A 117337-nucleotide genomic window follows, 5' to 3' on the forward strand; every position below is an offset into this window, starting at 1 on the left:
TGAGTTGGAGCCCCACGTCGGGCTCTGAGCTGCTGGCTCGGGGCCTGCTTGGGATTCTTTCCGTCTCTCTCTCTGCCCCTCCTCCACTCACGCTCTATCTCTCTCCCAAAAATAAATAAATAAACATTAAAAAAACACATAACATTAACAAGTCAGGCAACAACAGGTGTTGGCGAGGATGCGGAGAAAGAGGATCTCTTTTGCATTGTTGGTGGGAATTCAGGCTGGTGCAGCCACTCTGGAAAACAGGACGGAGGTTCCTCAAAAAACTAAAAATAGAACTACCCTACGACCCAGCAATGGCACTACTAGGCATTTATCCACGGGATATAGGCATGTTGTTTCAAAGGAGCACACGCACCCCAATGTTTATAGCAGCACTATCCACAATAGCCAAAGTATGGAAAGAGCCCAAATGTCCATCGATGGATGGATGGATAAAGAAAATGTGGTGTATACATACAATGGAGTATAACTTGGCAATCAAAAAGAATGAAATCTTGCCATCTGCAACTACGTGGATGGAACTGGAGGGTATTATGCTAAGCGAAATTAGTCAGAGAAAGACAAATATCATAGGACTTTACTCATAGGAGGACTTTAAGATACAAAACAGATGAACAGAAGGGAAGGGAAGCAAAAACAATATCAAAACAGGGAGGGGGACAAACATAGACTCATAAATATGGAGACCAAACAGAGGGTTGCTGGAGGGGTTGTGGGAGGGGCGATGGGCTAAATGGGTAAGGGGCATCAAGAAATCTATTCCTGAAATCATTGCTGCACTATATGCAACAACTATAACTAACTTGGATATAAATTTAAAAAAAAATTTAAAAAGAAATAAATAGAGGGCAAAAAAACCCACAAACCAACACACACACACACACATAGCAAACTCTTATAGGGGCTCCCGGGTGGCTGGTCAGTTTAGTGTCTGATTCTTGATTTTGGCTTAGGTCATGATCTCACGGTTTATGGGACTGAGCCCCACATTGGTCTCTGTGCCGATGGTGCACAGCCTGACTGGGATTCAATCTCTCCTTCTCTCCCTGCCCCTCAAAAGAAATAAATAAACTTAAAAACAATCCTCTTATAGAAGAATACTTAATCACAGAGAAAAGCGCCCATAAAGGATTTGGTTAAAAAATGGAGGTGAACACATTACTGTATTTTATCAGTTTTGGATACGTGTTGCTTTTCACCTCTTAACATCTGAAATAGGGTGCATCAAAAACCAATTCCAGGTGAATTATAGATATTCATGCGAAAGGTGAAACAATAAAGCTTCTAGAAGATACTCTAGGAGAATATCTTCATAGTCTTGGGGTAAGAAAAGACTAATGAAACAGGAAACAAAGCATACCCATAAAAGGCCAGTAAATTGGACTACATTAAAATTAAGGAATTTTTGTGCATCAAAAGATGTATTAAGAAAATAAGAAGGTAAGCCCCTGGGGCATGTGGGTGGCTCACTCAGTTAAGCATCCGTATCTTGATCTCAGCTCAGGTTTTGATCTCAGGTTCCAGAGTTCAAGCCTCAAACTGGACTCCACACTGGGCATGAAGCCTGTTAATAAATAAATAAATAAGTAAATAAGTAAGTAAGTAAATAAATAAATAAATAAATATTAAAGTAAAGCCACTGAATAGGAGAAAACTTTTACAGTGTATGTATCCAAAAAAGGGAACTCAGGGGCGCCTGGGTGGCGCAGTCGGTTAAGCGTCCGACTTCAGCCAGGTCACGATCTCGCGGTCCGTGAGTTCGAGCCCCGCGTCGGGCTCTGGGCTGATGGCTCGGAGCCTGGAGCCTGTTTCCGATTCTGTGTCTCCCTCTCTCTCTGCCCCTCCCCCGGTCATGCTCTGTCTCTCTCTGTCCCAAAAATAAATAAACGTTGAAAAAAAAAATTAAAAAAAAAAAAAAAACAAAAAGAAACAAAAAAGGGAACTCATACCAGAATATATATCAAACTCCTACAAGTCACAAACAGGCAGAATCCAGTGGAAAAAAAAATGCACAAGACTTGAGACAGGCACTTCATAAAAGAGAATAATCAAATGAATATTAAGCATATGAAAAGGAGCGCAGTCCCCTCAGTTTCCAGGGAAATGAAATGTACAACCACCACAAGGGGCGCCTGGGTGACTCAGGCTGTTAAATGTCAACTCCTGATTTTGACTCAGGTCATGATCTCACGGTTTGTGGGTTCGAGCCCCGTGTCGGGCTCTGTGCGGACAGCTCAGAGCCTGGAGCCTGCTTCGGACTCTGTGTCTCCCTCTCTCTCTGCCCCTCCCCCACTCATGCTCTGTCTCTCTCTCTCTCTGTGAAAAATAAATAAACATTAAAAAAATTAAAAAAAAAAACCCAGTAGAATAGATCCATAAATTGTGGCAGATTCGTAAAATGGAGTGTCAGACAGCAACAGAATAAATTATAACTATTTTATGCAAAAGCATGGATGAGTTTCACAGACGCAACGTTGAGAAGTAAGACACAGCAGAATACGTGCGTCTGATTCCATTTCCATCAAAACAAAAATAGGCAAAAACCAGTCCATTTTAGTAGGATTTAGGATGGCAGTTACTTTGGGAGAAGTTGGGAAAAACTGTGCCAGGAGGTGCATGAGGAGGGTTTTTGGGGGTGCTGGTGATGTTATGTTTCCTGAGCTGGGCAGTGACTGGGGGAACATTCATAAGTTATACATCAGTAGCTTGTGTACTTTTCTGCGTATGTGAATACATATATTATGCTCCGGTAAAAAGTTAAAAAAAAAAAAAAAAAAAGGAGGGCGGATAGAGAGAGAGTTGGACAGAGGATATTAATTACTCACAGACCTTTGTTGAAAGACTCGTTCAATGATGCCTGTCCAATGATGGAATACAAGACACTACCCCGAGCTAAGAAACTGGCAAAACATGCTGACGAATCTACTGGAAAAACATGAGGGAACTTAGAAAACTCACTGGAATTAAAATACTATGGAATAACAACATGGAATATAGCAGAGAAGAAATTGGAGAGAAATCATAGAAGTTTCTCGTATTTGTAAGACCCAGAAAGAAAAATTATCAGTTTTAAACTTTGTAAAGTCAAGTTAAGAATTTAATTTCTAGGGGCGTCTGGGTGGCTCAGTCGGTTGAGCGTCCGACTATGGCTCAGTTCATGATCTCACAGTTCATGAGTTCAAGCCCCACATCAGGCTCTGTGCTGACAGCTCAGAGCCTGGAGCCTGCTTCGGATTCTGTGTGTCTCCCTCTCTCTCTGCCCCTCCCTTGCTCATGCTCATGCTCATGCTCTGTCTCTCTCTCAAAAATAAATAATAAACTTAAAAAAAAAAGAATTTAATTTTTAGGGGTACCTGGGTGGCTCAGTCGGTTAAGCGTCCAACTCTTGATTTCAGCTTAGGTCATGATCTCACGGTTCATCAGTTCGAGCCCCATGTCCGGCTTTGCACTGAGTGTGGAGCCTGCTTGGGATTCTCTCTCTGCCTCTCCCCTTCTCACTCTCTCTCTCAAAAATAAAATCTGAAGGGGCACCTGGGTGGCTCAGTTAGTTAAGCGTCCAACTTCAGCTAGGGTCATGATCTCACGGTTTGTGAGTTCGAGCCCCACATTGGGCTCTGCGCTGACGGTGTGGAACCTGCTTGGGGCTCTCTCTCTGCCCCTCCCCCAATGATCTTCCTCTCAAAATAAATAAACTTCAAAAACTCAAATATTAAAGTAAATATATAAAATCATAATCAAAAAATTCTCAAACATAGAGTTAGTCATAACTAAAATAGGACGCATGAACATCGGGCTTCCTGATGGGGTGCATTGGGAGTGACACAATTTATGTAAAATTCCTGTTAAAGGTGTTTAACTTGAATCCAGCGATAAGGAAACCACCAGACAAAAGAAACAATGTAACTGTTAGGATATTCTACCAAACAGCTGACATGGCTTTTTCAAAAATAGCAAGGTTATAAACACCTCCCACCCATCCACACACAAAAGGACAGGGTAGTGCTTTGGGTTAGAGAAAACTAATGAGGCATGACAACCACAGCAAGGCATGATCTTTATTGGATTCTGGATCCCTGACTGGCTCCCTAAATGTCACGAAATTGAGACAACTTGGAACAATGAATATGGGCTACCTGTTACATAGCATTATTGCATCAATGTTAAATTTTTTGTGTATGATGATGTGGTGCCCGTTTTTGTTGACTCACTAGTGCTTTCCTCTAGCATAATTCTCAAACTTCTGGGATTTAGGACCCCTGTACACTCTTGGGAGTTGTTGAGGACTCCAAAAAGCTTTGTTTATAGGAGTTATACAAAACTACATTTACTGAGTTAAAAGTTAAAGCAGATTTTTTTTTTTTTTTTTTTTTTTTTTTTTTTAGGTTTATTTATTCAGGGGCACCTGGGTGGCTGCCAGTTGGGTGTCTGACTCTGGATTTCAGCTCAGGTCATAATCTCAGGGTCGTGGGATTGAGCCCTGTGTCGGACTCTGCACACTGGGCATAGAGTCTGCCTGAGATTCTCTCTCTCTCTCTTCCTCTCCCCCTCTCCCCTGCTCATGCTCTCTCCCTAAAAAAAAAACAACAAAACACTACATTCCCCTCCCCCCCCCCCCAAAAAAAAAAACAACTTAGTGGGAGGGTTGTTTGTTTTCATTTTTGCAAATCTCTTCCTGGCTGACTTGATGGAAACAGCTGGACTCTCATCTCTGCTTCTGCATTCAGTCTGTTGTACATGTTGTTTTGCCTGAGGAATATGAAGGCGATCCGGCCACACACAGATTTATATTTGGAAAAAGGAAAATGAAGGAGGATTAAAAAAAAAATTTTTTTTTAATGTTTACTTATTTTGGAGAGAAAGAGCACCAGCAGGGGAGGGGCAGAGAGAGAAGGAGACACAGAATCCAAAGGAGGCTCCAGGCTCTGAGCTGTCAGCACAGAGCCCTATGCAGGGCCCTGAGATTATAATGAACCTGAGATTATATCCTGAGCAGAAGTTGCCTGCTTAACCGACTGAGCCACCCAGGCACGCCACGAAGGAGGATTTTAACAGCTTTTCGAATATTGCAGATATTCTCTCCCCTCTGATTATCAAAGACCACTTAATTTTTATTTTTTAAGCTTACTTTATTTTTAAAAAATCATTTTATTTTTTTAAGTAAACTGCACCCAACACGGGGCTTGAACTCATGACCGAGAGATCAAGAATCACATGCTCTTCCGACTGAGCCAGCCAGGCACCCCAAATGTTTAATTTTTAATTTAATTTTTAATTTTTTAAAAATTAATTTTATTTATTTTAAAATTTACATCCTAGTTAGTTAGCATATAGTGCAACAATGATTTCAGGAGTAGATTCCAGTGACTTATCCCCCAACTGTTTAATTTTTTTAATGTTTATTTATTTTTGAGAGAGGCAGAGACAGAATGTGAGTGGGTTGGGGCAGAGAGAGAGGGAGACACAGAATCTGAAGCAGGCTCCAGGCTCTCAGCTGTCAGCACAGAGTCTGATGCGGGGCTCGAACTCATGGAGCTGAGAGATCATGACCTGAGCCGAAGTCGGACGCTCAACCGACTGAGCCACCCGGGTGCCCCCCAGCTATTAAATTTTTAAGGATCCGCAATACTAAAAGCAGACAATAGAGTGGAAGAAAGCAAAAGAATGAGTTTGAAAAAATTAACAGATGAGACAGCAGGGCCATGCACACACAGGTCAGAGGAGCCAGCATGCCGTCTGAGGCTCCCCAGGTTTCCCTGCACCAGGAAGGAGACCAGACACAGGTGGCTTTTTTTTTTTTTTTTATAAGTCAATTGCAGGTCCTTGATATTGAACAAGAAAGCAGCAAGAGGCATCAGCAGCTGAGAGCGTGCCTCTATGCCGCTCCATACCGGAAGGTACAATTTGGGGAGAAAAAAAAAGTGTGCTATACCTAGTTAGTTATGGTATCTACTAGTACACCTTTCTAGTTGGTTTTCACACAAGCAATTCTCCAATCCTCGCAGGACTGAATGTCCTACAATTTAACTCAATTCTGACACCACCTGCCTGGAGACAGCATCAGATCCCACAGGGGAAGGGCTCCTTCCCGTCAGACTGATGCCAGCTGCAGATCTGGGACACTTGCACTTTGGACCAATCGGCTATAAGTTGGGGGTTCCCAGGACCCTCTCCTCGGGTCCCATCATCTGCTGGAATAGCCCACAAATCTCAGGGAAATATCGATTCACATGTATCGACTTATTATACGGGATATCTAAAGGATTCCGATGGACAGTCAGATGAAGAGGTACATTAGAGTGAGGTCCAGAAGGTCCTGAGCAAAGGAGATTCTGTCCCAGTTTATAAATAATGAAGGACACTCCTGTCACTCAGCAAATTCCAAGGGGTTTAGGAGTTCTGTGCCAGGGACTGGGGACAAAGACCAAAAATATTTCTATACCACAACTTTCTTATAAGACAGGCAAGGCAGTGAGGGATACATCTGGCTTAGAGTTGAAGAATCATGAACAGAACATCTAAGAAGTTACATTTCAGGACATAAGACTTTCACCTGAGTTAAAGTTGAATGCATGTCTCAACCACTGATCTTGACTGGGTTAGAGAAAAAGGATTGCGATTTTCCAAATTTGCACAGTTGCTTCTGTGTCAAAAATTAGCTTTATAGCTTCTTTCATTAAAACATGTTTTGTTTTTTTTTAATGTTTATTTATTCTTGAGAGAGAGAGAGAGAGAGAGAGAGAGAACGCAAGCAGGGGAGGGGCAGAGAGAGGGAGACACAGAATTTGAAGCAGGCTCCAGGCTCTGAGCCGTCAGCACAGAGCCAGATGTAGGGCTCGAGCTCATGAACTGTGAGATCACGACCTGAGTTGAAGTGGCCTGAGCCATCCAGGTGCCCCAGAACACATTCTGATCAAATAATCTTGCAGAGGAAAGATAACCTAGCTTCAAGGCTGTGACGTGAAAGCAGAGAGAAAATGATAGATTTTCTGCCCAGTTATCAGGTTTAGGATCTTTTTAAGAAGTGTTCCCAGAAGCACCGCTATGTTGTCTGTGCCAAAAATTTTATGTACTGTCCTTGAGCGTGAAAAACAGTCAACTGGCCGGTTGTATAGAGTCCACACCGGTCCTCCCACCAAGAGCCTCGTGACTGTCACAGGCTTGTTTTCATCCGGTGTGAGGCAGTGACAGATTCCTGCAGGAGGAGTTATTGGAATGTCGTCCTTTTCTATGAAAGCCTGGATCTCCTCGTCCTCTTTACCTTTTACATCAAAGTATCCACTGACAGCAGGGGGGCGGCGAACCTCACATCCAAGCCCAACGGCTCCTTACCACGTGCCTTCACCTTTTCTTTGTTTCTTCCAGTTTATCTTTGCGTATGGTTACCACGTGCATCCAAGAGTAGTTTCCCTTATTGGATCCCTTCTCGTTCTGGGTCACGCACGCATTTGTCAGCTTTCCAGTAAAGGACGCGGAGCTGGCGTGGCGGCTCCAGACGGACCCAGCGGCCGGGCTCTTGGGCGGTGAGGCCACCCTGGGTCATCCTGGGACTCACCTCTGTGCTAGGCCTGCGCCACGGTCCTTCCCCGGGGGTGGGTATGGCAAGCATCAGGGTCACCCCAACTTGCACGGCCAACCCGGCTCCTTGATCCAGAAAGGCCCGGGTGGCCTTTCTGCTTTGTGTATCTGGGCGCTCCACTGCCCAGCCTTGGTTTCCTGTGTTTCCTGGTTCCTGAGACTGGGTGAGACCCCACCTGGGGATTCTTTTATTATAACAAAACGTACAAGTGATAGTTTCTTAAAGGTTAACTGTAACGTGGACTCCAGAACAACGTCAATGTGCCTCTCCTACTCTGTTACATTCGTATCTGTTACATTCAAATGCATTCATTTAAAAAAGATTTTTAAGCTTATTTATTAATTTTGAGAGAGAGAAAAAGAGCAAGCAGGGGAGGCGCAGAGAGACAGGGAGAGGGACAATCCCCAGCACGCTCTGCGCTATCAGAGTGGAGCCCGATGCGGGGCTGGAACTCACGAACCGTGAGATCATGACCTGAGCAGAAACCAAGAGTCGGGCGCTTAACTGACTGAACCACCTAGGTGCCCCTCAAATTTATTCTTGGACAGATTTTTTAACCCATGCATAACATTTTAACATCAGTACTGGTCACCTGGAAAATACTGGATTGCTGAGTTATGCAAATCTTCTAAAAACTGATATATTTCACTACACAATATGAAAAAAAATCACATTTGGGAATGCCACCAATCTCATTAGCAACATCCTTAACAACTGGGAAGCTCTCAAGTTCAGGGGATATGTACAAGTTTTACAAAATTTTAGTTTCCCTTGAAAGCTTAAATGTTGGGCACCTGGGTGGCTCAGTTAGTTGAGCACCCCACTTCAGCTCAGGTCATGATCTCGCTGGTTGTGGGTTCGAGCCCCACATTGGGCTCTGTGCTGACAGCTCGGAGCCTGGAGCCTGCTTCGGATTCTGTGTCTCCCTCTCTCTCTGCTCCTCCCCTGCTAACGCTCTGTCTCTCTCTCAAAAATAAATATTACAAAAAAAAAAAAAAAGCTCATATGTTATCATTGACAACAAATACTGTCCATTACTTCCTTGAAATGACTAATTTCATTCATTTTTGAGATAATATCTGCCAGATATTCAAGTCTGAAAAACTATAGTTTCTCTATCAGTTGTTCTTTCCAGTTAAAATAGTGATCTAGGGGCGCCTGGGTGGCTTAGTCGGTTAGGCGGCCGACTTAGGCTCAGGTCATGATCTCGCGGTCCGTGAGTTCGTGATCTATGGGGGCGCCTGGGTGGCTCAGTCAGTTAAGCTTCCGACTTTCGATTTTGGCTCAGGTCATAATCTCATGCTTCGTGAGATTGAGTCCCATATGGGGCTCTGTGCTGACATTGTGGAGCTTGCTTGGCATTCTCTCTCTCCCTCTCTCCCTTTGCCCCTTCCTCCTTTCAAAAATAAATAAATATTTTTAAAAAATGGTGTTCTATGAAAAAGGCAACTCAAATAAGCCTTTAAATGCCTTTCCAGAAGACAACCATCTTACCTGGGTCTCCACCAGCAGCCCTTTCTACGCACTTCCCACTTTTATTATCTAGGCCATTTGAAAGAGGTATACCCATGAGTAAATATTTCATATAGTTATTAATTTTTACTGCTTTATTAAGGATACCTTCATACTGTCTCTTAAACCCAAAGAATGCATGCGGTGTGCAATCAAATCACTGCTACCAGAGTTTGGTGCCTGTGTCTGATTCCTGGTAAACTGCCAGCAGTTTTCCCCAGGTGCGCAAACATTAACACTGACAAAGTAACTTCTCAGTATCGTTATGGTAACAGTTTTGCCCTCCAGGATAACCCCATCCTTCCCCCTTCTGGGTCTGAGGGCCACACTTTGAAAACCGAACCACATCCTCCTCTCCTCTCCACCGGACTTTACATGAAGTTCTTATCTTTCGTGCTCCTTGCTCCCAGGAACAGGGCAGCTCCACCCCCCACCCTTCCCACTTCCTTTCCCCCCCCCCCCCCCAACTCTTCCCTTCCCTGCTCACTCGCTCTGCTCTAGCAGGTGGCTGCTTTCAGCACTGGGGAGTGGCCAGCTGCCCTTGGTGGGGATTGCCTGAGAGCCCCTCACCCTTCTTTCCTGACCTCACTCCCTCTTCCCCTCCCCCAGGCTCATTAACCCTTCACTTCCCCTCAAGGGTGGAAAGGAAGCCAGAGGAAAAGCCTCAATATTGAAGGACACAGCCAGAGTGAGTCGTGCCAGGACTTGGGACACTGTAGAGCACCCACGTTACTGTGGCAGTTTGTTTTAGAAATGAAAAAAGTATGTATCTTGATTGTTCTTTTTCTGGTTATAAAATAGATGCTTGTTGCGTAATATTCAAACCACCCAGAATTGTATACAGTAGACATTGAGAGTCTCCCCTAATCCCCTTCCCCCCATGCTCTCTCTGGTTTAGGAACCTTCAAATTGTCACATATATGTATTTTTCATACATATGTATGTATATGACAATGGGATATTTCTCTGCAACTTTCTATTTCCACTTAATGTATTGTAATACAGCAATAAAAAAATAAATAATAATAAATAAAAAATCAGCAAATTAAAGATCTACTTCAGGGGAGCCTGGGTGGCTCAGTCGGTTAAGCGTCCGACTTCGGCTCAGGTCACGATCTCGCAGTCCGTGAGTTCGAGCCCCGCGTCGGGCTCTGGGCTGATGGCTCGGAGTCTGGAGCCTGCTTCCGATTCTGTGTCTCCCTCTCTCTCTGCCCCTCCCCATTCATGCTCTGTCTCTCTCTGTCTCAAAAATAAATAAAAACGTTAAAAAAAATTAAAAAAAAAAAAGATCTACTTCATTTTTTTAAAGTTTATTTTACTTAATCTTGGCGGGGGGGAGCAGAGAGAGAGAGGGAGAGAGAATCCTAAGCAGGTTCTGTGCTCAGTGAGGTGCCCTACGCAGGGTTCGATCCCACGTGAGATCGTGACCCGAGCCAAAATCAAGAGTTGGACACTTAACCCAGCCACCTTGGTGCCCCAAGAGACTATAAACAGTGCTGCAGTGAAAACCTTCCTCTTATACCCGTGAGCATCTTACGGTGAGTATTTCTATGGTATCCAGTCACTCAAAGTGAAATTTCTGGATGAAAGGGTATGCCCGTTTTATAAAAGGATGTGTGCCACCCAACTGCCCTCCAAAGAGATTATACTAGCTAACACTCCCTCCAACCACATCCACTGTATTTTGAAACGACCTCTTTATACATCCATTTCCCTGACACCCCCAGTGAGCTGAGGTTCCTTCAGGAATTGGAATGTGCCCTCTTTTCTATCCCTGGGTCACAACTGTCATGTCACAGGAGCTCATTCATGTGAATGAACGGATGTGGATGAATGAATGGACAATATGAACAACACCACTGTTAAAAAAAAAAAGAGAGAGAGAGAGACAACAGGGGCACCCATGTGGCTCAGTTGGTTGAATGTCTGACTCTTGATTTTGGTTCAGGTCATAATCCCAGGATCCTGGGATGGAGCCGTGTGTGGCTCCAGGCTGAGTGTGCAGCCTGCTTAAGATTCTCTCTCTCTCTCTCTCTCTCTCTCTCTCTCTCCTTCTCCCCCACTTGTGCTCTCTCTCTCTCAAAAAAAAAAAAAAAAAAAAAAAAGGAAAGAAAAGAAAAAAGACAACAGGCCCCCCAAATGCCAAAAATGGACTTACTTGTGCTAAGTCCGGTGTCAGTAAACCAAGACTTAATACCTAACTTAATGGCTGTTTCAGCGTCTCCCAGGGATGTGAACTTTAACCAGTCAATCTGGAATTACCTGTTCAGCACTAGTAAGGTAATCCACCTGATAGACCCCTTGTGTCCTCCATAGGAAGGTAACCTTGTCTGGAAATAATCCACTCTTTGCTAGCAACTTCCTTGTCCTGCTCCCTTCTGCCTATTAAAGCCATTTTATTTATTTGTTTTTTACTTTTTTTTTTTAAATCTTTATTTATTTTTGAGAGAGAGAGAGGGAGAGAGAGAGAGCACGAGCCAGAGTGTGAGCAGGGGAGGAACAGACAGAGAGGGAAACACAGAATCTAAAGCAGGCTCCAGGCTCTGAGCTGTCAGCACAGAGCCTGACACGGGGTTCAAACTCATGAACCGTGAGTTCATGACCTGAGCCAAAGTCGGTGCTTAAATGACTAAGCCCCCCAGGCGCCCCCTATAAAATCCATTGTTATTATATTATATTATATTATATTATATTATATTATATTATTACTATATTTTGGAGAGAGAAAGTGGGGGAGAGGGGCAGAAAGAGAGGGAGAGAGAGAGCCTGGCACTGGGCTCAATCCCACAATCCTGGGATCGTGACCTGAGCTGAAACTGAGAGTTGGATGACCAACTGACTGAGCCATCCGGGCGCTCCAAAAGCCTTTCATTTTGTACAGGTCTTTGGAGCTCCTTTCTACCTGCTAGACAGGACTCTGCCCAGTTCATGAAATGCTGAATAAAGCCAATACAACCTTTACATTTTATTCAGGTGAATGTCAAGACCGCCAACAGGTTTCTTGCCTGTGCGTCAGGCACCATTTTAAGCATTCAATCTGCACAAATTTCTTTAATCCTCATAACTACTAGGAGTGGGTGCTGTTATTATCCCCATTGGCAGATGAAGAAATTGAGGCTGGGAACTTGAGTGGCTTGCCCAGGCAATGAGCCAGTCGACTTCCGCAAACAGGCAGAAACCTTTACCCTCCAGGAATGATGCCTCCGGTTCCGTTTTAATGCCTTTTTAATCATTTCTCCTTGCCCCATCTTTTGGATCTCCAGTTTTCTTAGGGATTAACTGAAGCAACCTGAGAGAATATTTCATAAAGGTAAGTAGTATTCTGGGGTGCGTGGGTGGCTCCATTGGCTAAGCACCTGACTCCTGACTTCAGCTCAGGTCATGATCTCACCGTTTGTGAGTTCGAGCCCCATGTTGGGCTCTGCGCTGAGGGTGTGGAGTCTGCTTGGGATTCTCTCTCTCTCTCTTCTCTCTGCCCCCCCGCTTCTCAAAATAAATAAATAAATAAACTTAAAAAAGTATTAAATAGTATTCTGACATCTTCCAAATTTGTGTCTGGACCCTGCCTGTTATTATCCATAGGTTTGTTTTACAAAGTTAAAACCAGAGTAGCATAGCGTGCTCTTTCATCGGGAGGGGGTCTGGGGAGTTGTCTACCCTGCATGATGACTTAGGTGGAAACGAATGCTGTGTGCCCCCTGCCCCCCGTGCAGGCTTGAAAAGGTGGGCTTGGCCACCCGGGAGTGCAAAGAGTCTACCTGATGGGAGGAAGGGGCAGTGCACAGAGTCAGGGACTGTTTGGGGGAACGGCTAAATTTAGGGTGCTTGGGGAGAGGAAACAGTAGAAGAGAAAGACGGTGAGGAAAGTAAAGGCCAGGAAATGTTATAAGCTAATTCAGACTCTACTGTATCAGGCGTGGGGAGCTAGTGCAGGTATCTGGCTGTGGGGTAAAGCTCTCGGGGCTGTGCTTCAGGGTGGCGTGGTGGGAGCAGTGGTCAGGTGACTGGGAAGGGGCGGGAACAGACTGCTGGCAGGGAAATCAGTTTAGAAATGACCATAAACAGCTCTGCTATCAACACCCTCCCCTCCCCCCCCACACATACACTTACCCTGCCTTCTCCTCTTTTCGGATTTCTAATAATGGCATTCCTATTCTTCTAGCCCCAGGGACCCAGGGATGGAAGTCTGAGTCACTCTGACTCTTCTCCCTGCCCAAGTCCTGCCAGCTGCAATTTCTGCTGATTCTATCTCTACCCGGTCTCTGGAGTCTTAAGGGTCCTGCCAGGATGCTATGTCAGGCCTGCGCCCGGTTCAGGGACTCTTGGCCTCCCTTGCCCAGTCCTGATCCTCTATCCCCCAACACCCCCTCACGGCTATTGTCAGACTTTACACCCCGCCTGCAAACATACCAGGAAACTAATGCCCTGGGGTGTCCACCTGGGTGAAGTACAAGCCCCTCACCTCTCCCAGCCTTCTTGTCCAGCCTTCTCCCAGATCTTAAATATCTTTTTTTATTAAAAAAAATTTTTTTTAATGTTTTATTTATTTTTGACAGAGAGAGAGACAGAGCATGAGTGGGAAAGGGGCAGAGAGAGGGAGACACAGAATCCGAAGCGGGCTCCAGGCTCTGAGCTGTCAGCACAGAGCCCGACGCGGGGCTCGAACTCACGGACTGTGAGATCGTGACCTGAGCGGAAGTCAGACGCTTAACCGACTGAGCCACCCAGGTGTTCCCAGATCTTAAATATCCTTAAGGGCCAGCTTGCTGGATGCTCTGACCCTACGCTCACCAGGCCCTCCCTCATCAGAAATAGTTTTGGCTTTGAGAGATGCCTCACTGTCATCTAAGCTCTTCTTGGGACACTTGCCTCTTGTGCCTGGTTTGTGGTGATTGCACACATGTGTGTCTGGCTCCCAAAGGGATTGAGTGATGAGCATTTTTGTGCCCCCCACAGGAAACTTGCATATGACCTAGTCTCAATAACTAATTGCAGTTTGATTAAAAATATGGAAGGGTATGGGGTGCCTGGGTGGCTCAGTCAGTTGAGCATCTAACTCCTGATTTCCGCTCGGATCATGATCCCAGGGTCTTGGGATTGAGTCTCAAGTTGGGCTCCATGCTAAACGTGGAGCCTTCTTGGGATTCTCTTTCTCCCTCTGCCCACCCCTCTCTAAAATACAGTTTAAAAAAATTTTTCAAAAAACATGGAAGGGTGGAGTTTCACTTCTGCTGACCCCAAACTGGAGGATCTGAGCATTTTTCCTTTAAACACTATTTTTCTATGAAGTGGCTGTCAGGGCCAGGAGTTATGACCACCAGGAATTCCAAGCAAGTGTAGGGGCGCCTGGGTGGCTCAGTCGGTTAAGCGTCCGGCTTCGGCTGAGGTCATGATCTCGCGGTTTGTGAGTTCAAGCCCCGCGTCAGGCTCTGTGCTGACGGCTCAGAGCCTGGAGCCTGTTTCAGATCCTGTGTCTCCCTCTCTCTCTGCCCCTCCCCCATTCGTGCTCTGTCTCTCTCTGTCTCAAAAATAAATAAAGGTTAAAAAAAAAAAAAAAAAAGAATTCCAAGCAAGTGTAGTTAATAGGGATTCTGTTTTCTCCTTTTTTCTTAAAAGAGCACTAGACTGTGAGCCACATACGTGGGTAGGAACCAGAGTTCTGCGACTTCCTGGCTCTGTGACTTTGAGTAAGTGTCCTAACCTCTCTGAGCCAAAGGAGTTGCCACCAGCTGCCTCGCCAAACGGGCACTGTATGGGGAAGGCTGGCATGGAGCTGGGGCCCTGGGAGGCAGGGAGTAAGAAGCAGTTTGATCTCGAGACTTTGCCTCAACTGCCCTGGGCTGCTACTGTGTTTGCGAAAAACACATGTGCCCCCACCCTGATCCCTATGCAGGTGAGGGCTGGACTCTGGAACACACCGAGGCTTCCGTGCCGCCTCTCACTGGGGCCTCGGACACCCCGGTCTACCACGTAAAGGAACAGATGAGCCCCTGGGGACAGGCAGCAAATTCTTCCTGACCTTTTCAGAAGCGGTAGTCTGGGTGGTTGACATACATTAACTGAATCTCATTGTTTGGGCCAGAAGGATTCTCAGGGGGTCCATTCTCCCCGTTGACAGGTATGGACACTGAGGCCCAGGTGCCTGGTAAGACCAGGATGGCATAAATCCAAATACCAGAGGCCTCCAAGGTCTTTGATGGTGTTTTGAGCAAGAGAATTGGGAACGGAGTGAAAGGGATTAGGAGTCATTCTGGGACACGCTGGCCCAAGATCAGGCCTCTGACTGAGACCTCAGACTTTGAGGGGGTCCAAAAGCAACCTCCCCTTGGACCCAGTCTGCTGGATCTCAGGGCCAAAGCAGTAGCTCTGTCTGGCTGGGACAGGGAGAAGAAGCACTAAAGTCGGTAATTCAAGGTCGCTTTCCTGGCCCAGCCCCATCTGGCAATGTTGACTGTTGAGGCAATGTTAGGGGAGAGCTGGGGACACAGGGCAGAACGTGGTTGCTAACGTTCGGAGTGAGATGGTGTGACCGGGACAGTGGGGGCTGGGGTCAGATTTTTCTAAATAAAACCCAGCCCGGGCTGGTGTCCCATTTCAAGAACATGGGTGAGGAGAGTTTAGTCGCTGATGACAGAACCAATCAGTATGGTCTTGTGCGTGTAAACAGACAAACATGGACCTGTTTGCCAGGGTGGGGGCTGAGCTCGCTCATTCAGTCCAGGCTGCACGAAGACTCATCTGGATCGTGATAAGCCATCAACTACAACCACTGAGCGCAGGCTGTGCTCGGAGCCTTTTTACTTACGTTATTGCACCCACGTCTCCTGGGAGCCCTGTGGCTGTTACAATTGCCATTTCGGACGGGGGGAAAAAACAGACTCTGGCTATGCCGGATGACTTCGAGGATTAGCCGCTTGACCTTCTGGGGAGAAGCAGAGGAGAGAGTTCGGCTCTTGACTCCGGACAGTCTACGCAACCCGTGGAGGGGACAGGAGTATCTGAGAGCGCACCTGAAAAGAGCCGACGTGCCCGTGGTCTCAGTTCAGGAACACGGAACCCGCGCTTGGTTAAGGCGAAGGAGCTTCCGCCCAGCAAACGCCAAGGGCGCGGGAGTTGGCTCACTTTGGGGGGGATTAAGCTGATTCGTCAGCAACTGACACCCTGGCTTGAATAGGGCGTCCTGGAGAGAGGGGCTCGGCCTCGCTACCTGCTGCCCTAAGCCCCCAGCTCCGGCCCCCGCTCGCGGGCCGGTGCGCGTCTCCCTCGCCTCTCCCCGGCAGTTCAGCCGGGCTGCGCGCGGCGCCAATGGCAGCGCGGGCTGCGCGCTGGGGCGGGGTCGGGCCTGCGCGGGGGCCCCCGAGGGGTCGGGCTCGGTCCCGGCCCCGCCTCCTCCCCGGCGAGGCCCAATCGGGTGGCGGCCCCCGGCGGCCCCGCCCCGCCCCTGCCCGCGCCCGGGCGCCTGGAGGGCCTTGGCAGCCCGCCGCCAGGCAGCCGGGAGCAGCACCGGCGCTCGGATCTCGCCCGCCGCGGTCCGTTCGCTCGCCTGCTCGGCGGGATGGCTGGCTACCTGCGGGTCGTACGCTCGCTCTGCAGGGCCTCCGGCTCCGGGCCGGCCTGGGCGCCGGCAGCCCCGACAGGCCCCAACTTGCAGGAGCAGCCGCGGCGCCACTGTGAGTGCCACGAGGAGGGTCCGGGCGGGGCGCGCGCCCGGCACCGCGACGTGGCGGCCTCCCGGGCGGGGACCGGGGAGCTCGACTCGGGGCGATCGCGGGCCGGGGACGGCGGGGTTGGCACACAAAGAGCCGGGGGGGGGGCGGGGACTTGAAGGACGGTGGCAGCTGGTGGCCCGGGAGCTGCTGGTCCTGCGGCCCTGCGCGAGCGGGGGTTCCGGGCTGCTCCGCGCCCCCCCAGCTATTCCCGTGGCGGGTGCTGGGGGTGTCCCGGGCCCGGAGGGTGTCCTGCGCGCCCTGCGCCCCGGGAGGGGCCAGGCTAGCGAGTAGGGGGCTGGAGCGCCAGGCCCGGTCTCCCCGTGAGAGGGAGGGTCTCGGCGCGGTCCCTGCTCAGACAAAGGCGGGGAGACGGCCTCCACTTCCCTTTCCTTTTCAGCCGGGCGCGCTGTAATCCCTCCTCGCTGTCAGGCCCGCGTCAGCTATTTTTGGAGCCTTTTACGCGACAGCTGGAGGAGCGTGCTTTTGATTTTCCCTTTTGTTTGGACACCCCCCACCCCTCCCGTCGCACTTAAGTCTCCATCCTGGAGCCTCTCTCCTTGGCCTGACCTGCGTTTTCTCGCCAGCCGGTTCCTACGCTGCTCCGCCGGCCCCACTCACCCGACTGCCAGACTGGGTGATTGGGCAGCTGCTCCAAAATGTCATTTTCCCCACTAGTTACTCCCTGCTTCTGTGGTGCCCTTAGCACCCTGCTTAGGAAAGAAGACAGTAGTCGGGTCATAATAAGCAGGATTAACCTGAACCCCCATTACCCTCGCAGGCTGCCCTCTGTGGCATGTGGCCTGCACCGTGGCTCTCCATTGCCAGCTACAAAAGGCAGGGAGAATGTAGGTCCCTTGGCCCTGTCTCTTGCCTGTTGCCACGGAAACCCCTTTCCTGACCTGGCCTGGAACCCCTTGGAGTGAGCCAGGACAGTGAGGAAGAGGGAGTGGGGCCCAGGCAGCCTGGCCTTACTGTTCCGGTAGGTAATCTTTAACTAGTGTGGGAGCAGCTGACCAGAATTGGGGAGGGGAAGGGGGGGGGGGCAGAGCTTGGGCCCCAGCCCCCACCTCTCCTGCCAAGGAGAAAGGGACATTTCTGCTTTTGTACTTCTGGGATTTGTCTTGTAAGTGGTTAGCCCTGCAACTCCAGGGTTCCAAGTGCCCCGAGGCCCCAAACCACCTCTAGCAAAACAGCGTGAGAGTAAAGATATTTTCTCCCTTCTTGCCCCCTGCATTGATGGTAAAAAAAAAAAAGAAAGTTCTTTTAGCTGTAGGTCCTTCCAGAAGTTCCCAAGCTGGTTGGGTTATTAATGGGGAGAAGGCTTAGTGTTTGAGTTGGACATGAGACTTACAGCTGTGGCCTCTTCGAGCTTGTCACCCGGCAACACCACTGGAGACAGAATATTTGGCATTCCCCTTGATGACAAGGAACGGATACGTTTCTTTTGGCTAAAACACTCTGGTGTCTTTGCTGCTTGGTAACGCCACGGCTCCTACCTAGTTTTGCATTTCCTAGGCCTCCAGCGACGGCTGGTGGCGGTTCTGATGAGCCAGATGTCGTGTAGGGGAGGATGGGCTGTGCCCAAGCCCTCACTGTGAGAACGACTTATCTGGCCTTCCTTAGCTTCACTCCTTGCCTGGCAACTTCTTACTTTTCTCACGCTGCCTCTTCACTTTACAGATCTTGGTGACTTGCCTGCACTCTCAGATTCAAGGGCAGATTATTATTTAATGATTGTTGAAAGTTCTGGAGGCCCGCCTGGGGAGTTATTATGTGTTCCTCCCCGAGGCTTGTTTCAACTGCATCAGATAAGAACAGGGCTGCCCCATCAGAGGTGTTTTGGGTGGTCATGTTTAGGCCTGGAACATTTGGAGAAGTCTCTGGAAAGCCTGGGACCCGCCCCCAGATGCTCCAGTTGAGCTGGGAGCCTCTGGCACTGGTTCCGTTCAGGGCATGAGGTGCTGGAAACTGCCTTCTGGTTATTGGAAGCCGGGCTCTGTGACCTGCCCTGGAGTTGACACTTGTGTACACGTTTAAAATGCCAGTGGAGGGGCGCCTGTGTGGCTCAGTCGGTTAAGCATCTGCCTCTTGATCGTGGCTCAGGTCATGATCTCACGGTTCGTGGGATCCTGCCCCGTATCAGGCTCTGCACTGACAACTCAAGGAGCCTGGAGCCTGCTTCGGATTCTGTGTCTCCCTCTCTCTCAGCTCCCCGCCCCCCACCCCTCGCTCACTCTCAAAAATAAACATTAAAAAAAAAGCCCAGTATAAATTGTGAGCTTCTCAGGGCAAGTTGCCCATTGCCTGGCAGAGACCCCTGTCCCATACATACATCTGTGCTGGTCTGGTGCAATCTGATGGTAAGAACTCAGTGGCCTCTATGTGGCAGTGCATCCCAGGAGCACATTTCATCCCAACAGGAGGTGGGGGCAGGGCAGCCCTTACTATAGACCAAATAGACTGTAACTTGACCTTCATCTGTGACTTCAACAACTATCGTGCTTCTGCTGTGTGCCAGGCACGTGAAGGTGCTGGGGACAGAGCCAGGAGTAAGAGGCAAAGATTTCTGCCCGTGTGGAGCTTAAATGCTAACGTGGGGACTGTTAGTAAAAAGGTAGAAGTTGGCTAGCATGGCGTTTGGAGAACAAAGAGGCCAGGAAGGTGTGCGTGGAGGTTTGGACTTGGGGGGGGGGCAGGAACCACAGAAAAGACCTCCGTGAAGAGTCACCGAAGGAACAAAGGAAACAGGCCATTTGGTTATGGCCAACAGGTGCCAAGGCCGTGATGAAGGAGTGTCTGATGGAGGAGAGGAATGTGTGATGGAGGAGTGCGTGATGGAGGAGTGTCTGAAGGAGGAGTGTCTGATGGAGGAGTGCCTGATGGAGGAACGTCTGATGGGGGAGTGTCTGATGGAGGAGTGCGTGATGGAGGAGTGTCTGATGGAGGAATGCGTGATGGAGGAGTATCTGATGGAGGAGTGTCTGATGGAGGAGTGCCTGATGGAGGAATGTGTGATGGGGGAGTGTCTGATGAAGGAGTGAGTGATGGAGGAGAGCCTGATGGAGGAGTGCCTGATGGAGGAGTACCTGATGGAGGAGTATCTGATGGAGGAGTGCCTGATGGAGGAGTATCTGATGGAGGAGTGTCTGATGGAGGAATGTGTGATGGAGGAGCGTCTGATGGAGGAGAGGAGTGTGTGATGGAGGAGTGTCTGATGGAGGAGTGCGTGATGGAGGAGAGGAGTGTGATGGAGGAGTATCTGCTGGAGGAGAGGAGTGTCTGATGGAGGAGTGCGTGATGGAGGAGTGCCTGATGGAGGAGTATCTGATGGAGGAGTGTCTAATGGAGGAGTGTCTGATGGAGGAGTGTCTGATGGAGGAGTGTCTAATGGAGGAGTGTCTGATGGAGGAGAGGAGTGTCTGATGGAGGAGTGCGTGATGGAGGAGAGCCTGATGGAGGAGTGCCTGATGGAGGAGTGTCTGATGGAGGAGTGCCTGATGGAGGAGTGTCTGATGGAGGAGTGTCTAATGGAGGAGTGTCTGATGGAGGAGAGGAGTGTCTGATGGAGGAGTGCCTGATGGAGGACTGTGTGATGGAGGAGTGTCTGATGGAGGAGAGGAGTGTCTGATGGAGGAGTGCCTGATGGAGGAGTGTCTGATGGAGGAGTGTCTAATGGAGGAGTGTCTGATGGAGGAGAGGAGTGTCTGATGGAGGAGTGTCTAATGGAGGAGTGTCTGATGGAGGAGAGGAGTGTCTGATGGAGGAGTGCCTGATGGAGGACTGTGTGATGGAGGAGTGTCTGATGGAGGAGAGGAGTGTCTGATGGAGGAGTGCGTGATGGAGGAGTGTCTGATGGAGGAGTGTCTAATGGAGGAGTGTCTGATGGAGGAGAGGAGTGTCTGATGGAGGAGTGCCTGATGGAGGAATGTGTGATGGAGGAGTGTCTGATGGAGGAGAGGAGTGTCTGATGGAGGAGTGCCTGATGGAGGAGTGTCTGATGGAGGAGTGTCTAATGGAGGAGTGTCTGATGGAGGAGAGGAGTGTCTGATGGAGGAGTGCCTGATGGAGGAATGTGTGATGGGGGAGTGTCTGATGAAGGAGTGAGTGATGGAGGAGAGCCTGATGGAGGAGTATCTGATGGAGGAGTGTCTAATGGAGGAGTGTCTGATGGAGGAGAGGAGTGTCTGATGGAGGAGTGCGTGATGGAGGAGAGCCTGATGGAGGAGTGCCTGATGGAGGAGTGTCTGATGGAGGAGTGCCTGATGGAGGAGTGTCTGATGGAGGAGTGTCTAATGGAGGAGTGTCTGATGGAGGAGAGGAGTGTCTGATGAAGGAGTGCGTGACGGAGGAGAGCCTGATGGAGGAGTGCCTGATGGAGGAGTGTCTGATGGAGGAGTGCCTGATGGAGGAGTGTCTGATGGAGGAGTGTCTAATGGAGGAGTGTCTGATGGAGGAGTGCGTGATGGAGGAGAGCCTGATGGAGGAGTGCCTGATGGAGGAGTGTCTGATGGAGGAGTGTCTAATGGAGGAGTGTCTGATGGAGGAGAGGAGTGTCTGATGGAGGAGTGCCTGATGGAGGAATGTGTGATGGAGGAGTGTCTGATGGAGGAGAGGAGTGTCTGATGGAGGAGTGCGTGATGGAGGAGTGTCTGATGGAGGAGTGTCTAATGGAGGAGTGTCTGATGGAGGAGAGGAGTGTCTGATGGAGGAGTGCGTGACGGAGGAGAGCCTGATGGAGGAGTGCCTGATGGAGGAGAGCCTGATGGAGGAGTGTCTGATGGAGTAGTGCCTGATGGAGGAGTGCGTGATGGAGGAGTGTCTGATGGAGGAGTGTCTAATGGAGGAGTGTCTGATGGAGGAGAGGAGTGTCTGATGGAGGAGTGCGTGATGGAGGAGAGCCTGATGGAGGAGTGCCTGATGGAGGAGTGTCTGATGGAGGAGTGCCTGATGGAGGAGTGTCTGATGGAGGAGTGTCTAATGGAGGAGTGTCTGATGGAGGAGAGGAGTGTCTGATGGAGGAGTGCCTGATGGAGGAATGTGTGATGGAGGAGTGTCTGATGGAGGAGAGGAGTGTCTGATGGAGGAGTGCGTGATGGAGGAGTGTCTGATGGAGGAGTGTCTAATGGAGGAGTGTCTGATGGAGGAGAGGAGTGTCTGATGGAGGAGTGCCTGATGGAGGAATGTGTGATGGAGGAGTGTCTGATGGAGGAGAGGAGTGTCTGATGGAGGAGTGCCTGATGGAGGAGTGTCTGATGGAGGAGTGTCTAATGGAGGAGTGTCTGATGGAGGAGAGGAGTGTCTGATGGAGGAGTGCCTGATGGAGGAATGTGTGATGGGGGAGTGCCTGATGGAGGAGTGTCTGATGGAGGAGTGTCTAAAGGAGGAGTGTCTGATGGAGGAGAGGAGTGTCTGATGGAGGAGTGCCTGATGGAGGAATGTGTGATGGAGGAGTGTCTGATGGAGGAGTGTGATGGCAGAATGTGTGATGGGGGAGTGTCTGATGAAGGAGTGAGTGATGGAGGAGAGCCTGATGGAGGAGCGTCTGATGGAGGAGTGTCTGATGGAGGAGTACACCTTTGCTTGTGGGAGAAGCAGGGAGGGAAGAGTCCTGAGCCAGGCAGAGGTCAGGGGAAGGGGGTCAGTGACAGATGAGGTCAAGCGTTGTGGGGACCACACATTTTTGAGGACTTTGGCCTTTACTCTGACTGAAAAGGGAAGTTTTGCAAGGTTTTGAGAAGGGTATTGTGACCTGATTTACATTTTTTTAAAAGCTTTTTTAATCTTTAAATTATTTTTTTAATGTTTATTTTTGAGAGAGACAGAGACAGAGGGTGAGTAGGGAGGGGCAGAGAGAGAGGGGGACACAGAATGCGAAGCAGGCTCCAGGCTCTGAGCTGTCAGCACAGAGCCCCACATGGGGCTTGAACCCACACACTGAGAGATCTGAGCCGAAGTCCATGCTCAACTAACTGAGCCGCCCAGGAGCCTCCCCGCCGCCCCCCCTCCCCCATTTACGTTTTAACAGGCGCATTCTGGCTTCAGGGTCCTGGTGGGAGGGTGTAGTCATACTCTGGCAAGGTGATTGACCCTGGGGGTGGTAAGAAGTGGTTGGATTCTGGATGCATTTTGAAGGAAGAGCCAATAGGATGTTTCAATGGTTGGCACGTGCGTGTGAGGGAATGGGGAGGAGTGAAGGATGACCCCAAGGAAATCTCTTCCAGATTTGCTGCCCTGCCTTCTTGAGCTCCCAGGAACTGAGGGCTTCTCCCCACATGCTGCTGGGCCACGCCGGCTTGGCAGCTTCTTGGCCGACAGCCAGGGCAGGCGTGTGGTTACTCACTTATTCTTGGGGGTGGCCATCTTGGGAGGGACCTTTAGCCTTGAGTTTGGAGCAGCAGGCCAATCCTGAAACAGGCGCCGGGTTTTGAAATCCTTACTTGGTGTTGGGTACTCGGAATCCCAGACCGGGAGGAGAGTTGGCCTCCCGGACTCCCTGTGGACTGGTGTAACTCCATCCCACACTCTGGCCAAGAGGCCAGTGTGCAACATGTCATCTGAAAATGTCACGGTGGCTGTCCCTTGGAAGCTTTTTTTTTTTTTTTTTTTTTTTTTTTTTTCCAACATTTATTTATTTTTGGGACAGAGAGAGACAGAGTATGAACGGGGGAGGGGCAGAGAGAGAGGGAGACACAGAATCGGAAACAGGCTCCAGGCTCTGAGCCATCAGCCCAGAGCCCGACGCGGGGCTCGAACTCACGGACCGCGAGATCGTGACCTGGCTGAAGTCGGACGCTTAACCGACTGCGCCACCCAGGCGCCCCCCTTGGAAGCTTTCAGGGAGACCCCCGTGCTGTTCCTTGGGTTTCAGATCGTTCGTCATCTCTTGTCACCCAGAGAGGGGTGGACGATGGGGGTGGCTCTGCCATATTGGCTGAACCACACACAAGGTCTCCCACTCTGATGCCTTGGGGCCTGTGTCCTCTGGAGGGTACGCGATAGGCCTGGAATCTTTGTGTAACATCTCCTGACTGGTTTAGATTAAAAATTTTTAAGCGTTTATTTTATATTTGAGAGAGAGAGAGAGAGACAGAGAGAGAGACAGAGAGAGACAGAGTGCTAGCAGGGGAGGGGCAGAGGAGAGCCGGAGACAGAATCTGAAGCAGCCTCCAGGCTCTGAGCTGTCAGCACAGAGCCCGACGCGGGGCTCGAACTCACGGACCGCGAGATCACGACCTGAGCCAAAGCGGGTCGCTTGGCTGACTCAGCCACCCAGGTGCACCCCTTGACTGATTTAGATTTTTAAAAACTTAAAAACCGTTATTTCTTATTTTTATTGTGGTAAAAATACTGCATAACACAAATTTCCTGTCCTAGCCATTTTGAAGTGTGCCATTCAGTAGTGTTAAATACTTTCTCACTGTTGGACAACCAACCCCCAGAGCTTCAGCATCTTGCAAAACTGAAACTCTGTATGTACCCGTTAAACAACAGCTCCCCATTCCCTCCTCCCCCAGCCGCTGGCAACCACCATTCTAGTTTCTGTTTCTGTGAATTTGACTGCTTTTAGGTACCGCATGTAAGGAGAATCAGACGTATTTTTCTTTTTTTTTTTTTTTAATTTTTTTTTTTTTTCAACGTTTATTTATTTTCGGGACAGAGAGAGACAGAGCATGAACGGGGGAGGGGCAGAGAGAGGGAGACACAGAATTGGAAACAGGCTCCAGGCTCTGAGCCATCAGGCCAGAGCCTGACGCGGGGCTCGAACTCACGGACCGCGAGATCGTGACCTGGCTGAAGTCGGACGCTTAACCGACTGCGCCACCCAGGCGCCCCATCAGACGTATTTTTCTTTTTGCGACTGGCTTACTCTTCCCATACTGTCCTCAAGGTTTATCCCTGCTGGAGCTGTGGCTTGTGTCCGCATCTTGCTAATTTTTAAGGCTGAAAATTCCATTCTATGTATATACCCACGTAAAAAATATTCCACTTAAAATGTATTGACTTTCTGGGTAAGCTACGGGAATTGTGCAAAGCTTGGGCGATATGGTTATGAATTCCTTGCCTATTTATCACTGCTTCTCATTTATTTTAAGAGTTCGGAAATGTTCATCGTCGCTGGATTGAAAGTGTGTGGGAAATGTGGCCGTGTTGCTTATATAAGTATGCCACAGTAGAGGTCTGCTGGCCACCCCAAGGGCAACTGGTTTTGTGGAATTTGAGACGAGAGAATGAGCAGCCAACGCTCTTGAGGAAGGTCCAGATCCATCGCTCTTGCCCACAATGGCGGCACTTCCTTTTTCAATTTCTGAGTAAGCACGTCCACATTTAAGTGGCGGGGAGCCCAGTCTGGGAGAAGCTCGAAATTGTGGACATCGTTTAACCTTTTGGAGGGACGTTTTTCTTAGCCGTCCTGGATCCGTTTCCAGAGTCCTGTTCTCTCGAGGGCTCATACCACATTCTGTTTTTCCCTTCGTTCCTTGAGGGACACTGGAGTTGTTTCCACCTCTTGCCTTTTGTGAGTAATTCTGCTGTGGACGTGGGTGTACAGATACTTCTTTGAGACCCTGCTTTTACTTATTTTGGATAGATCTCCAGAAGTGGGATGGCCGAACAATATGGCGGTTCCGTCTTTGGTTTTTTGAGGAAGCACCACACCGTCTTCCGCAGCAGCTGCCGCACCGTCCATTCTCACCAGCTGTGCACAAGGGTTCCAGCTTCTCCAAAGACATGCTCACCAACACTTGTTGTTTTCGGCTTTGGGGTTTTGGGTTTGGTTTTGGTTTTGTTGGCAGCCGTCCTTGTGGGCGTGAGGTGGTATCTCGTTGTGATTTTTGATTTGCATTTCCCTAAAGATGAGTGCTGTGGGACAGCTTTTCATACTTATTGGTCTTTTATGTATCGTGTTTTGGAGCGATGTCGGTTCGAGTCCTTTGCCCATTTATTAATTGGTTTTTGTGGTGGTTGTGTTGTTGAAATCGCCTGATTTTAAAACCTTGGTCACCGATGCATATGCTTTTTTTTTTAATTCTTTATTTTTTTTTAATGTTTTTTATTTATTTTTGAGACAGAAGACAGAGCATGAGCGGGGGGGGGGGGCAGGGGGGGGCAGAGAGGGAGGGAGACACAGAATTGGAAGCAGGCTCCAGGCTCCGAGCTGTCAGCACAGAGCCCGGCCCGACGTGGGGCTGGAACCCACAGACCGTGAGATCGTGACCTGAACCGAAGTCAGGCCACCGACCGAGCCACCCACGCGCCCCTGAATCTGCTTTTTTAAAATCGCTGCGTGAGCCAATCAGGAGTCTCTGCTGCTTTGGCTTCCGTGCCCCCCACGCCCCCGGTTCTGGGAAGGGCCCTTTCAAGGAGGCTGTGCTCCTGACTTTGATAACTGGGCTGCTTGCTCTGTCTCCGTTGTCTGTAGGTTTTCCCTTTCATACTCACTCCTTTAGGCCAGGAACTATTATATTTTTTGGTGTTTCAGGAAGAGGTGCTTATTAGCACCTGGTTGTAAATAAGTGAGCCCTGTGGTCTCTGAGGGTTTGACACCTGCAGGCACCACAGGGAGGGCTGCCTGCTATGATCGTGACATTGAACTCCCAGATGGAGCAGGTGTGGAGCCCACAGCCCACAGGCTGCTGGGTCTGAAGCCCAAAACTTGAGTGGAGCCCAGCGAGGCAGAAACCTTTAAGACTGGCCACAAATGAATTCTCCTTAGGGATTATGATTATGGTAGCTTCAGTACATTAAAACAACCTTGATTAGCTCTCATGACATTAACTCCTAGGAGATGCTCTTAAAAACTAAGCTAGCTTGGGGCACCCGGGTGGCTCAGTTGGTTAAGCGTCCTACTCTTGATTTCAACTCAGGTCATGGTCTCACGGTTTCTTGAGTTTGAGCCCCGCATCGGGCTTGGCACCGAATCTCCTTGGCGTGGAACCTGCTTCGGATTCTCTGTCTCCCTCTCTCTCTGCCCCTCCCCTGCTCATGCTCTGTCTCTCTCAAAGATAAACATTGAAAAAAAAAATTAAAACAAAACGAAGCTAGCTCTTCAGTGGCCCAGTAGACTTTCTGCAAGTCCTAAAGCGCTTTCCACTCAAGCTTCCAGCCCGGAAAGGTGAAGGAATTCTGTGGCTTGGGTCCAGAGGCCCCTGTGCCTCCTGGAAAGGGGGGCGGAGAGGTGCCGGCTGAGCTCACCTTGTCCTCCAGGGAATGGAATGTTTGGAGTCTGTGTTTGCCTTCTGCTTCTCCATACGTGACCCCTGAGGGTGTCCAGAGGCCACCCTGGGGCCAGAGACCCGGGATCAGTCCTGACATTGACACAAGCCACGTTTCCTGGGTCTCATTTGTCTTCCTAAGTAACCTCCAAGATTCCTTTTAGATTAAGAAAAGAAAAAACAAAAAAACCTGTTTGCACATCTTTGGGAGATTATTTTTAGATTAAAAAAAAAATCTGCGCACATGTTTGGATAGTGAATCATTTCGCTGCACATAATTCACCTTTTTCTTAGTGGGTTGGGGATGTCAGCACGAGTCATGGCTGTGGTGTGTGTTGTAGGGCAGTGATATGTGCGGGATCTGTTGGGTTTTGGTCACTTCTGTTTTAAAATTTTTTAATGTTTATTTACTTTTGAAAGAAAGAGAGAGAGAGAGAGAGGGAAAGAACACGTGCGCGTGTGTGCGTGAGCGTGGGGGTGGGGGGGAGGTTACAGAGAGGGAGACAGAATCGCAAGCCGGCTCCAGGCTCCGAGCTGTCAGCACAGAGCCCGATGCGGAGCTCGAACCCATGAACTGAGAAATCGCGACCTGAGCTGAAGTCAGACGCTTAACCCGACTGAGCCACCCAGGCGCCCCAGTCACTTCTGTTTTAAACGTGCTCAGGTGGTCATGCTTTTTCGGTGTCAGGGCCTGCTTTTCGTAGACGTCCGTCCCTTGCTGTCCACCTAGCAGATGTCGCTTCTTCTGACCATTGGTGTTTTTAAGTGAACATCCTAATCCTTTCTTCTGATTCGCCGTCTCGTGTCTGGTGAGGCGGAAGATCCACGACGACATCTGTAAGGATTGTGCGTAACCTAAGAGTAAATGGGCCCTAAGCGAGGGCGGAGGGGGCTCTGCTGGGGACAGAGCCCAGCCAGTTCTCAGCTGTCTCACTCCGGCCCGGGTGTCAGCGGTGAGCGAGCCTTCTGATGGTCGAGGCCCGGCTGTAGGTTTTGCACCTGTCTTGTTGCCCTCCCTACTCTGCAGGGACTGTTTCTTCCCAGGCCGTGGGTACCTCCGTGCTACAGGCTAAGGTTCAACAAGTCTCGCTCAAGGTAGCCTGCACTGATTTAATTGGATGGGTCATTTTCTTGAGTTTTCTCGGGAATTCACTTCCCAGACTGTTGGCTTTTCTCATGAGTCAGACTTTCCTTGAAGAGCCTCCCCCGCCCGGCTCCTGTCCTCCTCCACTGTCGCTTTGGACCTTTGATGCTTCTCCGGCAGGACTGGCCAGCCTGCCAGCTTGGATCAAGGGTTCGGAGTTCCATTCTGGGTGCCCTAAGCCTCTGCTTGCCGCCGAGAAAGTGTGAATCCTGGTAGCTCTGTTGTCCTCAAGCTGTGTCACCTTTGGCGGGAAGCTGGCAAACTCTCCGAGCCTCAGTTGCACCACATTAAAAAAAAAAATTTTAATGTTGATTTATTTTTGAGAGACAGAGACCAGAGCACAAGCAGGGGAGGGGCAGAGAGGGAGAGGGAGACACAGACTCCGAAGCAGGCTCCAGGCTCTGAACTGTCGGTGCAGAGCCCGACACGGGGCTCCAGCCCACGAGCCGTGAGATCGTGATCTGAGCCGAAGTCAGACGCTGAACCGACTGAGCCACCCAGGCGCACCCAAAGTGGAGATAGCCATATTCCCTTTGGGAGTGGTTTGAGGATGAAAAGGAATCACGCAAAGGGGGTAGGGGACCACGCCAGGCACAGAGGAGGTGCGATGCAGTTTCCGTCCCCACTTAGACTTAGTCGGGCTCTTGTAACAAGGTTACGAGGAAACTCACAGAATCGCTGGGGTTGGGCCACAGCGCCTGCCCTCGGAACTGGGTGGCGACAGCCTGTAGGCATTCCCTCCCCTGCCTGCTCCCGGACAGGTGGCCCTGCTTGGCTCCGGACCTCTGGCTCTTGGGCTCCTCTGCCTTCAGATTCAGGCCACCATCTTTCAGTCCTAGCTGGCCATCCTCAGTGGGGGGTCCGGGTCCCCCCCCCCCCCCCCCCCCGCCCAGGCGGCCCGGCCCGGGAGCTGGTCCTGCCGAGGGGGAGTGAGTGTGGGTAACCGAGCCCTGGCTGACACTGCTCTCCTGGGTGAAGGGCAGGTCCCGCGGGGGAGGAGAGGAGCTCGCCCAGAACGCCCCCCCTCCCCCAGAGGTATGATGCGCCGTGTTGCCCGGTCCTAGATGCCGACAAGAGGATCAAGGTGGCGAAGCCGGTGGTGGAGATGGACGGCGATGAGATGACCCGGATCATCTGGCAGTTCATCAAGGAGAAGGTGGTTCCCTCCCAAAGTGGGCGTTCGGCCCCCGCGCAGGCCCCCTCGTGCCCCTGGGTCATAGTCATCTGGGCTGATGCCTTGCCCTGGTCATCTGTTTCTAGCTCATCCTGCCGCACGTGGATGTCCAGCTCAAGTATTTCGACCTGGGGCTCCCAAACCGTGACCAGACCAACGACCAGGTCACCGTAGACTCCGCGCTGGCCACCCAGAAGTACAGTGTGGCTGTGAAGTGCGCCACCATCACCCCCGATGAGGCCCGTGTGGAAGGTGTGAGGGTGCGGAGGCGGGTGGGCTGGGGGCGTGGGGGCCGCGACACGAACCCCGTCTCCCTGCGACTTCGTGGGAGGCGTTGGGGCCGTGGGGTTTCCTGCAGAGGAGGCTGGGAGGGCCGGTGAGGGGCTGGCACCCACGTGGGGTGTGGCAGGGCGGAATCCAGGCCCGTGGCGTTGCTGCTGTGCCGCGCGGCTCTGGCCAGCACCGGTAGGTGTCGTGGGCCACGGACACGTTGCTGAAGCCGTCAGAGGAAGGGCGGCCTCCTCGGGCGCCCCTCTCGCCTCCTGGACTGTCCTGCAGGCAGGTTTACAGAGACACCTCGGGGCCACCTCTGGCCAGCGGAGTGCCGCGTGTCAGCTTGTATCTTTCAGAGCTGCAGCGGGCTCTGGGGAGCGTCGCTAGTGTCTTGCCGCTGTCTTGGCCTTGCGGGTCTGTCCCCTGCCCCCTGCGGCCGCGGAGGGGTCTCAGAGAGGTGCGCTCACCAGGCTTGGACCGGCTGCCGGTCCCTGCTTCTGGGGAGCACTTTTGAGGGTTTCCCGAAACAATGGCACCAGTACGGGGATAAAGGGGCCACGTTTGGAAAATTCGAGAAAGGGTCGTTCAGGGGTGTGCAGAGCTCTTTCTCTCTGCCTGCGTCCTGCGGCACGAGGGAGCTGGAAGGAAGCATTCGAAGCACATTTCCAAACACTCCAGACCTTCTTCCGTCTTTCGGGTTTGTACCTGACCCTGGGACATTGGGATCATTTAAGTGCTAAGCTCTTCTTTGTGGGGTTTCTTTTCATTTCTCCTGAACCCTGGGATTTCTGTACCCCTATTTTATGGAGAAGGAAGGAAGTAGAGAGCCAACAGTCCCGGTAACGTGGGCTGGACTCCACGGTTCGTGGCAGTACTGAGGCCTGCCCTCTGGTCTTCTGGCCTCTGTCCAGCGAGACGCCATACTGCCAGAGTTCGTCAGACCGAGCTACGTCCACGCTAGAATACGTAGAATAATACACTAGCTGAAGGAGCCCCGATGTGCCAAGCAGTGTTCTAGGCACTTTCCATAGAGGTTTATTTAATCCTGACAGCAACCCAAGATGCTAGGTATTTTTATCAGTAATTTCATTTTATAGCTCAGGTTAACTCACTGGCATAAAACTCACAGTGACAGGTGGTGGAGCTGGACCTTGAACCCAAGAAATCTGATCCCAGAGGGGCGCCTGGGTGGCTCAGTCGGTTGAGTGTCCGACTTTGGCTCAGGTCATGATCTCACAGTTACGGGTTCGAGCCCCACGTCAGGCTCTGTGCTAACAGTTCGGAGCCTGGAGCCTGCTTCGGATTCCGTGTCTTCCTCTCTCTCTGCCCCTCCCCTGCTCTCACTCTGTCTGTCTCTCTCTCAAAAAGAAATAAACATTAAAAAAAAAATAAAACAAGAAAGAAGTATGGTCCCAGAGCCCACATACTTCTATTTTAGACCTTCCCCAGGGTGATTTTTAGGGCTCCCATCTGGCTGCGTTCTTGCTCAGGGTTCAGATTTTGGTTGGAAGGTGGGGGCTGCAGTGGGGTCCCTTCACCTCTGTCCTCCTAGAATTCAAGCTGAAGAAGATGTGGAAGAGTCCCAATGGCACCATCCGAAACATCCTTGGGGGGACCGTCTTCCGGGAACCCATCATCTGCAAAAACATCCCACGCCTCGTCCCCGGCTGGACCAAGCCCATCACCATTGGCAGGCACGCCCATGGCGACCAGGTTGGCCACGGCAGGAGGCGGGACTTGGCTCTTCCTGGCCGGGGCCCCTCGCTCGGAACCCCTGGCCCGAGCCGTGCTCTTGTCTCTGCAGTACAAGGCCACAGACTTTGTGGTCGACCGGGCCGGCACGTTCAAGATCGTCTTCTCCCCGAAGGATGGCAGTGGCGCTAAGGAGTGGGAAGTGTTCAATTTCCCTGCCGGCGGCGTGGGGATGGGCATGTACAACACGGATGAGGTGAGGCCCTGGCGGGTGGCTCCTGCGTTCCCTCCTCCCTCTGGGGCCGCTTCGGGTTGGTGATGCTCACTACTCCCGCGTCAGTGGCTTGAGGAAGGTCCGAGGCCCGTGAGCCAATGCATCTTGGCTGTGTTTCGGGGGGACCAGTGCATCTTGGCTCTGTTTCGGGGGGACCTGCTGTGGACCCGGTGTGGAGTGAGGCTGGAAGACAGACCCCCGCTTAGCCAGATGCCCCCGCACTCACTCCCCGACACACCTCTGGGGGCGTGTTAGTTGTCTGGACTCTTGGCTTAAGCAAACTGGATAAGCAGTCTTTTCCCCTTCCCCGTCTCTTGGCTTTCGTTCCTTCTGCGGTTGGCCACCGGCAGCTCCAGGCTTACCCCTGCCGACTTGGTTACCCAGTCAGAAAAGAGCCTCTTTTGCTTCTGGTTCCAGTGAAAGTTCCAGGCCTGGGTCACATGACCCTCTCTGAGCCAGTCACGGAGGGCTCAGAGAGGACAGGCTGGGACACACCGTCAACTCTAGAGATATAGGCAGGTGGGCTGGGGGAGTTAGCTTTACCCCAGCCATACGGCCTAAGACCTGGGGAGCCCAGGGAGGGCTGGTAGCCCGCAGGCCGGCCGGGCCCCACGCCAGGGACCTCTCTCCCCCCGCAGTCCATCTCGGGTTTTGCGCACAGCTGCTTCCAGTACGCCATCCAGAAGAAGTGGCCGCTGTACATGAGCACCAAGAACACCATCCTGAAAGCCTACGACGGGCGCTTCAAGGACATCTTCCAGGAAATCTTTGACAAGTAACAGCCTCTCCCTTTATTCCTTCCCGGGGATCCCACAGCCCTTCTCGCCTGTCCCCCCGGGGCCCCTGTCCTACGGGGTGGCCGCCGTCCCAGTGCTTTTGGCTCGGCTCGAGGAGAGATCCTCAACCTGTCAGCCTCCCGCCCTCTCCCCACAACAGGCCCCTTTGCTCCCAGGCACTATAAGACCGACTTCGACAAGAGTAAGATCTGGTACGAGCACCGGCTCATTGATGACATGGTGGCTCAGGTCCTCAAGTCTTCAGGCGGCTTCGTGTGGGCCTGCAAGAACTATGATGGAGACGTGCAGTCGGACATCCTGGCCCAGGGTATGCTGGGAGCACCTGGTCCCCAAGGGGTGGACTGTCGGTCTTCTCCGGCCGGGGGGGATTTTCAGACCCCCTTCGTAGAAAATGTGTCCAGGGTGGCAGCAGGACTGGGGCCGGCCGCCTCATTGCAGGGTTCCCCGTGGACAGCAGGGGGCAGGAGCTCGCCGGCATCTGAGGGAGGAAGGGTCACAAATTAGGTTTGGACTGGTGTATTACTAAGGCTGCTGTTACAGAAAAAGGAGAACCTAGGAATTCGAGTTCTAAGGGGCCAGGTGCGTCAGCTGTGAGGTCGTTCCTGTCCACGAAGCCAAGCGACTGTGCCTCCAGGTTTGGGCCAGGGTTGGCTCCAGTAGAAAAATGGTTTCGAGCACAACCGGGTACTTTTCGAATTACAGAGAATTCGTTTTGCACAGTCAACCTGTTGGCCGTAGGAGAATACTGGGGAAGGTGACAGAGCCCCAAGCCCTAGAGCGTCCTCTAAGAGATAATTCCGATTGCAACATAAAGCATGGACGAGACCGTTAGAGAAGTAGCCGTAAGAAATAGCCCGATTGTGCCCGGCTGGCTCAGTCGGGAGAGCAGGCAACTCTTGATCTCAGGGATTGTGGTTTCCTGCCTCAAGTTGGGTGTAGAGATCACGTAAGAAATAAAATCTCAGGGCGCCTGGGTGGCTCAGTTGGTTAAGTGCCTGACTCTTGATTTCATCTCAGGTTATGACGCCACAGTCGTGGGATTGAGCCCTGCGTCTGGCTCCACGCTGGGCCTGGAGCCTGCTGGAGATTCTCTCTCTCTCTGCCCCTCTCCCTGCTTGCGTGCCCTCTGTCTCCCAAAAAATAGAATAGAATAGAATAGAATAGAATTCTAAAGTAAAATCTTAAAAAAAGAAAAGAAGAAATAGCCCAGTTGTGTTGGGCACAAGAGCAGCGCCCCACGAGAGTAGGGAGTAGACGATGTGTAGGGCAGAGAGTGGAAGAGAGAGAAGGGTACGTGAGGTGGTTTGAGGTCTAGCTCCCGAGAAGGAAGGTGACGCCCACCCCGGGGTTGCCAGGAGAATGCATAAGAATTCCTGATGTTTCATAAAACCTTGGCCTTTATTTCAATAAGTGTGGTAGTGGTCCTCTTACTAGAACAATTCCTATCTCGGATGGAAGGATGAGAAGCCATAGCAGACGAGAGAGAGGCATGAAAGTTGCCCTTAAGTAAACAAGGAATGGGTGAGTGCGAAGGTCCAGGAAACGTGGAGACGGGACCCCTTCCCGAGTCTCAGCAGCAGAACTTCTCAGACAGCGAATTTTCCTGGAGAAGTTTTTCGCTTTTTCTTTCTTACACAGTTCTTATTTTGGTGCCATGGGGTGCTTTTGAAGCGCAGGAGACCTTGACGATAGGAAAGGTCGACATCTGGATTTGGGAGAATTTGGAGATAAGTCACAAAGCTTTAAAGTAGCCTGCAAGAGAGGCACACAGAGGGATCGTCGTGATGTAGCTGGTGGCAGGCTTTCTGCCTTCTGCGTGAACGAACCGTGCAGTTGCGAGCCAGGCTGGGTGGGCAGAAGTCCTGGGGTCTTGGGCTCTGGGGGCCCCAGGCTCTGGGAACCCAGATGTATGTTAATAGGCTGATGATAGCCGCCTTTGAACGCCCCCCTGCCCTGTGCTGGGCTCTAGAGACCCACGACAAGGGTGGGCAAGCCCGAAACAGTGGCTGTCCTCCTGGGTGCCGTTGGGGGTCACGAGCTGAGGGCGTCTCCTCCCAGCAGAAGGGCAGGGGGACTCATCCCCGGTGGTCTGAGGACGGTGGGTGCCGGCACCGAATGGAGGGTCTTTCCTCTCTTCAGGCTTTGGCTCCCTCGGCCTGATGACGTCTGTGCTGGTCTGCCCAGATGGGAAGACCATCGAGGCTGAGGCCGCTCATGGGACGGTCACCCGCCATTATAGGGAGCACCAGAAGGTGAGTGTAGGGACCGTGGTCGCATGCCCATCTGTCCCGGAGGCTCAGAACCCACTGGCTCTGAGGGCTGGGGGGATGGGGCTGACCTGTCAGCCTACGGGTGGGCGGTCGCGTCCGGGTGGCCCCCTGGTCGGCTGGTTCGGCTCCCGATCTCCCTACGACCCCCCTCCCCAGGGCCGGCCTACCAGCACCAACCCCATCGCCAGCATCTTTGCCTGGACGCGTGGCCTGGAGCACCGGGGGAAGCTGGATGGGAACCAGGACCTCATCAGGTGAGCGGAGAGGGAGGGGCCTGAGCTGGCCCAGGGCAGCTTCTGGGCGGGCTCTGTATCGGGGCCTCACTCTGGCCCGTCCTCTGCAGGTTTGCACAGACCCTGGAGAAGGTGTGTGTCCAGACGGTGGAGAGCGGAGCCATGACCAAGGACCTGGCGGGCTGCATCCATGGCCTCAGCAAGTGCGTGGCTGGTGGCAGAGGGAGGGGCTGGCCTTCTGGGACCTTCTTCCCTGGGTGGGAAGAAGCCAGAGGACCCTCTTAGAGGCACCTCCCCCCTTCCTCATCCTCAAGTCAGCTTAGCTGCCAAGGGCCTGGGGTGGGCCAGGTCCACAGCCCTGAGACCCTGTGAGTGTGCCCCCCCATCCCCGAGGCTAGGGGCTCAGAGCCTTGCCGTCCCCGTCTGTACAAATGTCTGAAGTCGTGTGGCCCTTTGGCGACGGGCTCCAGGCAACCTTTGACGCACAGCCGGGGCGTGCCACGCCCCACGGGCACGGGAGGGCAGCTCCTCGGGTGCCCAAGTTGAGGCTCTGCCCGGACCCAGGCTGGAGCCGCGCCTCACGTGAACGGTGTTCTCTCGGCAGCGTGAAGCTGAACGAGCACTTCCTGAACACCTCGGACTTCCTGGACACCATCAAGAACAACCTGGACAAGGCCCTGGGCCAGTAGGGGGCGCGGGGCGCGGCCCGCAGCGGGCGGGCCGGGGTTGGGGGGCAGCGGGCCGCGGCTGAGCCTCCCGGCCCCTCTCAGGAGGCCTTTCTAGGGGACGTTTTTTATAAGCAAGATGTTTTTAAGAATATCTGTGTGTTTCCCCTCATGGTGATGTGAGGCAGGAACAGCGTGTTTTACCTCAGCCAGTCAGTGAGTTTTGCATCCTGTAATTTATATTGCCCTTGGAACACGTGGTGCCATATTTAGCTACTAAAAAGCTCTTCACAAAACCGTCTGCTGTGTTTGTGCCCGAGGGAGGAGGCAGCCCGGCCCGGGGCCCCAGAGAAAGAGGCCCTCCGAGGGCCGGTGGATTCCACCCGCGTCCCAGGCCTCCGTTCACAGGGGCCACGGTGAGGCGAGGGGACCGGGCAGCAGTGTGAGTGTCCTGAATTCTACAGGAGCCGCCCGGCCAGCCGCTGGGCCTGTGGTGTGCAGGCCTGAAATTACCACACACGATCCGGTTCCTATATGCTGATCTCCACTTGGGGATTGTTACCACTTCCTGGTAGATTCTGGCTGCATGGCCATGGATGCATTGATTTTTTTGCTTTGTTTTAACCTCCTAAAAACCTCGAGACCTCTTTATTTACCCTTTGCTTGGTCCTCAGAATGGGTTCCACACAGCGGCGGCTTCACGGCCCTCTGCACGGCTGCCTGGGGCTCGGGGCTGGGACTGTGAATGGAGGTCCCGTGTAGTCTAGGCCCCTCGGGTCCCTAACTTGGGTTCCTCCTCGCCATTCCTTGGCAAAACCAGAAGAGTAAGATGGAAAGTTGCAGTAAAGCAAAACAGATCCAACTTGAAGGGCTTTTTCATGCAGGGAATATATTCTACTTTTGGTAGATGCCCGGGGGGTGGGGCGGGGGGAAGACTTGTGCCATTTTCACCTGATCTGACAGATACTTGGCGACCCAAAGTCCATTTCCCCAGTTTCCAGGGTTGGGGGCGGGGGAGACTCTCATGGCTCTTGAAACTGGGCAGCTGGGACCTCGGTAGCTCGGAGATGGGTTCTAACCGCCCCTCACCCTGGTGGCCTCCGTGTATTCGAAGGACCGCGCGTCTGCAGTAATCATACTGAACTCCCAGGGCTGTGGGAAGAAAAGCTGGTGTGCTGGCTCTGCTTAAGGGCCCAACTCCTGGGGCAAAGCTCAAGGTTTCCGGCCCCTTCTTGCCCGTCAGTAGGAAGGGCTGGCAGCCTCGGAGGCGCAGTCTGGCGTCGTGAGCTGGCTTCTGTCCTGGTACCCTGTCGGTGGGTCAAGAGGAGAAGCGGCTTTTCTCTGCAAGTGGTGGGAATTCTGGGGCCTTGGCCGCAGCCCTCCTCTCTTGGGCTTGGAGCGGCTCCCCGTAGGCGCCTGGCCCTGCAGGTGGCCATTCCAATGCCAAGGATGGTCTGAAGGATGGTCTGCGTTTCTTCCCCCTCCTCGGAGAGCAAGCGATGGATGCCCTGCTGTGTGGGGCAGGGCAGCTTTGTTGGGAGTTCCTTCCGGGGGAGGGGTGAGGACCAAGTCCCCAAGAACCACGGGAAGAAGCACTCGCAGTCACCTCGCTAAAGAATATTCATTTATTTATAATTATTGCTAAGTAAACTTCTCTCTTAAACGGGAACATAAAAACACAGTAGGGCTTTGCACAAGTGGAATTTCTAAACAGTTGGTTCGTATACACGTCAAAATAAGTTAGAATGGAATTCGTCCAGGAGTTTCCAAGTCACCCAAGAGGCCGCACGCCTCTCTTGAGAGGTTGGGGAGGGGTGAGGACAGGAGCCTTGCCGAGACCACCCCCCAGCTCAAATTGTTTAAGTTGTGCTGTTTCCTTCTCTTAGCTTTGCCTGGGTCCAAGGCACAGGGCAGGGGGCGTTCAAGTATTGAACCTCGCAGAGGGCCGAGCTGATGGCGGGGCTGGGGGAGGAAAGGAGAGCCCCGCCCTGGGGGCCAGACCGTCTCCCTTGGGTTTCCAAGACCAAGGCCACTGCGCTGGCAGGAAAGAGGAGGAGGAGGAGGAGGAGGAGAAGGAGGAGGTACAGGGTTCTTTTTGGTACCAGGGGAGAAAGACATTGTGGGAAGAGGTAGTTTGCAGGGGGTGATGCTTCTGCTCAGCAGGAGAAAATGTCTTCTACAGTGACGGGGTCACTGCCACCTGAGGGTCATCATGGCGGGCACCTGGGGGGCTGGGGGGGGGCCTCGGGGTTCTGGAGGGGAAAAGGCTCCTTTGAGCCCCCAGTCCTCTCGTTTGTTGCCTCTTAGCATGAGCTTAAGCAGAGAAGGAAGGGGCACCTGGCTGCCTGATCCTGAGGCCACCTTGTCCTCCCCTCAGTCCTGATCACAGCCACCCTGAAGCCTGGCTTGGTCCTTCACCAAGGGTACAGCTTTGGGGGTAGTCAGCTGCATTTCAAACTGGTCTCCCCGACCCCACCCTGGCTGTTCCCCCTCCTTTCCTGGTTTCTGGGCCGAAGTTGGTGGCTTCACCTCCTTCGTGCCTTTGGGGACAGCCCTGCCTGCCCCCTCTCCACTGAGGCCTCAGGAGGCGAGTGGGCAGGAGTCCGGGTGCCCTAGCATTCCTGAATGTACTATTTCATGCCCTGGGCCTGTCTTCGGTTCCCGGGGCAGGAGCTGGCGCGGGGACAGCGGCGATGAGAGTAGGCAAGCAAGGGAGGGAGCTGTCGGCTGAGCAGAATCGAGCAGCCTTGGCCGCTGAGGTGGGTGGTGCAGAGCGAGTCACTGGCTGGAGAGGCCGGGCAGGGGCGGAGGGCCTGCCCAGCTCTGCGTCCTGCCTCTCGCCAGGGCCCGAGGCTCCCTGCCAGCCCCCCTCCGCGCCGGAGTCCTGCCTGGCGGGCCACCGGAGCTTGGGAGGCGTGAAGCGCTCACGGCACACCAGGGAGCTTCCATTTGGAAAAAGAAAATGATCTCCAGCAGAAAGAATAGGTGACAGAGTTGGAAAGGAAAAAAAATAATAAATTACCTTCAAAATACCCCTTTTGCTCAAAAATTTTTTTTTTCTCTATGGTCTTCATTTTCTTTTTAACTATGTTGTTCTTTCTGGGAACCTGTTGAGTCTTGGCTGTCCCCATCCTCAAAATGGATACTTGTTAATAATAAAATACTCCAGCCACCCCCCAGGTGGTCCTTGGCCTCCTCTGGGGACAGCCCCTCTCAGTTCCCGTGATCCCTTCGCTGTGCCCTGCCCCTCACTCGAGGGGGCCCCCATCTGTCTCAGTGTGTGCCCAGCGAAAGGCACATCCCAGCTTTGTTCACATCGGGGGACCCGGGTGCGGGGACCAGTTCAGCACAGAACCGGATGACATTTGTTGAAATCCACTTTAGGGACACCCACTTTTAAATGGCTGGAGGGGGGCCTTCTGGGGGTTGGCTGGAGCGGGCATTCGCCGGGGGCTGGGCTACACCCTGCTTTCCTAAGGCCAGGACCGGGGCGGCATGCATGCCTGGCTGGAGGAGAGCGCGGGAGGCACCAGGAGGTAGAAGGCAGAGGGCCCTGCCTGGCTGTTTATGGACAAGGTGGGGAAGGGGGGGGCTCTGGGGCCTGGGCTTTTGGCGGCCCAGGGGCTGGTGAGGGATCGGGGGGGCAGTGCTGACCAGCACAGGAGCTCAAACATCCCTAGAGGCAGGAGTTGGTCCAGAGGAGAAAAAGGCAAGACTCACGTTCTCTCTTCCTCCGGTGCCGGGACCCCAGGAGGAGCCGACAGGAAGCGCATCAAACCCCTCCCCACTGGCTGCTCCAGCTCGGCTGGGCCCCCCCGGAGAGACCCACGGACCCGTGCCCCTGTGACCTATCCCCCAACGGCCCTGATCAGCATTCCTCCCACCCTCCCACAGCAGCAGGCCAAGGAGACCCAGAGCTGGGCCTCCTGTGCTCTCCTTCCTCCCCCAGATGCCTGGGGCCTGGGCCTGGTTCACAGCTGAGGCCAGTAGTACGGTCTCCATTTGGTCTACGGGTCCCGAAGTGGTGCAAACGACTCCGTGGGAGGGGAGGGCTCGGGACAGCGGGGCAGTAGCTTTCTCAGCCGCGGGAGGTGCGCCCGCGGCACGTGGGTCTCCCCCCGCGTCCCAAGCCCTCCTCGCCCTGTGGGCGCCCGGCTTGTGCTATAGCACGTTGTAGTAGGCCATCTCCTTCATGGCCTGCTCGGTGAGGACGCTGGCCTCGGTGCTGCTGTGCACGCCAGCGTACGTATAGGCGTTCTCGAAGTCTTCCGTCTCCTGCTGGCTGTCGAGCTCCGAGGGGTCCGTGCCCGTCAGCTCCATCATGGGGTCTGCAAGAGAGGCGCGCGTGAGGCCCGGATGCCGCCTCGTGGGAAGAGCCAGGCCCTTCTACACGGAGGCAGAGGACCTTCCTACGGGATTTCCTAGTCCTTGCTTCCAGAGGATTCTCAGCTGCCTCCCTTCCTGCACGGAGAGGCCCCCAGGCTCCCTGTGGCTTCTCACCTGGGTCACCAGACCTGAGCCCTAAAGTTGTGTGGGTGGGTGCAGGGCTGGCCTTGAACTTTTCTTTGTCGTGCCTCTCTTGCCCCTCCTAGGGGTCCTCTGCAGGATCTCTTGGCCACATGCAGGCCTGCTGCTCTCTGTCATGTTTCTGCAACACCACTCGCTTAGCACGAACTGCACGCGTGGTACTTCTCACGAATACTCCCAGCAACCCCGTGTAGGAGGTCAAAAGGAAGTTCAGAGAGGTTAATCAACTTGCCAAAGGGCACCCAGCAAAAGCACTGTTGTTTTAATTTTGTTTGTTTATTTTTGAGCGAGCGAGAGAGACCGAATGCGAGCGGGGGAGGGGCAGAGACAGAGGGAGACGCAGAATTGGAAGCAGGCTCCAGGCTCCAAGCTGTCAGCACAGAGCCCGACGCGGGGCTCGAACTCACAAACCGTGAGATCATGACCTGAGCCGGAGTCAGATGCTTAACCGACTGAGCCATCCAGGTGCCCCGAAAGCACTGTTGTTTTGATCCACTGTTCTGCTCTGCCTCAAATGGCAGGAGGGAGGCTGCGCCTCGGTACCCCAGGTACAACAATCAAAAATGTCTCCAGACTCAGCCAAATGTCGGCAGACTCACCCCCGGTGGAGAACCAATGGTGTGAGGGTAACCTCACCCCTTACCGACGAGCGGTTCAGGAATGAATTCAGGCCAGTGAATCACGAGGAAAGGCCTGTGTGTGAAATCTCTGAAGTCACCCAATTCTCACTGGTTTCCTAGAGCAAAAGGGAAGAGGCTCTTACTCTCCCCACTGGTTGTGCACAAGGAAGCACACTGCCCTGACGACTGTTGGCAGCCATCTTGTGACCATGAGGAAAATCACAGCTAATGCCTCAAACAGACGGAGGGAGCCTCCCCGCCCCGTGTCATTATTATGGGGCCGAATCAGCCAGCTCTGAAGAAGGCCAGCCTGAGTGTGCGTGTGTGTACGTGCACCCAGAGCTTCTGACACACTGTGAGTCTTCCTGACTGTCAAGCCTGAGCTTCTCAGATCAAGGTTATACGCGAGAGGCAGGCTGGCTTGGGTCCCAGCCATTCCAGTGTCAATCACCTTACTCCCTGGTGCAGCCAGCAAGAAAGCCGTCCTGCACATTCCTGGTGACTGACCTCACGGGACAGAGCCTGTGCCTTCACCATCCCCTGGGGTCAAGGTGTGCAGAGACCTGTTTCCAACGGGAAGAGTTCTTCTCCGCTCCCTCCCGGTAGGTTAGATGCATGGCAGGTCTGCGGGGGGCAGGGGCTCTCAAACTCTACCGCACGGAGAATTATCTCAAGTGCTTTAAAGTGCTGGCACACCTGGGTGGCTCAGTCGATTGAGCGTCTGACTTCGGCTCAGGTCATGATCTCATAGTTGGTCAGTTCGAGCCCCGCATCGGGCTCTGTGCGGCCATCTCGGAGCCCGGAGCCTCCTTCAGATTCTGTGTCTCCCTCTGTCTCTCTGCCTCTCCCTTGCTTGTTCTCTCTCTCTCATAAATAAATAAACATTAAAAAAAACCCAGCCTATAAAGTGCCTTAAAGTGCCGATCCTAGGCCGTATGCCAGATCAATTACATCTGAATCTCTGGGGTTGCGACTCCGGCATCAGCATTTAAAAAATTCCCCGGGTGTTTCCAATGTGCAGCCAAGTTTGAGTGCCAGTCCTTTTAGAGTCTAGATCGAAAGTTCTCAAAGGGAGGTCCCTGATCAGCAGCCTCGGTATCCCCTGAGAACTTGCTGGAAATGCAAATTCTGCAGCATGACCCAGACGTACAAATGCAGACACGCTGGGGGTGGAGCCCAGCCAGGTGTTTTAACAAGCTTCCAAGCGTTTCCAGTGAATACTAATGTCTGAAACCACCACCCTAGCTCCTTGCTTCTGAAACCCCACCGTGCAAACAAACCGCCCTGAGATCTTTTTGGAAATGCAGATTCTGACTCAGCAGATCTGGGGTAGGGCTGAGTCTGCAGTTCTAGCGAGATCCCAGGTGATGCCCACCCGTATTGTTGGTTCTCGTGGCACACTTTGCGTAGGAAGGGGCTACAGAGGGCACCGGTCTGCAGCCAACAGGGTTTCATCCTCGCCCCCAAGAACAGAAAACTGAGGACGCCTGTTTCTGCCAGAAAACCCAGGCCACTCCCTGGTTAGCTGCTGCAAAACCGAATCGGGATTATTGCAGGCACCCCCCAGCATCTGACGGACTGCTCGTGAGTTAAGTCCGGGCAAGTCAACTCACCCCTTCTTGTCCAGGCATGTTCCCGGCTACCTTGTCTCAGAAGGTGCACCAGAGAGTCAAATAGCTCCTGACCGTACAAGGAACCTCCCTGAAGCGCCATCTCTTGCTTCCGGTAGAATGTCTAAGGTGCCTCCTCCCCTCAGTAAGGCCCGAGAGACTAGTGTTTTCCACTACTGACAAGTGTTGAGGGGAGAGGCTATCACTAACCTTACGGATGTGACAACAAAGAGCCTATGAAACCACCCAGCGCAGGGGTGAGGCCCCTGACCTGAGTACGTGGGCTACGTTCTCTTTGGCAAGCACTACAGGAGTGTGATGGATCGCATTACACTCTTTGCCTTGGCTGCTGGGATGCTCAGAGCTCCCCAGGGATGTGCACTGACCCTCCCGTGGTACATCTGGAATTGTGACCTCACCTGGCTTCCCTCATCTTTCCAGCGGCTATTTTCCCTTTTGTTAATTTCTTCCCCCTCCATTTATTTTATTTTTTAAAAAAAAATTTTTTTTTTTCAACATTTATTTATTTTGGGGACAGAGAGAGACAGAGCATGAATGGGGGAGGGGCAGAGAGAGAGGGAGACACAGAATCGGAAACAGGCTCCAGGCTCTGAGCCATCAGCCCAGAGCCTGACGCGGGGCTCGAACTCACGGACCGCGAGATCGCGACCTGGCTGAAGTCGGACGCTTAACCGACTGCGCCACCCAGGCGCCCCACTGCGCCACCCAGGCGCCCCCCCCTCCATTTATTTTAAATGTCATCTTCTAGTCGTCAACATAAAAGGGTCTGTCACCTCCTGTGTGTTGTGATCTTGCATGAGCTATCTAACAGCTCTGTCCTCCAGTCCCTGCATCTCAAAAATGCGGATAATAACAGAGCCAACCTCACCGTGAGGACCATGTGAGTTAATAAAGGCCTGGCACGCAGTTCGCACTCGATCAATATTACTTATTATTTTGGGGGTGCCTGGGTGACTCAGTCGGTTAAGCGTCCGACTTCGGCTCAGGTCACGATCTCACGGTTCGTGGGTTCGAGCCCCGCGTCGGGCTCTGTGCTGACAGCTAGCTCAGAGCCTGGAGGCTGTCTTTGGATTCTGTGTCTCCCTCTCTCTCTCTCTGTCCCTCCCGTGCTTGCTCTTTCTCTCTCTCAAAAATAAATTAAACATAAAAAAAAATAAAGGTGATTTATTTGTATTTATTATTGTTTATGTGGGCCCACTCAAGTCCTCTGAAGAATACATAAATATCCCATCATTATCACCGTGACGACCTTCCAGGCTGCCTCCTCCCTAGACCTGAGCGCATCCCAGTGAGGTCTCTGGCCTGGCCGGCCTCCCCACGCCCCTAACCGGCCAGGAGGCTCCTGAGTGTGCCGTGACAGCGCTGCTCCCGCTCCGTCCGCTGCGCGTGGCCCACCCACCTTGGCTGTCCAGGCCGATGTCCATGACGCCATGCTTGACCTTCATGTGCCGGCTCAGGTTGCCCTTGAGGTTAAACTTGCTGGAGCAGTAGGGGCACTTGAAGGGCTTGCTGCCCGCGTGCAGGTGCATGTGGCCCAGCAGGTTGTACATGCGGTTGAAGGACTTCCCACACACCTGGAACACGCCGACTCCTGAGCCCTCGGGGAGCCCGCCGTCCCCGACCCCCCTGCCCGCTCCCGCCTCCCCGGCGCAGCCGGAGTCCCCATCGCTATGCACGGCACTCACTCTGTGACCCCAGGGGCCTGTGAGACAGAGTGGAAGCCGCTCCTTGCTGGTCACTGTACCACCCTCCCTGAGCTGCGGTTCCCAGAAGCCCAGGGCCCGGCCCTCCGACCACACAGAGTCCCACGCCTGGGCTCTTTCCCTGGGGCTGTGCGGGGACCTTCACCCTCTCCCCAGCTTTGACAAAAATACAACCGCAGCAGCTTGTAGGCTCTGAACCCTGGCATTTTCACCCCAAGCTGGGCTCCCCCTGCTCGTGCCGGCCAGGCCAGCTCTGAGTGGGTCTCAGCTGCGGCGGTCGTGCCGACTCTGGGCCGCCCGCGGGGACATCCCGCCTTGGGGCCCCGACAGCCTGGTACCTTGCATTTGAATGGCTTCACAGGCGAGTGTACAATCATGTGCGTCTTGAGGGTCTGCTTCTGCACGAAGGTCTTGAAGCAGATGTGGCACTGGTAGGGCCGGACGCTGGTATGGATCAGCATGTGTCGCTTCATGTTTGCCTGCAGGGTGAACTCCCGGCCGCACACCTCGCACTTGAACTCCTTCACGCCCTGGCGGGGGGGTGGGGAGGAAGGGGTGATGGTCAGGGCCACACGACGGGCACAGCCTCCGGAAGTGTGTGTGTGTGTGTGGACCATAGTGTCTGAGTGAAATGACTTCCTGGGGGTGTTCTGAACAGGGACCATGTGTTTAAAGTGGGGGAATGTTGGGGCAGGGCCACTTACTCCAGGAAGTCCTCCAGTCATAGGCAGAGACTGGCTGGGCCTCATGGTTCCTGCCCACACACCCGCTGTCTCCCGCTCACCTTGGCAGGTGTACCTGTAGGTTTGCACCAGCACTCCAAGGCGAATGTGTTCATTCATTCATTCGTTCATTTCATTCATTCATTCATTCATTCATCCAGCAACTATTCCCTGGGCACCTGCTACAAGCCAGCATCACACACGCCAGGCACCAGGGACCTGTGGCCAAGAAGGCAGCCGTAGCCTGGTGGACTGTCCTCAGGTCAAGAGCATGTGTATGCGTCTTCCCCCTCAGTCCCATCATTCAGTGGTCTTTCTGGTTCACGGACCCCTTTGAGAATATGATTAAAAGCACGGACGCTCCAGGCAAAATGACACTCGAATCTGAGTACAAGAGTTCCCAAACCTCTGGAGCCCATCCACTTGACCCCATGAGAGTTCTGCAAGCTTCCCTGGTGATAAGAACCACCTGAAGTTCTCGTTACCCATACAGCCTCTCAGGAGTTTGGGACGCTCGGCCCCAGGAGACAAAAATTCCAGGGGAGAACCCTCTGGTTTGACTGTCAACATGGTCTTCCGTGGTCTGGAGGTGACCCCCAGTGCGGGACAGGGTGCTGTGGTCACAGGGGGTCTGATGTCTTGTCTGGGGAGGAAAGGACAAAAGTTGGGGGCTCATCTCTTTGCTGAGTCAGTAACTTAGAAGATCCCCAGTAGGACAGACACATGTCTGTGGTCACAGCTGCTGTCCCAAGTGCTTAACTGGGACAAAGTTTCGTATCATAATGTAACGGTGCCTGTGTCTCTTTCTTTTAGCAGATGGGGACACGTCATTTCGTGGGTATGCTTGCCGGACACGCTGAAGAGGTGTCTGACCACCAGGGGGCCCTGCCCCGGGCCGCCTCCCGCCCAAGGGCATGTTGCACACGTTGTGCAAATTCACGCCCATGACAGAGCTATGTGCGATTTTCTTAGCCTTTGATTCTTGTTTTCAGTTTTGCTTCACAGTATTATTTCTCTTTGGACGCTCTGCAGACTTGTGGGGGGTTTTCGGTAGAGGAGAAAGACGGTACGAACGGGGCACGAGTGCGGATCACTCTCACCCTCACCCCTGCTCTGCTTTTAAGGCTGAGCTCAGACTCAGCTTCAGGGTCCTTCTTAACACGACACTTCCGCAGCTCTACCAGCTGACTGGGGGGGAACAGCTGCCATAAAACCCTACAAATCATCTCTGCGCCGGTAGAAAACGTTCCCGGGGCAGGGAAGGCCTGACAGGCCCTCACTCCCGCACTCATTGCCGTGTGCACAGGAGAGGCGAGGACACAGGCTGGCCCCGGAGTGTCCCTAAGGCTGCCACGAGGGAAGGTGGGAGCTGTGCGCACACTCAGCGTCAAAGCGTGAAGCTGGTCGGATCTGGGGTAGAAACGATGGGGCAGCCTCAGCGCCAGAGAGGGGCTGGGGGACCCGAGAGGCCTCGTTCCGTCTGCCTGGACAGAAGGACCTCTGGGAGGGGGGGCAGTGGCTGAAGGGACGGGAAGGGCGGCAGGGGACAATGGGTCAAAGTTACGTCTAAGGGACATAGTGGAGCAGGACAGTGTGTTTCATCTTCTAGCCCCACAAACCGCTCTGCCTCGTTTGGCCATACTGGACTTCTCCGTAACAAGTATTTCCCCTTACATCTGCTCTCTTTTCAAACGAAATGTATTTTGGGGCACCTGGGTGGCTCCGTCGGTTAAGCGTCTGACTCTTGGTTTCAGCTCAGGTTATGATCTCACGGTTTCACGGGCTTGAGTCCCGCTCAGGGGGGCCACGTAGGGCGGCTCAAAGCCACACTCTGGGGGCCAAGCCTCCGGCTCAGGAAGCATGATGCTAGGTTCTGGGGCCAGGTCTGGGAAGGGGTGGGGGTGGTCTCAGCTCTGGCTGAGAGTGGAGCCTGCTTGGGATTCTGTCTCACTTTCTCTCTGCCCCTCCCCCACTCACGCTGTCTCTGTTGCTCTCAAAATAAATAAACTAAGAAAGAAAGAAAGAAAGGAAGAAAGAAAGGAAGGAAGGAAGGAAGGAAGGAAGGAAGGAAGGAAGGAAGAAAGAGAAAGAAAGAAAGAAAGAAAGAAAGAAAGAAAGAAAGAAAGAAAGAAAGAAAGAGAAAGAAAGAAAGAAAGAAAGAAAGAAAGAAAGAAAGAAAGAAAGAAAGAAAATTAAACTTTTCCTAAAGGGAAGGCACAGGTTTTGATACACTTTTGTAATTACAAGGAGAAAGGAAACCCTCTGTATTTCTGTCATGTCCGTTGCCTTGGGGCCTCCTGGCCTCTACCCTCCAGTCTAAAATAGGAAGGAAGGGCAGGCTGCTTCAGTGATTCTCCAACTGTGTTCCCCGGGGCCTGCAGGGGTTCCCCAAATATTGCATTCAAAAATTTTTATTTTATTTTTTAAAAACGTTTATTTATCTTAATTTTTTTAACGTCTATTTATTTTTGAGAGAGGGAGCAGGTGAGAGTGGGGGAGGGGCGGAGAGAGGGAGGCAGAGGCTCTGAAGCAGGCTCCAGGCTGTGGGCACAGAGTACCCCCGGGGGGTTTTCCACAAACCCGGGGATCATGACCTGAGCTAAAATCAAGAGGTGGATGCTTAACTGACTGAGCCACTCAGGCGCTCCCAAAAATGTTTATTTTTGAGAGAGAGAGAGAGAGAGAGAGCGAGCATTAGCAGGGGAGGCGCAGAGAGAGAGGGACAGAGGATCTGAAGCGGGCTCCACGCTGACAGCAGAGAGCCCAATTCTGGGCTCCAACCTGTGAACCATGAGACCATGCCCCGAGCCAAAGCTGGCTGCTCAGCGGACTGAGCCACCCAGGTGCCCCTCACTCAAAACTTTACAAAGTAAGTTTTGCTATTAAAAAACTCCCTAATTTCAATTGTATTTTTTCTAATACTCATCCAAATAAACACGTAACTACAAACATAAGAAAAGTTCATCTGCGTACCATCTATATTAGCGCCTAGATGATCTCAAGCACGATTTTGTAAGCACTGGGTGGAAGACCTACAGGAGGGACCTCAGATCTGGGGCAGGGCCCTTGGGAAGGGCCCTGGGGGGGTGAGGGGTCCCGGGAAGGAGAGGGGAGGGGCCCTCCGAGGGAGGGGATGGGTCCTGGAGGGTAAGGGGGGAGGCGCCCTGGGGGTGAGAGGGGCGGGGCCCTGGGAGGGTGGAGGAGGGACCCTAGGGGAAAGGAGGGAGGCGCCCTGGGGGAGAGGGGCGGGGCCCTGAGAGGGTGGGGGAGGGGTCCTGGAGGGTAAGGGGGGAGGCGCCCTGCAGGGGAGAGGGGCGGGGCCCTGGGAGGGTGGAGGAGGGACCCTAGGGGAAAGGGGGGAGGTGCCCTGGGGGAGAGGGGCGGGGCCCTGAGAGGGTGGGGGAGGGGTCCTGGAGGGTAAGGGGGGAGGCGCCCTGGGGGAGAGGGGCGGGGCCCTGAGAGGGTGGGGGAGGGGCCCTGGAGGGCAAGGGGGGAGGCGCCCTGGGGGTGAGAGGGGCGGAGCCCTGGGAGGGTGGAGGAGGGACCCTAGGGGAAAGGGGGGAGGCGCCCTGGGGGAGAGGGGCGGGGCCCTGGGAGGGTGGAGGAGGAACCCTAGGGAAAGGGGGGAGGTGCCCTGGGGGAGAGGGGCGGGGCCCTGGGAGGGTGGGGGAGGGGTCCTGGAGGGTAAGGGGGGAGGCGCCCTGGGGGAGAGGGGCGGGGCCCTGAGAGGGTGGGGGAGGGGTCCTGGAGGGTAAGGGGGGAGGCGCCCTGGGGGTGAGAGGGGCGGGGCCCTGGGAGGGTGGAGGAGGGACCCTAGGGGAAAGGGGGGAGGCGCCCTGGGGGAGAGGGGCGGGGCCCTGGGAGGGTGGAGGAGGGACCCTAGGGGAAAGGGGGGAGGTGCCCTGGGGGAGAGGGGCGGGGCCCTGGGAGGGTGGGGGAGGGGTCCTGGAGGGTAAGGGGGGAGGCGCCCTGGGGGAGAGGGGCGGGGCCCTGAGAGGGTGGGGGAGGGGTCCTGGAGGGCAAGGGGGGAGGCGCCCTGGGGGTGAGAGGGGCGGGGCCCTGGGAGGGTGGAGGAGGGACCCTAGGGGAAAGGGGGGAGGCGCCCTGGGGGAGAGGGGCGGGGCCCTGGGAGGGTGGAGGAGGGACCCTAGGGGACAGGGGGGAGGCGCCCTGGGGGAGAGGGGCAGGGCCCTGGGAGGGTGGGGGAGGGGTCCTGGAGGGTAAGGGGGGAGGCGCCCTGCGGGGGAGAGGGGCGGGGCTTCGGGCGGCGAGGGGGCGGGGCCCCGGGGGGAGGCGCCAGCCGGGCCGGCCCTACCTTGTGGGTGAGGGAGTGCTGCTTGAGGTGGTGGATCTGGCTGAACTCCATGCCGCACTCCGTGCACACGAAGGGCCGCACGTTCTGGTGCTTGAGCATGTGGTTCTGCAGCTGGCTGCGGTAGTGGAAGGACTTGTCGCACTCGAGGCACTGGTAGAGGGTGGGGCCCTGGTGGGAGGCCAGGTGGCGCTTGAGCTGGGTCAGGGTGGAGAAGTCCAGGCCGCACTCGACGCAGACGTGGCAGCGGCCGCTCTCGTGCTTCACTTCGTGGGCCTTGAGCTCGCTGGGGTAGGCGAAGCCGCGGCCGCAGAAGTGGCAGCTGTACGGCTTGACCTCGGAGTGCAGCAGCATGTGGCGCTTGAGGTGGCTGGTCTGCGTGAAGGCCTTCTGGCACACCTGGCACTTGTGGGGCCGGGTGCCCTGGTGCGTCAGCAGGTGCGTCTGCAGGTGGCTGGGCTGCTTGAAGAGCTTGCTGCAGTGCGGGCACGAGTGCGGCTTGATGCCGTTGTGACCCAGGATGTGCGTCACCAGGTTGTACTTGGACGTGTAGGACTTCTCGCACATGCGGCACTGCCAGCGCTTCTGGCGGTCACCCGCCTCCACCAGGTAGGAGTCGTCGATCTGCACGTTGATGTCCAGCCGGTCCAGCTGGGCCTTCTTGTGGCGCTCCACCGTCGAGCCCGCCGAGTCGGCCTCGAACTCGCCCGCCTCCTGCCACACGAAGCCCTGCTCCGGCTTCACGGGCTCCGGGGATTCCATGGTGGGGGCCTCGGGGTCGCTCAGGGGGGCCAGGTGGGGCGGCTCGAAGCCACACTCCACGGGCAGGGCCTCCGGCCCCGGCAGCGCCATGCCGGCTTCGGAGAAGCCGTCCCGGGCCGGGTCTGGGAAGTGGGGGTCGTAGGGGGCCGCGTCCAGCTCCGGCCTCGGGGCTCGGGGCAGGTGCCGCAGCGTCCGGGGCTTGCGGCTGAAGGCGCTGAGGTCGATCATCTTGACGGCGCTGCTCTGCACCAGGGGCTCGCAGCCGCCACTGGCCGCCTCGGCAGGGGCCTCCCCTGGGCCTGCATCCTTGTCGTCACCAGGCACAGACACCTCGTAGACCTCCTGCTCCTCCTCCTCCTCCACCTTCTCGAACTTGACCTTGGGCACCAGCCGCACAGGCGGTCGCGTCTTCCGCCGGGTGTGCTTCTCGAAGGCCGCCTCCACCTCCAGCACCTCCTCTTCCGCCGGCTCCTCCAGGGCCCGCCCGTTGCAGGCCAGCTGGTAGATGTCGGGGCCCGGGGGCCCGGGCTCCCCAATGGCCGTCCCGGACAGCTCGGGCCCCAGGTCCGGGTAGAAGGCTTCGGCGCTTATGGTGGCTCCAAAGAGCTCATTTTCCGAGACCAGGCCCAGCACGGCGGCCTGAGCCAAGGACAGCACCACCACGGCATCCGTCTGTGTCCCTGAGTCCATGAAGCCCTCCATCCCGTGGCGGCTGGCTAGGAGGGCATCGCTGAGGGAAGAGAAGGGAACGTTAATGCCGCACACACACCACGCAGACACGCATTCGCGAGCGCTTGGCCGATCGGGGGTGTGTCTGTCCCTGACGTCTTTCTCCTCCTGCCCTGGGAACAGGACACACTTGTAATTACCGGGAGCAATGACACCCTCCGCATATCTGACCATCTTCTCCATCTCCCTGTGGGATCCTGGGTAAGCCCTGCCCCCTTGTTGGCCTCGGTCTTCCCACCTGCCACAGGAGGGTTGAATTGCCTCGGCGGTTCTTAAAGTAGGTTCCCCACAAGGTCTTTCCAAGAGCAGCTCAAAAATCGGATTCAAAATCGCAGAAAGTAAAGTTCTATTTTAAAGTTTATTTATCTTGGGAGAGAGCAAGAGAAGGGGAGGGGCAGAGAGAAGAGAGAGAGAATCCCAAGCAGGCGAGGGCCTGGCTCCCACCTACGGTGAGATCATGACCTGAGGGTTATCAAGATTCTGACGCTTAACTGAGCCACCCAGGGGCCCTCCTCTATTTTAAAAATCAATTTTGGAAAACCCATCTCCCTACATGTAATAGATACCTCATTCCAACACATTCTGTAGCTCCACTGGCTTTGTTGCCAAGGCAATTAATTTCGCACAGACCCTCAGACTGTACAGTGAGGTGTTAAACAGCTGTCACCATTTGTAATGGCTTGACCATATGAGTGAGGTGCTTTGGTTAAAAAGAAAGAAAGAAAGAAAAAATAAATAAGGAGCCGAGGTCGATCTGTCTTTCAAGCCTGATGCTCTAAGACTGTGTCTGTCACAACAGGTTACTGTTCTGGATTAGCTAAGTATAATACATTCAGATTTCCAAATGTATGCCAATTAAAAATACAGCTCTTGGGGTGCCTGGGTGGCTCCGTCGGTTAAGCGTTGGACTTGGGGTCAGGTCATGATCTCGCGGTTCAGGGGTTTGAGCCCCAAATGGGGTTCTGTGCTGTGCAGAGCCTGGAGACAGTTTCAGATGCTGTGTCTCCCTCCCTCTCTGCTCCTCCCCCCACTCGCCCTCTGTCTCAAAAATAAATAGACATTAAAAAAAATTTTTTTTTAAATACAGCTTTTATCTGATTTGTACAACTGGAACCTCATGTGAGATCTGATTTGAAGGAAGGGCCTCGTGATGGCTAACCTGTTTGAGAGAAGGTCTGAGGAGCCAGCTCCCAGGTTCCCAGGCACACTCTCTGACCTACCAGGTTCTTTCACAGAAGCCAAGGCACCCACCTGCCCGGTCCAGACCCCGGGTGCACTGGCCTTCCTAGGGGCGGAGTAGCCGGCCTCGCACAGGGTCCTCGCACCCGCACCCGTGCTGAGCACCCAGCCCCTCCCGCCGGCCTCCCAGGCTTTCCTCAAATTCCACCTGTTCCTGGGACTTCCCGGCCCTCCCCGCCCACCCTGGCGCCCTCTCCGGGCCTCCCCGGGACCAGGATGTGTGCCCCGGATGTGGGAGGGCACGGTTAGAACGCCCACCCCGCTCAGCGCCTGCTCCAGGCGAAGGGGAAAGACATTCCTGGGGTGGCTCCCGCCTGCCTTGCCTGGTCTGGTCTCAGGGTCACGGTCAGGCGCATGGCGCGGGCTGCGGCCTTTCCTCAGGAAGCCGGCTCCGAGCCTGGTGTCTCCCTCCCCCCACAGGCCGGTGCAGCTTCCCCTTCCTGAAGCGGGCTAAAAATAAAATACCCCAGACAGGAATTTAGCTTCCTTGAAACAGACGCTACAGATTAAACTATTAATCTTCAAGGAAGGCTCTCGTGGAAGGGGTCAGATGAACAGAACCTGACACGGGGTTCAGGGTCCACCTGGAACAGGCTGGAGGGGCTACACCTGATTCCGCCCACCCCCACTTCCCCTGCTGGAAAGAGCACGGAAATGGAGGTCAGGCAGCTCGGCCCCAAGTCCTAGCTCTGTCACTTACAAGTGACAAGAGTCACTCTGAGGAGAGTCACTTCAAAGTCACCTCTGCACCTCAGTTTCCCCATCTAAAAAATGGGAATGGAAACACCTACCCCTGCGAGGAAGGATTGCAAGGGCCCAGGTCATAACTCGGTGAAGGGGGATTAGTTAATTATAAAGCCCTCACCAAATGTACACAATTAACTTCGTTATTTGCCCAGACCTCTGGAAGAAGATTTTCCTGCTGGTAAGGCCACAGAGCCCAGAGATTTCTCCATTCCAGGGCCCCAAATTCTGCCAAGGTTGGGGTGTTTCTGGGACAAGAACTCATTCATTCTAGGAACTAAGAACTCATTCATTTTCTAGCGCGACCCAAAAACTTTGCTGAATCCCTGCTATGGGTTGGGCCTTGCGCTCAGACATTCGAGGGAGGCGAGGCAGGGTCCTGCCCTCAAGGAGTCCTCAGAGGAGACCACTGTGCCCCCTAGGGCCACCCGGTGGGGCAGTATCCTTGCCTCTGCTCTCAGTGGCCAGTGTGACACAGCTCCAGGTGACAGCCTTCACGCCCCGTTGTGGGTTTGAGCGAACCACAAACGCAGCAATTCTAGACTTCCCTGAAGTCAGGGCCAGCAGCGGGAGGAACCCATCCCCAGCAGCGGAGCCTACGCTAGGTTTGGAGTTCAAATTCGCATTTTGCCCTTTTCTCGCTGGGGCAGATCCCACAGTGTCCCGAGCCTCAGATTCATTTCTGTGGAGGGGACGCAGTGCCTGGCCGTGGGGTGGTAAGGACAGGTGGGGACGTCAGTGCAAATGTTCGTTCCCTCGGGGCGCCCGGGCGGCTCAGTCGCTTGAGTGTCTGACTCTTGGTTTCGGCTCAGGTCGCGAACCCGGAGTCACGGGCTCGAGCCCTGTGTTGGGCTCCGTGCTGGTGGCAAAGAGCCTGCTTGGGATCCTCTCTCCTGCTCTCTCTGCCCCTCCCCTGCCTGCACTTGCCCACATGCTCTCTCTCAGAATAAATACACTTAAAAAATAATTTAAAAAAAATGTTAGTTTTCTCTTTGTCTTCCTCTCCTCAACCCCAAAGCTGGCACCCTCCCTGCCTGGCAACCTCAAGGGACCTGGGGAGCGGGAGCAAAGAAATCCTCACTCTGGCGGCAGAGGAGCCGTGGGCAGCCGGAGCTCAGGTCTGGTGTGGTCCCCCCCCCCCCCCCCGAGGGGCGGGTCACCGTACAGGTGACCATCCTGTTAGGAGTGACCTTTAAGACTGAAAGGGGCCACTCCTAAGGATCACCCCAGCCCCCGACCAGGCAGGCGTCCCCTTCCCGGGGGAGCAGGCAGGCAGTTTTGACTTTGGGGCTGGACTCCAGGTTTCTGTGACGGGAGCCCATGCCTGGGTGGAAAAGGGGACCTGCTCAGGGGTCTGTGCCCACGCGGGGCGGGACGCAGAGGGGCCAACGAGCCACAAATGTGGGCAAAAGGGCTACAGGTCTGGCTTTGCTGAGCGCTCAGAAGGTCCCAGGTGAGTCCTTTAATCCGAAAAACCACCCTTATGGGGAGTGGGGGTGGGGGTCGCGTGCACCCCGTTTCACAGCCCAGGAACCCTGCGCCTAAGTCACATGCTTAGCGTCCTGTCGGGGCACAGCTGGGTCTGCGGGCAGGCCTGTGGGCCCTCCAGCCCGGCCCCATCCGGGTCCGGCGCGCCCAGCTCGGTTCCTTTGCCTGTGCACCCTGGCAGGTGGCGTCAGGGGGTGTGGGCCCAGCCGCAGCTCCCAGGTGCTGCCCTGGGGGTCCTCAGGTCCCGGGGAGACAGCAGGTGCTCATGGGCCCTGGGCAAACTGCGACTGGGAAGCCTCGGGGCTATTCCTGTCTGGCTGCTCCGGGGTCCCCTCTAGGGCGGCCTGGGGCCCCTACGGGTCTGCACCCCGACAGCACTTCCTCCTGGAGTCCGCACGAGCCCCGTGCCCACCTGGCCTGGCCGACCCCTGCCTTCCACGTACACGGGACAGACACTTGCCTGAGCAGAACACATACCACCCTGCGCATGCGCGTGCGGGTTGCGCAGGGGCCCCGTGTGCGGAGACAGAGGCCCCGAGAAAGGAGACAGACGGAATCTGATCCCCCTGCATTTCACCTGCGTGTTCCGTCCGCCACACAGAGAAACGGGTAGTTGGGCAGGCGGGGGCTCTGCAACCCAGTGTCACTACTTCTCCTCCAACTGGGCCACCTTTTAGGTCTCCCCTCCGCACACACTGGCTCCGGCCCTTGTGTTTAGGCCCCAGCTTGAGGCTACCCAGGGCGGGAGCAGAGCCTGCCAGGTGGGCACCACCTGGGAGCCAGGCACCTCCCCCAGCCCAGGCCCCTTTTGTCATCTGCCTGGAGCCCCCTGGTGGCGCTCCCCTCTCAGGGCAAGGCCTTTGCCCCACCACTGGTGCCGGGGCTCAGAACAAAAGCTCACCAGTGTCCAAGAGAGAGGGGAACTGGGACCTTCGTGGGCTCTCCACAGCCTGCTAGGAGGAGAGGGGCATCCATCCGGGCAGGATGGAGTTCAGCCTCCTGCCAGGGTACCCTTGGTTCCCCAGGGTGCAGAGAAAGGACATGGCTCCGGCAGGGAACCGGAGGGGAGGGAATAGCTTAAACCCTGGAGCTGGGAGTGGGGGGAAGGGAGGCCACAGCAGAAGTGGGGAGGCTGAGGAGGTGAGCGGGGAGAGAAAGGGGGAGGGAAGAGTGAGAGAGGGAGACTTGGGGAGAGGGGAAGAGGGGGAGGGAGAGAGGGAGAGATGGAGAGAGGGAAGGAGGGGAAGGGAGAGAGGGGGAGGGGGGAGGGACGAGGAAGTGGGGGGAAAGGGGAGGGAGAGGCTGTGGAGGTCAAGAAACAAAAGCAGAGGAAGGAGAGGGAAGGAGCAGTCCTATTTCCCAGGGCGCCAGCCCCGCCCCCCCCCAGGGCCCCAAGCCACACCCCTGAGGCCCAGCAGGAGGCCTTCCCCAGCCAGACAGGGACCCACGCCCCCCACCCCCCCAGAGTGCTGTCCCTGCTGTCCCTTCACCTACTGCGTACTACAATGGTCCCTATAAACACGGACACTCTTGTCAAATGCATTAATGAGGGACTTGCTGTGTGACCCCGGACAAGTCACCTGACCGCACAGGGTCTTGGTTTCCTCATCTGTCAAAAGGGCACAAGTGGCTTGTTGGAACCTTGAGCATGGGGTAATCCTTGGCCTACCTGCCCGTCGCCCAGCATCACCGCTGCATTTCTTCTCCCCACACTGCTCTGACAGCACCTCTCCTGTCAGGGAGTCCCCCGCCCTGTGCACATTCCCCTCTGAGAGCAGGAGAGGGCTGGGGCACTTGGGGTGGCCACTGTCCTCAAAACACAGACTGTGGGGCGGAGTTCGGGTGGAAGATGTGGGAGGCCTGGACTGGCTTGGGGCTGCTGGGATAGGAGCCTCTGTGAAGGAAGTGACCACCGGCGTATTCTCGGACTAAATTCTACCACCGGGACATCGTCTCAAAATCCGACTGCCGACATAGGAATACCCTGGGCCTTCTGCCATCCCAGCCTTGGGATGTCCCCACGCGCCCACGATCAGTTCACTTTGATGACCGACCGCCCGTGGAGGGTCTAGTAGGTGTCAGGACCTGTGCCCTGACCCGGGCTCCACAGAGCTCTGGGCTTCTGCTGGGAGGGCGAGTTTACCCCCTGACCCCTTCATGTTGGCCTTGAATCACCAGGTGGCCCAGAGGCAAAGTCTCCAGTCCTGCCATGGAACCACTGACCCAGCTACAGCTACTGGGGACCCACAAGGTGCTGGGTACCAGTCTCGGTTGTAGGGATACTGTCAACAGCAAAATGGAAGTTCCCGCCCGCAAGGAGCTGCCCTGGGCGGGCTCTCTGGGTTGGGGGGTGCAGCCCTGGGGGTGGGGCCCTGGGGAGACAGTTTGGGGGGCCAGTAGAGAACAGAGGATGGTCTCACTCCTCCATCGGGCATTCCCACCCCATGGCATCTGGCTCCGGCTTCTCTTTCTGCCCCTGTCACCAGCTGTACTGCTGGGGCTCTACGTGCGTCTGGGCCCCTGGGTCCAGAGAGGCTGAGCCTGGCGTGTGCGCGACAGGTGGCTTCTCCGGGGAGGAGAGAGGGCGGTCCCAGGTGTAAGCACTCATGGACTTCAACTTGTGGCAAAACCGCCCTCCATTTCCCCGGCCGTCTCCCTCACTGAAGACTTAAAGGTAAATCCGCTCACGTCCCCAGAAAGGAAGAGGAAGCAGAAGCCAGAGCTGGAGTCTTGTGCAAACCTCGGGGCTCCTTGCCACAGTCTCACTTCTGCCAGCCCCGGGCCTCACTGGACTCAGCAGCGCGAGGCCCGCAACGAGGGAGCAGACGGGGGGGGTTGGGGTGCGGCGGCCAAGGGGGAAGTGTGTGAGTCTCCCTTTGTCTCAGCTTCCCCTTTTCTCCGTGGACAGATTTGCTGAGCCCGCCTCCAGGAGTCAGAGTGGCTGGGCCACCAACACAGTGCCACCGACCCACAAACCACACTGTACAGCGTGCCCGACCACTTCTTTTTACAGATGAGGAAAGGGAGGCCCGGGGAAGGGACTGGTCCAAGGTCACACAGTGAGAGGGCAAGGCAAAGACAGGTTGTGGCCCCAAGCCCACCCTCAGCCATGTGGCCTATAGGATAAAGTCCTCGTGCCTTAGCTGAGTGCTCGGTGCTGTCCCCAGCCAGGCTCTGCCTGACCCTCCACCAAATCTTCCCGTATGTCTGCGGTGTGCATATGCACAAACACCTGTTTCCTACCTCAGGGCTTTTGCACAGGCTGACCCCTCTGCCAGGCCTGCCCTTCCCCTGCACTGAGTGAAACCCCCCTCATCCTTTAAGGTTCATCGCAGGCACCGCCTCCGGGGAAGCATTCCTCAGCCTGTGGGGCAGGGCGAGGGCCTCTTCCACAGCCGGAGACCCTCAGGTTAATTTCACTGTACATTTGGCCAGGCCGCGGTGCCCCGCTGTTTGGTCAAACGCCCATCTAGATGTTGCAGGGAACTATCCTGTGGGTATGATTAACATCGTACAACCAGTTTACTTTAGGCAAAGCGGACTGCCCTCCCTAATGGGGGCAGGTCTCATCCGGTCAGCTGAAGCCTTACGAGAACATCGGAGGTTTCCCAGAGAAGAAGGAATTCTGCCTCAAGACGGAATCCTGGAAATCCTGCCCAAGTTTCCAGCTTGCCAGTCTGCCCTGCAGATTTCGGACTTGCCAGCCCCCACAATTGGGTGAGCCAATTCCTTAAAATAAATCCCTCTCTCTCTTTGTGCGTGTGTGTGTGTATGTATATATATATATATATATATCTCCTACTGGTTCTGTTTCTCTGGAAAAGTCTATACGATCACGCTGATTCATAACTGTATGTTTATGATCATCTCCCCTACCAGACAGCCCACCCAGAGGACAGTGACGGTGGGGGAACACAGTGGGCCCAGTGGGGGAGAGTGCTGACAGAAAGACACCGGGGTAGGCAGGCCGGGAGGAAAGAGCCCACGGTCACTGAGGGCTCTGGAATGAACGAATGAAGGAATGAGTGGGACCTGGGTGAAACCCTTGCCAGAGTTCCACAGATGCTTTGCTTTTCTCTGCCCCCCTTTACCTGCCTCAACCTCAGGACAATCCTGCCTCTTCCACGGGGGAGGGGCCTCCAGGCTGCAGAGAGGAGGCCTTGCTCAGAGTCCCCAGGGGTTCAGGCCCAGGAGCTCTGAGTTATTCTTACCTGGGACACCCTCGCAGGCAGGACAGTTCCTCCCGCAGACCTGTGGCAGCAAGGCCTGGTCTGAAAGCCCTTCCCTGTTTGGCCTCCCACGCCTGGGGGCACCCAGACGCACCCACCTTGGGAGCCACACCTCTGCTTTACAAGCTGAGGGCTGAGGAGGGCCTGGCTGCCCTAGAGTGGCCACTGTGTGAGGCCCCCTCCTCCAGGGAGGCCACGGGGATCCCTAAATTCAAGAAAACAAGGGATGGAGCCCCTGTGGCAAGAGGGACAACCTTGGGCCCACTGTATCTGTGTGACCTCTCTGCCTCAAACTCTCCCAAGGGCAAACATCCTGCTTTCACAGGGTCCAAAGGCATTGTTTGATTAAGAGTGCCGGTGCCCGGGCCTTGGGTATCTGGGAATGGGGCCCAGGGAGCTATTTTTTTTTTAAGTTTGTTTGTTTGTTTATTTATGTATTTATTATTGTTACATTTTTTTTTAGAGAGAGAGAGAGATACAGTGTGAGCTGGGGAGGGGCAGAGAGAGAGGGAGACACAGAATCTGAAACACACCCCAGCTTCCGAGCTGTCAGCACAGAGCCCGACGCGGGGCTCGAACCCACGAACCGCGAGATCACGACCTGGGCCGAAGTCGGATGCTTAACCGACTGAGCCATCCAGGAGCCCCGATTTATCTATTTTTAATAATTGCTACACCCAACGTGGGGCTCGAACTCATGACCCAGAGATGTCGCAGGCTCTTCTGACTGAGCCAGCCAGGCGCCCACCCTACCTTACTTATATGTAGAATTTAAGAAACACAACAAAGGGGGCAAAGGAAAAACAGAGAGAGAGACAGAAACCAAGAAACAGGCTTCACGCTAGAGAACACACTGCGGGCCACCAGAGGGGAGGAGGATGGGAGGGATGGGGAAACGGGATGGGGACTAAGGGGGGCACTTGTGATGGGCGCGGGTGATGTATGGAGGTGTTGAATCACTGTATCGTGCACCTGAAACTAACCTAACACTGTATGTTAACTGTACTGGAATTAAAACAGAGTACTCTACCTTCCTGAAGCTGTGACAAACCATCCCACGTGGGCTTCTTCCTCCCCCTCCCCTGTGGGCAGCTGCCTCACTCCCAGCCTGGGCTACCCCACACAGGCAGTTCACGCAGGAGCTGGACCCACACCTTGGCCTGCTCCTCCCGTGCCCCAGATGGACTTAGGCGAAACGGGTTCCTCTTCTGGAAACAGGGCTAGGCACCAAGCCTCACAGCCTCACCCTCAGGAGCAGACGTACAAGGAACTCACGAAGACATGCCATTAGATGGAGTCAGGCCAGGACACGAGGGGGCAGAGATCCTGAGCAAGACTGGGGTATGGTGAGTGGGGGCTGGGGAGGAGAAGGAGGCTCCCCTCCAGAGGAGCGAGGCCCTGGTCAGAGATGGACTGAGGCACCTTCGGGAGGGCCCGGGGAGCCCTGGTCGCTGGATGGGGCCAGCCCCTGCTTCTAGCCTGGGGAATCCCCGCCGACAGTCAACCCCCTTTGTCCTGAGGGAAGGCAGGTGGGTCTCTGATCCTTATAAAACGAGCCTAAATACTAACCGGGCATCCGATGCACAAATTATGGGGGCAAATGCCAGGCCGCCTGCAGAGCTGCCCACAGGACACAGGGAAGCTTCCCCTTGATGCCAGTATGGGAATGATATGGTGTCTTTGATCTGAAGTCACCAGGCCCCCAGAAGCCGTGGGCCTTGCGTCCTCCTGGCTGACACCCCACCGGCTCCCTGGCCAGATGCGTCTGTTTCTTTACCACAAAGCAGGAAAGATGGGTTCTCCCACAGCAGAACAGTGGTTCTGCCGACGGCCCTTGGCCTCGGCCACTTGGGCTGTGTACCCTCAATGCTGGCTTTGGAATCTTCATTGGCAAGGCTGGAAGGAACTTTGTGGACCCTCTTGTCCAATGCCATCGTTTAGAGATGTGGGAACTGGGGCCCCAAGCCCCCACCCCACAACGGACCCTGATTCCTGATACGTTTCTGTCCCACCACATCAAACATGGTGGCCACTCGTGCTCAGGCTCCCCCGCCAGGGCGTCTGCCTTCCGTTGTCTGGTGGCGGTGAGGGTGGGCACGGTGGGACTGGGCAGCAAGGGATTCCCACCATTCAACCAGCCTGCAGGAAGCGTCCTGAGCTCTCAAGAGTTCGGCCTCACGGCTGCCTCTTGACCTTCAACGCTAAAACAATCCTGGCTTCTCACCTTGCCGAGAACCCCAGGCATTTCCACTGCTCCCACAATCAAGAGCAAACACCTCACCCAAGGGCTTAGAAGAACTTGCATGATTGGTCTCTGCCCCTGTGGCAACTTTACAGCGAGCGGCAAGTCCCCTTACTTATCACCCTTCAGACACAAGGCCTTTTTTCCATTTTCTTTAACACACTTGCCTGAACACGCCTTTTCGCATGCTGTTCCCCGCGCCTGGAATGCTCTTCCCGATTTTTCACCTTTCAGCTCGCAGACCTTCCGCGGGAAGCCTTCCCTGACTCCCTCCGTGTCCCCAATCAGGTCTGCAGCCCCAACTTCTAAGAAGTTATATGTTGAATACTCTCCCTTTCTCTTCCTGGACCTTATTACAATTTTTAATGATATACTGATTTATACAGCTGTTGGCTTACTATCTGGAACTCCAGTTAGATGACAGACTACAAAGGTGGGGCAGGGAGCTTGTCTCTGTACCCCCCCCACCCCCCTCCCCGCTCTGCACTCCCATTATCTGCTGTAGGTGTACCTATAGAATAAAGGTTGTCCTTTTGAGAACACCCATATTCAAATGCAAAGAAAAATAGAGGTCCCTTGCTGAGCCCCAGGTGGAACCACCCTCCTCCCCTGAGCCTTGACTTCCTTCCTTGAGCTTCAGGACCACCGTCTGTTCCCCGGGGAAGGGACAGCTGGCCTCATGTTTCCAGAAGACTCCATGTCTTTCCTCTGATCCCTGAAGCAAAAAGCACATGTTGCCCTCCAAACAACTACACTACGCTGGGCCCAAAGATCACCAGCTTCACGTAACAGGGGAAAACAAACGAACAAAGAGAAGAATCACAGCTGAAGGAACGGGCATTTACTGGGCCTGAACTTCGTCACACACAATTTCTAGGCTTCCCGGTGGCCCTCCGGGGTTGGGAGGACCGTTTCTGTTTTACAGTTGTGGAAACTGAGGCTTGGAGAGAGGCAGGCCCCTGCAGGGTGGGGGCAGCCGACTCCAGCTGGGTCTCCCCAGGGCCCAGGCCAGCCCTGGGCAGGGATGAGCTTTCTGGGGCATGTGTTTTTCCCCTGCCAGCCTCAGTTTCTCCTCCAGGGCCTAATTCAGCCCTGGGAGCCCCTCGTGGCTTTCCTTCCTCCTCACCAGGCCCCGCCCTCACTGAGACCTCAGCTTTCTCCATCCCGTCTTCCTCTCCCTCCATCCCTCCCCTCCTCCTGTTTCCGTGGCAACCTGATCCTCCGCTGCTCTGCCACTTGGTCCCGCGCTCCCATCTCGTTCTTTCCTCTTTCATCTCTCCCCTGAGCACGGGGTAAGGTCCAAATGCCCCCCTGTCCTCTGCCTCTGGCCTCTCACCCCCTTTTTGCCATGCTTTTACCTCCTTCAACGTTCTCTTGTCATCTCAGGGCAACGTTTATTTACCTCTTGCTTAAGAAAAAGGAAAAAAGAAAAAGGAAGGAAGAAAGGAGGGAAGAGAAACCCCGTTTCGCCAGCAGCCCTGGCCTCTCCATTCAGTCCCAGCCACCGTTCTCTTTCTTCGGTAGCCCCCAGACGCAGACACAGACGCGGACACCTCCTAGAATGGGCCCCCTGCCTGCCACCACGCAGGCTCCTTTCTGGCCTCACCCGCGGAAGGGAGGAGGCAAAGGCACAACTCAGGGGGGACAGCTGTGAGGGGCCCAGGTGAGGGCTCACTGGGGGCAGGCACTCCAGGGGGCTGGGGGAGACGCCAGAGGCCTCCCCCCCCCCCCCCCCCCCGCCGATGAAGCAAGGGCAGGACCTAGAGTGCAGGATAAGCCAGGTCCAGGTCCAGAATCCCTCCTCAGTGCAGCCCAGGGACCACCCCGCCCCCCTCGGCACACGGCAGGGGGGATGCCCAACGTACCAGGCCCTCCCCCTCCAAACAGGATGCTGGAGTCATTCATTTGTCAAGATTCACTCTTCACCATAATCTTAAATTGCCTCTGAGATAAGGAAGTGTCCACTCTTGTAACCAGGTCTGCCCAGGGAGATGGGCATTTTAATTTTCACTTTACAGATGGGCAAACCGACGCTCTCGGGAGGGCTGTTACTTGTCCAAATCACACAGCCAGTAAGAGGTAAAGGGGGGCTTTGAATGGATTATAATCATGTTTTCCCCCTTTTAACGTCCCTTCTTCCCATGTTCCCAGGAGGGGCAGGTCAGGCCGCCCCCTGGCCCAGCCCCCCTGACCTTCTTTCTACATTTCTGTGTTTAATCTGGAGTGATCAGAAATGACAGGAGAAACAAAGAGATTTACCACAGAAATTACAAGCAAGCCGATTATCACTGTGGCCCCAGCGTCTCAAAGCGACAGACAGAATAGACGGGCTGGTGGAAAATGGTATTACTCCCCTGTGAGACGAGCGTCACATGGAGAAAAAGAGGTCCTGGGTCTTTGGGAGCCCCGCAGGCTTGTGAGCGTCTATGGGAGCTGTGACCAGTTCCTGGGCCAGGGCACTAGTCCTGGTATCGGTCCCCTAAGCCCTGGGACCAAGCTGCGGGAGCAGGTCCCGGCGGCGGCCTACCCTATGGGCTGCAGCTGGCCGGGCCTGGTCACAGAGGTGTCAGTGACACAACTCAGCTCCTCCGCCCAGAGGCTGGCTTAGCACCTCAGGAACCCCACGAGCAAGGCCTAAGGAGGAAGACATAGGAAGGGAAGGACAGGTTTCGGCTCTGCAGAGGACCAGGGGTGAGGAACCTGGCTCTCAGTCCGGCAGGTCTGGCTTGCACCCCTGTCTCTGCCACTTATGAGCTGCATGGCCTGGGGCAATTTCCTGGTGAGCTGGAGTAGGCGTACGGACAGGATCTAGCACGTACCGAGGTTCTTCCTTCAGGTCAGGCTTGTCCCGGATGAGATCGTGTGTAGAAAGCATGGAATCCTGACAACAGAACCCGCTTTACAGAGGAGGAAACCCCGGGCACAGAGAAGTCGAGCCACCTGTGCAAAGTCCCCAGATACGCCCCAGAAAGCTGGAGTTTGGGTTTCCGCTCTTGGGTCTCACTCAAATGCTCGTGCTTTTAAGGTCAAGGAGATCAGGGAGGTCGAATTTGACAACACGGCTGGGGCACAGGAAGGAGTCAGTGTCTAGGAGCTCTCATTCTTATTCTTTCTATCCCCATCCACTCTGTTGGGGCCAGGCCAGTGCCGGGTGCCGGGGGGACCCAGAGATCCCCACTCTCCGGGATCTCCCGATTTGGTGAGAAAGACAAGACGAAGAACTACGGAACAGTAGAGCAAAGCAGCAGACAGGAAATAAGCAGTAATGTGCGGGGCACCACAAAAGGGACGGAGCTACTTTGCTTTTTTTCTCCATTTCCACCTAAGGGGTCAGGAACATTTTTCCTTGTAAGCTGGCCCTTCAGAAGGCGGCCACAGACGCTCAGGGAGTGGACCACAGAGCCGGCCGCATCCCAACACGTTGGCTTGCGTGCGTGCCCATCCCCTCATCTGCGACAACCATCTCCCCGGGCTGTCGGCAGGTTTAACTGAGCCCACCAGCCCAGTGAGCTTGATCCCTGGTGCTCAGTACACAAAGGTTGGCGGTGGCGGGGGGGGGGGGGGGGGGGGGGGGGGGGGGGCTGGGGAGGCCCAGGGCCGGGGAAGGCTGAAATGCAGGAGAGCCGAAGAGGGCCCGGCCAGCTGGAGGCCCAGGATGGAGGAGGGGAGAAGAGCAGAGAAGGTGCGGAGGGGCGAGGATGGGGGAGGAGCGGGGCCTGGGCCCAGAGCCCTCCTTTCTCACAGCAACCCGTGTGAGTCGCCCCAGGGACTCCATCCCGGCAGAGCCCCTGGCACGCCTGCCTGCTGATGCCCATGCCGTAATCAACATTTATTTTGCAGTCACCCACACGCCCGACTCGAGAACAGATTTATGCCAGGAGAGGAGGGAAAAAAAAAAATGCCTCTCTCATTCACGTAATGCCTCCCTGTATCTCCTGGGGGGAGGGACAGCTGGTGCAACACTTAGGCTGACAGTGTGCGTGCAGACATCAGGCACACACGCCGTCCACACAGGCTGGAATCAGCGGCAAGCCGGAGCAACTTGCAACTCTGTTCTCTCCTTAGTCACCTTCACGCAGCGAGTTGGGGGACAGGACCCACGCGAGGAGTGGGAGCCCAGGTGCATACTTGAGGACCCCGCGGACTGGCCCGGGCGGGGGGGGGGGGAACACACGCACAGGGCGGGTGGAGGGAACCCACAGTGCAGCTGTGAGATAAGAAGTCAGGCGAGAGACTGGCAGGGAAGGCAGGTCGGGCATCCCAGCCGGGTGCTGCTGGGTCCGTATGGTACCGGGAGCTGCTGGGTCCGTACGGTACCGGGAGCTGCTGGGTCCGTACGGGACCGGGAGCTAACGGAGTGCACCCCGGGGGGCCTCATCTACGGGCTGGAGGAGAGGTGGGGGGGAGTCCTGGAGGACAGGGAGAGCCAGGAGAGGGGCCTGGAGGCCAGGTCCCCAGAGGGGGGCGGTTCCACAGACTCAGAGGAGGTGTCCCAAGCGGCCAGCACAGCCCAAGCGGGACCCGGGTTCTTCTTCAATCCAGATCGCTTCAGAGACCTCATCTGCGTAGGGGGGGCCCCGGGTGCTGCAATTCAAACGCATGTGGGGCCGTGGCCCAAGGGCCAGAGTGATTTTAGTGGAGGTGACAGTTATAAAACGAGCACATATCTGCCTTCCCCAGAGGGGCTTGTGGTCCGGGTTGAGGATGACCACTGTCCCTGCTGTTGGGAGTCAGCCTACGGGGGCGGCAGTCAGCCTGGCCACTGCCTGCTTCATCTCTCTGAGCCTCAGTTTGCCCAACTGTGAAACGGGGATGCCAGCTGCCTGTTCCACAGAATGATGGAGAAGATTAAAAAAGAACTGAGTCGGGGCGCCTGGGCGGCTCAGTCAGTTGTGCATCCAACTTCGGCTCAGGTCACGATCTCATGGATCCTGAGTTCAAAGCCTGCTTCTGATCCTCTGTCCCCCTGCTCTCTCTGCCCCTCTCTGCTCACGTTCTCTCTCTCAAAAATGAACAAACATTAAAAAAAAAAAAAAAAAAATATATATATATATATATATATGTATATATATAACTGAGTGAAAGTACCTGGCATACGGGGCTGGAATTTGGTAAATGGTGATTTCTTGGTTTCACCAATATGTATGTACAAGATATGTACACACACAAGGTGAATCACCTAGGACCCTAAAATATTTGCCATATACTTTTTACTATTAAAAATATTCCCTTACCACTCCCATGAATGAGCATGACCACTTGGAAAAAGCAGCTGCGATTCTGAGGAAGAAAAAGTAGCCAAATCAGGTGCACAGGGAGAGAGGCTGGAAATGAACCCGACCTTATGGAAGATTCTAGCTTAGTTGTCAGCCCACAAAGGAGCCCCCGCTTGCTTGGGGCTGGACGTTCCCAACCCCGTGCCTGTAGGGCCATGAGGGTCCCTCGGGGCCCAGGACGTAGCGTGGAGCCCTGGAGAGGCAAGAGTGTCTTTCCTGGCAGGATGTGGAAGCCGTCCTCATAGATGCCACACATCGTCTCTTCTATGGAACCCATCAAGGCGGCTCAAAAGGCCAAATTCCCGAGGCACTAGGGTGGCTCAGTCAGTTAAGTGACCGACTCTTGATTTTGGCTCAGGTCATGATCTCAAGGTTCGTGGGTTCGAGCCCCACATCGGGCTCTGTGCTGGCAGCACGGAGCCGACCTGGGATTCTCTCTCCCTCTCTCTCTCTCTCTCTCAAAATAAATTAATAAACTCAAAAAAAAGACCAAATTCTGAAACAAATCACAAAACTCCACTCTCCTTACAAGTGTAGCCCGCTTCTGGGGCCCCCGGGCACCTTCTCAGTCTCTAACAGCTGGGATGACCCACCGTCCACAAACACAGCCCCGGGGGGGTCACAAGGGGAAGGGAGAATTCGAGAATGAGATCTCCCCTGTGCTTCGCCCGATTCCCTGAAAGGAAAATGCCCGAGAAGTTTCTCGTGTGAGAACCACACGAACTCACACGTGCACAGGCCAGGGGGCAAGGGTCACCCTGCTCCCCGCGCTGCAGCAAGGCCTGGCGCAGTCCCTCCCCCAAACGCCCCCAGATCTGGGCGCCAAGCACAAGCTCGTCGGGGACTCAGGCCGGGGAGTGAACTCGCCCGCTCACGCAGGCACAGCCCTCTGCAGTTTACAAAGCCCTCCCAGGCACAACGCCATTGGATCCTCCCTGCTGGGTGCCGATCTGGCTGGCATCTGTATGGGCATCTCCTCCACTGGACAGATGGGGGATGACGACCCTGATGTTAGCAGACCGGCGGGCGGGTGTCGGTGCCCGCCGGGGCCAACTCTACGCGCATTACCTAAGTCAGTACTGACCACTGTCTGTGTGCACCATCACCCCCACTCTACGGATAAGGAAACTGAGGCACGGAAAGGTTAAGAACATCTTTAGAGCAGTGCTCCCCGTGACTGCCCCCATATTGATGCCTGCAGGAAGCATTTAGAAGCTTTCACAGCAACTTGAAGTTGCCAGGATGGGGCGCCTGAGTGGCTCAGTCGGTTAAGCGTCTGACTTTGGCTCAGGTCATGATCTCACGGTTCATGGGTTCAAGCCCCGCCTCGGGCTCTGTGCTGACAGCTCAGAGCCCGGAGCCCGCTTCGGATTCTGCGTCTCCCTCTCTCTCTCTCTCTCTCTCTCTCTCTGCCCCTCCCCCGCTCACACTCTGTCTCTGTCTCTCAAAAATAAATAAATGCTTAAAGAAAAAAAAAAAAAAGAAAAGAAATTGCTAGGACATCCAGGCAGGGTTGAAAAGGTGTCGGTCTGTGAGGATTACAAATACTAGGAGTTTTAAAAGTAGAAGCACTCAACGTAGAGCCCAGACTGGTTTCCGAAGGCCTGAGTTCAGTCTGGCCTCTGCTCCTTCCCAGAGGTGTGATTATTCCTTTTCTCTCTCTTTTTAAAAATTTTCAATGTTTATTTGTGAGAGAGACAGAATGTGAATGGGGGAGGGGCAGAGAGAGACAGAATATGGATAGGGAGGGGCAGAGAGAGAGAGAGAGAGAGAGAGAGAGAGAGAGAATCTGAAACAGGCTCCAGGCTCTGAGCTGTCAGCACAGGGCCCAGCGTGGGGCTTGAACTCACGAACCGTGAGATCATGACCTGAGCCAAAGTCGGAGGCTTAACCGACTGGGCCACCCAGGTGCCCCATATTCGGTTTCTCTTTACTAAACTGGGGTGGTTCTGACAGCACCTGCTTACAAGTTAACAAATTCAAGGCGCTCACAGAAGAACCTGCCACGCCTATTTGCTACTATAATTAGCGCCTGGCAACCTGCTGGGGGCCATACTGTGGGTCACTGGAGGTGCTGTGGTCCTTGATGTAGCTCTTGACCACCAGCTCCTCTGCTGTCCTGGTAGCTGGGGGCCCATGAAACACGCCTGCCTCCGAAAGCCTTTCCCCAGAGGCAGACCCTCACCCCTGCCCCCTGCCCCCCACCCCCAGGATCTGCTCCCCTTTCATCTCTAGGCCAGGGTGGCTGTGGGGCCTTAATAGGGTGTGAGGAGATGTTCTTGCCCAAACCGGAAATACCTGACGGGCAGCCAGCACCCCTAACTCTTGCAACCTCCAGGCTTGCCAGCAGGTGTCTTGAGAAGCAGGTGGGGTCAGGGAGAGCAGTGGTGGTGGCCTCCCCGCCTGGCCCCAGTCTCACATGTCTCTCTGCAGCGGGGACAGCACCTGCCCCCCAGGCATCTCCGTCCTTCCCTGGAGTACAAATCCCAAACTTCCCCAGATAACCACATTGCCTGCTACCTTTCCCCGTCGTCCCCCAGGCCCACGGGGAGGACACAGTCCATGCTCCAGGCACATTTCCTGAATAAACCACCCTTCAAGGGGTTCGGATGGACCTCCCCGAGCCCCTCCCTCCACCTGGACCCCGGCCGCTCCTGCTTACGCCACCTTCCCCGTCCGCTGCTGACTTGTCCCCTCTACCTTGCTCCACAGACGTGGCTGGAACCGTGTCTCCATCTTCCTGGGGAGGAGACCACCCCTTCCCTCGATACCCTGTGCCCTCAGCGGGTAGGGGATGGGGTCCCGCTAGGAATGCAACTTTCCATTTTACACAGCCCTCGGCTGTGTGCTGTGCGGTAACCATTAAAACATCTGCTGAGGACAAATTCAGTTCACACTTCAACAAACATTTATGCGGCATCGTCCATGGGCCAGCTGTGCGGGGCGCGGCAGAGGACGCACACAGAGCTCGCCCTTGGGAGTCACCCCCTCGCCCAGGCCTCCACTTTGGCCTCTCGGCTATGCCAGCACCCTTGCTCTGCATCGTCCAGGCCACCCACACCCCAGGGCTCCTTCCCAGAGACGCCCATGTCCCCCGAGCTGTCCTAGCCGGCTGCAGCCCTGGCGGTGCCCAACTTCTTGCCTTCTCTCTACCCCCGAACAGGGGGTCAGGTCCTCCACCCCCTCTTGGACCCCGCTCTCTGTTCCCCCCACTGGACGCCATAGGTGACCACTTCCAAACACAGAGGATCTGGGGCTCTTCCCTGACCAGGCAGCAGCCCTGCATCCTCCCTGGGCTCCAGGCCGCTCACGGCTTCCCTCTACCTCTGTTCCCTCAGCTCAGTGGCCTCCGCTTTCCCATCTTCCCAGGGCTTCCTCCGACTCTCCCCTCCGTGCTGACATCACTCGGCCTACACCTCTCCTCCCTGCCCCCCCCCCCCCCCCCCCCCCCCGTTTCCTGGGTGTCGAACCTTCTGTCAACCATCCCTCTAAACTCCAAGGATCCTTCTCTCCAGTTCCGGTTTCCCAGTCTCCTCTCCAGGACCCCAGGTCCAGCCGACGCAGGGTCCCCCGCCCCCCCCCCCCCCCCCCCGGGGCCGAGGCCACACCGGACAACCGTGGCTCCGTGTGGAACCCGGCCCTCTTCCCGACGCTCAGCCTACGCACCGCGTTCCCACGGCCTCCACCGGGCCCTCCCTTGCAGGAGAGCGAGGCTCCCACAGAGCAGGGTGGTTTGGTGGGGAGGGGGGTCCGCATCCACCTCGGACCTTGACCCTCACGTCAGGGCCACCCCTAGGGCCAGGCAGAGAGGGAGCAGGTCCCCAGGGTTATGTCTGAATCCTGCACAAGGCAGGACCAGGCCAGCCCCTGGTGACAGACTCTCAGGACTTCCCAGTGAGAACCATCTGCCCGTTGAGCGGCTCCCTCTGGTCTGGCGGAGCCTCTTTTCCAAACACCCTTCCCTCTCGGAGTGGGAGCCTGGAGGAAGCCATGTCCCGCACGGGGATCGTTTTTTTTTTTTTTTTTTTTTTTTTTTAACACATTTGGAGCCACGGAGGAAAATGAACACATTCACATTCTCTCTGCTCAAATAAACCGACTTCTCTGTTCGTTCTCTCCCTTGAAAACAGAAGCACTATTCAAAAAGAGAAAGAAAAAAGAAGAAAGAAAGAGGCAACAAGAAAAGAAGTGAATAGAAGAGGAAGAAGGGGAAGGAGGGCGGGAGGAGAGCGTCCCCGAGGGAGCCGGCAGGGCTCAGAATGAAAGGCAGAGCGTGAAGGGAAGGAGAGCGCGCAGACAAAGCAGGAGAGAAAGACAGGAGCTTTGAAAGGAAGAGTGTTCCTCGTGAATACGGCGTGCAGGGGAGAGGGAGCACTTGAAAAGGAGCAGCCGAGGCAGTGACCCCTCATTCACACTCGGTGCCAATCACGGCGACAATGCAGACCCTTTCTTCTTTTCTCCTTCTCTCCTTTCTGGGGAGAAAGGGAGGGAGGGAGAGGCTGAGAACTGCAAGTTAATTCCTAAAAATACAAAAAATAAATTCAGTTCCACTGGAGAAGCATCAAAGAGTGGCTTGAAAGGCTTTCCCCGAAACTCACTACACCCGCGAGGGAAGTGCTCCCTCTCGGGGAGCGGGGGCACAGGCCGGTGGCCATCGGCTTTTATTCCAGGGTCGGCCTCCTCCCATTGGGTCCCGGGTGAGCCGAGGTGGAGAGGGGCCCCGGGCTGTGACACTGTCGGGGAGGCCCGGTCTCCGCGGGCGGCTTGGCCCTCGTGGTGGAGAGCTGGCTGAGAGCTGAGGGCCCAGGCCCAGGGCGACAGAGGAGGGTCTGCGCCGGGCAGCTGTTCTGGCTGGATGCCGGCCTGGGCCGCACAGCCGTGCGGGAGGCACATGCTACTTGTGGAATGAATGACACTGGCGGCTCGGGCATGGGGCACCCTCTCCAGGGACGGCGCCAAGGAAGCGCTGCTCAGGCCTGCTCGGGTCAGGCCTCGTTCTGGGAGGGTGAGAGGCGGGTGAGTCGTTTTCATTAGCTGCCGCCGGTGGGATCACTGTGTTTACAAGGGAGGGGCCTCCATGGACACATCGCAGATCAGCACTTTCCTGAGTGAGCCAAGACCCAAACACTGCAAGATATACGGGTGCCCCAAAAGCCCAGGTCCTGGGGTGCCTGGGTGGCTTAGTCGGTTGAGCGTCCGACTCTAGGTGTCGGCTCAGGTCGTGAACTCACGGTTGGTGAGATAGAGCCCCACGTCGGGCTCTGCGCTGACAGCCTGGAACCCGCTTGGGATTCTCTGTCTCCCTCTCTCTCCTCCCCTCTCCTGCTCGCACACACACTCTCTCTCTCTCTCTCTCAAGATAAAGATCGATTAAAAAAAAGAAAAAAAAGAACTCCGGGTCCCTCTTTCGGAACAGTCCGAGATCTGGGCTTCTGTCCTTCCCTCCTCCCTGCGGTCCCTGGGGTGAGTTTAACCCCAAATCAGTAATGACTCACACCTACTCAGCTCAGCTCCAGGTAACACAGCGCACAGGACTGTCCCTACTTGTACACAGTCCTCAGTCTAGTGACCAAAAGTCTCCCAAGATGTCCCTCTGAGATCACAGGTGAAGGCCCCTGGTCCCCCTTTCTTTGTCTTTCCTCGTCTCGCCCTCTTCCTGTCTTTCAATACTCATGGAGTCATGACGAAACCCGAAATGGGGTCACCTTTACGCAGAGGTTCCTTTCTCCCTTCTGATCATCCAGACGCTGGATAATGAGAAATGCCTGGGAACAGAGAGGCTGGGCGCGGGAAGACTGATTGGTTTATTGACTGATTGATTGAGCGAGCCTCCATCTCACTTCTCCACTGAGCCATCAGTCTGTGCCGAGCTCAGTGGCGTGGGCTGGGATTAGAGAGTGACAAGGACCAATCAGAGGCCCTGAGATGCTTGAGGCCAATCTAGTAGGGGGTGGGGGTGGGGTGCACCGCAGAGCTGGGAAAGGAAACCCTGCCTTTGCTAGCTTCATCTGGGAAGGGCTGTTCAGTTGGAACGGGCCCAGAAAGGCCTCCCAACCCAACAAGGAAGCCGAGAGAACAGGCACCGGGAAAATGCAAAGGAGCGCAGGGTCGGAAATTTCACTGAACCGCCAGGAGCATATAATTACTCTTGCATTTCAGCCCAACAGATGCAAATTCCAACAAATATTTATTGAGCGCCTGCTATGTGCCAGCCAGCTCTTGTGCATTTCTAGGGAGGAGGCAGCGAACCCGACCAAGGCTTGCCCTGGAGAACTCACGCTCATGGTATACAGGGGGCGCGTCAGGCAATGAAACAGGTGATTACAATTTAGGGTGAGGGGGCTGTGGGCGCCCTGAGGAGGGGCAGCCTCGGGGAGCTGGGGGTTCAGAGAAGCCTTTTCAGAGGAGGGGGCATCGGGTTATTGTAATACGTTCACATGAACTAGATTTTCAGTTGTCTTGAGAAAGCTTTAAAGAATTTCACCGGCGAGATACCCCAGTGCCTACGAAAAAACCAGAATTGATCAATGAGCTATAGATAAAAACACCTGATAGATGTTTTCTCAATCCTTTGGTGTACTGGGGAGAATGAGTAATAGACCCAGAAAACCAAGCTGCCGAGAACAATAATTAACTTTTTTTTAAAGAAGAAATAGAGCTCAGCGCTCGGCGTAGCCGTGAACCGTATGAACATTGTGAGTTTAACCCCAAATCGTGATAGAACGATATTGGCAGGAAAGGCAAGAACATGGAAGCAACAGATAATGTCCCAAATTGCTAAATGGAGAAGTGGTAGGATAAACACAGTCTTTCAAAATAATGGAGGTGAACAACAGGAGACATATAAAAGAGCTGAGAGACTGTTTATGGGTCTGGAGGGCTGGGGTGGGCGAGGAGGTGGGTGGGGCCCGTGGCTGTACCCTTACCAGACCTCCAGTATGGTTTGACTTTAAAAAAGACGCATATGCATTCGTTTGAGAAAAAACAAAACCAAAAGCAAGCAAACAAGCAAAAAAGGCTTGGCAGAGGACTCGTTGTTAAGTCAAATTGGGATCTTTCTGGAGGACTCAGCCAAGAGAGACCCAGAAAGGGCACCATGCGTATACATTTATGAGAACAGAAATTTCTCCTAGAAAGAACAGAATTCAGCGGGCTCCTGCCCAAGGTAACATAATTAGACAGAACAGAATGGAGGGAAAGTGCCTTGGGAGAAAAATCTGCAGAATATTGGCATGTGGTTTTAAAAACAAGATCCAAAGCACCGAGGATCCTTCCCTGGGGGGGGAGGGGGGGGAGGGGCGGCGAGGAGATCCAGAGACCCAGACATGGCTCTCCTGCAGGGGCCTAGATCCTCGGGAAAACTGGGGTGCGTGATAATACAGCCCACTAGGGCAAGGGCAGCATGATCTATGCGCAGGGAGGGTGGCGGTTGGGAGACACTGGCCTGAGCCCTGGGACGCCCTCACCACGTCCCCGCCCCTCAGCATCGAGGCCACCGTGCCCAAAGTGCCCTCCTGTTCTGGCCCTCACACGTGCATGCTGTTCCCACCAGCCACTATGCTGTGCCTTACGGTCTTTGGTAGGCCTTTTAAACTCGAAACACATAACAGCAAAACCCCACTCGTCCAGAGGTCCCTTCTCCGGCAACCCCACCTGTCCCCCAAAACAGAGAACAGCAGAGCAGACCGGACAGCTCAGAACGCGCAGAAGTTGACCAGACGAGCGTGCCTCCGAGAAGAGTCTGCGCTCTTCCCTCCTGGACCACGCCCCTCGCTTGCAGCCTCTGGACCCAGTTCTAACAAGCTTGTGTATCTGGCTTCCCAGGGCGGCAGATGCGAGCTGCAAATGAGAAGGAGGAGCGGGGAGGCGGATGGGGTACCACTGCCGGAGGCTGTGACGGCGAGGGTGCAGGACGAAAACTAGCAGCAGGCAGTGTGGGGCCAGCCAGGGTGGGACAGGCAAGTTCGGCGTCTCCGCACCCACATCACTCACTAAGCTCACGACCGTCAAGACAGGGTAGATCTGGGGCACCTGGGTGGCTCAGTCGGTCAAACGCCCGACTCTTGATTTCGGCTCAGGTCGTGACCTCAACGGTGCGTGAGTTCGAGCCCCGAGTTGGGCTCTGCGCCGACAGCGTGGAGCCTGCTTGGGATTCTCTCCCTCTCAAAATAAATGAATAAACTTAAAACACAAAACAAAAGACAGGTTAGATCCTATTAGAGTATATCCAACATTCTGTTTGGCACTCAGGGATGCACGTGCTAGGTCCAGGGCTGAGGTTTCGGGATACCACCTTGTCACTTAGCCAGTCTGGAACAAGCAAAGCACTGCCTCTGCCCAGTCTCCCAGCTGCCACCTCTGTGCAGAGGCACAGGAAGCCCCATGGCGGGTCACAAGGGCTGGGTTCTGGTCCAGGTCTGCTTACCGCATGGACCTGTGCACAAGCTCAGTCTCTCAGAATCCCATCCACCAACTGTGGATAGAGAACGCCTGGCCGCTCCGGCCGGGCTTGGCGGGGATCAACTGAAATAATCTTTACAGCCAGCGGAAACATTTTATAAATACAATGTAACGTTGCTAAAGCCACCTCTTACTGGTGGCTGGACGGGGCATCCCATGACTCACACAAGGTTAGGGGACAAAGGAGATACCCTCGACCGTACCCTCTGCCTTAGAACTTTCTTAGACACAACGAAGCAATGATCAGGCCAGTTTCAAAACCACGCAAACTGAACTTGTACACACTCGATCGAAGACAAAGCCGGAATCCGTTCTACAAGACGGCTGGCCTGCCTGGACGCTTCAAAGCCACTGGCCCACGCAAGGCACAGGGGGACTGTTCGAGATTAAAAGAAGTTTAAAGAAAAATAACCACCGAACATGATGCGCGAGCCTTTTGGGATCAGGAAAAGAACCTAAAAGGCATTTTTGGAGGTCAACGGGGGAATATTATATTACGATATATGTCACGCTATATTATTGATTAATGGTAATTTTTGAGGCATGATAATGGCATGGCGGCTCTACAGGGGAAAGTCCTTGCTCCTAAAAGCCACCTGCCGAGGTACTGAGGGGTGAAGTGTCAGGCTGCCTGTGCCTCACTTTCAAATGATTCAGCAAAACCATCTCAAAGAGAGCGAGATAAAGCAAACGTAGCAAAATGTTAACAACTGTTAACAACTGGTGAACCTAGATGAAGGTTCTTAGCTTTTCTGCGAGGCTCGAGGCTCGACATTTTCAAAATAAAAAGTTATGAGGAAACAGAACTTCGCCCCGCAGGCGGAGTGTGACTTTTTCTTTGCAGGCGCTGGGCCAATCTTTGGTTGGTTACCCAATCTGCCCGATGCAGAAAGTGAGGCGCTCGTGGAGAGGACGGGGCCATGCCTTGCTCCCCGATCCGCACGCACACGCAGAAGACACACGGACTGTGCACTGGAGTCCGCAGGCAAGACGGATCACAACCCGCCTTGGCCCTAGCTACCCCGGCCCTGCCCAGCCCCGCTGCTTGAGGGCTGAAGGAAATTCAGCGCCTGGGCACAGCTTCCTCTCGGGTCCGCCCCCAAGGAGCTCATCTCTTCTCCCTCAGGCCCATCTCCTGTGTGTCCAGATTTCAATATTTTATGCCCGGGGCCCATCGCCCCCCTGGATCCTGAGTTCTCACAAATTCTTTCAGGCCCAGATCCTGCTGCTGAAGATGCTCTAACAGAACCACCAAGTACTTGCCGGAGAGCATTTCGACTGTGACGTACTAGCTCAGCCCTCACTGCACCGCAGCCAGGCCGTGGCGAAGGCCGGAAGCCCCAGGCTCTGCTACCCAGGGGTGACGCTCACTGGTGATCGGGCCTCCGTTTCCCTTTCTGAACATGGGTCCTTCCAGCTGACTCTCTGGGGACCCCAGCTCTGCTTAGCGCTCTCTTAGTTCATTCCGGCCGGAGGCTCGGGGCTGGTTGGGCAAGGCAGCCTTCCCATCGCCAGAGAAAGGTCCTAGTGCATTCTTGCTGCGGCCAGGACTGGCAGCTGGCTCCTGCCACCTTCCTAAAGTGCTCCCAGGGGGTTCCCGGACTCACCGCCCTGGGGGAGTAAATGAAAACACCCAGGACGAGCCCATCCCCAGAGGCTCTGGTGATTTTCGAAAGCCCTTGGGTGATTCGAACGTGCACGAGGGTGGAGCACAGCCCCCCCAAGGAAGCCGATCAGAGCGAAGACAGACCTTCTCCCAGTCCTGCTGCCCTCCTCCCCAGCCATCCTAGGATTCCACCTTCCACGCCTGTCCTCTACAGGAGCCGTCCCTTCCTTGTAATGTCCCCTCCCATCCCCACCTCCCCAAACCTCTAGCATCCTTCAAGGTGGGGCTCCAGTCTCACTTCAGCAACTCCGGGCTGCCTGCTTCTTCAGGAGGACAGGGCCCTGAAGGCAGCACCAGGGTCTGGATGCCATTCTCAGGCATCAGGAAGCCAGGGGAGGGTTTCGGGCAAGGAAGGATTGTGATCCAATGGCTGTGTGCAAAGTCCTTCTGGTTACAGTGTGACGGAAGGACACCGTCGTGGCTTATCTGTTTAAATCTTTCACAGTCCCCACCCCTATGGATCTCGGCTCTCTCTCTCTCGGCCCCCCTGGAGGAAGCCTGGAAGCCTCCAACTTTTGGAGCCGTGGCCAGATTTGTCACCAGGGCTCATGGGGTGTCACAGGGAAGACTGGAGCAGGCTTTCTCGCCACCATGGCCAGTAGGGCTGACAGCTGAATGTGGGGAGGCCGTGGTGAGTGACAAATGCTAACAATGAGAACTCATTCCAGGCTCCCAATGGGCAGAGACCATCTGGACAGAGCCAGAGGCCACCGAAGGGACATCCCTCAGTGGGGGAAGGTGGTTGCTTGAGCCACTTCGGGGAGGGGCTTTGGAAATCCAGGGAGCGTTCTCGCTCATTCAAAGGGAGGTGAAAATCAAACAGCACCTAAGGAATGATTGGGAGATGCTAGACAGCAAACACGGGAAGGGTTTTGCCCCAGACGAAAGCAATGGGGAGAGGACGAGGGCAACAGAGGCGGAGGGAGGGCGAGAAGGAAAGGAGGAGGAATGGGAGGGAGGGTCCAACGTTTCTGAGTTTACCAAGAGAGGGGGAAACAGGGTAGAGAAGAAAAAGAGAAGTGGAAGTCTCTCCAACCCTTGAGAAAAGCTGGCCTGCCCGTGGGACGGGGCGGGGGAGCGTGTCTCAGAGCTCACAGCTGGTGTGGCAGTAAAGTCCCTCTTCTTCCAAAGAGAAGCCCAGTTTGGTCACCCCAGAAGCATCAGAACTCCATGAGGCTGGGAAATGCTGACCTCAGGGTGTGGTCCCCCCTGGGGCACCAGGCTCCTGGGAGGGCCGGTGCTGGGTCCACTGAGCTCTGCTGTAGCCATCTTGAGACTCTTACTAATTTTCACGCACGGGGCCCTCGTTTTCATTCTGGAACAGCAAATTATGTGGCCGGTCCTGGCTGACCTTTCCAGAGGACATTCTTGCTGGAAAGGCAGGGAGCAGGAAGGCAGTGGGCCGGCTCCGGCCGCAGCTCCCTGTTTGCTAACCAAATACACAACCCGGCCTTGTTGACTCAGCCAGCAGCTATCAGCAAGTACAGGGCTTCCCATCCCTGGCCTGACTCCTAGGGAGCGTGAGGGGCCGGGGGCGCTCAGGGTCCGCCACACCCTGGGCACAATACGGTCCTGACCCCATCCCTCGGTGTAAGAGGCATGGCTGGCACTCAGGCGCAAAAGCCAGGCTGAACGCCCGCCCGGTCCCGGGGAACTGCCGTCCGCAGGCGGCCAGTGGCCGAGGGTCCACATCCGGGAACAGCTGGGCTCCTCTGTGCACAGCGGAGACGCCGCGTCTGCGGTTGCTGAGGGCTCCATGCGGGGAGCCGGAGAGCCGCGGTGTTTGGGGACAAGGCCACGGCTTCACGCGTGCGGCCCCCACACCATTCAGGGGACCACCGTGTGGTCACGGAGTCTCTAAGTGAAGCGGCAAGGGGGTGCCTGGGTGGTTCAGTTGGTTAACCGACCGACTTCGGCTCAGGTCACCATCTCGCGGTTCAGGAGTTCGAGCCCTGCATCGGGCTCCTGACTGACAGTACAGAGCCTGCTTGGAATTCTCTCTCTCTCTCTCTCTCTCTCTCTCTCTCTCTTTCTTTCTCTCTCTCTGCCTCTCTCCTGCTTGTGCTCTCTCTCTCTCAAAATAAACAAACTTTAAAAAAATAAAATAAATGAAGCGGAAAAGCAGATCCAGCCCAACATGGTGACCACAGGCCTGACCCGAGCCCAGCTCGCATCCAAGCTCCCCTTTTCTGCTAGTCCTTCACTCAAGGGCCAAGGTGCAGACCAGGGACCCCAAATCCTAACACACTGGCCTCTCCCTGCTGCCAGAACTTTCCTTCTGAAGACCAAAGGCATACACTCCAAACTCCCCTTCTACCAGGAGGGAAATCCTAGGGTCTCACCGCTCCCACTTTGGTGCTTCTCTGGAGCCCTGGCCATCAGCCTCCTGCTCCCAAAGGGCAGAGGACCCCGACAGCATCATTTCCAAGGGCTTGCAGTTCAGATGATCAAAACCTCTCGGGCCCGACCTGGGGGTGACATGGAAGCAGCCTATGTCCCCACAGGTGACAGGTGTGCAAAGGAAACACACCCTGGGACAGAACTCCAGGCAGCTGGGGCCTGGGAGCCCCACCCACGGCCAGGACAAAGCCAGGCTCCAAAGACCTGCAAAGGTTGTCCTGGGCCCCAGGGTGGCAGGAGGGCAGGTGGGCCTCTTAAAAGGGGCCAGGAGAGTGGAGGCAGGAGGCCGGGGCCCCTTCACTGCTAGGGAGGGCCCTCCAGGAACTGAATTAATCAGCAGGAAACTGATGACTGTTTCCCCGGACCAAGGGCACAACACACACACACACACACACACACACACACACACACACACACAGGAATTCAGAAACAGGGAGGGCAGCTGGCAACTTCCTGGAGACCCACAATGCAATCTATTTTTTCAAATAACACAGACAAAACAACACAAAGAACCCATCCCCCGTTCTCAAGCGCGGAGTCCCTTGTATTATCTCATTTTTATCTCGCACGAAAGCCCTTCCAGGAGGGACCGCCACTCCCCATTTTCTGAACCCCTGAGACACGGAGAGAGAAAGCCAGTGGGACCAGAGTCCCAGCCGCCAGTGCCTATTTGCAAAGCCAGGCCTGCAGGGACTCCCAGGGCCATCTCCGAAACCACCCCGCTCTACCCCTGGACAACACGTCTCTCCCGCAGGCTCCCCGACCAGGCTGTACACAAGTCCTCTGGGGCAAGTAGAAGGGCTCACAATGGAGTGGACAGCTGGTGTGGCAGCCAATCGCCTTCTGCATGAACTGGCTTGCTGAGATCCCTGGAAGAACCAAAGCTAGGGGCGCCCGGCGGGGGCTCGGCCGGTTAAGCGTCCGACTTTGGCTCCGGTCACGATCTCATCGTTTGTGGGTGCAAGCCCCGCGCTGGGCTCTGTGCTGACAGCTCAGAGCCTGGAGCCTGCTTCGGGTTCTGTGCCTCCCTCCCTCTGTTCCCACCCCCTCCCTGTTCTGTCTCTCTCTCTCTCTCAAAAAAAAAAAAAAATAAATAATAAAACATTAAAATAAATAAATAAAGCTACCGGGCGGCCTCCTCCCTGCCGCAGGAGGTCAACGACGCCCACAGTGGTTCAAGATACAGCCGTAGGCCACCCCCCGGGATGTCGTCCAGGTAGCATCACACAGGACAAGTTGCTAAACCCCATTCTCAATTCCTCTCGGCCAGGTGACACCCTACAGAGCAGCTCACCCTCAGCCCATGGCCCGTCCTTCTGTGTGGCACCGGCCTGAGAATGTGTGACCGTGCTCATACACTTGAGAGATTAAAGGTAGATGTGTATCTTTGCTCTCGTGCGAACGGTGCTAGGTGAGAAAGCCTCCAATCTGCCCTCTCGAAGGTCGTCTTGGCGGCCCCTCCTGTCTCTTTCAAAACAGAAAAATAACAAACGTTTAAGTTTCTTAAGTGTTCTCGGAATTTACATTCAACTGCGCATGGCCTGCTGAGCTCCATGGAGCCGAGGTTTGAAGAGAATGTTCTGTCAATGGGAAATCCACAAGCGTTCAGTCCGAGTATGAAATTTGCAATCCTTAGCCGCGTCCATCGCTCCGCTGGGTTCCTCCAGAAGGAAACGGGCTCCGGCGTGGACTAGCCCAAGCATTCGCAGGTTTACTCACAGAAGGAAAAGGCCACTGAACAGTTCAAGGTTGGCCCACGTTGGCCGTAACAAGACTGGCAGGTAGGAACCACCTGACGTTATTTCAAGATGTGGTCTCTTGGGGTGGGGGGGGCTGCCTAGGCTCAATCAGTTGAGCGTCCGGCTTTGGCTCAGGTCATGATCTCACGGTGCGTGGGTTCGAGCCCCATGTCGGGCTCTGTGCTGAGAGCTTGGAGCCTGGAACCTGCTTCGGATTCTATGTCTCCCTCTCTCTCTGCCCCTCCCCCACTCGCACTCCGTGTGTGTGTGTGTGTGTGTGTGTGTGTGAAAAATAGATACGTCAAAAAAAATTTTTTTTAATTAAACACAGAAGAAAAGATGCGGCCTCTTGGGCCCTGCCGGGATCCGGTGGATTGGGGGCTGGATGCAGGGAGCTGTAACGTAACAAGTTCCCGAGCAGTGTATCACAAATGGTGTGGCCACTGAACACGCCCCTGTTGTGTAAGAACCGGGGGTTACAGGGTGTCACCAGGGGCTAAAAAGTTTTGGCCTTGTGAATGTAAGACAAGCTCAAACGAACAGGACCAACTGGGTTGACTGCACGGGGGCAGCGTCCATCCCTGGCATTGAGAGACCAGTGGAATAAATCCAGTTTGTTGGTTGAAGGCGGCCTCACAATCTCGGCTCAGTGGGCCTGGAACAGAGTAAACGCTCAACTAATGTCAGCTGGTGCTGTTCATAAACAAGGGAACTGAAGCCCAGAAGGCTTGTGATTTGCTGAAAGTTCAGTTCCTGGCAAAACCAACACTCGTCCTGGAACTCATGCCTCGTTCCCCTGTGCCTCAGTTTCTTCATCCATAGAATGGACGTAATATAGTTCATAATCCTTACGTGGCTAGCACTCAATAAACAATAACTGCCCATATAATCCTTACTATCCATGTTGAAAGTCTGAGAAGGACATAAAATCTGTTTCTCTCTGACCGGAGTTTGTTTACTCTGCATGGATATTAGCACTAAACGCCATGGTGATGCTGAACGGCCCAAATGGCCCCTATACCTTGACGGGGCCCTTTCTGGTTGCGCCGGGAGATCTCCCCACCCCGCAAATACACCACCCCGTGACACATGCCTGGTCTGTGGCTGCTCTTGGGGAGGCCAGCTGGCGGAAATTGCAAACGCGTTCCGGGCCCTGAGAGGTTTCCCAGTGGGCACTCTTCCTGCACACTTATTATGTCCGTAATATGCCAGGTGTGGGCCTGGGCACTGGGAAATAAAAGAACAGCAATACACAGAGCAGAGCCTTCCCCTGCCATGAACTTACAAAACTGGAAAGTGGGTACAAATTTCTTCTTCTGATGAAAAATTTCTATTATAAAATTGAAAAAAAACAAAAACAAAACAACCTGCCCATTGCAAAGAGTCTGAAAAAGATGGAAGAGAAAAAAAAAAATATTAAGGGTCACGTGGATGGCTCAGTCAGTTAAGCTCTGACTTCGGCTAAGGTCATGATCAGTCTGTGAGTCTGAGCCTTGTATCAGGCTCTCTGCTGTCAGCACAGAGCCTGCTTCGGATCCTCTGTCTCCCTCGCTCTCTGCCTGTCCCCCGCTCGTGTTCTCTCTCTCTCAAAAGTGAAGAAACAGGGGCGCCTGGGTGCCTCAGTCGGTTAAGCTTCTGACTTTGGCTCAGGACATGATCTCATGGTTCGTGAGTTTGAGCTCCATGTCCGGCTCTGTGCTGACAGCTCAGAGCTTGGAACCCGTTTCGGATTCTGTGTCTCCCTCTCTCTCTGCCCCTCCCCCACTCATGCTCTGTCTCTCTCAGTCTCAGAAATAAATAAACATTAAAAAAAAAATTAATACTCCTTCTGGCCCTAACCCAGCCACTTCTTGTGTATTTCTTCTAGGTCCTCCCCAAGCACGTGGTTTTCGCAAGGCGTTGATCATGGTGTATACAACCTGGTGTATTGCTCGTGGCCCCTCACCTGGACCACCGAGCAACTTTCCATGTCGCGCGTTCATTACAAAAATTGACGTTCATCGACACAGCACGTCCGCATGAACACACAGATCCCCCCTTCGCCTGTCCACACCCACACCGAAGGCACTCAGATTGCTTCCGGTTTGTCCACACTGCCCACGAGATGCCTTCCTACATTCATGCAGAGGGAAGATAAAGGGAAGAGGCAGACGTGTAATTCGACGGTGTCAGATGGGCCTGGGTTGAATAATGCCACGTGTGAACTCAGACAAGTCACTTAACCTCTCTGAGCTTCAGTTTCCCCGAAAATGGGCATAATGCCCCCTTCATACAGTTGTGAAGACGTTAAAACTGGAGGCCGTCAGTAAAACACCCAGCGCGGGGCCTGACAATTAATTACGCACTTTCTTTTCTCTTAAGTAACAGAAGGTCACAGCTGTGGCTCCTGAATGCCTTCTAGGACAATCTGCAGAGACACCCTGGGAGGACGGTGCTCCCAGATCCTCTGCACAGCTAGCTAAATTCTGGGAAATTTGGGACTCACAACTGAAGTAATTCAGGGGAACAAGTTGTGTTCTGCAACTCACTTCAAAACGGCTCAGAAAAAACCAAACACACACACACACTTGTACATATGAGGCAAATAAGGCAAATGTTAGTATCTGTTCTCTCTAGTCCTGGGTGTGTAAGTATTTCCTGTACTATTCTTTCAACTTTTCTATAGATTTGCAATATTTCATGATAAAACCTTGATGAAAACTCCTGCTTTAAATTTAAACGGTAAAAAACCGTATAATACTTTAAGAAACCTTGCACTGCATTAATTTATCTAGAGAACTGACCTGGTCCCTGACCTCACAGAGCTTACTTACCACACAGCATTTCTTCGGGCAGCGTATTTTCTTGCTAATTTTATGGGCTGTTCAGTTTTCTCTTCAAGCTTAAATCTCGATTTTTCTTTTTTTTTAAACAATCATATGCATGATCTTAGTAGAATAGAAAATTTAACCCTTTAGGTATCGCATGATAAAATCTTTTCCCCTGGGCTGTCGATTGTTTTGTAGGATTCACATAGTACTTACAATTACTTTTAAGTTTATTTATTTATTTTGAAAGAGAGCAAAGGAGGGGCAGAGAGAGAGAGAGAGAGAGAGAGAGAGAGAGAGAGAATCCCAAGTAGGCTCTGCTCTGGCAGCACGGAGCCCAACTTGGGGCTCAATCCCACAAACCATGAGATCATGACCTGAGCTGAAATCAAGAGTCCCATGCTCAACCACCTGAGCCACCCAGGCCCCTCCCCCCATTTTTTTAATGTAGTCAAATCTGTCGGTTTTTGGATGACTTTTTTATTTCTAAACTTTGGAAATCAACCTCTAGCCCAAGACTTGGTGCAGGGTAAACTATACATACGAAACGTTTACTTCTTCTTTATTACGTATTTCTGTTTCAGTATTATTGTATTGACTAGGATTTTAAAAGCGAGGTTCAACAGTGAATATGATGGCGGGCCTCCTTAGTTTGTTACTAGTTTCAACAGGGATGCCTCTAGTGTTTCACGGTTAACAACAACATTGGCCATCAGTTTGAATTACATCTTTTTTTTTTTAATGCTTATTTATTTGTTTTTTAATGTTTATTTATTTTTGAGAGAGAGAGACAGACAGAGGGTGGGCAGGGGAGGGCAGAGAGAGAGGGAGACACAGAATCTAAAACAGGCTCCAGGCTCTGAGCTGTCAGCACAGAGACCGACTTGGGGCTCGAACTCATGAATTGTGAGATCATTGTGAGCCAAAGTTACACGCTTAACGGACTGAACCACCCAGGCGTTCCAATGTTTGTTTATTTTTGAGACAGAGAGAGTGTGGGAGGGGGAGGGGCAGAGAGAGAGGGGGAACAGAGGATCCAAAGTGAGCCCAATGCAGGGCTCGAAGTCGGGACCCTCGAGATCGTGACCTGAGCCAAAGTCAAGACGCTCAACCGACTGAGCCCCCCAGGTGCCCCTGAAATAGATATTCTTAATCACGCTATGAATGCACCCTTCTATTCCTTTTTTGGTGTATTGATTAGGTAGAAATGGTGGTTCGACTTTAATCAATTTCCCCCCCACATATATTGGAATCAATTCGGTTGTACTTCTTCAACCCATTAGCATGACGCGGTTACTATATTAAGCTTTCCTGATATTGACAATTGCCCCACTGGGTTATGGTGGATGACTTAATACATTATTGAATTTTATTTCCGACATAACATTTCCATCCTTTAATATGGTTTCTTTGCCATGCTTAATATCAGGCTTATTTTCCTTTGTAGAATGAATTGGATCGTTCCATCAATCTTTTGCTAAGCCATGGAAACTGCTTAATGTTATCAGTACCATCAAATTTAAAATAATTACCTAGCAAAAGGGACCGGTGTCTTCTTTGGGTAAAGGGGGCAGTGCTTTGATAACAATCACAAATTTTTTTCTCATTTAGCAACATACATATTTTCAGAGAAGCCTCCATTTAATTGAGATTTTCAAACTTAAGGCAATTGTGCTTATATATACATATCCATATTTTTAACTCTATTGCAACGTTCCCTTTCTTATTCCTCCTATTTTTGTCTTTTCTTTCTTTCATTTCTCAAGTCGATTTGCCAGAGGTTAGTCTACTTTATTGTTTGTTTAAAAACAGAATCAGCTCTTGGATATATTTGCTAATTTCACTGTGTTTCTGTTTTCTAATTCATTTATTTCTGGCTTTATTCTCCGTTTCTCCCCGTTTTCCTTAGGGGCTGTTTTTTATTCATTTTTTTTTTTTTTTTCCTCTAAGATCTCAGGCTAATGCTTGGCTTATTCCCTTTTTCTGTTTCCCTTCTTAATAATAAAAGCATTTAGGTCTATGAGACTAGCTGCAGCTGCCTCCCAGAGGTTTGGTTATGTGGCATTCTGGTTTTCAGTGCTTTCTAAATATTTGTCACTATATTCTTTATTTCTTCCTCGACCAAATAGCAGTTGAGGAGAGGGTTTTAAATTGTTTTCAAGCGGTTGGGTTTTTAGTTTTAGTCCGTTTAAATGCACAATTATTTTGGCTACGTTTACTGCCTGGTGATCAAAGGACTCCCCAACTGGCACAATTTCTGTTTTGGGTGGAACGTGAGTTCTTACAGTTGGTTCCTGGTGGCTGACAGAAATGTCTGCAAAGCATATGCTCGCTTGCAAAGCCCAAGTGCGTTTTAAAAGTTCTTGCTTGCCATAATGTTATGTCAAATGAAAAAGAAAGAGGATATGAAGTTCAGTGTGTTTGTAACCATGTTTAAAATACAGTATATTTGCATATGTGCACTGAAAAAGGCTGTGAGGAAATACATAAAGGTACTCAACAGTGTTGGTAAAAGTCTACTTGAGGAGATTAGGGGCAATTTTTACTCTCTTTAGACTTTCCTGTATTTCTTTTAAGAGCTTATTTATTTATTTTGAGAGAGAGGGAGAGAGAGAGAGAGAGAGAGAGCGCATGAGGGAGGGGCAGAAAGAGAGGAGAGGGAATCCCAAGCAGGCTCCACACTGTCAGCGCAGAGCCTGATGTGGGGCTCGATCCCACGAACCTGGAGATCGTGACCTGAGCCGAAACCAAGAGACACGGGGCTTGATCCCACAACCGTGAGACCATGACCTGAGCTGAAATCAGGAGCCAGATGCTTAACCAACTGAACCATCCAGACGCCTCCACTTGTCTGTATTTTTAAAAGTTTCTATGTAAGTGTAAGAATTACTATTTTAATAAGATTTCTTTGAATGCTTATTTGCCTAAGGTGTGGGGACAGAAATGCTCTGTGGCTGAAACCGATTTTGCAAAGCTCCCCCGGCCAGAGTGAAGGAGGTCACCATGAAGAACCAGAAGAATGACTGAATTTGGACCCCGAACGGCAATAACACCTGAAAACGGTGGCCCTGGTGCTGGAGGTCCCCTCTGGAAGAGGACATTCATTCCCAGGGGGCACCCAGGAGGGCCACCCTCATCCTTTGTGGTCCCCACTCGCATATGGGCGCCCCTCATTACTGGGATGGTGGAGCCATCCCTCGAAGGAAAACACAGCAAAATCCAAGTACCTCAACATGATCTCAAAGGCCCACTCCCACCCCGCCCCCCACCCCCCAAAATGCGTTTTCAGCCCCACGTCAACTCCCAGAGCTGAATTCGGAGCAACTCTGGCCAAGCCCCTCCCCCACCCCCACTCCTATTTGAGTCCTTGGAACTGGAAAAGGTGGCCGACCTCCCCCTCGACTATCCCACCAGCTCCGCGGGTCACCCCAATACCAGCGGCTCTGGAGACTGAAAGATCTGGAGAGATCCAGAAGCCTGCTCCGTGACTGCCCACCCTGACAAGGGAGCAGGGAGGGGAGAGGGAGTTCAGGAGTTCCTGGGAGAACCACCCTTCGATAACCGTGGGCCAGTGAGCGCACTGCACAAGCACCCCAGCCCAGCCAGCCACCCGGGCTGACTCCCCTCTCTCGTTCATTACCTGGAGTCGCCTCACACTGGGGTCTTTCTCCTGTTTCCCTGCCCTCCAATCCCGCTGACCTGAACCCTCTGCCCTGGGAGACAGCGGCAGGGAGGAGGGAGAGAAGCGTGCTGGGGAGGAAGGGGGACCGGGAGGACCTTCAGATGTCTCGCCTGGCTTCCGACGAGCTGCTGCCCAGTCTGGTGGGTAGTCTGGGGTCACCTGTGTCACAGGGAGGAGACACTTAGAAAGCCGGGGAAGAGAATCCTGAGGGAGGTGCCCTTCCCCACCGGGAACGGATTAAGGTGGCCAAGCAAAGATGGACGCGGGCAGAGAGACGCGGGTGTGCCCCGCTCCCAGCAGCGTCGTCTCTGGGGAACACTCGCTGCCTGGCTTTGGCTCAGGTAAGGGGTGTGGACGAGGGTCCCATGATGCCACCAGGAAAAAGAGCCAAGAACATCCTTTCTCCAAAACCCCGTCCCACTGTCACCGCCTCTGTTTCTTCCTCTGTCCAGGCAGTTCTGCCCGCCACCCTGGAGGTTCTGGGCAGTGACCTTCAAACAGGTCTACGTTCAAAACTGACTCCACTTCCGGGCACCAACTTCCTGCCCTCTGCTCCGTGCAGCATCTACACGGCAGGCTGAAACACCCAAATCAGAGTGCAGCCAAGGACTTGCAGCCACGGCCTTCTGGAAGAGTGCTCTCCAGGAAAGCTGTGTTCTTGTCACATCAGCCAGCAGAAGGACTTACAGAGAGAGAAAGGGAGTGAGCTCGTGGTTTCCTGTTTGTTTGTTTGTTTGCTTTTTACATTTATTTATTATCTTGAGAGAGAAAGGGCACGAGTGGAGGAGGGGCAGAGAGAGAGAGAGAGAGACACAGAGAGAGAGAGAGAGAGAGAGAGAGAGAATCCCAAGCAGGCTCTGCACTGTCAGCACAGAGCCCGATGCGGGGCTCGATCCCACGAACCGTGAGATTGTGACCTGAGCTAAACTTAAGAGTTGGATGCTCAACTGACTAACCCACCCAGGCGCCCCTTGGTCTAATTTTTATCTAGAAGTCAAATGGCTCTCCAGTGGCTGATCTGGCCCAGCCTCTACATCTCCTGCTTTACTGGTCCGTTATGCCCTAGGGGCTGGGTGGCAGGGTGGTTCAAATGGACGGAGTGTGGACTCTGAACTCAGTCACACCGTGGGTTCAAATCCCCCTACCCTCCCTTACAGGTGCGAGCCCTTGGGAAAGTGGCCACCTTTGTGAACCTGTTTCCTTGCCTCTGAAATGGGTCTGGAATGCTGTTTCTTGCAGGGTTATTGAATTCAAAGAGTCTAGCCCCATGCCTGGCCCAGAGCAGGTGCTCAACAAACATTGGTTTTCTTTTTCTTTCTTTTGTCAGATTCTGGGAACCCGAGCCTGAAGATCTCATGCACTCAGGCAACATTTCAAAAGATCTTCCTACATTCTCAAATCAACTTGGTAACTATAAATATGTATTAGGAACACACCCTGGTGGAAAAATTTTACTTGGGGTTATTTCTTGATGAGGGTTTTTTTTTTTTCTTTTTAATTTTTTATTCTTTGTTTTCTTGGTGAGTTTTAAGAGAAACAACGAAGCATAGAGAATGTACTTTTGTAAATGATCTGTAAACAATTGGCACAAAGCTGAAATTTTAGGTGAAATGAGAAGGAATTCAGGCAAAAGTGCCATATTTATTCCTCTGAGGGGTTTCTCAACTCTCAGATCAACATTTCCAAGGGGATTTCCCCACATGGAGTTTTAACAACAACACAAGCCCCAAGTCCCCCTGGTTTATGCCAGTGATCTGTCATGTTGCTTTTTTTGCTCAGAACCCACCGGGGGCTCTGCCTGGCCTCTGGATTAAGTCCAAGCCTTTGGACACATTCCCAGATCGGCCCCGACCTACACCCCCAGCCCCATCTGCCAACATCCCACCTGCACATCCTACCTTCCAGCTACATCCACACTCCCCCCCCCCCGCCCCCCGCCCCACCCGAGTCTTCAAACATGCCTGTTCTTTCTGCCTTTGCATGTTCTAGTTACCCGGTGGAATGATCTTCCTCCTGCTCCTGGTCTGCTGGGACCCTGCTAAATACCACCTCCGCCAGGCAGTCTTTGCACACCCCCCCGCCCCCACCACGTTCCTCACTTCCTGTTCTCATGTCTACTTCTCTAATATTCCTTCTGGCTGAGGGCTTGCTGGGGACAAAAACCCTGTCGTTCCCCTTTAGATCACAGAGTTAAGCACACGGTAGGTGCTTGGTAAATGTTTGCGGATCTGATGAAGGAATAAAGAAACGAATGAGATTTGTAAGAGAAAAGAGAACCCAGGGTGGCACAGGCCTCTCCCTGGACTTCACAGCCCTTTGGTACCCAGGTAGTAATGATAACCATGTGTTACACAGCACAGAGCACAGCTATAAAAAAAAAAAAAAAGTAGGCTCATAAACCCATTTCACAGGCCATGAAACCAAGGCTTGGTCATGGAGGCTGTGCCTCACTGGGGCTAGGAGATGGTGAGTCATGCTTCCTGTGATCCTGAGTCCTGTGGGTTGAAGTAACGTCCTCCCCTTTGCCTCTGAGCCCACTTTGGTGGGGAGCCTGTGGGAAAAAGAGCAGCTCTGTGTTTCTGTGTTCCCTTAGGCCGAGAAGGTGTCAGGGCAGAAGCTGGACCACGCACGGGAGCAAACCTAGGACTCTCTGAGGCCACCCGGAACCGAGACCCCCACCCTGGGACCCAGCACTCTCCACCTGCTAAGGGTGGGCTTCCACACCCCCTCTAACAGGACACCAAAGTTGCCCACTCCTTGCGCCTTGGGTGAATCCAACATCATTGAAAGCAGACCCCCGTCTTCCCCGGATCTTAATCGGCTAAGAAGCAAAGTGACACGTTTCATCGTATGTGAGGTAGCAGGATGGGATCTAACCATGTGTCACAAGTCGGAGAGTGGGGGATGGCAATGGGCCATTCAGGGAAGAGAGGCAGGACCGGGCAGATAAGAGATCTCATCCACCAGACAGATAACGGGGCTAAAATGACAAAGGACCTAGAAGCCATCGCTGATGGGTCGAGAGAGAAAGGAAGAGCATATTAAATTTTAAACAAAGCCCACCCCAGGGACACCTCCAGCCTCCCTCTCCCAACCCGCGCCTCTCATTTCCAGAACAGGTTCACAGAGACGGAAACGTCCGTCCCTCCTCTCAAGGGGGTGAGTTTCGTGTTTTTGTTTTTTTGTAACCCGACGGGCAGCAGCTGGCATGCTGTGTCTCTGGGTGGGGCGGGGGGTGCAGCCTGGGCCTCCAGGAGCCCCGGTGGCCTTCCTGCCAGGCCTAGGAAAGGAGGGCAGGCTGGGATCGGGCCTCGGATGGGACTGGAGGGTGGAGGGCGGCTGGGAGCCACAGCAGAGCAGGTGCAGGGAAAGAGTAGTGGTCAGCCTGCATGTGCCAGATCCAGGAGGTGGGCACCAGCCTGGGTGCCACCAGCGGCGAAGAGGAAAGCTAAGAAGTCGGGAAGGTCCTCAGCGGCCACACCAACTAAAACTACCATAAAGAACATGCTGACACGGAGGAGGAAGAGAGCAGAAAAGGGGGAAGAGTGTGGAGCTGGAACAGGAAAGCCCGATTTAGCCTAAGCAAATGCTACTTCCTCAGTAATTCCATCAAACCTTCCTGCGGTGTCTCCCCCGCCCCCCCCACCTCCCACCCCCTGCCATGGTGGAGGAGTCAGGCTGCCAGGGCTGAAGGTCTGGGCAGATGCACTCCCTCCGGGACAGACTCCGGGGCCTGGATAGGAAATCCCCCCCCCCCACCTGCAACCCCAAACCCCAACCCAGGTCAGGACGAGCAGCCTTGGTCTCTGGCGTTAGGGTAGGATGTTTGTTTTATGAGCATCCTCTTAGAAGAAAGGCTTCGAGAAATTTCCCCAAGAGACTCCGGAACCTCAAAGCCAGCACTGTCCCGGGCATTCTAAGGATGGGCATCTTGGGGCTTCCCACCTGCCCAGATGCCTGCAGTCAGAGACTCTTAAGAAAGGCCTCAGCCCTCGAGGATGGGAGGGCCACTTACTCTTAACAAACAGGGGCTCAACATTTGGAAAGGGATGTCGGAAAAACACACAGCCAGGTTTTAAAAGAGAATGACTTAAGTCTTCACCCCAAAGGAGTAAAATCTGCATTCGGTCTTTCTGGAGGGCAATTTTACCTTCTAAATCAAGAGCCTTTAGAATGGGTCCTCGGCCCAGGGATTCCCTTCTAGAAACAAGTCCCAAGGAATAATCAAGGCCGTGGGCAAAACTGCCCAAGGATGTTTGCTGCAGCATTCCTTAGAAGAGAGAAAAAGGGGAGAGAAAGTAAATGGAGGAGTCTGCTTATATGTATTATGGTCCGTCTGCTCAGAAGATAGCCCTTTAAAGTGAGCTGGAGGGGAGGGGCGCTCTGCAACGTATCCAAACGTGGAATCGCTATATTGCATACCTGAAGCTAACACAACACCATATATGTTAACAGTACCGGAACTGAAAATTAAAATAAAAAAATAATGTGACTTGAAGGAAGAGGTTTAACTCAATGAAAATTTTAATCACATATTGTTAAGGAAAAGCAAAAAATGGGAATGCCGGCTGGTGCAGCCACTCTGGAAAACAGTATGGAGGTTCCTCCAAAAACTACAAATGGAACTACCCTACGACCCAGGAATGGCACTACTAGGCGTTTATCCATGGGATACGGGTGTGCTGTTTCGAAGGGACACACGCACCCCCCATGTTTATAGCAGCACTATCGGCAATAGCCAAAGTACGGAAAGAGCCCAAATGTCCATCGATGGATGAACAGATAAAGAAGATGTGGTATATATATACAATGGGATTAGTTGGCGATCAAAAAGAATGAAATCTTGCCATTGGCAGCTACGTGGACGGAACTGGAGGGAATAATGCTAAGTGAAATTAGTCAGAGAAAGACAAAAATCATATGACTTCACTCATATGAGGACTTTAAGGGACAAAAGAGATGAACATAAGGGAGGAGAAACAAAAATAATATAAAAACAGGGAGGGGAACAAAACAGAAGAGACTCATAAATATGGAGAACAAACTGAGGGTTGCTGGAGAGTTTGGGGGAGGGGGGATGGGCTAAATGGGGAAGGGGCACTAAGGAATCTACTCCTGAAATCGTTGTTGCACTATATGCTAACTGATTGGGATGTAAATTAAAAAAAAAAAAAAGATGTATATGCTTTAATAATTAAAAAAAAGAAAGAAATTGGCAGAGTGAATAAAGAAAACAGGACCCCCCGAAAAAAAGGAAAAGCAAAAAAAAAAAAAAGGAAAGAAAGAAAAAAAAGCAACATGAAGGTACACACGGTATGATCTCATTTGAATTAAAAAATATATGCTGGAAGGGTATATAATATACTAAAATATTAATAATTATAGATGGTTTTTGCTCTCTTCTTTTTGCTTGTTTTTATTTCCTAAATTTTCTGCAAAAAATCATAAATCTCTTTGTAACAAGAAAAAAAAATCAATAAAATCTATTTTCTTAAAAAAACAAAAGGAAGAGATCCAGAAGTCAAGAGACCTCTCATTCCTTGGACATTCAAACCTGGAGTGGAATTGAAAAAACAAACAAACAAATAATAATAAAAAAACCCAAACCCTGATTGGAGACCTCTTAAAACCACCTAAGAGTATTTTCAACAAGGGGTAGTTTCCAGTGAAGGGGAATGAAAATCTCCAGGAGGCCTGAATGAGTACAGGGAGGGTGTGAGTCATAAGCAAAGAGCCAACTCCCCCAGAATAGCCAGAAGTCCACTTTCCTGTCTAGCTCCTTCGAATAATTGTCACCAGGGGAGGAAGAGGACAGCAAGCCGAGGGGCCAAGGTGCGAAAAGGCAAAACAAACGTTACTTTTGTCCTTCGTGGAGGACAGGGCAGTGGCCATCTCTTGAGACAGTATATTCAAAAAGGAGAGAGAGAGAGAGAGAGAGAGAGAGGCCAGTTCCTGAGCCGAGATTTGTTAATCTACCTGGTGCTAGGGAATGAATTTTGACCACCCAGGTACAAAAGCTCTAAAACGGGTTTGGAAGAGAAATTCTCACAAGCCTTTGTAACCAAAGCAAAAGAACTTGGCTGATGTTACATGGAAGTTTTTCTGGAGAATGAGCTAGAACACAGGCAGATAATGGACGGGATTGCCGGGGAGAGTTAGTAAGAGCACAGAGTGTACCATTTACAGAAGTTGGCCTTTGTCTAAAGAGAGATGACCTACAGCGCAAGGAAGGAAAAATTCCATGGGACACAATTATTCAAGAGTCAGGAAAATCCACGGAAGCATAATGGCAGACGTCTACGTTTCTTGAGTCCTCTTTGTGATCGAAAGCTTTAAAGTCTACCTCCAATATCAAAATGTGTCCATTTGAGGCACGTTTACCGGGCGCCTCCTATCTGTTCACGTGTTCAGCAAACAGCTGGGTACGAACTTCACATGGGGACAGCTCTGTGACGTTCAGGGCACTTCCACGTCCGCCAGCCAGACAAACAAAAACGGACAGGGTGGGTCATTAGGATGCATCCCTCGTAAAGATGCCAAGTAGCACAGTGACAGGGAGTTGGAAGGTCGGCTCAGACCCCGGGATCCTGAAGACTTCTTACCCCCACGAGCCCTGCATTTTCCTTAAGAAATGACGACTCCCAACTCTGCAAATAAATATGACACCACACCCCAGGACAGGTGGTGCTGGATGATTTTTGTATCTCTTAAAGACATCAAATTCTTCCCCCGGGTGAAGCCGTACCTATAAATTACAGCCTCGTATTATATACGGCCAACACCTTTAGCTTTGTTCTCCTACAGCATTTCTCCTTGACAAAAAGGAAGCAGTCAATACTCTACTTTGAAAACAGCAGAGGAGGTGTTTCTGTGAGACAAAAAAAAAAAAAAAAAAAAAAAAGAGAATAAAGCAAGCAAGCACTTTTCCTTCCCTTTAATTAAAGGGATGCCATCCCATCGCACCTCTAGATAGAAAAGTTGAAACAGAATTTTTTTTTTCTTCCAGAATCTTCTAAGTACCCAGTGCCTTTAGCCCGAAAAACTTCTCTGCCATATAACAAAGCGAAGGCACCAGCTTAAGGCACCAGGAAGTGTTCCCTCGGCACCTGGCAGCAGCTGGTACCTACCTGAGGCCAGTCCACAGACAGTAATAAAAGCTCCCTTGAAATAATGTGAAGGTTCAGACACTCTGATAAAAGCTGGGAACTTCAAAGGTAGGACTGCAAAGCCCATCCCTAATCCTCCTCGTTGTGTCTGATGTGGCTGGCTGGGTTCTGGGCTGGCTCCACCACCTACTGCCTGAGCTTTGCCCCATAGGCATTTGTCAGCCAGCGAGCCAGCTGGGGGAGGTGGGACAGAAGTGCACATCCACTCCCTCGGGAGGGGTGGGCCTCAGGCCACGGTGTACGGGCCACTGGGCTTTGACCAATGAGATGGCACCTCGAAATAAAGGACGAAAACCAGAAAAAAAAAAACCCAAAACAAGAAGCTGATCTACAGACAGGAGCCCAACGGTTCTGGAGTGAGAACTGGATTCAAGGCCGGTTTCCAAGGCTCTGTCCATGAACTTGGGCAAGTCATTTCAGACTTCCAGCCTTCAGTTTCTTGGTCTATAAAAACGGTAACCTCACTGGGGGTTGCTGAGGGGACTAATAACTAAAACAGCCTAAGTGAAAATGCAGAGCAAAGGTGAGATTCTTCTCCCCTCCCTTCTTTCTTTCCTCCCAAACTTTCTTTCTTTCCAAATACATTTTTTTTAAGTTTGTTTTTGAGAGAGTGTGCGTGTGTGAGAGGGGAGGGGCAGAGAGAGACAGGGAGACTGAGGATCCGAAGGAGGCTAGCGGCGACAGCAAAGAACTCGCAAACTGGGAGATCGTGACCTGAGCCGATGTCAGACACATAACCGACCGAGCCACCCAGGTGCACCTCATGCACTTTTGATTTTAATAAATATCGTCTCTATACAACAGAGACTTTTGAATAAAAATCCTCTCTGTATACTGTGTGCTCTATCAACAATTATCAGAATATCTGTTCCCAGTGTCACTTCTCCATAGTAGACTTCCATTTCTCTAATTAGTAGTGGGATGGTTAAGTGCCATTTGTATTTCCTTTTCTGTGAACTGCCCATGTTCTTAGCTTATTTTAAAAATTGAGTTGCAGGGCTCCTGGCTGGCTCACCTGGTGAAGCGTGCAATGCTTGATCTTGGGGTCGTGATTTTGAGCCCGACATTGAATGTAGAGCTACTTAAAAAAAAGAAATAAAATATAATAAATAAATAAACAAAACATTAACAAATTGAGCTGATGGTCTTTTTCTTAATGATTTGTAGGAGTTCTTGAGATATTAAGGAAACCAGTTCATATCTACGACCTACGTTGCAAAAACGGTCCCCTAGTTTTGAGAACCAGCAGACTCTTTTGACTCCATTTATGATGATGTTAGCCACCCAGAAATTTTTTACTTGCATACAAGTATATTAATCTTTTCCTTTATGACTTCTGGGTTTTAAGTCACAGTTAGTATTTTCCTGAATTCATTGTTTATATTTACCATCTCTAAGCCATCTGAAATATACTGTGTTATAATGTGCTCGTTTTTTTAGAAGGCCATCAAGTCGTTGTCCCAAGTCACAAATTTTAAAATGCCATCTTTATGTCATATTAATTTACCTTTAATTGACCTCTAAGTCCCTTGTCTTTTTTCTCTTCCAAATCCTGCCCAATTGCCTCACATCACGCTCTTTCTCTCCATGGTCCTCACATGCCTTCGTTCCGTTTGTGAGCCAAGGGCTGGTCCATATTATCGTGACTGATAACCATACAAGCGGTGGTGAATGTCGGCATCTTAGAACGAGTAGAGACCTTAGAAGCATCCTTTCATTTCATAGGTATGGACGCTGAGATCCAAAAGGGCGAACTAGGCTTGTCCAAGATTACAGGGTGGGTTAGCGCTTGGATTTTTTTTCTTTAATTACTACCCAAGAAGAGAAGAATTGATTGTGCCGTAAATTCTGCTCAATCAATAGGGATCTACTAAGCCACTACCACGATCAACAGGGAACTAGGCATTGGGGCTCCAGAAATAAATAATAGCTCTGAGTTTTCAAGAGGCTCGGAGTCCAGCACGGGGACTAAACACACACACCTACAGACTAAGCGGTAAGGGAACAGTGGCCAATGGATGTGGAAGAACAGGTCAGTTTTGCAAGGGACGGCATGGGGAAGGCTCAGAAGATTCACCGTTTTTAACTGGGCCTGGCGTGACCAGGACTTGTCCAAATGTGAAGTGAAAGTATTTGGCAATAGGGGAACAATGAGACAAAGTCGGGTGTCTGGTGGTATACAGTCAGGAGGGAAGTAATCAGGCTTAGCGTTAGCTGTGGGTGGACTTTCAAAAAAAGTTCCTCTGAGGATCTGTGGTCATTGGCAGGCCCTCAAAACTACACGCTAAGAATTATAAATAAATGGACCCATCTGGAGGGCCTGAAGGTGTCTGTTGTAGAAGGCAGCATATCCTCTGTGGAAGAATATACTTTCATCCCATACCTTGAAGAATTCTCACAGATAGAATTCTGACAAACATAAACTTGCAATCAAAAATCACGAGACACATACGGAAGCAAGCCCTCAAGAGTGGGAACCAGCAGAAGCAGCACACAACAGAACTATACCTGCAAATACTTCAGGTATTGGAATTACTGGATACAGAGTACAAAATAAGTATGTTTAATGCGATCCATAAAATGGAGAATTAAAAACACAACGAAGGAGTAAGAGATTATTTAAAAAACACAAATCACCAGGCATATTAGGAAAGGATAGAGTAGAAACACCGCAATAAAAAAATATAATCATCCAGGTTAAAAACCCAAAGCCAAGGGGCACCTGGGTGGCTCAGTCGGTTATGCATCTGACTTTGGCTCAGGCCATGATCTCACGGTTCATGAGTCTGAGCCCCACGTCGGGCTCCATGCTGATGGTGCGGAGCCTGCTTGGGATTCTCTCTCTCTCCCTCTCTCTGTCCCTTCTACATGTGCGTTTGTTCTCTCTCTCTCTCTCAAAATAAAGAAATAAAATAAAAAAAAAAAACAACTCAAATCATGAGCATCAAAAATAATAACTGCAATGGAAACACATCAAATATATTACAATTTGTGAGTTAATACTGATACTAAAAATACCTCTCTGGGTGGACCAAACAGAAGATTAGAGATAACTAAAGAGAGAATTAAGAAGCTGGAAGACAAGTAAGATATTCCCCAGAAAACACTACCAAAACCCCAAAAGATTGCAAATGAAAAAGTTAAGAGACATATAGAAATAAGATCAAAACACATCTAACTGGAGTTCCCAAAAGAGAGGCCAGAGAGAGATAATGATGGGGAGACAATATTCCAAGAGCTAATGGCTGAAAAGCCTCTAGCACTGATAAAAGTCACCAATCTTTGGTTTCAGAAAACCCAACGAATCCTTAGCCAAATAAAATCCTAAGTATTACTCCTAAGTAAATAATATTGAACTGCAAAACATACAAATGAGCGCATACCCACACACATGTAAACCACCACCACCACCAACGACAACCAGGGAGAAGAGATTACCTACGAGGAACAATAATTGTGCTACCAACTTCTCAACATCAACAATGGCCAGAAGACAATGGAAAACTATCTTTAAACACTTAGGGAAGATAACTGGCAAGCTAATGTTTTATACCCACTAGAACAGTAACAGTAAGGATGACATAAAACGTTAGCCAAACAGGAACGAGAAGTTTACGATGAGAAGATCTTCACCATATGTTGTGATATCAGAAAGTAGGTCTGAGATGCAAGGAGAAACGTTAAGTAAGCAAAATGGAAAATATGCAGAAAATGAAAGCAAAGGCTAACTGTATAGAACATTAAAAATAAATGCCCGGTTTGTGGAACTGAAGAGAGAAACACGATGCAGCTAAACCACTGGGTGACGACTGCATGTGTCACAACAGTGACTTTACAGAAAGCATTCCCCAGGTCCTTGCATTATTTGAGAAGAGATAGACACCAACTAACTTTAAATCTTCTGCAGTCTGCAAGAAAGAATAGAAACAGAGTGTGTAAGCTGCAAAGCAGTAAAGAAAAAAACAGTGAAGGAAAGAAAGAGGAAAAAAAAAATCTTTTAATCAACTTAAAAGAATGAACAGCCCGGCTGGCTGAGTCAGTCGGTGGAACGTGCGACTCTTGATCCTGGGGCTGCGGGTTCGAGCCCCCTGTTGGGTGTAGAGATTGCTTAAAAATAAAATCTTTTTTTTTTTTTTTTTTTTTAATTAAAGAATGAACAAAGAATCCGAAAAAGAAGAAACAGAAAGCACAAAATAAGACAGTACAAAGAAATCCACATGTATCCAAAACTATAACCAGTGTAAACCCAGCTCTGAACTGTGTATAGGAGACATGAAGACAGAGATAGATACAGGACAAGAGTCCTGGCCTTGCAGACTGAAACCATAAGGACAGAAGGGGAAAAAGTAGCAGAGAACCATGGCCGAGGCACCAAAGTGTTGGCAGGAGAGGAGGGAATGGCAGAAAACAGTAAGTCGTAAGAGGAGGGCCCAGAGCGACGAGCCAGTATTTGCCATGGAGAAGTCAAGTAAGCAGAGGCCACAAAAGGGACTGCCAGGCATGCTCAGGGGGTGGGTCAGGGGCCTCTGCAAGAGCAGGTAGGAGTGGGGGTTGAAATACTCTGCTGTTTTGGAGCTGGAGAGGAGAGAGGGAGAGGAAGCAGGGACAGAAAAGGTGAACTCTTCTCTGTGAAGTTTCGGGTGGAGTGACACGGGAAGTGGGTTGGGGAGAAGCAGGGCCAAAGAGGAGGGAGACAGGTGTGTCTGCATCTGTAGGCAGGGAATTAGGGCACAGGAAGATGTGGGGTGCTCAGGCCTACGGGGGCAGCCGGGGCAGGATACAGGGGATCTAGGGATGGAGTTGATGGTAGACATGTTGCCCCGGTGGGTAGGCATAGGTTTCCCAGCTTGGCGCAGGGGTGTTCAAGGAGGGAAGTGCAGAGGGGAGATGGGAAGAGTTCAGAATTTCAGAGGTGACCTGCTTCCCGGTAATAGCAAGCCCACAGCGCACTTGTGGTCTGTGGCTAGTGAACGGAGCCCTGATGGGAGAGGAGGCACGTAAACTCGGGGGCCCCACGATCAAACATCGCAGGGTGGGGCTGACCTACCAGCACCACCAGCTTCCAAAGGGAACCTGACGCTTCTCAAGAGGCCGGCTTGGATGTGGTCCTTTTGAGGACATTCTGATGTGGTGCATAAAACCACCACTGAAGTTCGGCTATCGTTTCTTACCGAACACCTGCAGGATAGCCTCCCCACCTGGAACCCCGTTCTTCCACGGCTGCCCCACTGGGAATGGGATGGGGTCATAGATGGCATTCGGGCATGACCAGAAGGCAAACCACACTGAACCAAGAGTCATTACAGAAGTGATAGTTTCCCCTGTCAATCTGGAGGGTGGACATTCCCGCTTTCTGTGGCGATCCTTCCTACCTGACCTTGATTCCCTATTTATTACACACTGAGGGTATGGAACGAAGAAAGGGAAGGTGGTCGGGCCACATTGGGATTCCCTGGTCTCAGCTTCTGACTTTACTGAAAATCCTCCCGCTTCCAACACCTCTCTCAGTATTCCCAAAATATACACACAATAGAGCATATATATTTAATATCACAGACGCCTTTAGGATGACGGTTAGAGAAGACAGAATTAAAACCCCCCTAGAGGTCAACCCACTTCTAACAGTCCTTCCCTCCATTTATAAGTATATAAATTATAAAGATCATACACACTGATAAAAATTCAAATAGCACAGAAATGAATTAAAGAGAAAACACAAGTCCTCTGTACTTGGGGGTAAGGCATTAGGGATGGGGGAAGGGTCAGGTCTGTGAGCTACACGCATTAATTAGTAAGTAATGAGAACCAGTCCATTTTACCTTTGGAAGCTGCCGATTCGACATACATTTTTGGCCCTGCTTTGGCTTCTAATATCCTTTAATCCCCCTTTCAAAATCTGTCCCAATCTCCTGCTACCACCCCACCCCTTATTCGACAGTGCACTTCTTTAAGCATCTTCTGGCCGAATCTAGAATCTTCCATTTAGCTTGCAGTGCTGCGGCTGTCTTGTTTCCTAATTCTTTTTTCTAAGCAAACAAAATGACTTAGGCCCAATAGTGACACAGACTCTCGTGGGCTAGCCTGGCAACCTGGGGAAAAACTTGTCTGTCTTACGCACGAGCAATTGGGAGACACCTGGTTTTTTGTTTTTAATTTTTTTTTGAGGGAGACAGAGAGAAAGTGGGGGAGGGACAGAGAGCGAGGGAGAGAGAGAGAATCCCAAGTAGGCTCCACGCCGTCATCGCAGAGCCCGTCGCGGGGCTTGAACTCATGAACCGCGAGATCATGACCCGAGTTGAAACCAAGAGTCACGGGCGCTCCACTGACTGAGCCACCCAGGCGCCCCTGGGAGACACTTGCTTGTAACCTAGGGACCTTTGTCATCTCAATTTCCATTCTCCTAAAAGTGCTCTCCCCTAGTCCCACCTGCCCTGCTGGGAAGTTAGGCTTTGTGAGCCAGGCCTGGTTCTGATACATGACCTCCAGAAAGCTATTCATCCTAAATGAGCGGATATATGGAAAGTGCTTAGGATGGTGCCTGGTCCATAGTAAGTGCTGTGTAGGAAGAGAGTTGGGTGCAATGAGCTAAGAAAGGCATTTGCCCCTAGTTCGGGGAAGTCGCAGGTCCCTTTGAGGCCGGCAAAAGCTCTGGATGTTCTCCCCAGCAAAGCACGCACACGTCCACACAACACTCTGCACAGCTGCACGTGCACAAGCGAAGCCCTCCCTCCCCCACCCTCCCCAGACTGCAAGGCTCAAGCACCACGGGCCTTGGCCCTCTGGTCCTCTCCACACTGACGTGAGGATCTCAGGCACAACACTCCGTGGCCATTCTTAAAGTATTATGTTCACAGGCAAGGAACTATTGAGCAACTCCCTCGTTTTAGGTTCCGCTTTTGGCAGAAATGGTATACCTTTCTTCCCCAAAGCCCTTCTGACCCTTGTACAGTTTTTCTCTCGATTCAGGCCAAATCCTCCCTGGGTCACCTTAAGACAATCTCTCTGCGTGCAACAAAGCCCCACACGCTCTTTGCGAATTATTCTGATCCTTCCCCAAAGCTCTGCCGGGTCCGGCCGCTCTGCAGCATTTACGGGAAGTCAGACCACCACACGGACTAGCGCCTGCTGGTGGGGGGGGGGGGTGGTGGCCCACCAGAGGCACCGCAGAGGTGGATGCTGTGGACGCCCAGGCCCTCACTCTTAATAAGCTTGGAAACAGCACACACCAGCAAAAGTCAGAGATGACAGAAGCCAGAAGGAACTTTGCGAGATGATCTAATTCCCTCATTAACCAGAGAAGTGACTCTCCCGTGGTCATCCAACTCATTCACAGCCAAGCCGAGAATCCCCCCCACCCTCCTCGTTCAGAACTTTGATTCCTTTGGCATTTCTCAGACTTTACCACGCAGGTGAGTCGTGTTAGAATGCAGATTCGGCAGGTCTGCTGAGGGCCGGAGATTATGCATTGCTAACAAGCTCCTGGGCGGGCCGGGCAGACGATGCTGGTGCTGCGGGTGCAGGGCCCGGGGTTTACATCAAGGTTAAGGGACTATCCCACCCTGGCTAAGGCCTCTTCACCCACCTTTTTCCTGTGGCTGTTTAAATGCCCTTTCTTCAGGAAAGCCTCCCTTCCCTCATCCTCCCTGATTATCAGCTCCCATGGCCTCTGTACTTTTCCCTTTGAAGCGTTTATAACAACTGTAATTAAAGAGTATTTGTGTAATTATTAGTTCAGTGTCTGTCTCCCAGGGAGACTACAAGCTCCATGAGGTCGGGCCCAGCACAGAGGCTGGTAAATCACACCGTCAATGAAAGGGTAGCTGTTGTGGTCTGGAAGAGCCTGGACCAGCATCCTGGATCAGGAAGGGAGGGTTTACACGTGTGGGAAACACTTTCTGGAGCCCTCAAGGCCAACAGCGACACTTCTAGCTTTAAAATCCCCGCCGGTTTCAAATACATGCCAGCCAAAATTGAAGTCGAAAAGCATGCTTAAGAAAAGAAAAAGTCTCCTAAATCTTTATCAAGTGCAAAATAGTCCCGACCTGGTGCTAGCCACTCTGCTCGGGGGACAGGGAGGCCTCCTAAAGAAGCATCCCTTCGAGTCTGCGTTGGGTGAATGGTCTTCGAGCGCGGTGTGGGTCCCGGCAAAGGGAAGCAGAGGGCAGGCTCCCTGACCAGCCTCGCTCCACTGCAGACCAACAATTTCTTTTTCAGTGTTTCTGCTGCCATCCTTTCGAGGAACCCCAAAGCTCTGAATGCTCAGCTCCTTGGTGTGGGCAGGGATCCCTGACCTCATTGTTCACTGCAGGGAGGCAAAATCTGAAGTCAGTCAGCCTGGGTTCGGGTGTCAGCTCTGTGCCCCTGGGCAAGTTATTCAACTCCTCTGGGCTCTAGTTTCCCCATCTGCCAAACGGGAATAACGATTTAGTACCAGCACCTGCAAGGACTCAGGGACACGATATACACAAAGCATGTAGACAAGCCCGGCCCAAGATACCCTGATTATTATTATTCTCCCGCGATCCAGTCCAGTTCAAGATGTCTCTATTGTTCTGCACAGTCTCCACCCAGTGGCTCCACCTATGCAGGATCGACTCATCCCAGCTGCTCCTGCCTTACCTGTCTGGAGCTTGTTTGAAGCCATGAGTCACTGCAAAACTCTGCAGGTCCCATCAATCACCTCCCTGTCCCCACCTCTGTGTGTCACTCGTGGGTTCCTACTGGGAGGGAGGTCTTTTTCCTAATGCCCCGTCCACTTATTCACCAAGGATTATCGAGGGCCCACCGTGTGCCAGGCCCTGTTCGGAGCACAGGGGCTTAGCCACGAACACAGACCTCCTACCCTCATGAGCTGACATTCTAGTAGGAGAGCTAACCCACGAAGAGACATCGGTTCAGGTCTCTGGCTCTTCCTTACACCCCCGTTCCTCTCGGCGGACCAATCCTAAATAAATCACACACAAGAACAGGGCACGAAGGAAGCATTCCGGATCAAAAAGTGCCGAGCGTGACTTGGGAACATCCCGAGAACTAAACCGCTTGCCTCACTGAGCTGGCAGACTTTGTTCCTGGTGTCCCTGAGTAGTCACACTGGCCCGTCAAAGCCTCTGGAATAGTATGTGTGTAACAGAGCTGGACAATAAAGTGCCCTGTTTACCCGTCTCATGCAGGGAGCATCCGCCCACGGTTTCATGGCCTCGGAGCCACACTCTCTGGACAGAGCCTGATTCGGGATCCCCAGCGAGAACAGAGGCCAAGGCCTTGTGTTTAAAAGCACCGAAAATGGACTCTGAAAGTTCTGGTTCAGGTACTGGCATTGCCACTTAGAGCACAGCCCCAGGCATGGAGCTTTTCTCATGCCTCAGTTTCTTTTAGGCCATCTCTACAGTGTCTTCCGGCTTTGAAGTCTAAGGGTTGAGACCAACCGTCATTAAAACACGAGACTCAGCAGATGCAGAGATTCCTTCAGTCAGCAACAGGAGCCCCTGCCCTGGGACCTGGTGGGGGAGCAAGCCCAGTGGGGAGCCTGTGGGGAGCATCCTCCGGGATACACTTGACTCCTCCTTTGTTTACTTCCTCCCTTCTACCTTCAAACTTGAGCAAACTCAGATGGAAATATCTCCGGGCCGCAAGGCAAACCTAAAATAGAAGTCGTGCAAAACCTCTGGTGGTCCCATTAGTCTCCCTTCTGTCCACTCGGAAACCATCCCAGACCTTGTCTGTCTCCTGGTCTCTAGACAGCGAGCCTGAAATAAGTCTCCCCGGTAGGAAATGCCTGGTCGGGATGGAGGTGACCCAAGTGCAGAACAAACGGCCTGCTGGCCGCACCCCACAGGACAAGGACTCACCTAGAATCTGCCCAGGGAAGAGTGAGCATCTGTTCTCACTTCAACTCACTGCGTCTCCCTCCAGGCGAGCCTGGAGGAAAGAAAATGTGACCCAAATGTCCAACACCCCCCTACTCAAACGAGAGCTGCTCTCTCCCACTGCCCTCATGTGAGGAAGCTAGGTCCTGCAGGGTTCTGGAGCACTAATGCAGCTGGAACTATAGGTGACCAGTTAGGGCTCAAACAGGTGCTTGGCACAGGGTGACATGTGGCCCATGGGCCGGTTGACAAAACCACCAAGAAAGCCCTACAAAGCAATATTCACTTAAAACAAACAAGAAACATACAGTCATGCTAGGTCTCAAAAATCAAAACCAGACAGGCCCATGGCTTGATCGCAAACACTAAAAATACATGTTCTAATGTCTGATGGCAATTAGGGGTGGTTTTCTTCCCTTCTCCCACCAGACCCGCCAGGTCTTTTTTTTTTTTTTTTTTTTAAATTTTTTTTTTCAATGTTTATTTATTTTTGGGACAGAGAGAGACAGAGCATGAACGGGGTAGGGGCAGAGAGAGAGGGAGACACAGAATCGGAAACAGGCTCCAGGCTCTGAGCCATCAGCCCAGAGCCCGACGCGGGGCTCGAACTCCCGGACCGCGAGATCGTGACCTCCGCCAGGTCTTTTAAAGGCCCCTGATAAGAGCACAACAGGGATGCAGGCCCAGGGGCCCTCTACTTGGCAGAAATGAACTTTGACTGGTTTTGCTTACACGTGTACAAAGGCAGGACTCCATGAGTAGCTTCAAAGTTGGCTGGGTGACCCCCAAGGGTGCAAAGTCCTGCTTTGCACACCTGTGGGGGAATTTTTTGTGACTCTCCCAGGCACCCACGGGACTCGGCTACCGTCCCCTCCAGGTCGACACCGGCTAGGAGTTTCCATTTTGCCCAGAAATAAAGGCGTTCAGAGTGCCCTTAGCAGTTAGGCGCTCGGCCCGGCAGCCCGAAGGTGGGCCACCAGGATGGCCATTCACTAGACCGCTCCGACGGGGAAGGACGGGCACCTCGCAGTGTCCCAGGGAAAACGCACCCCGGCTACGGCTCTGCCTTCGCCCCAACCAACGCAGAGCTGAGAGACAGATACATTAAGGACCGTTTCGGGTTAGTTAAAACCCACGCAAGCACCGCCCTGGCCTCTTAAATCTTCCCAAAGTACAGCTCAGACTGGAGGGAAGCAGTTGCTGCGACCATAAAAGTCATCTTAAAAGGCAAGTTGGAAAAAAAAAACCCGATACGCACTAGTTAGCAAGTCCGCAGTTAGGGGGGCGGTGGCACTAGGGCCGGGTCTGTGGGATCTGCGCGCCTGCAGGGGCTGCCCCGTCGGTACCCGGGTCCCCGCGCCCACCCGGCAGCCTCAGCCCCCCCCCCCCCCCCCCCCCCGTCTGACGCCGGCGATCACACCCCACAGCTCCGTCCAATTAGGAAAATGACCGCGAGGAGACGGCGAGTGGGCAACGAGGAAGGGGAACTGAGACTAGGGAGGCTAGGGACAGGCCGTGGGGACCCCGCCAGCCGGCGAGCACCTTCAACAGGTCCCCGGCCCGGGGCGCCCCGACGCCGGCCAGGCTGGGGTCCCGCAGCGCACGACGTGCGGCCGCCGGCTGCCCTCGGGAGGCACCCCCAGCCCCCCCCCCCTCAGTCCGCTCGGCCCTCCCCCGCCACCGCCACCCCCCCTCCCGGGACGGCGGGGACGCGCCGTAACCGTCCCCCTAACCCCCCCCCCCCGCACCGGAGAATAAAGTTTGTGGGCAGCCGCAGGGGCGGGGCGGCGCGGCGCGGCGAGGGGGTGAAACTTTGAGTCCCGGGCCGGGTGCGGGGGGAGCGCGCGGGGCGCCGGGACACCCACGTGCGGGCCCAGGAGCCGCCGCCGCCGCCGCCGCCGCCTCCCCGGCCTCCCGCTCCGCTGCCGCCGCCGCCGCCACCGCGGCGCTTTCCTTTCATTTCTGCTTCTCTCTCTCCCTCTCTCTCTCTCTCATTCGCGCGCTCTCCTCGCTCTCGCCCTCTTTCGCTCGCTCCCTCCCTCCCTTCCCCCTCCCCCCCCCCCCAGACGCCATCTCTCCCTCTTTCCCCGGCTCTCCCTCTCTCCCTCCAGCTCCCCGGCATGAGGGAATGTGGAAGTGAAAGGAAAAGACGACATGTTTGCAGCGCGGCGCGGGCCTGCGCGCGGCCGTCCCCGGGGAGAGGCGGGGGGCGGGTCGGCCGCCGCCGCCTCGACCCACCCCCGCGCCCCCCGCGCCCCCGCCGGCGCGCCGCCCGGGGCTGCGGGGCCGGGGGCCGGGGGGCCGCGCGGGACACTCACCCTGGTCCGGGCGCGGCTCCTGCGCTGGGGGCCCTCGGCGGGCCGGGGCCGGGGCCGGGGCCGGGCCGGGGGCTCCTGGCTGCCCACCGCCCGGGCTGCTGCTGCGCGCCCGCCGCCCGCCTCCACGCGCGCCCGCCGCCTGCTCCTGCCGCCCTCCCTCCGGCTCCTCTCTTTCTCTCCCCCTCTCTCTCTCTCTCTCCCTCTCTCTCCCCCCCTCCTCTCTCCCTCTCCTCTCTCGCTCTCTCTCCCTCCTGCTCGCTCTCTCGCTCGCTCGCTCTCTCTCCCTCCCTGGAAGAAGGGAATGAGGCAGGGCTGACGTGAAGGGATGCAAAACAGCTCCTCCTAACCCAGCTCGCAGAGGAAGAGAGACAGAAAAGCAGCCCTTTTATCTCTCTTTTGTTTTCTCACTTCCTTCCACCCCCCCCTCCAGCACCCCCCTCCTGTCAGCCCAAGTTTTCTTTTCTCTTTCTACCGCAGAGAGGATTTTTCTTCCTTTCTTTCTCTTTCTTTCGGTTCAACTCTCCCACTCAAATTGAAAGCCTGGAGGGTTTTCTTTCTCCTTTTTTTTTCTTCCCTCTTTTCTTCCTTCTTCCTCCTTTCTTATTTCTCTAAAAGGGTTTTGTTTGCTGTGGGAGTTTCGTTTGAAAATCAAGTCACGCCTTTTTTCCTCCTTTTCTTTCTCTCTCTCTCTCTCTCTTTTTTTTTTCTCCTCTCAGCAGAAAAGGGGAACAAAGATTAACTGAAGCGGGGGAGAGGGGGAGCGTCTGAACCTCGCATGGAAATGGGGGGCCCGGCCCTGCCCCGCACAAAGGGGGCCCGGGGGCTGCGCGCCCCCTCCCCCCTGGGAAGCCCGGGGCGTCCTCCCGAGAGGAGGGTCGGCGGGGGCGGGGACCGCGGCGGCGGCGGCGGCTGGGTGCCGGCTCCTTCCGAAGTGCGGGCGGGGGCCGCCGAGTCCGCCCCTCCCCAGCCAGGGGTGGAAGGCTGGGTGTGTTCTTTACTTATATATTTTTAAAGTAGGCAGATGGGCTTGGAACAAACATCCCCGCAGAGCACTGAACTGTAAAAGAGCCTTTAAACAGCTGTTTGCAGAGCCCTGGACGGCCAGACTCGAGGGAGCGGCGCGGGCTGCGAGCGCCGGGGCCGGGGTGGGAAGGGGCTCGGAGGAGGCGCTGGGATCGCCCCCCCCCCCCCCCGCCCCGCGCCTCCGCCCCCGAGGGCTCTCCGATCCCGGGGCCTGGGCCGCGCCCCCCACCCCCACCCCGGGAGCGAGGCTGGGGGGCGCCGAGGCGTGGCCGTTCGCGGCGCGGGGGGTCGGGCCCCAGGCGCCTCCCCGCGGGGCCGCGGGCTTTGCCACCGCCTGGCCTCCCCCCGTCCCCCCCCCCCCCCCAGACCCCGCTCCCCGGGCAGGCCGGACCTTCGGCTTCCAACCTCCCGAACGCCCGCCACTCGGAGCCGCTTCTCGACTCCGACGCTGGGCCGGTCTGGAGTCCTCGGACTGAGCCGGGCAGAGCCGCCAGGAAGGGTCAATTATTCATGGGGCGCCTGGGCGTGCTCCCAAGACCTGCTCTGCCCTCAGCTTCTCCGGAGAAGTGGGGAGAAGGCAAGGGAAAAGTTCCCTGAGCAAAGTTGGCCACATTTCTCATTTTCCCAAGTAAGCGTTGAGCACCTGCTGGGTGCCTGACCCACGGACGGGGGCTGCCGCCAAGGGGCTGGGGAGAAACGTGAGGTCTCCGTGGGCCCCCAGGGTTTCCGCAGGAAACAATGCCGGAGCGGGCTGCAGCCCGGGACCGGGTCATCGAGAGGAAGGAAAGCCTGAATCCTCACCCCTCCCTCTTCTCTTCCTTCCCCTTCTCTTCCTTCCTCCCGGCTGCTTCTCCTTGGCTCCACCCCTTCTCCTCATCAATTCCTCCCACACTTCCCTGCTCTCCCTGGCTTTTCACTGGAGGGTCCCTTCTCCCAGCGGGGAGCAGATGCTGAGCCCCATTGTCTCTCCCCCAGTGGCTGCAGCCTCCCGGGGACGGGACCTGCCACTCTTCACCCCTCCCCCCAGCCCAGAGGCCCGGGCCTTTAGAGACTGGAGCCCCAAGGCCACTGCCCCTCGCCCCACCCTAAACCGGCTCCCGGTGTTGTGAGCAGTGACTCCAGTCGCTCAGAACGTGGTTTGTTTCTGGCTGGGAGTGAGAAGACAGGAGCCGGAGACTGCTTCAGCCAGGGGGACACCATGGTTTTCACATCAGGGCACTGAGCCCCGGATGACCCCAGCGCACTCGCCCACTAAGCCCTCTAAATGGGATAGAAGGGAAGCCACATTGCTGTCATTATGTATATACTCCCCCCTCAGCGCACCTCAGCTGTGTCCTCCAAACAAAGCAAAACGCAGCTCTGATAATCCAACATTCATTTAACAAATGCTTACTGAGTCCCTACTCTGTGCCCGCCCCTGTGCTGGATGCTGAGGACCCGGCCGCCAGCACACGTGGCCCTCGCTCAGGCTTTGTAGACCCGCAGGGGAGGGGAAGAAGCCAGGAGGCCGGCGACCGCAATGCCATGAATGAACCAAGGAGGCACCACAGAGCGTTCTTGGAACCGGGGTGATCAGGGATGGCTTCCTGCGGGAGGTGACATCTAAAAGTAGGCCTGTGCCAGGCAAACGCATGGGAAGGTACAGCCTGTCCAAAGGCCCCAGGGCAAGAGAGCACATTCTCACAGATTCTTGGAATAGCCACAAGTATTTGCTGCAGTGTGGAGTACAGTGGGGGAGTGGGGAGTGAGGAAGGTCAGGGCACACAAGTCAGGGAGGGGCGAGTGGGGACTGTGTCAGGGCACAAGTCAGGCCGCGGGGCCCTATCAGCGAGATGTTCAAATTTTAGCTTCTCCCACTGGCTAACTTCAAGAACTTGGGTGAACGACAGTCTCAGTGAATAACTTAGACTCGGTTTCCTCACTTATAAAATGGGGTCAAGGAGTCTTGCGCGGTGCAGAGACGGGGTCGTGTCTGAAGGGCGGGGGGAGGCTCACTGGCTGCATATCCTGGGCAAGTTGATGTAAGTTTCCCATCTGTAACATGGGGATGAAAACACCTGACCCCCAGGGTTGTTGTGAGGCTTAACTGAGCCCATGCCTAGCGTCTGGTGCATAAGTGCCGATACCTGGTGACTTTTACTCGTTATTATTATAAATCGGGGAGTGACTGCCAGGGAGGTGCCCCTACAACCTGGGAATGACTCTACGTTCTGGGCCGAAACCAAAATGACTCACCGTGTCGGAAACGTGATGGGCTCTCTGTGGAGGAAGCGTTCCTTCAAAGATGCCCTGTGTCCCAGTGGGTTCACTGGGACACTGGGGAACGCCTAAAGCCTGCTCAGGACGGCCAGGACATCCTGGATGTCTCGGGAATTTCACATCCTGGAAATGGGAAGACTGCAGTTGCAGAGGCCTGGCCTGCTCCGTGGCGTTGTGGCCTGCCTGAAGAACAAACAAGAATTAGAAGAGGGAGGCCTCATAAAATCCAGGAGGGCGCCTCTGAGCAGACACCTGGCTGTGTTTGCTCAGCGAAGAGAAGTAGACACAGAAGTTCACACTGAGGGGGGGAGAGGGAGAGAAAGAGATTATCGACTCCTCCAGAGCCCGAATGAAATCTCTTAAAACCTCTCAGGCCTTTGCTTGGGTTCCTCATTCCCCCAGCAACCTGCAGATGAACTTGGCACCAGGAAAACGCCCCCCGGTTGGAGGCAGACACCGACGTTCCAGTTCCTGCATTGTAAACATTTTATACTTCTATTATTTCTCTGTGACACAAGTTCATTGTGAAAGAATTTGAAAATCAGCTGAGCCAAACTGAGAAAGAACCCCCTGTAGAGACATTATATTTTGGTGTGTATTCTTGGGTGTTTTATACCCACATATCCACATGTAAATGCACATCATAATAAAACTCCAAAGTCAATCTTGTTAAACAGATGAATGATTACACATGTAAATATGTTATTTTTACAAAATTAACAAAAATGGCATAACCCTATACCGACTGAATTACAACCACTTTTTTTTTAAATTTTCTTTAATGTTTTATTCTTGAGAGAGAGAGAGAGACAGCACACGAGTAGGGGAGGGAGCAGAGCAAGCAAGGGACACAGAATCATCGGAAGCAGGCTCTAGGCTCTGAGCTGTCAGCACAGAGCCCAATGCGGGGCTTGAACCCACGAGCCTTGAGATCATGACCTGAGCCAAAGTCGGACGCCCAACTGACTGAGCCCCCCGGGCGCCCCTACAACGATATCTACCCAGTGATAGGCCACAAATATCTCTCCCTGTTTAGAAACAGGGTCACTGCTAATGAATGATGCCATTCCGTATATACATATATGCATGTATCTTAATTTGTTTAAACAAATTAATTGTTGCACTGTAGGATGTTTCCACTTTTATGAACCTACTATGATAAACAGATTTCTACAGTCACCTTTACGCCAGGTAGATGTCGTATTCTGGTCATCCTTTGCATACGAGGAGCCTGACGCACAGAAATGTTACAAAAAACCCACAAAACTTCCCAAGGTCACGGCTATGGAGCGACTGAATCAGAGTTTCTAGTTAGGATTTCTTTCCAGCAAGTCTGTTTTCTCCTTTTCTTTAGAGTAACTGTGCTCTCCACCTATCTCCCTGATACCTGTTTCACTCACAGATTGCCGGTGAGAACCGGTCTGGGCAGGTGACCCACTTCCTTCTCTGACACCTTTTTCATTTCATTAGGGTCCACGTCTGGGGGTAGTTGGGAGGCACGAAAGCAGGTAATATGTGAGACGGGACCCGTGGCGCTGTAGTTCATAAGTTGTAAAGCTTATGTGAATGTCAGGAGCTACCAGCAAGGGCCTAGATACACAGTCAGACAGCTGCCAAGACTGTTCAGCCAAGTCCCCTCTACTTCCCCAACCGAGGAAGGAACGCCAGATTCCCATGAGAGAGGAAGAAATCAGCAGTTGTGAGGCAGACTCAGTAAACGGAGGCCTCTCCTGGGCATGCCATGGTTGCCTGCTTAGAGCTGAAATGGGAAGGAAGGTTTGTTATTATAAGGTTTACTAATCCTCGTGATTTCCCCGAGGGAGGATGCATTCATGCCACAGGCCTTCCAGAATGTTCATGCCCATCTCTGAAAATCTGAGGAAGCTTGTAAGCTGAGAAAAGGGATGAAACACAGCTCTTCAGTGTCTCGATTGATGTGTTCGCCAGAGTAACAGCTTGGAGATTAGCAGGTGAATATTAAAATGTTTCTTTCCTTGACAGAACAGACATTTAAAACATATATCAGTGCCTTTGCAGTGTTCAACATCTGGATTTTTAGTATCAAACCTCCCGACTGGAATCCTGCCAATGGAAGGCGTAGGACCCCAGGGTTGAATTAAAAGGGACTGCGGAGAGCGGAGGTGGACGGACGGGCTGGATGCCGGGAGACCCAGAACGGGTGGAGGGTCACTGAGAACGAGGCTAGGGACTGACGTCCCACAGAAAATGGGCACCCACTCACGGTCCTCAGAAGTATAGTAATAATTTAGGAATCACCAGGGTTTGCAGGGCAAACCCAAAGAAAAGCAAAAGTCTGTGTGGACAGGTGGGGGCAAACATCTGACATTTGCAAATTATTTTCCCAGGAGGAATGACAGGGTGCCATCGAATAATCCAGCTCCTCTGACCCCTTCCTTGTGACCGATGGCGCACATCTGCGTGAGTTAATTCCCATCACCACTTGGATCCATAACTTCACTGGCCTTACTTGCAAAAATATAAGAATAAAAATATGCCCAAAGAAACAAAGGCCATCGACCATAAACAGGAAACTGCCCAGCTTCACCAAACAGTTAAACACAAATACATAAAAGCCACAATGACGACACGTATGGCTATGGGAGGGCTAATCAGTACACAGCCTGGAAAATAGACAAGTTTCAAAGCTACTTTAAATCAGTAACTTTCATGCTAGAAATCAGAGAAATGGGTGCATGGGTGTCTTAGTCATGTTAAGCATCTGGCTCTTGATCTCTGCTCAGGTCTCAATCTCAGGGCTGTGAGTTCAAGCCCTGAGTTGGGCTCCATGCTGGGTGTGGAGCCTACTTAAAACAAAACAAAACAGGGGCGCCTGGGTGGCGCAGTCGGTTAAGCGTCCGACTTCAGCCAGGTCACGATCTCGCGGTCCGTGAGTTCGAGCCCCGCGTCGGGCTCTGGGCTGATGGCTCAGAGCCTGGAGCCTGTTTCCGATTCTGTGTCTCCCTCTCTCTCTGCCCCGCCCCCGTTCATGCTCTGTCTCTCTCTGTCCCAAAAATAAATAAATGTTGAAAAAAAAAAATTAAAAAAAAAAAAAATAAAACAAAACAAAACAAAACAAAACAAAACAAAACAAAACAAAACCGCACACTGGTGTCTAGAAATCTGAGAGAATCAGCAGGGTGGGGGATGCCTGACTGGCTCAGTCAGAAGAGCCAAACTCAAGTCATGTGATTGGAGTTTGAGCCCCATGTTGGATATAGATTACTTAAAAAGAAATAAGTGAACTTAAAAAAAAAAAAAAAAAAAAGAATCAGCGAGGTGGACAAAAATGGACGTTAAGGGTGTTTATCAAAGTATTATTTATGTTGGCAAAAATTGCAGACAAAAAAATAAGGAGAAGGAAGGAAGTAACCTAAGTATTCGACAATGAGGAAATGTGTGAAGAGCCTATGGCATGCACATTTGATGTAGTACTTTTTGGCTATTAAAAACCATGTTTTTGAAGAATATTTAATGACATGGGAAATGTTTGTAATCTGCGTGAGATACAAAATTGCGTAGGCATCAGAATTATATTTTTGTACAATTTTGCATATACATATAGATTTATCCCCAAAAACACATATAAAATGCTGGGAAGGAAACACAAACAACTTTCGAGAGTTATTTCTGTCTGTGGGAATTATAGGTGATTTTTATTTTCTTCTTTGACTCTTAGTCTGTTTGCCGAATTTCTATGCTGATAATAATCTTATCTTTTTAATGTTTTTTTGGGGGGGAGGGCAGAGAGAGAGGGAGACAGAAGATCAGAAGCAGGCTCTGCGCTGTCAGGGCAGAGCCTGATAGGGGGCTCGAACTCACAAACTGTGAGATCGTGGAATCGTGACCCGAGCCCAAGTCGACGTTGAACCGACTGAGCCACCCAGGCCCCCCTGATTATGTTATTTTAAGCAATGAGGATCTCCTCTCCTTAGGCGACAGTGAAAAGACCCAGGCCAGACCCTCAAGGGGCTTCCAGTCCCTAGAAGCGACAGGCAAGCAAACAGGAAGTTAATTCTGCAGGACGCAATTAGGTCTCCTCCCTTGGGAACGTTCGAAGACCTAATGGTAAAGAGGAACCAGCCTTTTGGTTGCTGCTGGTTTGGGCTCCGGGCTGAATAGACTATCTATTGTGAAAGTGTATTGTGCACAAGGAGAATGGGGCTTTTTATGAAGGGAAATCAAGAGGGTGCCCGGTGGTAGGGTGGTAACTGCTAGGCGCGGGGAGGAGGAGGCAGGCCTGGGGGTGGTGGGTGGGTCGTGGGCAGAGCTGCCCTGAAGGCCCTTCCAAGGCGTCCTCCCGGCCTACGTGCGGTCACGGTGTCCAGGACTCGCCGAGTCCTTGGCGCTGTGTTCATCGACAGGAGCTCAGCAAATGTCTACTGTCCCTCCTAAGAGAAGATGAACGAATAAGCATATGGCATCAGGGATCACGCTCGTGAATTTCCTTTAAGGCATTAATTAAACATGTTGTCTGGAAAAGAAAGACTCCATTGTGAAGCCATGATGCCAAGCAAGACAGGAGGCGAATTTAAAGTCTTCACCAAAGCGGCAAGGGGTGTGTGTATGTGTGTGTGTGTGTGTGTGTGTGTGTGTGTCTGCTTTCACATCAGGAGGGACCTGAGTTCAAGTTTGAATGCGGCCACGACTTGAGTCGCAGGAGCTCTTGGCTGTGGCAACTTGCCAGCTGTGTGACCTTGGCCAGACTCTGCCTCTGAAAGCTTCACTGCCTGGAAAATGGGCTGAGGGCAACCTAGGCTCAAGAAAGTCAGATGAGATGATGCCTGCAAGGTAATGCTGTGTAGACAGCAAAGCACTCTGCAAACGGAAGGAGCTTTTAATGTTAGCATGATTACCTATAACACCCCCAGGCATCACCTGCTTGGCAGGGACAGGGGAGGGGTACCTCAGGGTGATGGCTTGGCTGTGTCGAATCTTCAGACACGAATTCTCCTCTTGGTCTCCTTTTGCCTTTAATCTTCGCCTCATCAACAAACATTTACTGAGAATCTACCCTGTGCCGGCCACCCTCAAGAGTCTCCCAGGCAACCAAGGGTGACACGTGTAAGACTAGTGATGACTTATGCAGGAACAGGAGAGCCCAGCTCTTGGCTTTGGGAAGACTTCTTAGAAGTGGTGACGTTTAAAAGGAGTCTTGAAAGAAAGGCGGGAATCCGCTCAGCCAAACAAGGGAAGAGTTTGAGCAGGGAATAAACTTTAGGAAGTTCCTTACCCCCCAGTTTCCTGCTCTGAGGCATCCTACCTCACTGCTGAAGGAGACAATCCATGCAAAGGGCCTTTCCCAGAGCCTGGCCTCTGGTTGCTACTGAAAAAAAGCCCGTTCTTTGTCCTCTTGGCATCAAAGTCACTTCCCCTTAAGCTTACTTCTTGTTCACAGACTACTCTTTCCCCCCAGTTCCTGGAGGTACTGACTCTTGGCTTGGGCTGCAAGCTACTCAGCCTATTTTCCAGGATCCACAAGATACTTCTAAAAGTGGAATTTTCGGGGCACCTGGGTGGCTCGGTTGGTTGAGTGTCTGACTCTTGATTTCAGCTCAGGTCACTATCTCTCGCTTGGTGGGATCGAGCCCCAGGTCAGCCCTATCAGCACAGAGCCTGCTTGGGATCCTGTCTCTCCCTCTCTGCCCTTCTCCCAGCTTATGACCTCTCTCTCTCTCTCTCTCTCAAAATAAATAAATAAACTTAAAAAAAAAAAGAATTCTTTTTGCTTTTTACAAAAATGTTTATTTAGGGGCGCCTGGGTGGCTCAGTAGGTTCATTGCCTGACTTCGGCTCAGGGCATGATCTCTCAGTTTGTGAGTTCAAGGTCCACCATCAGGCTCTGTGCTGACATCTCAGAGCCTGGAGCCTGCCTCGGATTCTGTGTCTCCTTCTCTCTCTACCCCTCTCCTGCTTACACACTCTCTCTCTCTCTCAAAAATAAATAAAAATTTAAAAACTGTTTATTTATATTGAGAGAGAGAGAAAGCAAGACAAAGAGAGAGAGAGCGCGCGCACAAGTGGGGGAGGGGCAGAGGGAGAGAGAGAGAGAGAGAGAGGGAATCCCAAGCAGGTTCCACAATGTCAGCACATAGCTGATCATGGAGCTGGAACTCACGAACAGTGAGATCATGACTGAGCCAAATTTGAGTTGGAGGTTCAACTAACTGAGCCACCCAGGGCCACCCGACCCCCCCCCCCCAAACAACAAACTAGAATTTTCAACCTTAAAGAAAATTCCAATAAATTTGATTTTTTTAATTGAGAGAGAGAGAGAGAGAGAGAGAGAGCGAGCACAGCGGGGGAGAGGGGCAGAGGGAGAGAGAGAGAGAGAGAGAGAGAGAGAGAGAGAGAGAGAAAATCATAAGCAGGCTCCATGCTCAGTGTGGGGCCTGGATATGGGTCTTGATCCCATGACCCTGGGATCATGACCTAAGCCAAAATTAAGAGTCAGACGCTCGGGGCGCCTGGGTGGCACAGTCGGTTAAGCGTCCGACTTCAGCCAGGTCACGATCTCGCGGTCCATGAGTTCGAGCCCCGCGTCAGGCTCTGGGCTGATGGCTCAGAGCCTGGAGCCTGTTTCCGATTCTGTGTCTCCTTCTCTCTCTGCCCCTCCCCCCGTTCATGCTCTCTCTCTGTCCCAAAAAAAATAAACGTTGAAAACAAAAATTAAAAAAAAAAAAAAAGAGTCAGACGCTCAACTGACCGAGCCACCCAGGTGCCCCCTTCAATACATTTGAAACAGAGACATCATATGGGCCACATCCTTTGTTTACGATATGCTAAAAGTAGACATAAATGTTAATTGACAATTTAAAATTCTCCACAATAGCTCTTAGATAAAGGAGAAAATGAAGAATAAAATGTTCGTTTGGAAAATAACAGGAAGAACCAAATCTACCAAAACCAACAGTGTATGTGCAAAGCTTTACTCAAAAAGTTATTTAGCTTTTAAGATGATTTTACTATTAAACTCAGAAAAAGTTAAACAAAACACTCATCACACAATTTAGAAACATTAAAAAACAAAACCCCAAACAAAAATAAGGAAGCGATCAGGAAAAAAGCCAAAAAGAACAGGAAAATGGAAAACAGTCCCATTGATGCATGTGTCCTTGAGTTGGTTCTTTTTGTAAAAGTGAGGTCTGAAAAATACAATGGATAAACATCACGAAGAAGAAAAAGAAACAAACACAAGAACACAAGGTGAAAATGGTGGGCATACCAAACAGATCTTAAAAAGAAAAATATAAAAGGATCTTACATGAAGTTGCTGACAAATCTGAAAACTCCAACGAAATAGGTAATTTTCTTTTTTTAAAAGTTTTTTTGTGTGTTTTGTTTTGTTTTGTTTTGTTTTGTTTTGTTTTGAAAGAAAGAGAGAGAGCACGAACAGGGGACAGGCAGAGAGAGAGAGAGAATCCCAAGCAGGCTCCACTGTCAGCACGGAGCCTGATGCGGGGCTCGAACTCACGAACCACGAGACCATGCCCTGAGCCGCGATCAAGAGCCGGACCAAACCAGGCGCTTAACCCACCTAGCCACTCAGGCACCCGGAATAGGTAATTTTCTGGGGAAAAGAAAAAATGGAGAAGTTCCTCGGTTTGACAGAATCAAAAGTAGAAACTCTAAAGTACCTCCTTCAGTTTCTGCTCGGAAACACCCTGGACAGACAGCGGTCCCCAGGCCCACTTTCCAAAGCCCCGCGCCCCCCACCCCCCTGTGTTTCCATTTTCCCCACAGCGTTTCACACCATCTGATATGACATATGCCTAATTGCTTACTTGTTTCCCTTCCTCTCTCCCCACTGGAATATGAGCTTCCTGAGAAGAGAGAATTTTTTTTTTTTAATTAAACTTTTTATTTTGACATAATTGTGTTTTTTTTAATTAAATGTTTTATTTTGAGATAATTGTAAGAAAACCGTGTGGCTTCCTGCTGTATACCTACTGCACAGAACCTGGGCCTGGCACACAGCAGGCATTTGAAATAAATACTACTTTAATGAATAAATGCATTGAGGAGGGATTTAGGAAAGGTATCAAGAACACTCTCCCCCAGAGTTCGCAGTCCAGAGGGTTTTACTGGGGCGGGGGAGGGTGTCTTTTATAGTTTTGAGGCGTGAGGAACCCCGTGTTCTAGAAGTCAAACCAGAATATAGCATTTTCTATGT

General features: G+C 53.1%; 2 protein-coding genes and 2 long non-coding RNA genes across 10 annotated transcripts; 2 read left to right on the plus strand and 2 right to left on the minus strand.

Moving 5' to 3' along the window:
* Nucleotides 1-1522: 1522 nt before the first annotated feature.
* On the minus strand, nt 1523-16449 carry LOC123584465. Its single transcript, XR_006705447.1, has 3 exons — nt 16105-16449; nt 15900-16016; nt 1523-1570 (listed from the first exon to the last, which is right to left on the minus strand). It is a non-coding gene; the product is annotated as an uncharacterized LOC123584465 (long non-coding RNA).
* An 82-nt stretch (nt 16450-16531) lies between these two features.
* On the plus strand, nt 16532-35828 carry IDH2 (isocitrate dehydrogenase (NADP(+)) 2). Of its 2 annotated transcripts, XM_045452345.1 has the most exons (11): nt 16532-16764; nt 29223-29314; nt 29419-29584; nt 31158-31318; nt 31410-31553; nt 32210-32346; nt 32524-32675; nt 34508-34620; nt 34795-34892; nt 34982-35074; nt 35476-35828. In XM_045452345.1, the coding sequence occupies exons 1-11, from the start codon at nt 16650-16652 to the stop codon at nt 35558-35560; spliced, it is 1356 nt and encodes a 451-aa protein (XP_045308301.1). In that variant the 5' UTR covers nt 16532-16649; the 3' UTR covers nt 35561-35828. The 2 variants fall into 2 exon arrangements, with proteins under 2 accessions (XP_045308301.1, XP_045308302.1); XM_045452346.1 differs by lacking the exons at nt 16532-16764; nt 29223-29314; nt 29419-29584 and adding an exon at nt 29694-30302.
* Nucleotides 35829-37143: 1315 nt separating this feature from the next.
* On the minus strand, nt 37144-107631 carry ZNF710 (zinc finger protein 710). 6 transcript variants are annotated; one of them, XM_045452344.1, is made up of 5 exons: nt 107531-107631; nt 49055-50543; nt 44356-44547; nt 43714-43888; nt 37144-39864 (listed from the first exon to the last, which is right to left on the minus strand). In XM_045452344.1, exons 2-5 carry the CDS (start codon nt 50513-50515, stop codon nt 39698-39700), a joined length of 1995 nt encoding a protein of 664 aa, XP_045308300.1. In that variant the 5' UTR covers nt 50516-50543; nt 107531-107631; the 3' UTR covers nt 37144-39697. The 6 variants fall into 6 exon arrangements, with proteins under 6 accessions (XP_045308300.1, XP_045308299.1, XP_045308298.1 ...); XM_045452343.1 differs by lacking the exon at nt 107531-107631 and adding an exon at nt 107279-107360; XM_045452342.1 differs by lacking the exon at nt 107531-107631 and adding an exon at nt 105865-105993.
* A 2856-nt stretch (nt 107632-110487) lies between these two features.
* LOC123584466 lies at nt 110488-116989 on the plus strand. The gene is made up of 4 exons (XR_006705448.1): nt 110488-111116; nt 111513-111585; nt 113100-113232; nt 116540-116989. It is a non-coding gene; the product is annotated as an uncharacterized LOC123584466 (long non-coding RNA).
* Nucleotides 116990-117337: the final 348 nt, after the last annotated feature.

Source organism: Leopardus geoffroyi, chromosome B3, assembly GCF_018350155.1.
Source record: "Leopardus geoffroyi isolate Oge1 chromosome B3, O.geoffroyi_Oge1_pat1.0, whole genome shotgun sequence".
In the NCBI taxonomy this organism is placed as follows: domain Eukaryota; kingdom Metazoa; phylum Chordata; class Mammalia; order Carnivora; family Felidae; genus Leopardus; species Leopardus geoffroyi.

What these genes read in the sequence shown, in the direction of transcription:
- IDH2 (XM_045452345.1), top strand. Translation starts at nt 16,650, where the DNA reads ATGGCTGGCTACCTGCGGGTCGTACGCTCGCTCTGCAGGGCCTCCGGC. An exon ending in GGCAGTTCATCAAGGAGAAG is followed by an intron (nt 29,315 to 29,418) that starts GTGGTTCCCTCC and finishes ATCTGTTTCTAG; the next exon opens with CTCATCCTGCCGCACGTGGA. An exon ending in TTCCAGGAAATCTTTGACAA is followed by an intron (nt 32,347 to 32,523) that starts GTAACAGCCTCT and finishes CTTTGCTCCCAG; the next exon opens with GCACTATAAGACCGACTTCG.
- ZNF710 (XM_045452339.1), bottom strand. Translation starts at nt 50,725, where the DNA reads ATGGAGAAGATGGTCAGATATGCGGAGGGTGTCATTGCTCCCGGTAAT. An exon ending in AGCACTCCCTCACCCACAAG is followed by an intron (nt 44,548 to 49,054) that starts GTAGGGCCGGCC and finishes CCCCCCCGCCAG; the next exon opens with GGCGTGAAGGAGTTCAAGTG. An exon ending in TGAAGCCATTCAAATGCAAG is followed by an intron (nt 43,889 to 44,355) that starts GTACCAGGCTGT and finishes GGCGTGTTCCAG; the next exon opens with GTGTGTGGGAAGTCCTTCAA.